Source organism: Solenopsis invicta, chromosome 6 (assembly GCF_016802725.1).
Source record: "Solenopsis invicta isolate M01_SB chromosome 6, UNIL_Sinv_3.0, whole genome shotgun sequence".
Classification (NCBI taxonomy): Eukaryota; Metazoa; Arthropoda; class Insecta; order Hymenoptera; family Formicidae; genus Solenopsis; species Solenopsis invicta.
In genome coordinates, this window is record NC_052669.1 from 3,421,545 (window position 1) to 3,565,723 (window position 144,179).

General features: G+C 28.1%; 8 protein-coding genes across 19 annotated transcripts; all 8 read left to right on the forward strand.

Annotated features, from left to right (window-relative positions):
* The first annotated feature begins 9,675 nt into the window (after window positions 1-9,675).
* On the forward strand, window positions 9,676-18,306 carry LOC113004709 (cytochrome P450 4C1-like). Of its 2 annotated transcripts, XM_039451364.1 has the most exons (13): window positions 9,676-9,783; window positions 10,572-10,870; window positions 12,306-12,415; window positions 12,602-12,692; window positions 13,861-14,046; window positions 14,298-14,391; window positions 14,997-15,099; window positions 15,291-15,390; window positions 15,637-15,743; window positions 15,823-15,891; window positions 16,665-16,833; window positions 17,520-17,699; window positions 17,757-18,306. In XM_039451364.1, exons 2-13 carry the CDS (start codon window positions 10,717-10,719, stop codon window positions 17,927-17,929), a joined length of 1,536 nt encoding a protein of 511 aa, XP_039307298.1. In that variant the 5' UTR covers window positions 9,676-9,783; window positions 10,572-10,716; the 3' UTR covers window positions 17,930-18,306. The 2 variants fall into 2 exon arrangements, with proteins under 2 accessions (XP_039307298.1, XP_039307299.1); XM_039451365.1 differs by lacking the exon at window positions 9,676-9,783 and having other exon boundaries at window positions 10,555-10,870.
* A 1,785-nt stretch (window positions 18,307-20,091) lies between these two features.
* On the forward strand, window positions 20,092-35,335 carry LOC105193889 (cytochrome P450 4C1). 10 transcript variants are annotated; one of them, XM_039451371.1, is made up of 15 exons: window positions 24,711-25,199; window positions 27,830-27,881; window positions 28,512-28,556; window positions 28,729-29,024; window positions 29,296-29,405; window positions 29,617-29,707; window positions 30,663-30,848; window positions 31,032-31,125; window positions 31,615-31,717; window positions 31,909-32,005; window positions 32,247-32,353; window positions 32,422-32,490; window positions 32,603-32,771; window positions 33,953-34,132; window positions 34,192-35,335. In XM_039451371.1, exons 4-15 carry the CDS (start codon window positions 28,871-28,873, stop codon window positions 34,362-34,364), a joined length of 1,533 nt encoding a protein of 510 aa, XP_039307305.1. In that variant the 5' UTR covers window positions 24,711-25,199; window positions 27,830-27,881; window positions 28,512-28,556; window positions 28,729-28,870; the 3' UTR covers window positions 34,365-35,335. The 10 variants fall into 10 exon arrangements, with proteins under 10 accessions (XP_039307304.1, XP_039307305.1, XP_039307301.1 ...); XM_039451372.1 differs by lacking the exon at window positions 24,711-25,199 and adding an exon at window positions 25,247-25,707; XM_039451373.1 differs by lacking the exon at window positions 24,711-25,199 and adding an exon at window positions 25,773-25,787.
* Window positions 35,336-35,482: 147 nt separating this feature from the next.
* LOC120358197 (cytochrome P450 4C1-like) lies at window positions 35,483-40,910 on the forward strand. 2 transcript variants are annotated; one of them, XM_039451379.1, is made up of 5 exons: window positions 37,873-37,975; window positions 38,044-38,112; window positions 39,345-39,436; window positions 40,470-40,652; window positions 40,714-40,910. In XM_039451379.1, the coding sequence occupies exons 2-5, from the start codon at window positions 38,048-38,050 to the stop codon at window positions 40,884-40,886; spliced, it is 513 nt and encodes a 170-aa protein (XP_039307313.1). In that variant the 5' UTR covers window positions 37,873-37,975; window positions 38,044-38,047; the 3' UTR covers window positions 40,887-40,910. The 2 variants fall into 2 exon arrangements, with proteins under 2 accessions (XP_039307312.1, XP_039307313.1); XM_039451378.1 differs by having other exon boundaries at window positions 35,483-38,112.
* Window positions 40,911-43,365: 2,455 nt separating this feature from the next.
* LOC105204981 lies at window positions 43,366-47,892 on the forward strand. Its single transcript, XM_011174267.3, has one exon. The coding sequence runs from the start codon at window positions 43,366-43,368 to the stop codon at window positions 47,890-47,892; it is 4,527 nt and encodes a 1,508-aa protein (XP_011172569.3).
* A 250-nt stretch (window positions 47,893-48,142) lies between these two features.
* LOC105193890 (cytochrome P450 4C1) lies at window positions 48,143-56,580 on the forward strand. Its single transcript, XM_039451377.1, has 15 exons — window positions 48,143-48,514; window positions 48,902-48,953; window positions 50,201-50,383; window positions 50,470-50,697; window positions 51,398-51,513; window positions 52,634-52,724; window positions 53,128-53,313; window positions 53,506-53,599; window positions 54,074-54,173; window positions 54,389-54,485; window positions 54,720-54,826; window positions 54,910-54,978; window positions 55,413-55,581; window positions 56,039-56,218; window positions 56,276-56,580. Exons 4-15 carry the CDS (start codon window positions 50,544-50,546, stop codon window positions 56,443-56,445), a joined length of 1,533 nt encoding a protein of 510 aa, XP_039307311.1. The 5' UTR covers window positions 48,143-48,514; window positions 48,902-48,953; window positions 50,201-50,383; window positions 50,470-50,543; the 3' UTR covers window positions 56,446-56,580.
* A 2,951-nt stretch (window positions 56,581-59,531) lies between these two features.
* LOC105193892 (cytochrome P450 4C1) lies at window positions 59,532-70,355 on the forward strand. Its single transcript, XM_011158576.3, has 12 exons — window positions 59,532-59,893; window positions 61,240-61,349; window positions 61,571-61,661; window positions 62,527-62,712; window positions 63,865-63,958; window positions 64,445-64,547; window positions 64,737-64,833; window positions 65,086-65,192; window positions 65,267-65,335; window positions 65,690-65,858; window positions 66,732-66,911; window positions 66,973-70,355. The coding sequence occupies exons 1-12, from the start codon at window positions 59,740-59,742 to the stop codon at window positions 67,143-67,145; spliced, it is 1,533 nt and encodes a 510-aa protein (XP_011156878.1). The 5' UTR covers window positions 59,532-59,739; the 3' UTR covers window positions 67,146-70,355.
* A 1,892-nt stretch (window positions 70,356-72,247) lies between these two features.
* LOC105193893 (cytochrome P450 4C1-like) lies at window positions 72,248-82,590 on the forward strand. Its single transcript, NM_001304602.1, is given in 12 exon segments — window positions 72,248-72,753; window positions 73,992-74,101; window positions 75,180-75,270; window positions 76,803-76,988; window positions 77,159-77,252; window positions 77,966-78,068; window positions 78,913-79,012; window positions 80,031-80,137; window positions 80,200-80,268; window positions 81,551-81,719; window positions 82,051-82,230; window positions 82,293-82,590. Coding segments are annotated over 12 exon segments (1,536 nt in total). The 5' UTR covers window positions 72,248-72,599; the 3' UTR covers window positions 82,466-82,590.
* Window positions 82,591-98,621: 16,031 nt separating this feature from the next.
* Window positions 98,622-123,718, forward strand: LOC105193925. The gene is given in 33 exon segments (XM_039450409.1): window positions 98,622-98,905; window positions 99,349-99,458; window positions 100,247-100,340; window positions 100,730-100,912; window positions 101,186-101,279; window positions 102,434-102,536; window positions 102,681-102,962; window positions 103,397-103,465; window positions 103,746-103,914; window positions 104,369-104,548; window positions 104,641-104,834; window positions 108,082-108,256; window positions 108,810-108,916; window positions 109,236-109,329; window positions 109,569-109,754; window positions 111,009-111,102; window positions 111,750-111,852; window positions 112,028-112,136; window positions 112,224-112,330; window positions 112,684-112,752; window positions 112,950-113,118; window positions 113,680-113,859; window positions 117,721-117,824; window positions 118,206-118,299; window positions 118,516-118,701; window positions 119,991-120,084; window positions 120,204-120,306; window positions 120,491-120,593; window positions 120,680-120,786; window positions 121,134-121,202; window positions 121,402-121,570; window positions 122,120-122,299; window positions 122,363-123,718. Coding segments are annotated over 33 exon segments (4,419 nt in total). The 5' UTR covers window positions 98,622-98,751; the 3' UTR covers window positions 122,548-123,718.
* The last annotated feature ends 20,461 nt before the right edge of the window (window positions 123,719-144,179 follow it).

Consider the following 144,179-nt stretch of genomic DNA (forward strand, 5'->3'; position numbering starts at 1 on the left):
ACTTATCTAAAAATATTAATATAAAAAAATTTATTTAAAAATTTTAGATATTTGAAACAATAATTCGTGTACCATCAATACTTATACCGTATAGTGACTCGTCACTTGAAAACTGCAACATCGCAAGTTAATCTGATTTAAACTTTGTTTTTTATATCTATCCGTTAAATGTATGACGTGATTTCAATCAGTACGATTAGATTATTCAAAAACTATAAGAAACGATGTCCATTTTACTTTTCTCAAACACAGTAAAAATAGGTCTTTTTGTATAATATTCATCTTTAAATGTTTATTGCATGCATATTATGTGTTTAATTTTGTCGAAAGATTTTTAAAACAGATAGAGGAAGACTACGATATCATATCATATCAAGAGTATATATCTCTGCATAATTTCTCTGTAATCTGCGCAATCCAAAAATATATTAAACAAATTCTATTTTGCTTTTTTCAAGTACAACAGAAAAACAAGTGTTTTCAAAACATCCTTCTTTCAATATTTGGCAGAATTGACATTACACGTAATTATTATATACGGCGAGTTATCCAAAATATTACAAATAAAAAACAAGATTAACTGTATTCCGTTTACAAGAAAATTACATCAATATTAAAATTTAGTGCCCGCTAATTAAAATTTGAGTAAAGCATTCATTTTAAATGTTTAAATAAATTATATTGATACCAGTACCGAATATCAGATAATAGGTGTATTTATATAATTATGTACTTTCTTTTGTATTCCCTATTTATTCTTAGCCAAAATTATTTAGTATCTATATTTTTTCGTTTATCTGGAATTCTTTTATCTGTTTTATTTCACATTGATTACTGGCATTATACACAAGATTAAAGAATTTTTGACACAAATGATAATTAACATTTTAATTTTTATTTAACTTCTTTCAGTTAAAAATATTTAAAAAATATATGACACTAATATTTTTGGCTAAGGCTATACATATGCATGTATGTAACTAATATAAATGTTTTTCCAATTTTATTTTTCGATCATTATATAGACATCGTGTAAATACTGTATAAACCTTTTTATCCATTTCTCATCTTTTATCTTTTTTTTTCTCTGTCAATTTCACACGATTCTTTGGCATGGTTCATATTTTTTTCTATATTCCGTTCAAACTTTGTATCTTTCCTTTTTTTTATAGTACGATTGATTAGTGTAACTTATCATAATAAAAGTTAATCAGTTAAAATAAATCTGCGCAAATATTACGATAAATCTGTGGTTTGTATCCCTATATCATTATTCTCACACGTAGTGGTCAATATGCACGCATACGGAGAACTTTAACAACGTTCTCAAGTCGGAGAATAATCCTCAAAACATTTATCGGGTTATTGTCGAGAAGCCATTCGTATCAGTGTGGGAAAGTGTTTCGCTCAGAGTAAAGTCCTGTTTAATCCAATCCTATTGTTAGAAGGAGACGCCATTTATCTAGCCATTATATCTTACTTTTGAAGTAACAGATATGATATTTATTCGGCTTTATTATATAAAGGTTGATTGTTAGGATATTACTAATTTTAATTAATAATAATTAAAACTTAATAATAATAATTGAAACATTAAATTAATTTTAAAAAATTATATAGTATTTTATAATATAATCTTTTTATATTGTACACATTATTACAATATCTGCAATATATTTGTCATAGATTATTATGGAAAGTCTAGTATTAAACAAATTATTATTAAAAATATCTTAACTAAGCTTTTGATACTTAACCAATTAAACAATATGTTAGACTGTCAATCGTCACCATTTGGCCGAAAGATTATCATCTCGAGATGATTTACTTTGCTGTATTTCTACTTCCTTATTCTCCATTTAAACAAGCTATGCAAAACTCATAGTTTCAAAACAAATTTCAGCGTACGATTCCTTTTGCTAAAAGGATTTCAAGTAATCTCAGTTGCTTGGACGCGTTCTTCCTGCTCGCGTAATTGAAAGTATATTAATAAGCACAGTCTTGTCGGGCCGGAGGGGTGAAACGTAAATGAACTTGGCAGAGATATATATGTCACAGATCTTAGAGTATTATAGGAAAGCGCTTGTCTTTCTGATCGCAGCACTGACTATATTAGAACGTAGGGTAGTAAAGATTCGTCATTGAAACCGTAGTATGCTCTGGGAAGTAATAGGTCTACTCTTCTCTCTTCTTCTATTAGCACTAATTTTCTGTTACCATTTCTCTTTCTCAGTAAACGTATTCTTCGTTTCTCTGTTGGCAAATAATGGGCATGAAAGCTGCTGGAATAATTAATACCGGCAATTGGATAGAAGATCAACTGATAAATTGTTTATCAGAAATAAGTATTTTAAAGAATTTCTAACTGAAAATATTACCTCTAAATTAACACATCCAAATGCATTATTCAGAATAATTACGATATTAAATTTTGACTATTACTATAACAAAATATTTTTAATATATTTTATTATTATTGTAACGAAATATAAATATATTTTCTCATAGTAAAGTATTTAATTAAAAAATGTAATAATTATATGGGTAGCAAGCAAATAATAAACTTATATTTATCATATTAAAATCACTAAGAAATCAAAATTATGAAACATAATTTGATTATAAATACTTGTTAATTAGCTGTAAAACAAATCAATGTTTAACAGAGTTAAGCATAAAGTTTAACAAGTAAATAGAATAAACTATGTTTTACATTACTATAGACGTTTTTCTAAAGGAAAAAGTTTTGGCACTAGGAACGAGAAAGTGATTATTGCTGTAGTAATATTCACCATAAATTATTAATGTGATCGATCCAGTAAATCTTCAATGGTTCGCCGAAATTGTGGTAAACGACAGAGGACATCTGGGTTCTCCATTGCAAGAAAATATTTTATAATTCTAAATGGACTTAAACTGTTTTGTTCTGTGAATCGGGTCCTTTCAAAATCCTTTCGAGCTGAACTTGTTCATGGCTCGCGCGATTATTCTATTCCGCAGCATTTTCACGTTCTGCGAAATCTCGAAAGCTGCATTCGAAAAGGGACGGGAAAACAAATTGTATGGAAAGATGAAACAGTCTTAATGGACTCTTAGAAAGGTAGCGGAGTTACGCGGAAGAAGGAAAGGTAGGTTAAGTAAAACGCTGCAGTGTTGGACGACGGTACTGGTGAGCGCTCCACGAAACTCGTCTCGCGGAACTCTCTCTTCTTCTGTCCCTTCCTTTCTCCTCCTCCCCCACTCTCTCAACTGTTGTGCAAAATATTATTCAAAGCAATGGTGAAAGGACGACCGAGCGTGCGAGGGGTAACAACGAATCGGGCGAAAGGAATAGGGGTGAGATGTAGGTAACAGGGATTTTACCCCCGCGGCCACCGTTTCCACTCCTGTTACGGCCCTCACCATGCTAGGCAAGCGAGAGTTGTCTATCCCGTCGCTAACTTCATTTAAGTTTTGATCCTTTTACGGGGTACTCCATGCTAACTTTCCATATCGAGCATTGAAGGAGACACTTTAAAATCTCGAACGGAAAAGACTATTGAACTCAAGGCAAGGCGTGGTCGCCATATCGCTATATTGCGGTGTTTTCTGGACAGAGATTGTCAGAGAAAAAAGAAAAGAATTAAAGACTAAAAGGAGAAAGAAGAGACAAAAGAAGACACAGAAAGAGAGAAAGAGATGCGCTCGGATGAAAGAAAGATTATACGACGAAGGGGTCGAAGAAGCGGATGGCAGCGCTCTCTTCGTGATCTACAAGCAAGGAAGAAACAGGACTTTTATTACATTGAGTCACTGGAAACGAGGCGCAGTTCACCGGATTATACATTGCGCTAAAATGCAGATACAAATTCTCCACCATGACCTCATTTTTCTCCTTCATTCTTCCGCATCCGCGTCCGTCGTGTCGCTCGTTCCCTCCCTCGCCGGCAGTTATTCTTTTGCTATTCTATTCTTTTTCCTTTACTTTCTTCGTCATTTGACCTCTTTCTTCGTCCTCCTTCCGTTCTCTTTGTCATCTGCTCCAATGCTTATTTGTACTTTACCATTAACCTCGTCGTAAGCCGTGTGCTCCGCCATTCCCCGTCGTTAAATCCTTTGCAAAACAGTAACTTCAGTCCCTTTATCTAGCCGGACAGTAGCGTGTTTCTTCCTCGTCATTGTTACGCATCATCCTCGTATGCACGTCACTACATTTTATTCGTGGCTAGATCATACATCAAAGTATGGTTGATGGCATTACTCTTATCGGCACTTGCATCTGATTGGGCAGCTTTTTGCTACTGTTTTAACAATATAAAGGCATTGCATTATGCTATCGCCAAACTTTAGATTTGATCGTACCTACTGTCATAATTGCATGTATCCAATTATATTAAAATCAATATTTAAAAATAAACTTTAATAATAGAAAAAGTGGATCTTGTTGAAACAATTTATCATCTTATTATATCTTTTTAACAACCTAATGTAGAATATTCTGTATGAGATATATGCTTGCTTTACGACAGTTGATTACAATACACTTGAAGCATTCTCTGAGGATTCTGCCATAGAATGGCGGAAGCCTAAGATGGGACAGTGTATCTTCTACGATACGTCGAACAGGCTTTAGAACTTCGCTGCAGTTCGCACGGAGTTGCGAGGTGCGCGTTATCGGATACATCACATATCGAAGGCTCCTACGTTACTGATATCGATTAAGCCATTGTTCTAAAGATTCTGGGAAGCTTCTAGGACGTGCTCAAGGCGTTAGAAATAGAGAATTGGAGATGAACAGAGAAGGGAAGAGAAACGAGACGAATTTTCGTCCATAAAAGAAGGAAATCTCTTATCGTTTTTCGTGTCCATGGCGTACACACAATTCACAGAGATGTACATGTACACGCCTTCGGGGATCCTTTTGTGCCCGTGCCACATTATAGGGACTAGTGCATTAGACAGAGTAATACGGCTGGAGGAATTCCAATTGCAGCACGGCCACGTCGTTCGGTTTAACGATTTCGTCGGACTTCAGAGAATACGGAGTGCTGTATAGAGAAGAGGAGTGGGCTTGTGTATAGACTGCTCCGTTGACATGTTTAAAGACCATCATACATCTCACGACTAGAGAGAATTGCACGTTGCCTTGGGCCGCGTGCAAATGTATCAATATTCATCCCGTCGATTTGACTGCTGTAAAATACAGGTACTACGGAGAGAATTGTAATGATGTGCAAATGCACATGATTGTTATCACCATATGAACATAATATACCCCCTATTGTATGTATTTTCAAGTTTGTTATTTATGAATCCGAGTTCAAAGACGAGATAGAGACTACATCATATAGTAAAAAAAGGAAGTTATTAAAAAAAATTATATTTGAAATCAGTGATTTATATCAATATTTTCGAGAAAAGTTTAGCAATTGATTTAATAGAGGAAAAATTAATAGTAATGTTAAATGATTGATATAAAATTGTATGAAGTATGTATAATAGCTCCATGAAAATAATTTGTACTTATAACAAAAAGAAAAAAAAACAATTATTAATAATGTTATTAATAAAGATAAAAATATCATTACATGTATAGATATAAGTACATATATACATTAAAAAATTTATCATAAATGAGTAGATCTTTATTTTTCGCGTAAAAGTTTTAAAGGAACATACTTGTAGTCATTGCCTGAAGCTTATTTCAAGAGCAAAAATAAGACGTATACAATTTAATAACCATATTTTAATCAAAAATCAAATAAAAATTTGTTAAATAAAGAAGAAAAATAACTTAGAATGTATATAAATGACATAATATCTCTGTAAATATTTTTAAAATATTTGCAAAACAGTAATAGATTTATTTACTTAAATTGTATAATAAACAAATAAAACAAAGAAAACTATAATTTTCTTATATAAAGATACGAGAGCGCCATTGGTCAACGAGTTTTTGTGTATAATAGTAATAAAATAATAAAATAATTTTAAAATAATAAAAATATAATAAGCTGTAAAAATATAAATATTCAATGCCACAGAAGTTAGAACTCCTTTTATCTGGAAAAACGTTTTATGACCAATTATTTATAACATGTTCAACAAGTATACTATGCAAAAGTTAATAAGTCAATCATAATATTACATTTCTATATAGAAGCAATTGATTTTTCTACTTGTTAGTAAGTTTTTCTGTTCTGTATAATGTGTGTCATATAAATGTATGTTAATATACCTACCATATGAATGCTTTTTTTGAACATTCTGTATTAGATGTCCTATTAAAAATAGTATCTATTAATTGTCTATTTGGATCATATCACACATAAATAATGACTCATCAAATACACAAGAATAAGTAATGATAATGTAGTAATAAGCGTTCTTGTCGTAATATCTGTTCTAATTAGATTTAATCTCTTTTTCATGTTTTTCAGTTTTTTAATTGCACATATCACTAATTATTTAATATTTATTTGCAACAAATCTTATTATTTAATATAAAATTGATAAGTTTATCACCTAAACACATTTGTAGAAGTTGTGTATAAAATAACATTATTTAATATATATATTTAAAATAAAATAAAATAAAATAAAACAGTTATTTAGTTTTTATTATTTTGAATAATTTCTTATTTTTTATTTTCTATCTTAAATAGAAAAACAAATGAAATTATTTAATTCTAAAGTATTTTTAATAAGTTTTTACTACTGATTAATGCCGATTAGCATTTTTTATTGAAATTAATTCGATTTGGTTTTTTTTATTAAAATTAAAAAAAAAACAAAAGTTAAAGTTGTAAGATAGCAGTGACAATGGTGATGAGCCTACCTGCTACCTGTCTGATTCTATTGAAAATTCTATTGAAGATTATATTGAAGATTCTATTAAAGATATTATACTTAAAATATCAATTTTTCAATTTAATTATGTGATTAAAGAAAATCATCAGAGAATTATAAACTCACTCTATTACATGTATACCCTACCGTAAATTTGGTATGTGAATCATATATCAATAGTATACGAATGATATATGAATCATATCTGATCGTATAAGAATTATATGCGAATCTTATACGAATCGTATGCGATCACATGCTAATTGCATGATTAAACATATGATAGTATATGAATTACATATCACTGTTGGACATTTGTTTCGGAATCACATGTGACATGTTTGACGTATGTTCCAAATCATATAAGATTGCGTATAAGGTACATACGATTTTTATATGACTCTATGCGACCACATGGCAATCGCATTATTAGACATACGATCGTTACGCGATCACGTACAAATTACATATCACGGGCGGAAATTATATAGAATCACGTATTTAACATGCGGATTTATCGTATAAGAATCATATATGATTCTATACGATAGCACATCCATCATATACGATATACATCTCATATGAAATACATGCATATTTTGCCAAGCGTAACTCTAATTAAATCATTGAAGTCATCATTGAAAAAGTCTTCTAAAACCGAGTTTTTTCTCGCATAACAACAATAAATGTTAACTCGATTTATAAATTATCTTACATTTGTTTATTTATTTGCAATAATTATAATTATATACATTCTAAATAAATAATTATTTTATTTTGGCTGTTACACATTGGATAAATATACATATATTGTCAATGTATTTAAAATCAGTTTATTTTTTGTAATCTATGCAGTATTTGAATCTTTTTACAGATTATTAATGATATTAATAATGAAAAATATATAATCATATATATACTTTTAGACAAAATAGGTTCATGAATGAAGAAAACTCGATTTATATCCTAATGAGCAGACAATATTTGTTAAATGTTTTTTAATAAAAATTTTTTCATATTTAATTTAATTATTGTATTATATTAACATATATTTTTTAAAGTAGATAGATATTTTGACTGTTACTGTATCATTACAAATTGAACAAGAATACCTTCAACGGTTGCAGCTAGATCTTCGTGCTTGTATTGTTTGTGTGATTTTTATATACTTTACTCAAATCTTGTTCAATTTAGAACTGTGTTATGACTAAAAATTAATTCGGCACGCCGTTCATTGAATTTGAGTATTTTGTATATATTTTTTAGTTGCATTCTTATTTAAACAAATAACAAAAGTTATTTTAGATGCTATTTCGCATTTGTGAAAATAGTAAAAGAACTATTTTATTAACTAATAAAATTAATAATAATTTTAAATATTGTATGTTAAATTTCTATTTAACATATACTTTAAATGTTATGCTTTAATTATACATATTTCATTTTTTCGATAACGTATATTGACCTGATTTATCAGTTATATACGCATATCAGCATAAAGTGTTCACAGGTCATCATGAGGGATTAGTTCGCAGCGATCTTCGAAGTTAAGCAACGTTCATTGGGGTCGCAACTTGGATGGGTGACCGCTCGGAAATTTCCGAAAAAAATTCCTAAAAATAAATTTTTTTGCAAAAATTGTTTTTTAAAATATTATAAAAATATTGTGTTGCATTATGTGGTGTAATATAATACATATTTATGTAGATATTTCAAAGAAACTTTGCGCTTTTTTTTGTATGCGATAGATATATGAATCGTATATTATGCACATACGATCGCATCCCAAAAACACATGTGACAATATTATATACGATTGTATATGATTTCATCACATACGACTTTTACGGTAGGGTATTGTGTGAAAAGTTGTAACATTTTGCAGAAAAAGTTGCTTATCTACTCCCAGTCTACTCTAGTGCAGTTCTGGTTTGGATAAATAATTATTACTTGGAAACTTTGAAAAAATTCCTAAGAAACAAAATTCTCGAGTATTTTTTTATTTGAAAACATTTTTTATTTTATTTTTATTTAATTTAATTTTTATTTTATTAAATATTAAAAAAACATTTTTCACATATTAAAGTAAATAGTTCTTTTAATGAAGAAAGGGATCTATCTAATTAATTTTAATTTTTTTAAATATTTCTTTTATTGCAAAAAATATTTATGAAAACCGTTTAAGAGATTAATGCAAAATCATATGCAACGTTATACATATAACTCTCATTTCAAATGTTACTAAAAGCTCTAAATGTGCATCAAAGTTTATTTATAATGACGATGATACGAACTACATATTGTAAAATGCAAGTTCCATAACATTCCAATAACATTATTGAAATAATATTTTTTGTTTACTGGGGAAATATCATCAATTACTGATACAGTAATCAGTTTATTGAATTTATCGGTTCTCTTTCTCAAGAGTCAAGTTGTCACATGTATTGACATTTAAAACTGGATTTAAAAATATTATTAAGAACATCAAAACCAGCTTTAATCTAAAAAAAAAAGAGATAGCATATCTTATTTTTCTTAAATTAAGTATTTAGTATCAATCTAACAATATCACAAGGAAACATTTTTGAAATCAATTAATCTATTACGTAAATACTTTTTTAAAAAACAATTTTGCTTAGTAAACAATAATAGTAGCGGTTAACTAAAAAATTAGAAGCGAGATAATGATAAGTTAGCAATAATGGTGACAGCTAAGAAAGTGCTGGAGCCTCAATATTAATTGTAGATTCAATTTCAGGTATGTAAATTTTCCACCTCTTCTTTTATAAAATATTACTCTTAAGTAGAAGTGGTAGACGCTTTATTACGATGATTCTTCAGAATATATAAGTGAAAAACAGTTAGAGTCAGTCAGTCTTAATCATTAATGTTTACGCTTAAGTCTCAATACTTGAAAAACTCAGAATTTTACTCTTAAAACTATCAAATTAAGTAATTATATTAAATTTTAATCTGTATTTGGAATTAACCTGAGTAAAGGAAAAGTAGAATTTAAATAAATTAATTTATTGCATGTTACAAATTTTAAAAATATTGCTACTGCAACTTATCACAAAATTAAAAAATTTTTTTGTTTCAAAATTTCATACATTTTACAGAATCCTTTTAGAAGTATTGCACATAAAATGTGAAAAGTGGAAATTTTTAAAAAATCTTTTTGCAACAATCGGTGCTGTATTGGTTAAAAGAATAAAATTATATATTGCAAAGTGCATAATTTTTTTAAAAAGCAACTATGTGATTTTTTTACACCAATGGATTTGATTTATCTCATTATTTTGTGTATGAAAGTATTAAGATACAATTATCAAAAGATTACTAGTTTACAAGATATTTTATACTTTATATCAAAATATAGTATGATATAAAATACACACACATACAGTTCACGCACATACGCAAGTACGTACGCACAATAGGTTTGTTTTCTATTCTTGCACTAGAACTTTTCTTCTCGCTTGTGCTAACTTTCAAACATATATTTATTTCACTAAGTGTACGCTAGTTCAGAAAACTCAGAAACACAAAACAAACAAGTATAATATCTCGTAAATTATTAATTTTTGAAAAATCTATTTTAATACATTTATCTTAATACTTTTATGTGCAGAAAAATTAGAAGAATCGTATACAATACGTGATAAATCATTATAACATTTTTAATGCATTTCATTGCATGTTTTAATTATTATATGTATTTAGTTATTATATGTGTTTAGGTAAATTTATCAATTTTATCAAGACAATGATAAGATTTGCGCAAAACAAATAAATACTAAATATCAGTGATACGTGCAATTCAAGTACTAAAGGAACACAAAAAAAGTTGCTGCTGGTTAGAACTGTCATAATATCACAACAAAGATGTTTATTACGTTATTATTATTTATTTTTATTGTATATTTGGTGTATCATTATTACGTACATTATGGACGATTTGGACAATTAATCCATAAAATACCAGGACCACCAGGTTATCCACTTATTGGTAATTTTTTTCTACTGATGACTAAACAAGGTAAATAAAAATTCTCAAAACATTTCTACAAATTAGTTAATTTTAAAACATGTAATTATCAATATTATTGCGTGATTAATAATTATATAAAATCTTAATAATTATATAAAATTATCAATAATTTTTTATGATATTTATTTTTTTAATAGTGGTCTAGTCTGCACATTTGGTTTTTATGCTAAAGATCCGGGTTTAAATCTGCTTAGAACAAATTAGATTTTTTGCCACCTGTCGGGAAGATAACGTCAAACTACCGAGAGTACTTTTAACAAGATCATCTTACACATAATTTCTGAAAACTGCACCAAGAAATTCTGGGACTCATTTATCAGGCCCAAGGGGCTAAAATTTATGCAATCTTAAGTTTCTGTATTAAAGCTTAGGATTGCATAAATTTAAAAACCTGGGGCTATGTCAAAAAAGAAACTTGGAGGTTGTATTAAAGACCATGCTTTCTTTATTAAGCTTTAAAAAAGTGGTTTTAGCGGGAACCACAAAGAAACATTTTAGATTTAGATAACGTCTAGAGATTGATATAATCTCACTCACTTTCATTATTAAAGGAAGAGGTGATATTATGACTACCCGATTTATATATTTTATACAATAAATAATTAATAATTAATATTTTTAATTAAAATTGTGTTTATCAAACTATTCGTCAATAAATTTTGGATTTAAAGTTATGACATATTTATTATATTATTTTTAAAAATAAAACAATATTGCATAATGGATCGAAGAGAAGCAGATATAATAATATAGCCCACAGAAATAAATTTTAAAAATTGGTTACAATTTAAAAAAAACAACATACAATTTTGTTATAAAATTATATATTTCTGTAAAAAAAAAAAATATAAGATTTTGCTGAAAAAGGCTACTAAACAAATAATTTTATAATTATTAGAATTTATCAAATAATAACAGAGATACTATGACTAAGCATAATTCCAGTACGGTCAATAAAATTACCTTTTCTTCTGTTTATTTAATTGTTTGTTTTCTACATGTTTGAGCATAAAAGACGATGTAAAATAAAGATATTAACTCTCTAAAGGCTGCATTGTTTTATTGTCATTAAAACATTTTGTTTTATTTCACTAAAAATATTTCATGAATAAACAATTTATTAATTTTATTTTTTTACTTTTTACTTTTTTTATGCCTATTAATCTTTATCTGGTGGTAAGAAATATTATACTTAGATGCTTAATGCGCCACTAAATATACTTTCATTTTTAATTTTTATGTACTATATAATTGAATTATGTATAAATTTCGAATTTAATAATATCTTACAAAAAAAGTGTGTCAAAAATAAAAATTGTAAATATATTACATTGATCTTGCTAAAGGATTAAAATCATTAAATAAAACTAATTACAATTTTTCCTATACTTATAATTGTATATTGCATTTTTGTATTTTTCAGAACATCTTATAAATCTTATATTTTCATTTTGTGACAAATACTATCCAATTTTTAAAGGATGGGCTTTCTTTGAAGGTTTCGTATCTATTCGTCATCCCGATGATCTGGAGGTAATAAAATATTATAGTTAATTCTTATACATATTACTGACAAATTAAAAATTTAAGAATTCTTCATTTGTCTATATTTTATAAAAGAATCATAAAATCCAATATTTTAAATGGATTAAGTAAGCTATCTTTATTAAAATTAAGTTAAACGGTGTTTTTATTATAATACTTTTTATAATTTTCTAGGTGATACTAAACAGTTCAACAAATATTGAAAAGAGTAGAATTTACTCTGTATTACATCCTTGGTTCGGTTTGGGTCTTCTTACTAGTGGAGGTAATGTAATTATATTAATACAAATGAAGGATTTTCTACAAAATCTAAACAAATCAATTAAAAAAAATTTAGATTATGATGTTAAATCAATAGTATTATGAACAGTTTTGTTTTGAGCAGATAAAATAAAAAAACAAAAAATAAAAATATAAATACGTAATTTAAAATTTTTAGCGAATTATTAAGTAACACAAATATAATTAATATAAAATTTTTTAGCAAAAAGCAAACAAGTTCAAAAATTTTCTGATTCTTTTTTAAATAAATTCTTCAATGTATTGATTTTAAAGTTTAAAATTTTGCACACGTATTATATTGAGTGTTCGAAAAGTGTGGAAATCCTTTAATACTTTTAAAGTTAAGCATTTTCGAATAAAAATGTTTCAGATAAATGTAAGGTTTAAAATAATCTGTTTACCAATCCTATCAATTTGATCTTGGATAATGTCATTAAGGTCACATCAATTTTTTAAAATAAAAATTCTATTTCTAATTTTAAAATTTAATAGTTAGTGTTAAGAGCTTTTTAAAACACTATAATAAAGTCATTTTTCATTAAGTATTTTCCGAGTATGAAACTTGAAAGTACAGTATATTGTAACTTTTAAGCTTTTTAACTTGGAAAGTATTTAATAAATAACTTCATTACAGTATTTTCAAAAACTCTTGAGATCAACTATAATAAAAAATCGACTGCATAAAAAGACAGAGCATCCAAAAAGTATTGAAATCTCTTAATATTTTAAAAACTAATAAACATTTCTGAAAAAAATATTTTATACAAAAGTTAGAAGATTTGAAGTGATGCAGTTGATAAAAATATCAGCTGATGGTATTAAGGTCATGTAAAAATTTCATATTTTCAAATAAAAATTCCTATTTTTGATTGTATTTTTGTATAGTCAATTTATTATAAAGTTATTTTTTGTTAAATATTTTCTGAGTTATAATGCTTCAAAGTTAAAGTTACTTTAAATGGAAAGACAAAATCTATGTAGCATAATAAAATTATAATTAACAATTAATAACCTATAAATAAAAATATTAAATAATTAACTGCAAATATAAAAGTAAGTTATAAAAATTAAGAAGAATTTTGTAGTGAATTTAAGTCATTTATGTTTGTATTCAATGATATTATAGAATTATATTTAGCTTTCTGTTTTAGGTTCCAAATGGCATTCCAGGCGAAAAATATTAACACCTACGTTTCATTTCAATATACTTCAGCAATTTGTTGAAATTTTAATCGAGGAGGGCGAGAGCATGACAAACTCATTAAAAAATGCAGGAAGCACTATTACAAAAGATTTAGTACCGTTTATTAGTGAATACACCCTGAATGCAATATGCGGTATTATATTTCGTTGCTATTTATGAAGGAGTTTTATCTTGAACAGTATAACGCATTATAAGAGACGATATATAAATTTTATACATGAAATATAATTATTTTAGTAAATTAAGTTATCTAATTATTTTAGTAAATTAAATATAATTATACATAATTAAACATAATTATTTTAGTAAATTAAAGTTATCTAATTTTATAAAAATATTTTTGAAATATATTATTATATCACAGTAATTTAACATTTTTTCTAGAAACTGCTATGGGCACCTCTATACAAGGAATGACTTCCGTTCAGCAACAGTATCGAAAAGCAGTTCACCGGATAAGTGAACTTCTTATTTATAGGTAATTTATATTAAATAACTAATATATGTTATATTAAATAATAAATATACGCTGATTTAAGATATATATATATATATATATATATATATATATATATATATATATATATATATATATATAGATTAATATTGTACAACAATATTATGATAAATAATTATATTGTATTTAATAGAAAACATATGTTAACAATTAACAGTATAAAGTTTATTTGCTTACTTTAACTATGTAAAGACCTATAACTATATAAAATTTGAAGATTTTAATATGTTAAACGCTAAAATATTATAACAAATTAATGTTATCAAAAAATCAAATCAATTAATTATTAAATCTTAAATTAATTTCATCTTTGCAACAGAAGTTTTTAGCTTAGATTAGTGGAATGTTCATAAAAGGTCTTGCATATTTTTAGCATTTTTAAAATTTTTTATATTTAAATATTACACATATTTCCTTTTTTGCAATTATTTAAATATTAATAAGTGATTACATATTGTAATTATAGGAATTCTTTACAAAATAATATTAATCATACAGTAGTGGACAAAATAAATCATACATCTTTCACAACAAATAAATTTGCTAATGTAACTATTCTTTTTTAGATTAGTCAGACATTGGCTAATAAGTGATTGGATATTTGCATTAACACCACAAGGAAGAGAGCAAGTAAAAGTTTTGAAAATATTGCATGGTTTTACTAATAAGGTACTTCAAAATCTCAGCTTCTTTAATCATTTTTTAAACATTTCATTGTGTAAAATTACAAAAAGAAAAAGAATATAAAACTGTCGTATTATTCATGTGAAAAAATAATATAACAGTTTGTAAATGTTAAGAAATACGACTTCAGCATTTACACAAACAATAAAAGATAAACCAATCTTGAACGTGTGCAGATTATTGCAGAAAGGAAAAATTATCACAAACGTACCAATGGGCAATACTTGAAAAATTTTAACGAAAGTATAATAACGGATAATGAAGAAATTGTTGGAAGTATGTAGTATAATTTGAAGCTATTACATTACATTGTCTAATATTGAAAATTGTTGCATACAATTATATATTTTTAATATATTTATTTATTAACATTATAATACACATTATTAAACACAATTATTATTAAGTAAAATAATTAAATATTTGTAACATAATTTGATTTTAAATTTAATGTAGTTTAATACAATAAAACAAACAAAAATTAGTAAAGTAGTATTTATATGATTAAATAATTTGATTTAGTTAAAAAAAAACGGCTGGCTATGTTGGATTTTTTAATATACGCGTCTCAAGAGGGTCATTTGACTGATGTTGATATTAGAGAGGAAGTCGATACTTTTATGTTTGAGGTATGGACTTATTAAACCTTATTCTTTTTTTTTACATATGCACTATCTAAATGTATATTAAATAACAATGTGATTACAGGGTCATGATACTACATCAACCAGTCTTTGCTATACTTTAGCATTACTGGCCGAAAACAAAGATATTCAGGTATATTTATCGTTAGTTAAATGAGCGTTATGGTTAAAAGAAAAGTCGAAAGAGTACTTTTAATTCAATCAATTATTAAAGTAATAGAAACAATAAGCTTTGTTGCTTGCGTATGTGTATGCATGTATGACTTACATATAATGTATTTCTTTTATGCAATGTCTAGAATATATTTTTAATAGTTTTTTTTTAAATCGTTTTAAATAAAAGTTGTAATACTGACATTACCCATACAACACAGCTTTGCAAAAACATTGTAATATATTGCTGCAATGTTTCACTATTATTGTGACAATGGTAAAATGTCCGCCTTGAATTATTGATACATAACATTGCAGAAATGTTAATGTTACAATATTATATACAATATTATACAACATTATATATGTTACTGCAACATTATGTGTCAATAATTTTTGAAGTAGACATTTTACCATTGCCATAATGCTGCTAAAATATTCTTACTTCTCAAAAACTAAATATTGCGTTTTATCAATACTGATAAAAGCACGATACTTAGATAATTAAAGAAAAAAATAAAAACCTATAATTTATATATTCTGTTATTATATAAAATTTTCTAAAATGAACCCGTACAGCAAAATACAATATAGCATTTCAATATTATTTAAACATATATTTTAAACTTATAATTTATATACTTAAAAAATATTAATTGTAGAATGTTCATAAATTAAACGTAGAAATTCTATTTCTGTGTATGTTAAACAGAATAATGAAAAATTGTCACTATGTGTATATTAATGTTATAGGATCGTGTTCGACAAGAAGTTGATGTTGTTATGCAAGAAAATGAAGGAAAACTTACTATAAAATCGCTACAAAATCTACAATACTTAGAGAGATGTATAAAAGAATCTTTGCGTTTATATCCGTCTGTTTATTTCATATCACGAATTACTACGGAAGAAGCACAATTAAGTACGTAATTGATCAATCTATTAATGTATATTGATTAATCTGCCATTTTAAGTCTAAAACACATTTTCATAGTTGCACAAATTCAAAAACACCTTCGACAAACGATATTTACTGTTACTACGTTTACACGGCCCAAGTTCCGCCAAAGTTATAACATTGATGTTATGAAACTGGTCAATTACAATGTTTCTATTCTTTGGAGAAATACTTATCATTGGCTAATGGCATAACACCGATCTAATAACTCCGGCGTAAATAGGACCGAGTAAACGTAATATGTAACAAAGTTAAAAAAATTAGACTCCGTTATTTTAAGGTCACCATTTTGAATTTTGCATCTCTGATTTTAAAATTAAAATCAGTGGTATCAGTGAAAAAACATTATGTAGCTAACGCTTATAATAGTTTAATGACTTTTTCAATTTTTCCGGCTTTCTGGCTCACTCTACATTTGATTTATTCCTATAAATTGAAACTGTCACATCAACTTTCTTATTATAATTGTTCTAGACTAATAATATGTATCTGCATCACATAAATATTTGATTTTCAATTGTTATAAAACTTTTAATTATTATTTGTATATTTTATCTCTTTATAAAATACTTTTTAGAATCGTATTTAATATCTGTCAAAACTTATTTGTATCATTATTTGTAGTCACACTTTCATAAAATATTTTCCAGAATCACATTTAATACCTGTTGGAACAATAATGCATCTTCATATTTATGGAGTTCATAGAGATCCAAATTTTTGGCCAAATCCGGATGTATTTGATCCAGACAGATTTTTACCAGAAAATAGCCGAAATCGTCATCCTTATTCATATATACCATTTAGTGCTGGGCCGCGTAATTGCATTGGTAAGATGTTAATTGATATTTTTTTATAAACAGATTATAGTACATATAAAATTGTAGGTCAACGATTTGCTATGTTGGAAATGAAAGCAATGATAACTCCTTTAATTCACAATTTCTGTTTGGAGCCTGTTGATCTCTTAAAGAATCTCCGGGTAGGACCTGATTTGGTACTTCGTCCTCTTGGTGGGCATCGAATAAAATTCATCCCAATCGCCACAAAATGCATATAAGCAAACTTCATAAAACAACTTCATAAAACGACAAATGTTTTGTAAAATACAGAATATTATACGTGTTTGTAAAAATACACAAACAATAAAAATGTAATTTCTTTCTAATTAATAAGATTTATTTTATTAATGAATTTAAACATATTTTATTTACATCATAATCTATTTATTTGGTCTTACTTAATTATAATCTTTAGAAAAATTACATTTTTATCGTTTGTGTATATTTACAAACACGTATAATATTCTGTATTTTACAAAACATTCGTCGTTTTATAAAATTGTTGTTTGTTTATTAATACGTAAGTTTATTAAGAAGACTTATGTACTGCTGCTTAATCTGTCGTATCTCTTAATAAAGACAAAATTAACCAACATATTGTCTCCATTATTTTTGCACGTAAAAATTTAACAATGTTTTTATTTTTTATAGGGAAGTGAGTTTAACAGTAAACTTTTTTCACAGGCTAATAATAAATTAATTTGCTTGACAATATATGAGCTTTATTTAAGTGCTAATCAGACTCGAGAAGTAACGCATTATTTGTAACATCGTATTCGTACGATGTGTTTTTTTTTTTAGTTTATAACACTAAAAGTCATTGTATGACAAAATAGAATGGTGAAAAATAATTTTTAGAGAATCGCTCCAGGAACCTTCCCAACTTCAGCCAGCTACATTTTTCATAAAATTTGATATTCATCACATTTGTAATTGTGACAAAAGTTGATAGATTTTATCTTGATACTTTTTAAACTTTGTCACGATGAAAAAATCTCAAGATTTGTGTTTATTAAGTCTATCGTGACAAAGTTTAAACAATATCGAGATAAAATTTATCAAGTTTTTATCGCTATTACAATTGTGATGAATGTCAAATTTTATGAAAAATGTCACAAATCAAACAGTTTTTCACGATTTATTTATTTATTTATTTCTTTTTAATTTTTTAAAAAAAGCAAAGTATGTAATGAAAAATACAAGCACAATATTTAAAGGTGCCGTGTCAAATACGCGAAGTTATTTATATACATATCTATCTATACATATGTCAGTGACTATTTCAAATGTATCATGAAACCGTTGTTCAAAACAAAGCACACGACCGACCGAGAGGTCGTCTTACTAACAATACAACGAATTTGGCGCGTTTAGAGAATTCGTCAGTTGCTCTCGAAACAGCCGTCGAACTACACATACATTATATTATATTTATAACAATACATACCAAAATGTATAAAAAATAAATTGTTATTAAAGTTGCGTTTTACAGAAACAATTCGATTATTTATTTCAAGCCCGTATAACATATATAACTGTCTACAATTATGTATGGTTATATAAAAATACTTATAATTATATATAAAAATCATGATTAATTGTATGTAATTATATATATTTTAATATTAAAAAGTAGAGTTTCATCTTTTTCATCGTGTGATTTGCACAATAGTATAATAAAAGAGGATTGAAGTACATTGCTATTGTAATGCTTCATATACGCCAATGATATATTTTAATTAATTTCATCTTTTATGTCGTCGTTAGTATACATATAATATTGTCGTGCTTAAATAATGAAAGCTATGTGAATGTATATGTGAATGAAAGCTATGTGAAATGTATATTAATAATGATTAAATATCTCTTGAAACCATTTGAATAATGAAGATGCTAAACACTTTAAATATTCGATGAATTATACTGATTTTTCTTTCATTTACAAAAGATATAAAAAAAAATTATTATAAAAAATGTGAAATAAGGTGTGGAAATTTTCATATTTTACGAAAAATAAAAATGCAATTTTAAGGGTTGGTGCCACGGGTAACTTAAACAACGCAAATATTTTTATTCTTATCTACATGCATTCTGTAGAGCAAATAAAAAACGTGATGCAACTTCCGTTTAAACATTCCTATATGTGTCACCATTCTCGGTAGTTATTTTGCTGAAAAGAAAATATAAATTTTCTTCAAGAAGTGATGCTTGTCAAGTAAAGTCTTATACAAAGAAAAAAATAAGTTATCAAACTCCTACCATCATCTCCAATAGTGTCTTATACAGACTTTTCCCACCATCTCTTCCAGCATAATTATCAATATAACCGCTTGAATCCGATTTAACTCGGTTTAAACGAACTCCGTCAACGTGAAGATATAGTTTATATTGTGTAATGTGTACGTTGAAGTTTTTAAGTTTTTTATTAAATGTGGTGATTGAATGTTGCTAATCATAAAAATGTTACATAAACATCTAAATAATGTGTTGTACTCTTATTTTTTTTTTGGTCGAGTTTCAATCTTGGATACTTTTACTATTCACGATCAGCTCTGCAAACAGCTCCTGTCACAATATGGTTACTGCAATATGGTTACTGCACTTAGCAGAGGATATTTAATTAGAGTATCAAACAGACTATCAATCAAAGCTTCAGACATCATGTAATTTTTCTATTTAAATAGAATTCTTTTTAAATAAAACTTTATCTATTATGTAACTATATCTTAAGGTACTTGTAGCATTATTATTAAAATTAACAATCGATTTAAGAAGATACGTTAAATAAATCAAAATGCATTTTAATTTGTTTAATAATTATATAAAATATTACTTCAAACAAAACTAATATTATATTAAAATTTTAAGCCAATTGACAGTAGAATTTCTAAAAAAATTACTTTTTAAAATAGCTTTGATGTACATAAAAATTATATGAATCATTATATAAAACATTACATGAAAGTAAACTTTTTCGTATGTTCTTGCAATAATTCAGTACCATTTACCAGTAGTGATCGCACGTTGACTGTGAGAGTTAAATAAGAATAAATGACGCATCATGGGCATCATGCGTAAAACGGAACGCGCCCTAAATCTGTTTGGAGCTATGTACGCATGTTCCGACGTGTTTGTTCGTTACAGGAATTTTTACAGGATTGCTGATCCATTAGATTTTGTGTTACGCGATACTAGTTTTACGATTCTACGCTTATTTCTTTGCTTATTATTCATTTATATTTTGTATATGATCATATCGTTCCCGTGATACATTAGAGGGACCAATTAACTCAATTAAAGCTGAAAAAAATTCTAATGATTTCATTGCGTGGTTTAATAATAATAAACCGTAGTCTAATTTTTGTTCAATCTTCATAGTGGTAAAAATCCATTAAAACTTGCTTGTCTAACCCTCAAAGTAATTAGTTGATTTCATTCGCAAATTATACTACTTCTACTTACTAACTGATCCATGTACACAGGGTGATTTCTAAGTAAGTTTAAAAAATTTTTAAGAGGATATATTTCTAGGTATATTTTATGAAGAAATGTTTGTTATGAACACTCATTATTATAAATACTCAGTTTTGTTTTCTAAATGCAGAGTGTCAAAATTCAGAAAGAATAAATGAAAATGTTGAAACCTAGAAACTTGAGATACTATATTTTATATAATAATACTTACTGCTCAACAAATACATATTTATTTTGCAAACTGTATTAGATTCTATAATGCTGCAATATATGCCATTTCAACAATTGTTATGTTTTTAATAGTATATGTACACGCTTCCTGCAAGCGTTTAATTTTCATACATATCTTAATTTACCGCTACGGCTCTAACCTTGCGTTATTAGCTTTTTGGTGTTTCTCGTTTCATCTAGCGCTACTATAATCACGTATGGATGTGCGACCCATGTGCATGTAAGTTCACGAGACACGAGACAGAATGAACCATGACAAGTTAGTTAATCGTGCGTTACCACACCGATATTTGTATTAGAACATTTTATTTGCAATAAATAAGTGAAGCACAAGCATTTTTATTAAGGAGCACAAACAAGGTCAAGAGAACAATCCTTCTCGTTGTGCCACAAGGCAAAAAAGAAAAAGTGCGTCCACATACGCAAGGAGGCAACAAGCCTCAGAATTAACAGCAATATAAATTAATTTTTGTTTTGTTTTATGGAATTTGGTGAGCTAGATTATACATCTTTAATTTGAGATATTTATTTCTAACTTCATTTTATTGCGTTTTAAGTCCGATAATTTGTATCATCACGTAGCTTACAAAATTACAAGAAAATGTATTTAAAAACTGATTTAACCCTTTCAGTGGTAGACAGGGGCCAAACTGAGTGGTCCAAAACGGCAGTCAAAAAATTTTGGAATTTTCTATATTGTAGTATATTGTTTGAAAGGGTATAAACAAAGAAATTATTTACCATAAATCTCTGGTCGATATATTCACCTGTTCAGAAGTTATTTAGGGTTAAAGTTCGAAAAAAGTTAACTTTGTATTTATCGGTAGGTAACGCAACGTATGATTCTAATACTGTACACTCATTCTTTCTTCGTCGAATACTCACGTGAGTATTCGACAAAAAGAGAATGAGTATACAATGTCGGAATCATACGTTGCGTTACCTAAGGGACTGGCTCGTAAGACAGGGTGGATTGTCAAAAAATTAAAAATTAAATAAAAAAGAAATAACAAGTAAAAAATAAAATAAAACCATACTAAAATACACAAAAATGAAGTGTAAAATCATCGTTGCAGTCTCCTTCCGATACATTTTGGGGTCATAATAAAATTATATTAATGGAGATAATTTAATACTACTACTACAATTTCTATAGAAATCTGCAAGTTTTTTGCTTGTTTTCATGTCAAATTTGCAATCAGCGATCAAACAAACTCCTAGATACCACTTTAAGTGATACCAGTGATTTTCACGTTTGTTTAATATTTTACGCCATATGGCGGGCGCACCACCGAAAGGGTTAAAAATATCATTAAGCATAAAGACTATAGTTTTGATCAAAAAACAATTTTTCTGATTCTTTCTGAGTTATTCAATTGATAATAACTTATTAATTTAATAATTTATCAACTTATAACTAAAATTTTAATACATTTTCATAAAATAAACTAAAACATACTCAAACAAAAAACTTGTCTAATTTAAAAGTTTGAAAATTTATTACATATGATAGATTTAAATACATTTCTACTGAAATTTTTATTAAGATATTTTGTAAAATCTTTTCAGAAGTGTCACATAAAATGTGAGATATTAAATCCTTGCTGAAAACTTCCTGCAATTATCAATGCTGATATACATTTATTATATGCATATACGTTTAATATTGCATATATTCTATTATATCATTATATGAATACACTCTCTAAATTTTTTGGAGTGAATTTTTATTCTAATTACGGTGCCACTGACCAATTCACTCCATATGGAGTAAACATTCACATATTTTTATATAATTATATAATAATACGTTAATAAACAATGAGAGAAGTATGTTTAATTAAATGTTTATATATACCTTAAAAAGTTTTAAAGTGCTTAAAAATAAAAGAAGCAATTATAACAAATATCAACTATTGCGTTTCAGCATATTAGCTCCACTAAGTATGTAACAACAGTCTTCTAGATACATGATTCCAGTAAGTAATTACAAGCAATTCATTACCTAATAACTGGAATAATACAAAAATAATAATGTTCATAATACCTATACAACTTATAATACTGTCTTTTTTTCTATAATAAAATCCAAAGCTATTAAAACTTTGTATTTCAAGATATTTGTACTAGATTAAGCGTACCCTTTTATTAGGTTACTTCCAGACATTACATAATTTTTTTCGACTCAAGACTCACGATCAGCTAGTACAAAATTCAAGAACTATTAATGTGTATATGAGATTTTTCTCAAGATATGTGTTTATTAAGTCTATCGTGACAAAGTTCAAATAGTATCAAGATAAATCATCAAGATCTATCAAGTGTTTTTGTCGCAATTGCAAATGTGATGAATATCAAATTTTATGAAAAATGCCACAAATCAAACAGTTTTTCACGATTTATTTATCTATTTATATTTTAAAATATTTAAAAAAAAAGCGTTTATAGGGAAATTACAAGCACAATATTTAAAAGTGCCGTGTCAAACACACATAGTTTTTATGTTTTAAGTACGTTTTACGGCGACATAGTATTTGAAATATAAGCCTGTATTCAGAACGAGTTTTTAATGAGTGTTGGCGCATATTTTTATCAGTTTAGATTTATTAGTCATTAGACAAATAAGAATAAAATCCCAACATCGTATTAACATAATGTGCGTTCTAAATACCGGTCATAGTTACGCGTTAGAAAAATAAGTAAAAATAAATCTATTAATTGAACAGATATATATCTTCAAAATTGTTAGTAATACTTGGCTAATTAAAATAATTTCATAAATATTTTTAAGCAATTAATTTTTTATTTAATAATGAATATACCTTTAAATACTTTTTATTATTTGGTGTACATTATTCGATTTAAAAAAAAAATTTTTTTAGGATCTAATTGTTTCTTGGTATTATGTTTTCACAATATCTCTCTACAGCATAGAATATTACACAATATCTCAGTAATATTGTTGCAGTGTTGGAATATTATTATAATATTATAAAAATATTTTGTGCTGTAGAGGGTCAGTTAGTTATATTTCCTTCATTTTATGGTAATTAAAACTCTACTATTAATTGCATCTATTTATATTTTTTGCATTAATAGGGTTTGCATTTTTATTTTACTATATGATTTCATCTTTATTTTAATTAAAATAAATGATGCAATGTCACAACCAGTTGCATATTTCATTGTTGATAATGTGTATGCGCGCGCGTGTGTTTGTGTGTGTGTGTGTGTGTGTGTGTGTGTGCGCGCGCGCGCGCGCGCGCGCGCAAACATTATGTTTTGCATCTTTTAAATGTTTTATCAATAAATTTTGATAACGCTGCTTTTTTTGTGCAGAAGTCACATTTGTGTGTGTTCAATGATATAGCGATTGGCTTATTTAGTCTATATATCTTCTCTCAATTACTCGAAGTTACCAATTTATTACGCACGCATAATAAAGTTGCGAATTTTTTAGCGCAACAACGAATTCTGTCGATTCTGTTTCAAATTCGGATACGTACAAAAGAAGAAAAAAACGTTTCGGTTCATATATCATTGTAAAATCGTATCCTTGAATGTTAGAAGAGTACCAGATTTTTTTTTAATTTGTCAAAACTCAAAAATCTTTTGACAAAAACAATCAGGCATCAATGACCAAGTTGGACTGAAGAAGCAGTGAAAAAAACGTTCGGCTACGGAAAGGTTTTAGATTAGATCAGTAAAAACACGTTTATTAAGTACAAGTTTAATAGTGCGTGTAATTGACATAATATGCATTTCCACTTCTACGTTCAATAGGTAAGTTAAAATTTTTAAGAATAAGAAATGTTACCTTTCGATCAAATCGGGTCTTGGCGCTTTATTTCTAATCAATGTATCATTTTTTAAATACATTTAGTTCTCTAATATATTTTACAGTAGTTTAAAGGTTCCATTACATGGGAGAATCAAGTGACGAGCGTCAAAGCATGCCCAGAAATACGTATAATAATTTTATTGAAACCGTGTTTTCTTAAATATTAAAAGTACTGAAAACTTATAGTTAACATTACATACACAGAAGTTTTATAGTTAATATTACATATAAATATAATAAATACAAAATATTGAGACAAATCTTTTATAAATTTTCAGTACTTCATGTTAGAAAATTTATCCCATCAATTTATCCCACTCCAATATTGTCTTATACAGATTTTTCCCACCAACACCTTCAGCATAATTGTGATTATAACCGCTTGAATCTGTCAAGCTCCATTTAAACGTACTCCGTCAACGTGAAGATAAAGTTTATATTGTGTAATGTGTACGTCGCAATTTTTATGTTTTTTATTGAATAAATGTGGTGATTGAATGTTGTTAATCATGAAAATGTTACATAAACATGTAAATAATGTGTCGTACTATTATTTTTTTATCGAGTTTCAATCTTGGATACTTTCATTATTCATGGTTAGCTCTGCAAACAGCTCCTGTCACAATATGTTTGCTGCACCTAGCAAAGGATACTTAATTAGAGTACCAAACAGACTACCAATTAAAGCTTCAAACATTATGTCACTTTTCTATTTAAATAGAATTCTTTTTAAATAGAATTTTATCTATCATGTAACTGCATCTTAAGATACTTGTAGCGTTATTATTGAAATTGATCGATTTAAGAAGATACGTTAAATAAACCAAAATGTTTTTAATGTGTTTAACAATTGTATAAAATATTACTTAAAGCAAAACTAAGTTTATAAACTTATATTAAAATTTTAAACCAATTGACAATAAAAATTAAAAAAAAATTACTTTTAAAAATAGTTTTGACATACATAAAAAATTATATAAATCAGCGCAGACCTTTTTGTATATTCTTGCAAAAATTCAATTTCATTTACCGGTAGTGATCCTACGTTAACTAGTGGGGATTAAATAAGAATAAATGACGCATCATGGGCATCATGCGTAAAACGGGACGTGCCCTAAATCTGTTTGGGGCTATGTACGCTTGTTTGGACGTGTTTGTTCGTTACAATTTTTGTAGGATTGTTGACACATTAGATTTTGTGTTACGCGTTACTAATTTTTCGATTCCACACTTATTTTTTCGATTATTCTTTAATATTTCATATATGATCATATCATTCTCATTACATTATAAAAACACATTAACTCAACTAAAGCTGCTTTTCCCGACACAAGCATTATTTTATTCTTTTTTGATATTTAATGACTAACAAAGATAAAACGTCGCTTGTGTTGACTGTATTCCCTAAAAGAACATGTATTTTGAACCTTATTCTTTTAAAAAATAAAAAAATTCGTTTTATATTTATCTCAAAAATTTGTATGTATTTGTATGTATTAATGTAAAAAAAGTACCGAAAATAGAAACAATTCGTTAATTTTTGAGTAACAGTAACGGTAACGAGTTACTTTTTAAAATCAATAACGAGTAACAGCAACATGTTACATTTTAGAAAGAATTACAGCAACTTTTAATTTTAGAAAGTAACTTTGACAACCTTGGAAATGCCTCTCCATTTTGTGATGTAATAACTTTTCTGAGTAATCACTGCACTCATAGTAGAGTTCGGTTCTAACCATTTAATTTGTAATTTTTATTCAATATATTTCCTTTGATTTAGAGAATAAAAGAGTAGCCATTACGGAACACCTTGTATAATATGTCAGAGAATTTAAAATAATATTAGATAAAACAGCGCATACTACAAAGCGTTTAATATTACATAATTTCCTACAAATTTAATATTATATTATTAACCCACGATATACATAATTGTCAAAACGTGATCTCCACGATGATAGCAGCTCACAAAGTGAGCACAGCAAGCAAAACATTCAGCATTACGTAAAACATCAACAAAAAACTTCAAGACTTTTGAGAGATATGCTAATCGATTTAACATACAAATGCATAACATTGAAATCTTATATCATTTGCAGATGTTTGTTTACCCGAAGACTCAGCTGATATAAATAATCTCTTTTTAATGTGCGTAATTTTTTATCAAGAAATATATCAAATTGCAAAAAACAAGTTTAGTATTTCAAGATAAACTTTATTTAAATTACGATTATAAATGTGATAAATGTCAAATTTGATTACAAAATTAAAAATATTGAAATAATTTTCAAAATTCATCTACTAAACTTTTTCATGTCTCAAGATTAATATTAGCTAACAATAAATTTAATTAGTTTATTGGGAGTAAAATTATCTCCAAAAATGAAAAAAAATATTTATCAATCGCTGTTTGAACGGATAGTCTGTTTATTTCCAAAAATTCTGATGATTTCATTGCGTGGTTTAATAATAATAAACCGTGGTCTCATCTTTGTTTAATCTTCCTATTTGTAAATATTCATTAATACTTGCTTGTCTAATCCTCAAAGTAATTAGCTGATTTCATTCGCAGATTATACTACCTCTACTTACTGACTGATCCATGTACACAGGGTGATTTCTAAGTAAGTTTAAAAAATTTTTAAGAGGATATATTTCTGAGTATATTTTATGAAAAAATGTTCGTTATGAATACTCATCATAAAGTGATTTATTTTCTAAATACAAAGTGTCAAAGTTCAGAAAGAATAAATGAAAATATTGAAAACTTAGAAACTTGAGATACTATATTTTATTCAAATTTGATATGTGATATTAAGAGCCATTTTTCAGTACTGATAAAATATTTTTAATCTATCAAGGGTATGCGTATGAATATCATATTTAGTGTTTTTAATAAAAAATAATAATTAATCATCACTGTTTTTCCAAGTTTAATAATTTCTTTGAAATACTAAATTAAAAATCTACAAATACTGCCTCATGTGTCTTGATGCAATTAGCTATTTTCGAGCTAAAATAAAAAAAATAAAGTTAAAAATTGTAAATGTAATATCATCATAAAATTCAGTCAAAAGACACATACTTTATTCTGTTTCCCTGTATTTACTTCAAAACATTTGATGTTTTCATTCTTTGAGAAATCTAAACTCGATCTTACAATTTCGAAGGACTAGATTGTGCTAATGCATTAATTTTCTTTTTACTGCACGTATCATTTTTTTCACTTAAACGCTTTTATTTTCTTCATTCAGATGCTCTTATTTTTTCCATTCACATGCTTGCATTTACTGTTGAAGGTAAAATTTTTTTATTTGTGATAATACGACGTGTTCTCTAATTAAAAAAATAAAGCTATTTATAGTTTTTGTTTCAACCATTTACTTTGATTTTAATGTTTTACGTAAACATAACAATTTGTGAACTGTTACTGCATTGTATATTAATCCTATTGTTATTAAACGTGTTTAGACAAGTTCAATCTTATCAGGATAAAGATAAGATTTGCTACCAGCAGATATTAAATATTTTGTGAAACGTGCAATTCAAGAACTTAAGAAACAGGAAATTGTAGAAAAAACTTAACCTGATCGAAATAATTATTACGACAAGGATGTTCATTATTTTGTTATTACTTATTCTTACTGTATATTTGACGTGTCATATTTATACGCACTATGGGCCGGATGGACGATTACTTAATAAAATACCAGGACCATTAGGTTTACCAATTATTGGTAATGTATTGTTAGTGCGAAGTACACGAGGTACGTTTAAATTTTCGTTTTTTAACATTTTCATAAATAAACAAGTAATAAAATATGTTAATATGTAAAACTATTGCATTAAAACTTATAATAAGTACATAAATTTATGGATGTTCTTTTTAATATTTTTATTTTCTCAATTTTCATTGTTTCTAACATAACATTAGTGTAAGAAAAACGGTGTTTAATACTAAATTCTACGCGTAAAAAGAAATATAATTTCTTCCTTATTTTTAAAACTTGGCATTCAACATATTTGCATATTTTTCAGAAGGTCTTTGGAAAGTTCTATGTTATTTAACCGAACAATATTATCCTATTGGGAAAGTTTGGGCCTTTTTTACAGTTGCAGTAACTATTCGTCATCCCGATGATTTGGAGGTAATACAATATAAAAAAATTAAATTCTGTATACATTATTAACAACTTGAAAATTTAAGAATTTCTTGTTTACTTACATTTAACGAACAAATTTTTATATAAAGCGATATTTTAAAGCTAATAAAATGTGTAAAATATTTTAAAAAGATTAATTACTTTTATGAAGATTAAGTCAAACAATATTTAATTTATACTTTCTATAATCTTACAGGTAATACTAAATAGTACAAAGCATACAGATAAGAGTAGAGTTTATGATATACTTCATCCTTGGTTAGGTACGGGTCTTCTTACCAGTGCAGGTAATGTAAAATTAATATTAAATTTTATTAGAGAAAAGGTTGTATTATAAACCGTGTAGGTTATAGACACTCGAATTACTTCCGTTATTAAATGACAAATTGCTAATAATTACTTATGCAATCTTTTGTTAATGTAGCCTGCTGTCATGTAGTGGCAATAATATGCCAATATACAATAGCCGACGATTATTATAAAACATTTTTTACATTTGACCATTTTGAAACTTTTTCAAGGTATATTTTAACGTTTAGTTACATTCATTTCTATTTAAATTTGAAAGTGTTATACGACTGTATGTTCACTCGAGTGTTTCTTTGATTCGTTATTTAATTTTTTATTCTGCTATACATTTCGAGTTATGCAAAGTTATTCAATAGCATAGCATTTTGTTAATGTGAGTATAAAAGCATGCTATTAATATGGCATTGTCAAGATTTTCATATAGAAGTATCTTTTCGATAAATTGATTGTCACTTTAGAAAACGACGTTTAGAGATATCACTTTTTCTTGTTGTTTAATCCTCAAACATACCGATCGCGTAAAATACGTAAACACATTTTCCGGTCTGGGAGAATTTTTCAACTTTGAGAAGTTATAACTTTGGTCCCAATCAATAATTTTCAACAATTTTTTAATTTTTAAATAGAAGTTCAGAATATGAGAAATGTGACCGTATAATCGGCATTACTTTTATGAAGTAACCAAACCTGTATGTATGTAAAATACGTTATTATGCTATTTATTTAAAATATAAAAAATAAAAAGTTAAATATCGCGCTCAAAGCGCGCATTTGTAGTGCCTAATATTTTAAATATCTCATACTAACTTAAAATAAATTATCTTAAATTAAGAAAAGAGAGAAAAAACTCTCAAAATATGTAAGCGTAATTTACATTTGTTTTTAATAGCATTATCATACATGTCTACTAAATCTTATATATCATCCTTTCAGGCTCCAAATGGCAATCACGGCGAAAGATATTAACTCCCACATTCCATTTCAATATATTACAGCAATTTGTTGAAATTTTAATCGAAGAAGGCGAAAGGATGACGAATTCTTTGAAAAATGCCGAAGACTCTGTTACAAAAGATTTAATACCGTTCATTAGTGAACATACCCTGAATGCAATTTGTGGTACCGTTTTGTTCTTATCTATGTAGAGGGGTTTTATTTTTAATAGTATAAAGAATAATAAGAAATAATATTTAAATTTTATACGAGAAATATGATTGTTTCGATAAATTAAAGTTATATAATTTTTATAAAGATATTTTTTAAGTATATTTTTATATTACAATAATTTAATATTTTTTCTAGAAACTGCTATGGGCACTTCTCTACAAGGATTAGGTTCATTTCAACAACAATATCGAAAAGCAGTTCATCAGATGGGTGAATTTATTGTTTATAGGTAATTTATAATAAGTAACTATATATATCTGTTTGCTAATTTAAGATATATATGTGTGTAATATATATATATATATATTAATATTGTTCAAATATAAATATACATAATTGTCTTATACGTAAATTATTATTTAAATTGGAAATTAACAATCTGCATACCTGATTTGTTATTTCATTATAAGATTGTTTAAAGACTTTAATATCTACATTAAGCGATAGAATATTTTAACAATGTAATATACCGAAGAATATATTACATCCAAAAATGTATTGTCTTTGAGATAAAAATATTTAAATTATTAGAATGATATTAAGAGAATGTTCTGCATATCCTTTAGCATATTTTTAAATTAAATTTCCTATAACATTACATGTACTGTGCAGTTACTCAAATATTAAAAAGTAATTATATTGTTATTATTCGTATTTTTTACAAAATAATACAACTGTTTTTAAAAACATATTCATAATATTCGTAATTATGATTCAGATTACTCAGACAATGGCTAAAAAACGATTGGATATTCTCATTAACACCAAGAGGTAGAGAGCAAGCAAAGCTCTTGAAGATATTGCACGGATTTACTGAAAAGGTTTGTCAAAATTTATTTAATCACTTTATGATTTCTCTATTACGTAAAATTACAAAAAAAATACTTAAATATCTTGCAATTTTTGTGAAAAAAAAAAATAAAAAAAAATAAAACAATTCATAAATTTTTGATAAACACGTATTCAGCATTTAACATATACGTACAATAAACCCTATGTTTGATATGTGTAGATTATTAAAGAAAGGAAAGATTATCATAAACTCACCAATGGGCAGTATTTGAAAAATCTTAACAAAGATGCAGTGGCAGATGAAGAAATTATTGGAAGTACGTAATATAATCCGGTATCTTTTAAATTCAATTATCCAATATTAAAAATTATTATTGTAATAAAATTTAAATGTTATAATATTCATATTATATCGTAATCAATCCCGTTAATTAATTTGAGTTAATATTTTTGATATAATTTAAATTTTAATTCTTTATGTAATCTATTTAATAAAAATAAAACAAACAAAAACTACGCAATAAAATTATCACTTATACTCTTATATAATATGTTTAGTTCGAAGAAAACGATTAGCTATGTTGGATCTCTTAATACAAGCGTCTCAAGAGGGACTTTTAACTGATAAGGATATTAGAGAAGAAGTTGACACTTTTACATTCGAAGTATGTACTTATTAATGTTTACTTATGCATTATATAGATGTACGTCGATGTAAACAATGTGATTTCAGGGTCATGATACTACATCATCGGGTATATGCTTTACTTTGGCATTATTGGCCGAACACAAAGATATTCAGGTATTCTTAGAATTGAGTCTTATTGTTAGTTAAATTAGAAATTAAAAGAGAAATTTCATTTCAATATATGTGAACTCAGTATCAGTATAATGAAAAATTGTTTGTAATACAGGAACGTGTTCGAAAAGAAATCGATGTTATTATGAAAGAAAATCAAGAGAAACTTACAATGAAATCGTTGCAAGATCTGCAATATTTAGAGAGATGTATAAAAGAAGCGTTGCGTTTATATCCCAGTGTTTTCTTCATATCACGAAATACGTCGGAAAAAGTACAATTAAGTAAGTGATTGATTAATTTGTTGATGTTTTCCTTTTTTAACAAGACGGGTACATTTTTGACTAATCAATTTTTGTGAATGACATGACCCACAACGTGGCCATAAACACACATTCATAATAGACGTTACGTATAAATATAAGATAAACATGTTATTTCATCATTTTAAAGGGAAACATATTTGTCTTTTTAAAATAAATTTTTTTGCAGTAACGTTCCTTAAATTTATTGTTTTAATTAATTGAATATAATATAGTACAGATGTAATAATGTAACTTTTTAAAGATCTGTTTCCGATAAATTGAGATTATCGAATTACCTGTTCTATTATGATAACATATATCTGTTCAATGTCAGTAAATATTTATTTTTTGAACATTAATGAAATTTATAATTCTTATTACTTATTGTTTTATAAAAAGTTATTTTTTTATAAATTGCTATTTTTTATTTTTATTATATTTTAATTAATATAAATATTAATTTTTAATTAATATTTATATTAATTAAAATATAATATTTTAATTATTTAAATTTTTAAGAAAAATTTTAAATATTTTATTTATATTATAATTATAAAATAAATTTTTTTAAATAAAAATTAAATTTTATATATTTAATTTTTATTTACTAAACCTTATATATTATTATTATTTATTTTAATTTAAAATAAAATATTTTAATAATATTAAAATTTTTAATATTCTTATAAATATAAATAATTTATATTACATAAATTTAATGTGTAATAAATACTTAATTCACTTTAAGTATAAATGATTTATGCTGTATTAATTGAATGTATAGTAAATACAAATACTTAATGTTATTTGAAGTACAAATAAATTTTTATTTTTTTTATAATCTGTTTAATATTTTAATATATACATTTATAATAATTTTATATTTAATGATTTAGATAATATATATTTTCAAATAACATATTTTATTTATTGTTAATATTAAATAATAAAAATTGACCATAAAATCCCATTTTTCTTTTTTTTATAGTACAAATTTAATTTTTTGAATTTAAGTTTTTACAATTTTTTTATATATATATTTTTACTAACAGCAAATGAGTTTTAATTTTTATATTGTTACAAATTTTTTATAATAAGTCCTAAAATCTTTATATATGCTTATTTAAATTTGCATTGTATCTTTATAAAATGTTTTTCAGAGTCATATTTAATACCTGCTGGAACATTATTGCATCTTAATATCTTTGGTGTACACAGAGATCCTAAGTTTTGGCCAAATCCAGAAATATTCGACCCAGATAGATTTTTACCTGACAAGATCCGAAATCGTCATCCTTATTCGTATTTACCATTCAGTGCTGGACCACGTAACTGCATCGGTAAAATATTTATTGATATTTTTGTTATTAACATAAATTATTGCGATATGAAATTGTAGGTCAACGATTTGCTATATTGGAAATGAAGGCAATGATAGCCCCTCTGATTTACAATTTCTATTTGGAGCCCGTTGATTACTTAAAGGATCTACGCATTGGAGCTGATATATTACTTCGTCCTTTTACTCTGCATCGTTTGAAATTTATTCCAATCGCAAAAAAATGCATATAAGTATTTGAAGACATTATTATACATTTGTTTTTTATGTCGTGGTAACTTTGGTCTTTGTACTGCATCTTGTATGGCAAGATTTATACAGGGTGATTATTAATGACTGTTTCCATGTTTTACCATAGGAGCATGATTTATCGACGGATACGTATTTCTAACATATTATTATATTAGAAATTACAAATGCGTGCTCCTATGGTAAAAAGTGGGAACAGTCATTAATAATCATCCTGTATAATCTCTCGAAACGTATACGTGCATCGTCTAATGCAAACACCTTTGTGTACGCGGACAATTTACGCGTTGTCTATTACAAGTTAATTAAAACATTAGAAAAGGTGCAAACAAGTATCGATGACTTTATTAACATCAAAACTGTCACCTTTTTTGAAGGGGGATTTGTCAGTTGCCTGAAAGATGGAACAAAATCGTCGACTTATTGTTAGTGAAGGATTTGCTATTTCAAAGTTTAAAAAATTTGTGTGTGTGTGTGTGTGTGTCTGTGTGTGTGTGTGTGGGTGCGTGGTTTTCTTATAAAGAAACAGTAAATTTAGTTCAGAGAAGAACGGTACCAAATTAATTTCTGTAACCTAATACTTACTGCTTGACAAATACATATCTATTTTGCAAACTGTATTAGATTCTATAATGCTGCAATACATGCCATTTCAACAATTATTATGTTCTTAGTAGTATATGTACACGTTTCTTGCAAGCGTTTTATTTTCATACATATCTTAATTTACTGCCACGCTCTAGCCTTGCGTTATTAACATTATGTTTGGTGTTTCTCGTTACATCTAGCGCTGTTATAATCACTTTTCAAAAAAGTGAAATAGATGTGCGACGCATATGCATGTGAGTTCACGAGATACGAGACAAAATGTGACTCATGGCGAGTTAGCTAATCGTGCGTTACTACACCGACATTTGTATTAGAAGATTTTATTTGCAATAAATATGTAAGTGAAGCACAAGCATTTTTATTACGGAGCACAAACAGTTCTAGAGACAAGGGAACAATCCTTCTCGTTGTGCCACAAGGTAAAAAAAAAGCGCGTCCACATACGCGAGGAAGCAGCAAGCCTCAAAATTAATAACAGTATAAGTTAATTATTTTTTGATGAAATCTGGTGAGCTCGATTATACATTTTTAATTTGAGATATTATTTCTAACTTCAGTTTATTGCGTTTTAAGTTCGATAATTCGTATTATCACGTAGTTTAGAGAATTACAAGAAAATGTATTTAAAACTATTATTGAGCATAAAGAATATAGTTTTGATCGAAAAACAATATTTCTAATTCTTTTTGAGTTATTCAATTGATAATAACTTATCAATTTAATAATTGATCAACTTATTATTAAAATTTTTAATACATTTTCATAAAGTAAACTAAAATATACTCAAAAAACTTGTCTAATTTAAAAGTTTGAAAATGTATTACGTGTGATAGATTTTAAATAAATTTCTACTGAAATTTTTATAAGATATTTTGTAAAATCCTTTCGGAAGTGTCACATAAAATGTAAGATATTAAAACCTTGCAAAAAACTGTCTGCAATAATCAATGCTGATATACATTTATATTATGGTACAGATTCAATATTTTATATATTCTATTATCATTATATGAATATACACTCTCTAAATTTTTTCAAGTAAAATTTTCACTCAAATCATAGAGCCACTAATCAATTCACTCCATGTGGAGTAAACATTCATTTCAACAGAGTGAATTTACTTACTCTAAGACAAAAACTGAAAAGTTTCACGCTTATTTTTAAAGTGAATTCGTTAGCGCTCTAAACTTCACTCCAACTTAAAATAAAATCGCTAAGAGAAAGATGCAGGCTGAACTAGTATCTTTCCGCGTGGGCCACGTGGCGCGTGTAACGCGTATAACGGTTTGTTCGAGACATCCGAATTCGTGTTTGTATGTGTTGTACAGTCGAATGCATCGAGTTGTCCGTGTACATACATGTTTGTCCTGTGTTATCAGAATATATTTTTGTAATCGTTAATATGTTTCTAACCTTTTATGGATAATGGGGATTTGACAAACCAGTCAAAAACTGCTTGCGATGTACTTCTGTTTACGTTCCAAAACGTCATATTTGAGAAAAAATTTACTTGATATATATATGTGTATATAGAATATGTGAAATATACTATATTATTATACTAAATCTATATACTAAAATATATATACTAAAATTTTTCTCGGAGAGTTTTGGAGGACGTTTTGATATATAACGTTTTGATAATGAAATATAACTTTACAAGTATACTCTCTAAATTTCTTGGAATGGAATCTCATTCTAATAGAATATTAAAATCCTCACTCCTTTAGAATGAAATGTGTCACTCTTTTTCATTGAAGAATAGATCTAATTGATTAATTTCAAAAAGTAAAATTTCACTCCATTACGATTGACAGTATTTACATTATTTCTTGGAGTGAATTTTCATTCTAAAAGAGTGAGATTTCACTCCAAGAAATTTAGAGAGAATATATAATGTTTCGTATTTATTATTATATTTCGTATATATGTGGAGATTTCACTCGATTTCGTATTCTAGCTGTCTTCACTTATACGGTATCGGTAAGATCAGTAAAGTTCGTAGAAATCGGGAATTTCCGGTCATACTCAAAGATACATCGCCATTGAGATAAAAATATTTAATTATTTTAATAGTATGTTAACGTTTTATTTATTCCTTAGCATATTCTTTATTTTAATTTTATATATACATTAGAATATTTTTTGCAGTTATAATACTTAAATATTAATAAGTATTTTATATTATAAGTATCCATTATAAAATAATGTTACTTTTTTTTTAATCATGTACATAATATTCTCTACGGTTTAGATTACTCAGACCGTGGCTAATAAACAATTAGATATTCTCATTAACGTCAAAAGGTAGACAACAAACAAAGATCTTGAAACTATTGCACGGATTCACTAAAAAAGTTTGTCAAAGTATTAGCTTCTTTAATTATTTCGTGATTGCGTATGATTACAAGAAAAGGAGATAAATATCTTGCTCTTTTCGTGAAAAGAATAAGACAATTCATAAATTTTTGATAAATACATATTCAGTATTTAAGATACATACAATGAAACCGATGTTCAATATGTGTAGGCTATTGAAAAAAGGAAAGATTATCATAAACGCACAAATAATCAGTATTTGAGAAATCTTAACAAACAGGTAGTTAATGCAGAAACTATTGGAAGTACGTAATATAATCCAAAGTTATAATTTTCTAATTGTCTAATATTAAAAATTATTATATTGCAATAAAATTTAAAAGTTATTATATTCATATTACGTCATAATCATTCTCGTTAATTAAACTAACTTAATATAATTATTTAATGTTAATGCAATATAATTTAAATTTTAATTTTTGATAATATTTAACAAAAGTAAAATAAACAAAAACTATACTATAAAATTATTGCTTATGTTCTTATGTCATTTAATTTAGTTCAAAGAAGACGCCTAGTAATGTTGGATCTCTTAATACAAGCATCTCAAAAGGGTCTTTTAACTGATATTGATATTAGAGAGGAAGTTGATACCTTTATGTTTAAAGTATGTACTTGCGGACCTTTACTTATGCATTATATAAATGCATCTCGATGCAAACAGTATGATTACAGGGTCATGATACTATATCATCGGGTATATGCTTTACTTTATCATTATTGGCCGAGCACAAAGATATCCAGGTATTCTTATAAGGGAACACAACCAAGTGTCCCCCACCGACTATAATGAGCTTTGGATACCTATGTTCGGTAAACAAAAATAAGAGATATATTTTTTTTTATACATAATACTGAGTCGCACGTTAAAGGGATGAAATACCACTACGAAAAAAATCGGTATTTTTCTTTAAAAGCGAATATTATCGAAACTATAAGAAATAGAAGAAATATTCTAAATGAATGTTGAATGGCGTTAAGAGTACTTTATAGCAGTAATAAAAAATTAAAAAAGTTTTTTTTAATTTTTAAAAAATTTTTTTTAAAAAAACGTTTTTCTCTATTGTAAAGTATTTTTCAAGCCATTTAACTTTCATTCAGAACATTTTCCTCTATCTCTTATAGTTTCGACAATATTCGCTTCGAAAGAAAAAAACTGATTTTTTTAGAGAGTTGTTTCACCCCTTTAATATGCAACTGTAAAAAAATACGTGTCTTTTATTTTTGTTTATATTTTAACATATCCAAAAAACATTAAAATCGGAGAGGGACACTTGGTTGTGTTTCCTGGTTAATTAAATTATGTCTTATTTAAATAAGCGTTATGGTTGGAAGAAAAGACAAAATAATACATTTAATTTAATAAATCAATAATAAAATAAATCAATTATTAAAATTTATTTCATTAATCACTTATTTATCCTATAAAAAACTTAATTTTTGTAAAATTCAAAACAATACAATAAAAATTACTATACTCGTCTAGTAGAGAATACTTTCTAGTTCGTTTATGTACATTTCCTAGAGTTTTACTTTTAGTTTTTGTTTCAAAGATATAATTTAAAAACAAAATGTCGCTATTGGAATCTTCTTCTATTTACATAAATAAATAAAATATGTACATTAAATACATAATTTTGTCCTTAAACTCATTAGTTGTGGAATGTCTATGAACTAAATGTAGAAATTCAATTCCTGTGTACGTAAAATCAGTATTATTATAATAAAAAATTGTATCTATATGTACATTAATGATACAAGATCGTGTTCGAAAAGAAGTTGATGTTATTATGCAAGAGAATCAAGGAAAACTTACAATAAAATTGCTGCAAGATTTGCAATATCTAAAGAAATGTATAAAAGAAGTATTACGTTTACATCCTAGTGTTTATTTCATATCACGAGTTACATCGGAAAGAACATAATTAAGTAGGTAACCGATAAATCTATTGATGTATATATTTTTAACAAAACAGGTATTCTTCACTAATTATTTCTTGGAAACGACGTGACTCACTATGTGGATCACGAATAGACATTTACGGAAGACGGCGTAATCATTGCACAGGTAATCGGCGATCATATTGACAGATCATGATTAACGCGCATAAGTAACATGCGTATTTTAAATAAACAAAAATATTGCTATTTTTTTTAGCGTAGAAAGTATTGGACTAATGGTAGTCCAGCAAAACAGAATAACAGTGATTCACGCAATGTTCATGCCGCCGTGAACGGGTTAATTTGCAGTACAAAATATCTCATCAAACGTTACTTATATTTATAAGATAAAACATATTGTTTTATTATATAAAACTTATTTGTCTTATTAAAATAAACAAGATGAGATTTCTTAAAGTAATGTTTCCAAAATTAAGAGTTTATATTAATTGAATATAATGTAATACCTACATAATATAACTTTTTAAAAATTTATTTTTAGATAAATTGAGATTATTGCGTGAATTGTTCTGACAATTATATGTATTAATTCAACATCAAATAGATATTTATTTTTTAAATTTATTAACGCTTCGAATTATTGTATTATATTTCTTTATTAGCTATGATATCCCAGATAGCAAAACGTGATAACTCAATCTAAAGCAAATCTTTAAATTGCTTATTAATTGCTATTACGTTGCCTTTTATTTAATGCAACAAAAATGTTTTAGTCAATTTAATATTAATATGCTGTTTTATTGTCGAGCAAATGTAGAAAAATTATTAAAGTCAATCACTGTGATAAGTATATTGCCGTAAGTTGTGTTTAGAACTTGCCATTACTATATTTTTAAAATTGTTTATAGCAATCTGTGAGCAACATGACAGCAACATTTGAGTAACAATTCCCATTTATAACTTGTAATAAGTATAATGCTGATAAGTTGTTGGGAACTGCCGGTATTATATTTTAAAAACTATTGCTGGCAAGAACGTAATGATAAGAGGATACCCTCTTCTATTGCTTTGCTGATAATTAATGAGAATATTTGTGACAAGTTGTTGACAACTTGCAATTATTTGGCTATCTGGGATTACGCTTTTATTAATTACTGCTTTATATTATATTCTCATTATAATTTTATAATGTTTTTCAGAATCACATTTAATACCTGCCGGAATAATAATGCAGATGCAAAACATCTTTAGAGTCCACAGAGATCCTAATTTTTGGCCAAATCCAGAAGTATTTGATCCAGATAGATTTTTACCTGAGAAGATCCGAAATCGTCATCCTTATTCGTATTTACCATTCAGTGGTGGACCACGTAATTGCATGGGTAAAATATTTATTGATATTTTTTTATATGAACACAGATTGCAATATATATCAAATTGTAGGTCAACGATTTGCTTTGTTGGAGATGAAGGCGATGATAGTCCCTCTGATTCACAATTTCTATTTTGAACCCGTCGATTATTTAAAGAATCTGCGCATTGGAGCTGATCTAATACTTGGCCCTTTTGATTCACATCATATAAAATTTATTCCAATCACAACAAAATCCATATAGGTATTTGAAGATAATAATTTAAATTCCAAAACGCGACAAATATGTTTGTTTAGGTTAGTATGTAATGAATGTCGCTTCAATACACATTATTTAGTTTCATTATTATTCTCTATGCAAATCGTCGTCAGAAGGAAATCGGCAAGAAAGATCGTAAAATCCTCAATACTTGTCTGTTTTGGCGAGTGTTCACAGTGTTCGACGCGTTCTTAGAGCGTGATCGACACATTGTCGCTCAATCGAGTCAATCCACGATTTCTCCGATGTTCTTTTGACGACTGCTCGCATCGGTTCCTTACTTTTAAAAAGTTCAGAGTCTTCTTTGACAGTGAGCCGAGCAATATTACAAACTCGATCACGAAAGTCGAAGAATTCGAATTTCGAACCGGCGCGATTAGCTATGAAAATAGTGCCTCTGCGAGTCTAATCCCATGCACCTAGAGACCCTCTAATTGTATTTCTCTGTTTAATATACACATCTCTGTCTATATTCACGTCTCTCGATCAAATATTTTGAACCAATCAAAAGTGGTCCCCTTGTGTTGCGACTTTTATTTAAGGGTCTCTACATGCACCTATCACGAGAGAGCAATTGTCGCTACATTATATACAATAATTGTGAACTGTGTAAGTACAAATGTTATTTAAGTTTATTGACAATTTGATAAGATAGTGATCGAGTGACAGTTTTTTTTTCTTAATCCGTTTTTAGCGATTACGAATGTAGTTGATTTAAACCTGTTAGCTAATCGCACGTGCTCGCGCTCTCTGTCCTCTCTTCTACGCTTATCTCCTGCTCCAACTTTGATATTCACAAAAGCGCTTTTGCAATGTTGCATAAAAAAATGTACCTGTTATATCAATTTGTAAAAATATGCATATTTTTCCTAACGCTGGATGGCACTTAATATCATACATTAGTCATATCTGTGATAATTGTTATCGCGCCATTATTTCACGTAAGCCGAAGAGGCGATAAAAAAATAACAATAAGGGTCGAGACATGTATCACATGTGTACAGCTGAGAAGATCGGTTGATCGTTAAGTTTGGTGGAAACCTAGTGCATCCTATAAATTATGAGTTATTATATCAATGTTATACATATAATTTAATAATATTAAATATCTTTGTAGTTCTCTTCTTCATCAATTTATGTAGTATATTCTAAAGACAGGCGAGTTGCGTTATTACATCTTTTGGTAAGTATTTTTTTATTAACTTTTATACTTTGTGAACACAGTGCATTGATTTAAAAAAAATTTAATGGATACACTGTTTCCTGGTTCCAAACAAAACAATTTTCTCTATTGCCGGACAATACAAATATCAATCTTGCGTTCTTGTTTGTGTTGGTATTTATTATTTTAGTTTCACTTGTTAAAGGATACCCCTAAGCAGCATGAATAGTAAAAAGTAAGGTTTGTAGGATAAAAATAATTTGAAAACTAGACTTCAAAAAATTCTAGCAAAAGAAATTAGCTTAAGAGAGACATCTTCAAGATATGGCATTGCAAGAAGCACTTTGTTTGACAAAGTGAAATGTATAAAATCTGGTCAAGATATTATTTTGCAGTCTCAACTAGGTAGATTTACCAAAACTTTCCTTCTAGAACATGAAGCACAATTAATAAATTATGTGAAAAACTTAGCTAATCGTTGTTTGACATTATCAAAAAAAAATTTTTTTTAATTGGCTTATAATTAGCGATAAAACTAAAACTTCCTTATCGCTTCAATACAGAAGAATGGCGGGCAAACATTTTTATTATGATTTTATGGTGTTCAATACTATAATTTTTACTGCATACAGTAATCACTTGAAACTCGCGCTAGAGCTTCGCCATCTTATCCCCAAAGAGAAAGGTAACTAGCGCATCTGCGGCGCTCGACAGGGCGCGCTCGCCGTGGCATTACGCCTTCTACTGGTATACTCATTACCCATCTTTCTGATCTCGATCGACTCTCGTGTAAGAAGGTACGCGTTACGCACACCTCTCTTGTAACCTGTAAAAGTTGTTAGACGACTCTTGGTCGGAATACAACGCGTTACAAGCTCAATTAGAAGCGCATGACGAGACCGAATCCAGCGATCGGGACAATTTCGAAGAAACATTTATTACGTTATCGGCCAAAATCAGAGAGCTATTATGGACGCCAGTACAAGCCGGCATCGAGTCAATCCCCTCGACCTCGCGTGGCACGACTGATTCTCGATCTTATGTTAAACTACCCAAGCTAAATCTCCCGACGTTTTCGGGCAAATATGACGAGTGGTATCCATTTTTTAATACGTTTCAAGCCGTGATACATTCAAACTCGTCATTAAGCAATATTCAAAAGCTTCAATACTTGAAGAGTTCTCTTACGGGCGAGGCGGCCAACGTCATCGAGTCGCTAGAGTTTTCAGATGCGAATTATGAGGTAGCGTGGTCAATACTTCGCACGCGGTATGATAACAGACCGGCCACATCGAAGCAATAATGGCGTTGCCTTCCATGAAAAAAGAAAACCATTCCGAGTTAAGACAAATCTCTGATGGTGCCACGAGGCATCTGCATGCTCTTCAAGCATTGAAGCTGCCCACCGATCACTGGGATGCGTTAATAATACATATTCTTTGTTCCAAGCTTGATCCTCTTACATCGCGCGAGTGGCAAAATTCGCTATCGGGCACCGAACTGCCCACTCTAAAAGAGTTTTTTGAATTTATTACGCGCCGTTGTCAAATGCTAGAAACTACAATTAAGTCGAGTGTCGCAAGTACAAAAAACGACACGGCACGACCGCAGTCTAACACTAAACGACAAACGACGTGCGTCGCAACTGTCAAGTCTAAATGCAGTTATTGCTCAGCAGAGCACTGCATTTACTATTGCAAAAAGTTTATAGCTCTTTCTGTTCCGCAGAGATTATCCGAGATTCGTAGCCGCAAGCTTTGTCTCAATTGCCTACGGTCTTCCTCCCACTCTCCAAGCAAATGCACGTCAGGTCAGTGCAAGGTGTGTCGAGGAAAACATAACACTCTCCTTCACTCTGACGCTGTTCTTCTACAGACGTCAAGCAACTCGAATAACGGCTCAGATTCAAAGTCCTCCGTCACCGCTTCTGAAACGGTAACGCACGCCTCAGGGTTGGTTAGTGGCAACCACGTCATTCTCTCCACGGCAGTGGTCCATGTAGCTGACAGCAAAGGATCCCTAAGGCCTTGTCGTGCCTTGCTCGATTCGGGCGCCCAAGTGAATCTCATTTCAGGGAGATTTCTGGCCAGTCTAGGTATCGAGCCGCGACCGTTAAGCTTAGCCATTTCCGGTGTTAATGGAATATCCTCAACATCTACGCAAGTGGCTCGAATAAATTTGCAGTCACGCACAAGCACCTACTCGGTCTCATTAAATTGCATCATCGTGGACCAGGTAACCGACAAACTTCCCGCTTTCACATTCAAGCGGAGCAAGTTCGACATTCCCAGCAACATTAAATTGGCAGATCCACAATTTCATGTGTGCGCTGACGTTGATCTCATAATTGGTCAGGAATTCTTTTGGGATTTGATTTGCGTCGGACAAATCAAGGCCTCGGACAAACATCCAACCTTACAAAAGACGAGATTAGGCTGGATAGTTGCGGGACCTTTGGCCGATTTTAAAGAGTCTCCTCCCAGGGTGTATTCACTGCACGCTACTGTTACCAACGAGCAGCTCCACGATCAGCTAAATCAGTTCTGGCTTGTGGAGGATATACGCGGGCTGCCTGACAATTACACGGCTGAAGAAAGGCGGTGCGAGCAACACTTCCTCAGCAACGTTAAGCAAGACTCTGAAGGCAGATACATAGTCAAACTCCCTATAAAAGAGGACGTTCTCAATCAACTTGGGGATTCTCGAAGCATCGCGCTAAAGCGATTGATGAACCTTGAACAGCGTTTCAAGCGCGATCCCGCTTTAAAGGCGCAATATGTACAATTTCTGAATGAATACCGATCGCTTGGCCATATGCGATTGGTAGAACCTTCCGATGACATTTCGCCTTCCTTTTACTTACCTCACCATGGGGTATTCAAACGCACGAGTCAGTCCTCTAAAATCCGGGTTGTTTTTGATGCATCCTGCAAGTCGACTACTGGAATTTCCCTCAACGATGTTCTCCGGGTAGGTCCGGTTGTGCAATCAGACCTAGCAGACATTCTAATGCGCTTTCGCAATTTTCGCTGTGTCATCTCAGCAGATGTCATCAAGATGTATAGACAGATCTTGGTCGACCCTTCGCAAACGTCCCTGCAAAGAATATTGTGGCGAAGCAATCCCTCTTCAAACGTCGACACGTATGAGTTAAGCACGATAACCTATGGTACCTCGTCGGCGTCATACTTGGCTACAAGATGCCTCAATTATCTAGCTGAGCAAAACTCATCCAAATATCCTCTCGGATCAGCACACGTCAAGCGTAACTTTTACGTAGACGACCTGCTTACTGGAGCAGATTCTCTCAACGAAGCAAGGCAAATTCGTGATGAAATAATACAATTGTTGCAGCTGGGAAAATTCGAGCTAAGTAAATGGGCGTCAAATTGTCCGCAGCTACTCAAAGATGTACAGCGACAGGACACTCCTGTAATAATTGAGAACGAAGATCGATCATCCATCCTAGGAATTCAATGGAAACAATTCGAGGACGTATTTTGTTTCTCGTGTAACCTCGATCCCTCTGGAAACGCAATAACCAAACGGATCATACTATCCGAGGCGTCCCGACTGTTCGACCCGTTAGGTATCCTAGGTCCGATCATTGTTGTAGCCAAACTTCTTCTACAAGAACTCTGGCAATCCGGAGTTCATTGGGACGAATCCGTTCCTCAGGATGTCCACTCTCGCTGGCTCAAATTCAGATCCCAGTTGAACAAATTGAACCAATTACAAGTACCACGCTGCGTCAAGTTTAGCTCTTACTCTCAACATGTGCAGTTTCACGGCTTCTGCGACGCTAGTCAAAATGCGTACGGAGCCTGCATTTACGTCCGCTCGTACATCAAACCTGACGGATACCGTACGGAGTTACTCTGCTCTAAATCACGGGTTGCCCCTATCAAGGCCGTCTCTCTTCCTCGGCTTGAGCTGTGTGCAGCAGTATTATTAGCGCGCCTGATACACAAGGTTAGTGAGGCCCTTGAAATTGAACGACATCAGATCTTCCTGTGGTCAGACTCCACCGTCACCTTGAACTGGATATCATCATCCTCCCGAAGGTGGTCGGTCTTCGTCGCTAACAGAGTCGGCGAAATACAACGATTGACCGACACCAATGCCTGGCGACATGTCGTCTCGGCAAACAACCCCGCTGACATCCTGTCACGCGGATTACATCCCGCTGACTTAGCAACTTCATTCATGTGGTGGCACGGTCCCGCCTTTCTGCAAAAGAGGGACGACCAATGGCCTAACAGCAGCTTCACCCGACTAGGAGACGACGTTCCAGAGCAGAAACCGGTCGTGGTTGCAACCGCCTTGGGCAATTCACGCATTGTCGATGAGGTATTAAATAGGTGCTCTAAATTATACAAGGCATGCCGAGTCATAGCCTATTGCTTGAGACTTATAAAAAGATACAGGTCTGACGCACCAACCCTCGTTGTCCTCCCCCTCGAGATATCTCGTGCTTTGGATATCATATGCAAATCTGTCCAGAGGCAAGTCTTCTTTTCTGAATACAAGGCGTTGAGTGAAGGAAAGGTTATTCGTTCCACCAGTAGGCTTCTTTCTCTCTCCCCATTCTTGGACAAAGGGGGCTTAATGAGAGTGGGCGGAAGGCTGCGCAATTCTACCTTACAGTTTGACGCGCGCCATCCTATACTGCTACCTCGCAAACACGACTTAACTCGACTCGTGATAGAGCATGAACACGCGCGAAATATGCATGCAGGCGTCCAAGCTACTATGGCTTCGGTCCGAGAGCGTTTTTGGCCACTGTCGTTGAGATCAAGTGTTAGAAAGCTCATTCAAGAATGCATAACATGCTTCAAAGCGAAACCGCGCCACTCGGAAGCAATTATGGGCTCCTTGCCTACCAGTCGAGTCACTGTCTCTCGACCCTTCTCTCACTGCGGGGTAGATTACGCCGGCCCGGTTATATTGCGAGAGGGCAAAAGGCGTAATGCACGTAATCACAAGTCCTACATCGCCGTTTTTGTTTGCTTTGCCACTAAGGCAATTCATATTGAATTAGTCAGTGATCTAACCACTGACGCCTTTCTTGGAGCGTTCAAACGTTTCATTGCTCGACGAGGTCGATCCTCTAATATGTACTCAGATAACGGCATCACTTTCGTGGGGGCTCAGAGACAGCTCGAGGAAATGTACAAGTTCTATTTGAGTCAGCAGACACAGGCCGATCTCGAGCGGTTTCTGAGCCACCAGGGAATCATTTGGAATTTCATTCCCCCAAACGCGCCGCACTTCGGCGGACTGTGGGAGGCGGCGGTTAAATCGGCGAAACTTCATATGTCGCGCATTGTCGGCAGGGCTCATTTAACATTTGAGGAAATGTCCACTGTATTGTACGAAATAGAAGCGATTCTTAACTCGCGGCCGATTACTCCGTTAAGTGAAGATCCGAATGACATGTCATATATATCTCCCGGACACTTCCTAGTCGGCACTACCCTTAACGGACTACCTCAGCCTGACCTGACAGACGTCAATGAGAACAGGTTAGTCCGCTGGCAAAGAGTAGAACAGCTCAGGCAAAACTTCTGGCGAAGATGGAGCGCGGAATATTTGCATTCTTTGCAAGAACGAAACAAATGGAAGAGCAACAAGGGCATTCAACTAGAACCTGGTCAACTCGTCCTCATCAAGCAGCAAAATTTAGCCCCACTGCAATGGGCGATTGGTCGCGTCCAGGACGTCCATCCCGGTCCCGACAACGTTGTGCGCACCGCGACTGTTCACACCTCCAAGGGCTCTTTCGTCAGGCCTCTCTCCAGGCTTGCGATATTACCTATAAGTTCGTAAAAAAAAAAAAAAGGGGAGGAAATTTTTGTTTGCGAAATTCAGCTATTTAGAATTAATTAAGGAACTGCTTCTTTGTAACCGCACCAAACGAGTCTGTAATCTAGCGTAAGTCGTTTAGGTTCCTACAATTAGCGCCATACTCAGCTGATGTTCTTCGTTCAGTCATAAAGACATGCGAATTAATTATAAGCATTTGTTGAAAAGCTCGGCCTTTCAACGGGGGCCGCGTTGTTCAATACTATAATTTTTACTGCATACAGTAATCACTTGAAACTCGCGCTAGGGCTTCGCCATCTTATCCCCAAAGAGAAAGATAACTAGCGCATCTGCGGCGCTCGACAGGGCGCGCTCGCCGTGGCATTACGCCTTCTACTGGTATACTCATTACCCATTTTTCTGATCTCGATCGACTCTCGTGTAAGAAGGTACGCGTTACGCACACCTCTCTTGTAACCTGTAAAAGTTGTAACCCGGTGACTGTCAAATAAAATAAGATAAAAGGAAATTCAGAGAAGTCCAGTGATTCTCGACCACGTATTCCTCGACGCATTCTTTCCGCGGAAAACACGTGGAGTTACGACGTGCCTCTCTCTCAAGCACACGGCAACGTACAAAACATATGGTTAGATATACTAATCTTTCGCTAAGAACATTTAAGTCTATAAGCTTAATGCGAGCTGTCGATATCAATAAGGCACAAGTTCAAAATTTTTTTTATAATCTCGACATACTCATGAACACTATAATTTCTCTGCTTCTAACATATTCAATGTAAATTATATTGAAACTATTTTGAGTTATGTTAATAAGTCTTACTGTGTCCGGTACTAGGTGCCACTTGATGATCTCTTAAAATCGTATACTAAAGTTTAACGTTAATTTAACGTTAAGTTAACTATTATGTTAATGTTAATAATTTTGTTGCTTTATTTTGATTTCTAATATTGTTAACTTAATAAATAATGTAAAATAAAAAGATTATAACATTATTATTTTTTATTTATTTAAGAAAAATCTTAAGCGTCCGGCACTAGGGAAACTCCTCTTATATCTAAACAACTGTAAGTAATTGAGAATAAATTGTAAATTTTGGGGTAAATCGTAGAAATATAGTATATCAAATGATAAGATTTTATTTACCGTTTCTTAATGCATCGCTCGCGCGCGCGCGCGCGCGTAAGTTTTTTTAAAGTGAGAACTAAACTAATAAATCCTAATTAATAACAAGATAATCTACTCGACTAATATATTATATTTATATATGTGTTTATTATGTTTTCATATGATGGCAATTTTGATGTTTGTATTAAAACATGTAAGACAAATTTGATATAGCTTAGAATAAGGAAGAATAAAAGTTTATTGTATTATTATATGGAAGAATAATTATTTTTGCAGTTCAAATATAAGTAAGAAATAATGTACGTTATATGAAACAAAAAATTAAAGAGAGAAATTTTATATTATTATTTTACCTTTAAATATTTTTAAAACGATTTTTTTCTTTTTTTTTATTTAGTTTTTTCTTATTTTTTTAAATCTAAAATACATTATTATACGCTGCGCATATACTTGTATCTTCAGAATCATGATAAATCAAAGATCGCGTTTACGTTACTCGCTCTGCGATACGGGATTTCGAAAACTAATACATTATGATAATTCGTAAACATTATATTGTTTAAATAAGCAAATAATACAAAATAAATATTAGAAACTGATTTTTAGATATACAAAATAGCATCTGGAATAACTTTACTGTTATTCATTTAAATAAGAAGCAAACCACAAAGATATCGAATATTATTAAATTATATAACATTATTAAATTATAAAATTTAAATTACAATTAAATTATATGCAAAAAAATTTTTTATTTTGTTATACCAAATGTTTATTTTAAAGAAATATAACGTAAAATAAATATTAAATTAATTGAATAAATGATAAATACGCAGAAAGAAGATATTAGACCCTTTTTGTAGGATTTACATAATTTTAACGCAATTCATACATTTATTATAGAAATAAGAAAATCTTTTTATATTGTTTATATCCTCTTAATTGTCGTATTTTAATGTCTACTATGTTTTATTTTCTGTCCAATAAATTTAAACTTTTTGTAGACCATAAATTGTATTATTCGTATACATTTTTGTTGCTGAAAATAAATTTATAAATAAAACTGATCTATCATTTCTACATTTTAGAAAAAATTAGATTTAAAAGTGTTAAAAATAATATTTTTAATTACTTTTAAGCTAAAACAGCTTAAAAATGTAATATAATAGAGCAATTTTATTTGCAGATTCATGTTTAGTGACAAAAGCTATATAAAAATTATATTACAATAAAAGACACCGAAATGTAGTACTCTCAAATTGTCAAGTAATCAACTATTAATAGGCTAATAAGAGTAACCGCGGTTGTTCGTGTGTAGATATAATCTATTTGATAATCTAGAATCCATTTGTGATACTGATATCAACATGTAAGTAGGATTATCAATTTTATCATAACGATAATATTTATCATGAAACGATAACATTTATAATAAATATTCTTTATTGCGTGCAGTTCAAAAATTGAAGAAACACGAGAAGGAACTTCGGAAGGAACTTAATCTGTTTAAAACAGCCATTACAATAAGGATGTTTGTTACAATATTATTACTAATTTTTATTGCATTTTTGGTATTTAATTGTTACGTGCAATATGGACCAAATGGACAATTAATCAATAAAATACCAGGACCATGTTGTTATCCAATTATTGGTAATACAATCAAACTGATCAATTTAGGAGGTAAGTTAAAATTTCCAACATTGAGAAAATAAATTTTTTTAACTTGATTGAATTTTTTCAGTTCAAACATTTACGTATTTAAATTATATATATCATTACAGTCTAATCTATATATACAATACATGTACATATATACATATACTGTCAAGAAAAAAATTTATTTATTTTTTGGCCTCTTGGCTTTATTTTACACTTGCAACACTCTTAGAATCATTTTATCCTTGTTCATCAAATATTAAATATGAACAAATAATACTCGCGAATGTTGCGAGCGTTAAGTGGAATGCGGCTACAAGAACTAACAATAAATCTGTATACATTTAGTATCACAGTATTCTTCAATTTGAAAACATGTTTTAATATAAATAAAATAATTAAGTAATATTAGAAATATAAGAGTCTAGTATTTAAAATAGTAATATATTAAATATAAATATTACAAGAAATCAACAGAAAAATTACTGATAAATAACTGCTCGTTGCTTTTTTAATTGTAATATTAACAAGTTACTTTTTTGAACACTTGTAATCATAACTAATTACTTTGTAAAAAAAAACTGTAACTACTTACTTTTTACAAAGTAATTTTCCTAATCCAGGTTCTGGATGAATTTAAAGACGCACACAACTCTTACGCTCTGATCATCACATAAATCTGTATTTATAATATTTGTGTACTTGAGATTCATGCTTGTTTTAGTTCTTCGTATCTGGAAGTATATAATATGTACTTCCAGTGATAAATATTATCCTATTTGGAAATTGCGGTCCTTCTTTGAATCACTTGTAATTATCCGCCATCCCGATGATATGGAGGTAATAAGTTATTTTAAAAATTATAAGAACTCTGTATACATTACCGATAAACTGACAATTTAGAAATTTTTAATTTATTTACATTTTATCAAAAAAAGAAACACGAGTAAAAATGGATATTTTAAAGATAATAAAATAATTAAAAAAAAATAATTTGATTAACGTTAAGTCATCATTACTATTTTTGGTTATCTTTTTCGCCACACTAGGGTCAATGAAACCTTGTAACTTTTTCATACTAAATTTCTGAACTGAAAACATAATTTTTAAGTTCAAAATATGTGAAATCGACCATCTCAAAGTAAAACAAAGATACGAAAACGAGACATAAATTGCAAATATATTTTATTTTCAAGTAATTACAATTATTTAAAAAAATTGTATTTAAAAAATTCACAAAAGTAAGTATTTTAAATAAAAAACCTCAAATTTTATATTTAAACTTTGAGCAAAAAACAATGAGTTTTTAGATAACCTTTGAATTAATTAAAAAAAATAATACGATATAAATCATTCCAAAAAATTTAATCATTTAAAGTATAGATGATTCATGATTTTATAATTAACGAGAAAATTTTTATTATTTGAACAATAGAAAGAGTTTTAATAGATAAATATTATTATTGTATTAATTAAGGAGCTTGGACCTCAAAGAGGATCGTAAAAGTTTTGCAGTGTTTGCACGCGTTAGTATGAAAAAAAGGAAGAATATTACACTGCACGTAATAATGTGTATACGTTATACAAAAATATTTCTGTAATTCTATAATTTGATTTATTTACTTTTTTATACTATTTGAAAGTAAACATATATTTAATAAAAATTAAATATGTACCCAGAACGTTAAAAATTTACGAGTTATACGAGAATACTAGCTATTTCCTTTGAACTTACGTACACTCTCATGTTGAAAGTAACTTGAAAAAAATCGCCATTGTTGTATTTATAAATAATTAACATTTTTTAAATCTTACTCCAAGTCATGAAATTACATTATAAAAAAATTACAACAATGTAAAAAGTCGCATTGGGTATACGTATCTTAGTATGATCTAGGGTTAAGCATCTTTATTAAGATAAAACCAAACAGCGTTTCACTTATTTTCTATAATATTTTAGACAATACTAAACAATACAAAACACATCAACAAGTCTAAACTATATGATATTTTACATCCTTGGCTCGGCACGGGTCTTCTCACCAGTACAGGTAATGTAATTACGAGTGTTGTCCAAAAATAAATAAGATTTTTCACACCGTCATAAAATATACTTTTACTTTAATGTAGATTAATATTATTATATATACTACTTTCATAACCCTACACTCACATTTACGCAAGTGTAGAAAGTTTATCTAAACAGTGTTTATCTAAAAATCAATGCCAACTTTGTCTCTCTCCTTGAGTTACTTCCAGGAAACTTTTTCTTTTCTTCCGAGATGTCATTATTTTTATGCGTTTTTCCACTGATAAGATATTACAATATATAATAAACCTTATAATATTAACTAAAAAGAGAAAAATTTATGATTATAAAAATTGTATATGCTTGTGTTTAGTAATATTATCATATGATAATGAGTTATTTGTTATCTTGTTATTTTTTTTTAGATTCAAAATGGCATACACGGCGAAAAATATTAACTCCTACATTTCATTTCAATATATTACAACAATTTGTTGAGATTTTAATCAAGGAAGGCGAGTGCATGACAAATTCTTTGAAGAATACGGGAGGCACTATTACGAAAGACTTAGAACCGTTTATTACTGAACATACGCTAAATGCAATATGCGGTATATTTAGTTCCTATCTATGTAGGAGTTTTATCTTAAATAGTATAAAGAATAATAAAAAGACATATCAATTTTGTACGTGCTCTTGAGATATAGGAATGTTCCGATAAATAAAAGTTACTTAATCTTTATAAAAATATTTTTGAAGTATATTATTACATTACAATGTATTGTATATAACATTTCTTCTAGAAACTGCCATGGGCACTTCTTTGCAAAGAACAGGTTTATTTCAACAAAAGTATCGAGAAGCAATTCATCAGATAATGGAAACTCTTCTTTACAGGTAATTTATAATAAGTAACTATAATATATTTATGTATACTCTCGTAAGCGACAAATTATTACAATCATAAAGATAAATAATTACTAAACGTAAAATTATTCCAATTAATAATTAACAGTTTAAATGTCCAGTCTGTTCCTAACTTTAAAATACAGATTATTTAAAGATTTGAAATGTTAAACACTGGAATATTATTACAAAATCAAAAAATGTATTAAATCTTAAAACATATCACGTTTGCAAATAAAATTTTTAGCTTAAATCAATGAAATATCCAACATATGTCTTAAATATACATTTTATTTAAATTTTTTATAAATATTATGTGTTTCCTTATTTTATTTCTTTCATTTTTTGTAGTAAAATCTTAAATAATAATATGTAATTGTATTGTAATTAAGGGAATCTTTTACAAAATAATACTAACGTTTTAAATTTATATACATAACATGCAATTATATGTATACTATTTAGAGCAGTAAGAGTATGGTTGCATGGTTGGATATTCTGGTTAACGCCATTAGGTAGAAAACAAATAAAGCTCTTGAAGGTAATGCACGGATTTACTGAAAAGGTATGTTAAAATGTCGGCTACTTTCAGAATTTTTATCAATATTTTATTGTGTAAATTTAAGTAAAATAACTATAAAGAAGATAAAGATCTCTGTAAAAATTAAATTTTTCTATGACAAAATAAGAAGCCAATTCAAATTTTAACAAATTTTAACAAATTACATTTTCAATATTTACACAAACAATAAAAAATAAATTGACGTTAAATGTGTGTAGGTTATTGCAGAAAGAAAGGATTATTATAAACGCACTAATGGGCAATACTTAAAAAACCTTAATAAAGATACTATAGAAGATGAAGCAGAAATTGGAGGTACGTATAATCCTAATTTACTGTGTGTGTGTGTGTATAATTATTTAATGTTAAAAATTATATTATTGTTGCATAGAAATTTATGTGTTGAATATTTACATTATAACACAATTGTTATTACAACTAATTTAATATTTCTAATATAGTTTGAATTTTAACTCAACATTGTATAACAAAATAAAACAAATAAAAATTATTAAATTAATATATACATATGCTTATAATTTGATTTAGTTCGAAAAAAACGGCTAGCTATGTTGGATCTCTTAATACAGACAGCTCAAGAAAATCATTTATCTGATCTTGATATTAGGGAGGAAGTTGATACTTTTATGTTCGAGGTATGTACTTGTAAATTTTCTTCTTTACTAATCTATTATTTAAGTATTAATTATTGTATATGAAAAAAACAATGTGATTATAGGGTCATGATACAACAGCGATGGGTATAACCTATACTTTAGCATTATTGGCCGAACATAAAGATATTCAGGTATTATTCGTTAAATAAACATTGTGATTTGTTGGAAAGATCAATTAATTTCCTTAATTCAACTAGTTATTTAATAAAATAATAAAAATAATAAGTTGTTGCTTGTGTATGTTGCATGACTACTAAAATGTACATTATTTTTATTTATTAAATATATAAAAAATGTTTTTTCTTAAATTATTTTTTTTTATTGTTTTAAACATATTACATAAATATGTTAAAAATATATTTTTTATAAATTGTTAAAATATGTCATTGTTTAAATATATAATTTATATACTTAAAAAAAGTTATTTGTGTACAAACAAAACATTTTTAAAATAAAAGAGAAATTCACCAGTTTTATTTCCGTGTACATAAATATCAGAATATAAAAGATCTCTTAATATTTAATATATACAATTATATATTAAGAATATTGATGATACATACAGGATGGTGTCCGAAAAGAAATCGATGCTATTATGGAAGAGAATCAAGGAAAACTTACCATTTTATCGCTGCAAAAACTACAATATTTAGATAGATGTATAAAAGAAGCGTTGCGTTTATATCCAAGTGTTTTTACCATTATGCGAACTACTTCAGAAGAGACATTATTACGTATGTAATTGAAAAATCTATACGTACAAACAGAACAGGGAGTCATTATAGCGTCAACAAGGCGCCAAAGTAACTGCAAAATGATTATTAAAAATCACTTTTCGATCACGATTCACTTTGTTATTATTTTAACGTTATTGTGATTCGTTGTTCTATTTGGGTATGTTTTTTAAAATAAACATATTTTAATTAAATTAAACTTATTTATTAAAATAATACAAATTAGATAAAATTTCTTCAAGTAACATTTCCAAAATTGATTGTTTAAATTAATTAAACATTGGTACAATATAATTTTTAAAATATCTAATATGTACAAGTATTAATTTTCTTATTAAGTTAGTTTATGTATAATATTGAATTCGTATACGTTCTTCTTATAAAGAGACTTTTTCCAAATTTTTATGATGTTTTTAATTATTATTTATACATTACATTTTTATAAAATAATTTTCAGAATCGTATGTAATACCTGCTGGAACAATGGTACTTCTTAATATCTATGCTACTCATAGAGATCCTAGTTTTTGGACAAATCCAGAAATATTTAATCCAGATAGGTTTTTACCTGAGATTATACGAAATCGTCATCCTTATTCATATTTACCATTTAGTGCTGGGCCGCGTAATTGCATTGGTAAGATGTTAATTGATATTCTTTTATAAACAGATTATAATACATATAAAATTGCAGGTCAACGATTTGCCATGTTGGAATTAAAGGCAATGATAGCTCCTTTAATTCACAATTTTTATTTGGAGCCGGTTGATTATTTAAAAAATATAGAATTTAAAGCTGATATGATACTTCGCCCTCTTAAGCCTCATCGTATAAAATTTGTTCCAATTGCAAAATCCATATAAATATTTAAAGATAATTTAGATTCCTAAGAAACAATAATTGTGAAAAATACGAAAATATATTATGCATATATTATACAAGTTTGTAATTATATATAAAAAATTATAAATTTTTGAGAATAAATTGGTTTATATTTTGTTGTAAGTCAGGTCTATATGGTACTTCATTGTCTTGTATCATCTAAAATTTATTCAAACAGCCATAAAATAGCAAATAAGTAGTGAAGAGAAGTGGGTGATGGAATATCATATTGTTTTATTAAAATAACTCAATAAGTATTAACGCAATATAATTTTTATACAATAAATATCATTTTATTAATCATTCAAATTCTACCAATCACCCTCTAAGCAAAAATTCATTGGATGTATAATACGAACGTAATTTCTAATTTACTAAAGAGAGAAAAAAAGGATGTGTTTGTAAGAGAGGAGATGAGTCGTGGCATACTAACAACTAAAAAAGTACCATGGTACTTTTAATCATGAAAAATCACATTAATGACCTTTGGCATATCTTATACACTAATAAATGCTACAAAATTTTTTATAAACATTTTATAAAATATATTTCATCAGAAAATATATAATTTTTAAATTTATTAAACGCAATTACATTATTTGAATGCCACATTTAAGGTTTTCAAACTAGAATAAGATTAAAAATTTATTATCTAATAAACCTCTCAAAATTACTATATACTTGAAAATTAGTATATACTTGTAAAAATTGTTAATATCTGCGTAATTGAAATTTAGTTTTTATAAAAACACACAGTACATTAATCATTATTAATCATTCTATAACGTTTAAATAGATTGTAATAAAATAATTTTAACTGTTCTTAAGATTCACGTAAGTTATACGAGATATCATGGTATTTCATTATTTTACTCTATCTCACGATTCTCTTCGATCTTCTGTAGACAATAAAGACAATTTATATTTCAAAAAACAAGAATTATTACTATTTATTGCTACAAATTTCCTTATATTTATGTAGTAATTTGTAAATTAATAAATGTATTCTATAATTAAAATTTTTAATAGTTATTAATTTAGTTACAAATATAACCATACGACTTAAATGTAAAATATATTTTAATACATTATTCAATATAGTAATGTTAGGTATACAAATAAATAATTAAAATTTTTTTAAGCAATTGAAAAAGTTAAAAGTTAATGTAAAATTAATTAAACAATAATAATTTAAACCGTTTAAATATAATTATACAAATAATTTAAGGAAGCGTACAAATACAATCGAAGTTAATATTACTATATAATAGATTTAAAATACATTTTTAGTTTTTATAAACTGCGCAAACTTTGCCTTAAAACGCAACTATAAACTGAAGCTAGACATAATATCACAAATTGATCGTCAATTTAACAATAATACTTACAATAAGAGCACCTTAAAAAATTGTAAATAATTTATCCCTAAAAGTATTTTTCCAATCAGGGTTCGAACCGGGAATTCTCTCATTCTATGATAAGTGTCATACTAATTGGAATACCAAGGTAGTAATATTTAAAATAATAATCAATATACGTATAAGAAGAAGCATATTGACGGTGGTAATATTAACGTTAAATTGACGATTAATTTAATTTATGATATTATGTTTACTAGCTCCAGTTTATAATTTCAAGACCGATTGTATTTAACATAGTTTATAAAAATTGAAAATGTGTTTACGATTTACATATAAAATATTAGACAACAAAGATCCATCTTTTGGATAATATCTTTGTTAATAATTATATTAACTAGTAATGTTATAAACATATAACAATATTAAGTATTTCATGTTTTTATAACATATAACTTTATATTACTGTATTAAATAATATAATATAATATAATATACATTATATTTAATTTATACGGTTATATTTATAACAAATTTAAAAAATTGTTAAAAATTTTAATTATAAGTTACAATCATTAATTTAAGCTTAAACTTTCTTTAAATTATTTCTAAACGTTACGCAATTTTCCTCGATTTAGCTGATACAAAATTCAAGGACTCATATCAAGAGGTGCAATCGCGTCTCGGGCTAAGTGCACGCAAAGCGAAATATCATTTATCTGGCAAATAAGCAGAATATCAAAACAGATAACTACATTGTGTGTTTCTATCTTGATTGATTTTTTATAAAATTACATATATTAAGTTTATTGTTTCATACAGATTTAAGTTTAAAATTAGTATTTAATACAACACAAAGTTACGGATATTTCTGTGCTTTATATATTTGTAACACAATTTTAGAAAAATTGTTCTAAACATATATAATATTACTTTAAGTGCATAGACAAAGTAAGAACAGACTAAGCGTATTTAAAAACAGGTAATAAAAATCAAGTAAAAGGAAAAAAAAACAGAAAATATAGTATTTTTTTCTTTCACGCAGTCGTCATTTCTTTTACTGCATTAATTGTCTTCTGTCTCTCTCTCTACGTGATTTTTAGGTTTCACGCATTATAAATGCGATACATGTATAATGTTTTATCAATCATATATCTATAAGTCGAACTAATGCTATTAATACTTTAAAGCATATCTTTGATTCATCAATTCTTAGTTCTGATTGGTTAATCAAATGCTTTGAAGCACTTCCAGCATCTATCTAATCGCAGCCAATATGTTTTTCATAAATTATCTGTTAAAGTGTTTTATAGATTTAGCTTAATTCAACAGAAACACGACTACCTATAGTATGGATTTCACGGCGCGAACGATTTAAAAAGAGAATCAAAAATGCGAGTGAATAGTTATTGTTAAGTGCAAGTAAACGCTTAGTAAAAAAATATATCAAATACATAAATTTAAGTGACGTATAATAATAAAAACGTTTGTGAAAAATAAAAGTTTATTAAAATTGATTATAAACTAATAAAATGTAATCACGTAACACGCAATTATAAATATTCCAAAAACATTTTAAATAATGATTGTTTTATGAGGGAAATAAATTCTGTTAATCAAGAGAAAAAACAATAAAAATTTTTTTGTCGGTTTTATATCATTTTTACGCAATCTATACATTTTTTAGAAATAAGAAATAAGGAAATGTACTTGTTATATTTGTTTATCTCCTTAATTACTGTGTTATGACTGACGTTGTATTTTACTTATCAAGTATTTATGTAAATTTATCAATCTTATCAAGATAGCAATAAGATTTGGTATAAATAAAAACAAAATATTTTCTACGTTCAGAATTGAAGAGTTGAAGAAACAGAAGACTATTAAAAATTAAACGTGATTAAAGCAGTTACTACGATGTTTATTATTATATTATTACTTATTTTTATTCTATTTTTAACATGTCATTATTATGCTCAATATATATCAAATCGAAGATTAATGAATAAAATACCAGGACATGTGTCTTATATAACTCTTAATAGCATAATGCTGGGATGTGGTTCACGAGGTTAGTAAAATTTTTAATTCATTTCTAAATAAACTTTTCTAAAATATATAAATATCAATATTATTATATGTTTCATTTATTGTCTATACATTTTGACACGAGATCACCTAATTTCCTTTCTTTGAAATACGAACAATGGCTTTTTTATCTCCTTTTTTTTAATATTTGGCATCTATAGAACATGTTTTGTGTGTTACCTCAGTTTTCGAGTATGACCTGAAACATTTTAGTAACAGGACATTTCGAAAATCTATCTTGGAGTACGTGTAACCCAACCTTGTAAAAAATACATTTTTGTAAATGTAAATTTTTATTTTTGTATTTTATTTTCAACTAATTCTCATTTATACTAAACTGATATCACAAATTACTGGAAAAGTTAACCTTAAAATAATTTTGAGATAAAATACGAAGAACGTTGCATTTTATATTTGTAAATGTTGTAAACAATATTGAAAAATGTTTCTTCAAATTAATTTTAAATTTTTACTTTTTTGAATAAAAGCTCATAATAAGAGTTATAGAAACAATATCCACCAAACATCAAGTTACATGTTGTAATTTCCCACTCAACAATGTAATCGTTATATACAAGTGTGTTACACAATGTAACAATTATGTTGTTAAGTGAGAAATTACAATTGACATTTGTATTACATGTAACTTGGTGTTTGTTGGGTATCTTTAAAATCGTGTGTATCCTTGAAATTGTGGAAACCAAGCCAATGTCTCCATATAAAGATAAAAAAACGGTATAAAATACATATATTAAAATTGTATGTAACTACATACTCACAAATACATTTTTTTTTATTTGTAATAGACATTTGACAATAAAATTAGAGCATTATTTATTCTACTACCTCAAGTAAGAAAACTTCAAGAGAGTGTAACTTTATCAAAAACGATCATCATATCACAAATTTCCTTAAACATCTTACAACTTGCAATCTGTACTGTTTGACTTGGGAACGCTCAACGAATACGCAAATTAAATGTAAAAATTTACGCTTTTGAAAGTTGCAAATTATATCTGTGAGATTTAATTTTAATGTATGCTATGGAACTTAGTAAAGTAAAAAAATTTCGAAGTTTAACGCTTCTTCATTTATATTTGTGTAGCTTTGTAAAAATCAGTAAGTTATTTACTAAAATATTAATATAAAAAATAAAAATTTAAAAATAAAATGCTATTAAAAAATTTTATTATAAATCATTTTTTAAACATTACACTCTTTTAAGATTTGCTTACTTTAGGAATCAAAATAGGTGATTATATAAAATAGGATACTTTAATTTTACTGTAGAATGTATTTGTGTATTCAAGATACTTGAATATTTTTCAGAGGAACTTTGGAAGATTCTAATTAATTTTGCTGATCAGTTTTATCCCATTTTTAAATTATGGAGCTTTTCTGTACCTTTGATTTCTATTCGTCATCCTAATGATTTAGAGGTAATAAAATATAACAAAATTAAATTATATATATTAATGCCAAACTAGAAATTTAGGAATTTTTTATTTATATACATTTTATAAAAAAATCCTCATAAAAAACTTGAAAAATAAATAAAATATGTACACATATGATTTATGTAGAATATTTTAAATGAATTAATTATCTTTATTAAAATTAAATTAAAAAGTTTAACTTAATATTTTCTATAATTTTCTAGATAATTCTAAAAAATACAAAACATCTTGAAAAGGGTATATTTTATGATGCATTACATCCTTTTAGCGGCACGAGTCTTTTTACTAGTACAGGTAATATATACTTACAATTTATATTAATATAAATACGGTTTAAAAATAATTTGTTAACTTGTTATTCATTATAAAAAAGTAACGCGTTATCCATCGGAAAAATAACTCGTCAGTTTTACAGAGTTATTCAAAAAGTACTGAATTATTTTAATTTTTGTTATCTTTTCAACTTTAATGACCTTTATTTTATAATAGCATTCAATTTTCTATATTGCTAATCAATCCAATGCGAGATCTCCAGCGGTTAAGATTAATCGTAATATGGTCAAATATACCATTTCTTTGTCTTAAAACTCGTGTGTGCATGTTTCATTATACATGCATTTTACAAAAATATAATGATAAAACTAACATTTATATTTGTTACCGTTACCAAAAAAAATGTAACTGTGTTTTCATTATCATTAAAATAATAAGAAAACATAATGTCTTTACAATTACTATTCGTTATTAAATTATTAAAGGAGTAATAGTCGCAACATTACGAGTAACATATTACTTCCAACATCTGTACATATATAACTCTGTACATATATATCCCTGCGTTGCTGTTTTATAATTATTGATTTTAATATTTTGACAATCCAATTCAATTCAAATATAAATTTTATTTTAAAGGATAAAACTTTAGATACATATAATAATTGCATACCATTTTTTAAATTATAAATTATGAAAGCAAAAGATATAAATATAAATGCAAGTACATTGCTTCAAGCAGAACATTTTTTATTATTCAAACCAAGAGATAAGACAGTTCCGATAACCAAAATTCAGATAGTAGAAGTTCATAAGTTATCTCATAAACGTTATGTTTGTGTTTGGTAGTGTTATTGTATTTTATGTTATCATGTTATTGTTTTAGGCTCCAAATGGCAATCACGGAGAAGACTATTAACTCCTATATTCCATTTCAATGCATTACAACAGTTTACTGAGATTTTAATCGAGGAGGGCGAGAGTATGGCAAATTCTTTGAAGAATGCAGCAGACACTATTACAAAAGACTTAGTCCCATTTATCAGTGAACATACACTGAACGCAATATGTGGTATGATATATTCTGTTTATATTTGTGCAAAGATATACCTTAAGTAGAGGAGAAGGGAGTGATATGGCTACTATATAAACATTACGACTATCCTTACTATCTTAGTTATTAGGTGATGAATTCTAATAATTGCTTATGGAATTATACGTTTAGTAATCTTCCGTTTATTAATGGTTTTAATATGCCAATACACAATAGCTGATAATTATTATAAGACATTTTTACCTTTGAGTAAATGTCTTTTTGTTATTTAACTTTTTATTTTGTACACATTTTGAGTTATACAAAGTTAAACAATAATATGAGATTTTACTTTTTAAGCAAAATTTTTATATCAAAATATTTTTTTAATAGGGTCACTGCACCAGTCAATGATCAAATAAGAAATTGGACCAGTCAATGAACAAACGTAAAATAACTTAATACAATTACATTTTCACATAAAAAAATTACATTTTAATAAAATCTCCATGAAAATTAAATTTTAAAAATATCAATTAATTTTGCAGTTTATTATTTTGAAATCTTATTATTTTAATAGTTTTTCTAAACGGTCATTTATTGGCGACTGTTCATCGACTAGTGTAACGATCTTAAATCGATTGTCACTTTAAAGGGCTGTGTTCAGATATATTAATCATTTTATCCTCGTTCTTTGATATGTTAAACAAGGATAAAATGATATATCTAATGTTTCTAAACGCAGAAAAATTTTAAATTAGGAAATTAGGAAAATTCTAAATAATGGAAAATAATAAATATATAATTTTTTAACAAAATACTGTGTTTTTTAAACTAAATCAGTATTTAAAATTTATTTTTGTACTGACTAGTTTTCATCTTCCATTACGTAATGTGTCTATTTTTATAAATTGCATTCTAAGTAATGGATATTACTTTCAGTCTAGAATACGTTAAACAACACTTTGACGAATATAATCATTCAAGTTTTAATATAAAACATTGATAACTAACAAAGTTATTAAATAAAATATAAATAGGTACCATACCTCTTTCTTTTCTTCAAATATCATAAATAATGAAAAGCAATGTGTAAATTACATAAAATATGAATGTTACAATATATTAAAATTATTAAATTTTTACAAAAAAATTTTGAAATATGGTTACATTATTATGCATATTTTGTAGAAGCTGTTGTAGGGATTTCTCCGCAAAAAATGGGTTCATTTCAACATCAGTATTGGACAGCGGTTTACCGGATAAATGAATTTATTATTTATAGGTAATTTATAATAACTGCAATATATTCATATGTTATCTTAAGATATATGTGAATTAATATAATATAATTACATAAAGACAAAAATATTAATTTTATATTCATTTTATTATACATAAAATATTCAAACAATTAAACAGTCTATGAATTCAATCTGTTGTTCACTTTAATATAAAGATTATTAAAAGCTTTTAATATATTGAACATTAGAATAATACAACAATACCAAACAATGTCACAAAATACATCTTCTAATAAAAGTTTTTAACTTAGATCAGTGAAATGTTAAATGTTAAATGTTAGAAAGTCTTGATATTTTTTAGTATATTTTTTATTGAAATTTTTTGTAAATATTACATGTTCTTTTATAGTTACTTAAAAGTTAGTTAAGTATGAACAACTGATTATAAATAAGGAAATTAATTTTTTACAAAACAATAGGTACTAACTTTTAAATTCATGTGTATAACATTCTGTAATCACGATTAGGTCTCTCAGGCTATGGGCGCATAACGATTGGATATTTTCGTTAACGCCAAAAGGTAGAGAACAAACAAAGGTCTTAAAGTTATTGCACGGATTTACAGAAAAAGTATGTCAAAATTTCCTTCTTAAATACTATCTTTCGAATATTCTATTGTGCAAAGACACGAAAAAATTAAAGAAAATAAAGGTCTCGCAATTTTTGCATGAAAACATAATAAGAATTTTTAAATATTTGGAAACACGTATTTAGCATTTAGATAAATAACGAGAAAAAACTTATGATAAATATGTGTAGATTATTGAGGAAAGAAAAATTTATCATAAACACAATGGACAATACTTGAGGAATCTTATCAAAGGTACAGTGGCAACTAATGCAGAAACCATTGGAAGTACGTAGTATAATATAAAACTATACCATAAATTCAACTGCTTAATGTAACTTATTGTTTCATTAAAATGTAAATATTATCATATTTATATTATGATGCAATCACATAATGTTAATATCAATTAAATTAATTTAATATTTGTAATATAATTTGAATTTAACATTTAATTAATTCAATATTATTTAACAAAAATTACACAAACAAAATTATGTTATAAAATTTGTACTTATATGCTTATATAATTTGATTTAGTTCAAAAAAAGCGGCTCGCAATGTTGGATTTTTTAATAATGGCGTCTCAAGAGAATTTTTTAACCGATTCCGACATTAAAGAAGAAGTCAATGGTTTTATATTTAAGGTATGCACGTGTAAACCTTCTTTTTTTTTTAATGCATTATCTAAATGTATATTTACAAACCAAAGTGATTACAGGGTAATGAAACTGTAGCGATGGGTATATGCTTTGCTTTGTCACTACTGGCCGAACATAAAGATATTCAGGTATTCTTTGTTGAATAAGTATTGTGGTTAAATGGAAAAACTAAATCCCTTAATTCAACAAGCTTTTTTATTAAAATAATAGAAATAATGAATGTTGTTTCTTACGTATGTGTGGTGCGCGTCTCCAATAGAATGTATCTTTTTTTATTTATTGAGTATATATAAAATGTTTTTCTTAAATTGTTATTCTTTTTTCATTGTTTTAAACATATTACATAATTATGTTACACTTGTGTTTATAACATATAATTTATGTTTTTAAAAAACATTAAACGCCCGCGCGTCATGCTGAATATTTTTGCAGTACATTGATACGGAAACATCAAAATAATAAAAGAATCTTTTAATTAACAGGATTGTGCCAGAAAAGAAATTAATACTATTATGCAACAGAATCAAGGAAAACTTACCATGAAATTGCTGCAAGATTTGCAATATTTAGAGAGATGTATACAAGAAACGTTACGTTTATATCCAAGTATGCTTCTCATGGCACGAATTACTTCAGAAGATACACAATTACGTATGTAACTGCTAAATATCAATCCACGGTTTAAATTGTTTTATCATATCGCATGAGAAACAATTAAAGTTTACAAAAGAAAAATTAAGTTTATTTAAACTAAAGATTTTCAATGCGCTGAATACAAATCCGATGTTAAAATAGACAAATTTAAAATGGTGGATTCAATATAATGGATATCAAAATATGTAAAAAAAATTTTAAGAAATATTTTTTTAAATTATCGAATTTGTATTTAGCAATTTAAAAATCTTAAGTTTAAATAAACATAATTGAAAGCTAGTTGATGAATTTTCAATGATCTATTTTGTAGCTTATCCACAATTTATTATATGTAATCATAAATATGTTATTAACCACAGCCGACACCAAAATTTTCTTTTGAATAATGCAAATTCTTCAACATACTGAATTTTGATTGCAATCAAACTTCTTCAACACGTCACATGTCAAAGTTATAATATGTAAAAATAAAATAAAAGTAACTCTTTTTTACAACTTTAATTATAAATTCAAAATTGTGACGCAATAAAGCAATTTCGACAGTGGATTCGTACTACAAAATAACTATTAGTTTTGTCCTGGTGTTTGCATAAAAGTTATTTTTTGTTACACAGTGTAATTTATGTGACAAAACATATGCCTCTTTATTTAAAAGTTATTTGTATTATTTTAATGATAAATTAGAAGTAATATTTCCAAAATTAGTTATTTTAATAAATTAAACACAAGTATAATAAGTTTCAACAAATCTAATACGTTCCCATGAATTAAGATTACTGCATTAATTTTCTTATTATGTTGATTATTTCCAATTTCTTGTGATGCTTTTATCATTATTTGTATGTCACATTTTCATAAAATATTTTTCAGAGTCACATTTAATACCTGCCGGAGCAATGATGCTCCTTAATATCTTTGGAGTCCACAGAGATTCTAATTTTTGGCTAAATCCAGAAATATTTGACCCAGATAGATTTTTACCTGAGAATATCCAAAATCGTCATCTTTATTCATATATACCATTTAGTGCTGGTCCGCGGAAATGCATTGGTAAAATATTTATTGATATTCTTTTGTATATAAACAGATTGTAGTATATACCAATTTATAGGTCAACGATTTGCTTTACTGATGATGAAGGCAATGATAGTCCCCCTGATTCACAATTTTTATTTGGAGCCTGTCGATTATTTAAAAGATGTACGAATGGGAATTAATCTAATATGTCGCCCTCTTAATTCACACCGTATAAAATTTATTCCAATAGCTACAAAATCTACATAAGCATTTAAATTTCAAAAAATGAATGTTTAGTGCAAAAATACAGATAATTATTATGAGATTATAAATGTGTAGAGTGTCCTAGATTTATTGCGATACCTGTTAGTTGTAGTTTCTTGAGATTATTTTAAATCTTACTATCAAAATGTTGGAGCTACAATAATTTTTAATAAGAAGAGTTTAAAGTTGGCAAATCAAACTGTTCGAAAAGAGTGCGCACTCGGATATGAGACAGTAGTAAAGGTGTTCGTAAATAAAATTCTTTTTTTTATATTGATTTTATTACATTTTTACTGTACGTGAAAGTATATACAAAATTACTTTTCATTTAAAAATGATATTTTGGTATTATAATTTTTGTCTCACATGTACAGTGCTGGACGAAATTATTGTTACAGCGCGGTTACTACTGTAAAATATCTGAGATCATACATGTATATGGATCTCGTTTGCCAATAAGCCAAGTAAACCTTAATACTTATCGTCGAGGAATTCAATGTCCTTTTACGAGTTAATTCCACTCTTTTGTTCCTTAATATATAGCAATTCTGAAATAAATTTCTTATTGTAATTTGGCTCGGAAACTAAGATTGTTGCTAGCTAGGCAAATAAATGCTAAGCAAATAAATGCAAATAATTAAACTCCTAGTTTCCAAAAATTATATTTGTGGATCTCATATCGTATTGTTACTTTCGTTCAAGTGTTACGATATAATTTTTTAACTCTTGCTCGCTACACTTATTTTTGAGTCCAAAATTTGCATACAAAATACATTAATTTTTTAATTTAAAAGTAAATATTTTAAAGTCATGTTTAAACATTATGCAATGTTTTTCGCTTTAAAAATTAACTGATACCATGATAAAATACAAGGATATGCTCTTGCGCATCTTGTGGAAAGCGATCAAGGGAAACTGCTCCACTAAAGCTCCAGTCACACTAAGCGGTAAATTTAAAACAGCGTCTTTAAATAGTCATTGTTAAAAGTATTTTTTTAATAAAATTGTTACTATGATGTTTAAATCCCGATAATGTGTAATTATAAAATATGCTGCGGTATATATATAATATACTCTACATAATACTATAGAATTTGTTGTATGTATGGTCAAAAACAAATCAAAGCAAAAAATTGAATAGCAGCCGACGTATAACGTATCTATGACGTAACCTTGAAGATTCGCAATAGTCTGAGTGTAATGAGCATACCTTCGTATTTATGTCATGACTGATGCAAAGATCGAGGACTGTCTGCACTCTGTCAAGGCAAACTTCAACATTAGTTATAATTGTGATGAATGTTAAATGCTACGATAGATGTAGTATTTAGTATCAAACAATTTTAACTTACAAATTAAAATTACCGATTTGATACTAATTGTTAAATTATTGGAAACCGAGATATATTCTCGGCCGTATAAATCACTACACTTTTTAAATCTTGAATAAATCCCTTAAAAGTTTTCTTAATAATTTATCGCTATCAGACAATGACGGGATATGTTGAAAGAAAGTTTAGAGAAGACGATGTTAATAGTTGACTCTATGGATGTTCGATAAAGGAGTCCGATAAAGGAGGCAAGATAAGGTAAATTCAATAAAATGATTTGCGTGTTGTGAAACAATCTACCGTGTTATAAACTATTGAAAATGGCTTAAATCGGAAACGCAGATATAAACGACTTCTCATCTGAAGTTAATTTTAGCACTTAATCTTCCTACTTATGTACATTTGGTAATTTTAAAATTAGAGAAGATGATATTATGGCCATCTATTTTATTCAACAGCTTTAATAATAATCAACATTTTATATTGAAATTTAAGCGATTGTATTTGTCAAGGTGTTGTTTAATAGATTCTAGAATCAAAGTTATAAAATATTTATTACTTAGGAAGTGATTTATAAAAATGTGACGACACTGCATAATGAGTCCAAGAAAGGGTGGTAACATAACCATTAAAAAAATAAATTTAAAAATTGGTTTTGTCTAAAAACACACAGTATTTTGTAACAAAATTGTATATTTTTTAAAAATAAAAAGAGTTACATTATAATATAACCGCGTTCCATGACAGAGATAAATATTGATTTACTTCAATTAGAAGATAGATCACAGACAAATTGCCAAAAAATAGATTTTACAAAATAAATCTTTAGACTTGATTCAAATTTTTAGATTTTTAATTATAGAAAAAAATTAAATATTGCACATTTATTAATAAACTCCCTACTGTCGTCATTACAAATTCATCTCGAATAGAACAAAAAGTTGTCACAACATCAAAATGACGTCATAACGATTACAAAATAATAGATTTCAAATAAATTTTTTTAAATTTATTCGATCAATCACGATTTATTTTAATGTTATTTTGACCTTACTGTGGATTGTTTTGTATGAGTGCGGAGTGCATCAATGCACTCAAATACGTTTAATTTTTGATTTTATCCTTCATTTGGTAAACAACAAACATAAAATGCTATTTATATTTCTGAACGCAGTCTTCTAGAGTGATAATCGATTTATCGAAGAAATATTTTGATATGCAAATCTCGAGAGTAGTCATATTACGAGCACACTTAAGTGGTTATTTTATAAAATGATATGCTATTAATAATTTTGGATAATTCAAAATACGGATAGCCGAAAGTAAAATAAAAAAAGAAAACAATAGATTGTATATACATTTGTGTGATACTATGCTCAAGTTTAAAGTTCAAAAACAATGAGAATATTGTGTAATTAAAAATTGACATATATATAATAAATATGCCTTGTCTGTTATTGCGTATTGGCATTAACGGCAGGTTATTATATAAATAATTCCATAGGTCATTACAATAATAACATAATAAGGTCGTCACATAATAACGCAGATAATAAGGATGGATGTAATACGTACAGTAGCCACCTTCTCTTCTAGCACTAAAAGATTACACATTTGTTTTAAAAACGTTTTTAATATTATGAATACTTTTATAGTATGTTAATAATATATGCAAATAACGTTAGACTATTCAAATAATATTATTGAATTTAATGTATACTTTAATGTGTGTGCGTATGAATTCGACAAATAAAGCGGCAAATAAAAATTATATTATTATATAGGGTTTGTGGATTGTAGTTTGAAATATGATCGTTCGTTATGTGCATCACTCTTACGACTTTATAATCTCATTGTAGACGTTGTATAATGTTCGTCAAAAGCAAAAAACTTATTTTTAAAAAATTTAAGTTCTGTTTAAAAATATTTTTAAGTCAAAAAACTTATTAAAAAAAATTTTTTTTTAATAAAACATTTTATAAAATGTTTATAAAATCTTGTTTTGTGGCAGTTATTTATAAAATCTACAAAAGATTATTAATTTATGCTTTTTTTAAATAAATAAAAGTGCCTTGTTTATTCCACGATTCTCCTGCTATTCTACAAACGCATCCTTTTCTTCATCTTCAATAAATCGTAAATTACGTACATTCTATATATCCGGTAAACTTCTACCCATAAGGTATTTAGAAAAATTCTATAGCTAAAAAATTGGCGTTGATTAGAATTGTGTTGCGTTAATATTTACTGAATTATTGTAAAAAAAAAATAATGTTCCACAATCGTTTTCTTTCCTATTATACGTTATGAAGTGAGAGACATTTAAAACAGTGCTGGTGCTAAAACTTAGAATCTGCATAAAAATCCCGCCTTATGTATCATGAAATAATCATTTACATTTTCCATAGTAATCATTTTATGTAGATCGTAATACAATACGCGCTACTTACTACATTAAAAAATCAATTCAATTCAAGATATTTTCATTAACAGTAGATTGACAATCATAACACAATGCTAATCTAGTATAAAGGCACATAACAGAGTAGTTGCAAACAGATTACCTTCACCTTTTTTACTTCTTTCTTACTTTTGCGACATAAATACTGAAATTACCCTTACAGATACAAAGTTCGAAAACTATCAATATGTGTATGTATAGAAAATTTTTTTATCAAGATTAACGTTTTTTACAAGGAAACATTAAATATTATATGAATGCAAACTCCATCATGAGTTTTTTGCTTAAACAGCAACCATTAATATGAGAAATTTCAAATATTATCAATAATAAATTGTTTTTCAACTCAGTTCTTCTCAACTCAGTTTATCTTAAGTCGAGATAAAATACGTATTCAATGGAATGATGCGTATATGCGGAAAAAAAATAACGAGTGAGTAATCATTTTTTAGTGTAAACAAATGCATAGTGAGGAAACATCAGTTTGTCACAAAGTAGGTAATTCTGCATGTTAACTAATACATATTTCAAATAAACATAAATATAAGACGATCTTCTTCATCACAGCGGATCTTAAAGTTAATTGATAATTTCTTTATCTTCGGCTTATACGGATAAAAATATATTTATTATGTTCTTTGTATCTCTTTAATTACCGTGTTTCAATACATGTTTGTACGATGCATTACTTATTAACAGAGTTGGGAATGTTACCTTAAAAAAGTGCTACCACATTGCTCGTTACTGATTTTAAAAAAAAACGCATTACCGTTATTTGAAAAGTAACTATTCGTTATTTTTTTGTTGCGTTTTTTGTAACATTATAGTAAGTCATTAGATCTTTTTAAAATGTATGATACAATAATTGATAATAAATGTTAAATAATGAATATTATAACTTAAATCTCTCTCTAAGTTATTCTGTATACAGAGCAAGCTTTTTTTTATATTAAAATTATCTAATAATTTTTCTATTTCTTTACTTTTTAATATATTGATTTTACAAAAAATTAGATTATTTTAAACATTAACGTAATTTTTAGTCACCGCCAATACTAAAAATTTATGGTACATATACATATGCATATAATATACATATGTATTTATTGTTACGCTCTTGACGGTATCAACTGTGCGTCGAAAAGTTAAACAATAATAAATTTTTATTTTGCGAACGGCGGCTATCTTAATATCCCCTCCTGCATTTCTCACAATAATCTTCTCGTTCAAAGTTCTTCCAAGTATTCATTATGCAAGTGCGGGAGTGATAGTAGCAAGTGCAACATTCCGAGTCCGCGCCGCGAACACAATAATGCACATATAAAATATAAAATATTTAATCACACAATTCGCGCACGATCTAGATATAGAGATAATCTTAAACAAATATAAAGATAATAAAAAATTAAAGTAATGACTACATTTGTTACTGTTACTGTAAGAATGTAACAACGTTACAAGGAACTTCTCAACCGTGCTTATTAAATGTATTTAAATAAACTTAATAAACTTATAATTGTAAGATAAGCTAACAATAATAATATTTGTTAACAAATTAATAAACAAATTGTTAAATATTGTCTAATGCAATAGATCTAAGAACTGAAAAAAACACAAAATTAAAGAAAAATAGACCTAGTTAAAACTGTCATTATTACGACAAAGATGTTTATTGCGTTATTATTAATTATTATTGTTGTATATTTGATGTGTCATTGTTATGCGCAATATGGACCAAATGGACGATTAATCAATAAAATACCAGGACCACCAGGTTATCCAATTATTGGTAATTTATTCAACTTGCTGGAGTCTAGAGGTAAATTAAAATTTTTAATAGAGGAGAAGGTGATATTATTGTTACATTTTATAATATAACTTTGCTTAATCAATATTTTCAATCGAAAATTAAACGATTATATTCATTAAACTGTTCTTTAATAGATTCTAGACTCAAATTTATGATATATTATTATATTAACTATTATTTATAAAAGTGTAGCAACACTGCATAAATAGTCGAATAGGAACAATGATAGTCATACGACCTACAACAAGAATAAATTTATACAATTGGTTTTAATTAAAAACCACAGTGTTTTGTTATAAAATTATACATTTTTTCAAAATAAAAAGAAAGTATTGAAATATATGTAAATACCCGAATATACACATAATAAGCGTGTAAATTGCTAGTATTAAAAAACTACAATACATATAATGTGAATTATAGATTAACAGTAAAACTATAATTCATTTATTGAGTAACTACTTGGAAAAAACTAAAAACTTTGAAAAAGATTCCGTAGTTGACGAAAACCTGTTGAGACGTAATCACGTATAATAAATATGCACACATTAGCAAACTCGTATGAAATTTTTTAACTTTGCATTACTTGATGTGCTTATAGTCGAATCAAAAATTAAATTAAAAAAATCATTTGGGTATAAACTCTTATGATAATACATTCAAATTTAAAAAGTATAAGGAAGTGTGTGTAATTAAATGTTAAATGTAAAATGTTAAATGTTAAATGTGTATCTCAAAAAAGTTTCAAAATGTTTAAAAGTAAAAATGCTTTATAATAAATACCGGCTATAGTGTAGTGGCATACTAGCAGTATTACATAATGGAAGGCCACTAAACAAATTACTTCCTAAGTAGTTACTAGAAATCATTATCTATATAATAATGCAGATAATATGAGTAGGCATAATACCTAAACGGTTTATAATACTACCTTCTCCTCTACATTTTAATAAACTAATTAATTCTAAATTGTGTAATTATTAATATTATCGCATGTTCAATGTTTTTAATAATTGTATCAAGCGATTGATAAGTAATGCATATGGGTGCAGTATACTTATCAGCCGTTCCACGTGTATAAATTCTCAATACACACAAGCAATTTTTGTATGTTTATTTTTTTAATTATTAAGGCGATTTTCTATAAACTTTTCATAAAATACAGATATTGACATTAAGTAAAAAATTAATTATAATTTTTTCTGTGTTTATGACATTTGTGTATTAAATAAATACGTATTTTTCAGAGCAATTCTGGGAGACTTTATCGATTTTAAATGAGCAGTATTATCCTATTTATAAATTGCGAGCCTTTTTCAATTCTTTGGTATTTATCCGTCATCCCGATGATTTGGAGGTAATAAATAATAAAAAAAACAAACTCTATAATATTATTATCAAATCGGAAACTTAGAAATTTGTCGTTTACATACATAAGGGTTTACAAAAAAACCCTTTTTAAAACACTGACAATTTAAAATGTTCAAAATATTTTAAGTGATTCAAGTAAAGTGATTACAGTAAAAAAGGGTTGCCATACTGACATAATATAGCACTTTGCTTTAGAATTATATTTCTTACAAAGTAATTAAAAACAAGACTTTAAAAACACAAATAAAGTTAAAAAGTATTTTTTTTAATGAAATGGTATTTTTTATAATATCGTTTTGAATTTTGCAATAATTAACACTTATTCTCCCTCATGGAGTCACTTGTGCCCAAGCACAATAATTTTGTGTCTAGCATATATATTGAAGCATCACATATTTGTATATTATAAAATATTTTGGGATTTATTGTAAGCGAGTTAGTGCAAAAATAAATTGAGAGATCAAGTTGTTTTTGTGTCGATTTAATATGAAATAAGTCTAAGTGCCGGAGTTACAATGCTACGCGTCTGGTAAGGTATCGCGGCGATTTGACGAGAAAGCGTTTTCTTTTCTTCGCGTGTTTTATATCTCCTCGGTATGACCAAGAGATTCGTGTCCAACGGTAAATTTTAAATCTGTTATTCTGTACCAAGCTGTTAGATGCTGCTTATTTATTTCTCTACTTAAACTTCAATTTATTGTATTATGCATTCCTGTTGTGTATCATGTATGTTTTTCTATAATGTTCGACTCTAACTAATAACGCCTCTTTGTTTTCTTACTATGCTCGTTAATTTTCAATTTTGTTAATTGGGTATGTGGCGAAGCAATTGCCGCAATATGTAGCATTTACTTACACTTATATTACTTTAAAAAAAACAGTAGATGCAAGCAGTTATAATATAAATCACGAAATATTTGTTATCAAAAGTTCTATTATCAAATTACATAGCAGTCACAAATTGTATCGAATGGGCTACGTTGATATTGTGCAACTTTATTCTTTTATATTTATTAAGATTAAGTCAAACAGCATTTAACTCAATACTTGTAATTATTTTCTAGATAATTCTAAACAATACAAAACATATCAGCAAGAGTAATTTATATGACGCATTACATCCTTGGCTTGGCATGGGTCTTCTTACCAGTGGAGGTAATGTAATCATATAGATAAATGTAAATAAACAAAATTATAGACGAGATAAACTTATGTACGGTCACAGAAGAATCTTGACGCTAAAATAATATTATTTTGTGTTTTTACATACAATTTCTTATTCTTTACATTCAAACTGTGTGCGGTTTCAAACGCACCTGAATATGTAATAACAGAATTAAATAGACACAAGTTTATTTTATATTACTATTTTATACTAACATAGTATTTTTAAAACCTCACTCAAAAAAATGTCAAAAATCTGCTGCAAAAAAAATTATCTCGACTTTGGTTTGAACTTTCCTGTCTCCCTGCATTCCATTTGGGCATCCTAACTAATTCGATTTTAAGACGTTCTCTGAATATAGCTGTTGTTGCAAGAAATATTACTAAATCCCTTGGTGGTTGAATAGAATTTTTCGTTTAGTGGTAGTCGTTTTTAATATGTCAATAACTGATAATTGTTATAAGGTATTTTTACTTTTGAAATTTTTTTCAGATACATTTCAGTATCTAATTACACATACTTAGTCATTGTTTTTAAATTTGATCGTATTATCACACGAATGTACACTCAGAGTTTTTTGTTATTTTATCCGGCTGTACATATTTCGAGTTATACAAAAGTTGAACAATAATATGGAATTTTGTTAATGTAGCTTTTTAAGCGTTAATATGGTTTTAAAAGCCATAAGCAAATTTTCATATCAAAATGTTTCTTCCATAAATCGATTGTTACTTTGGAGGAGTGCGTTAAAAAACATTAGAGATATCATTTTAGGCTTGTTTTTTAATGTTAAACAAATGTAAAATTATATCTTTAATAATATTTCTGATAATGTTTCCGAATGCTCACAAATTCTAAATCGAATATCAACATTCTTGCGACAATGCCACGCCGCGCTCATATAAGTCACACTTTTAATGCAACGTTATCAGTGATCACAGTTTTTTTTTGTCAGATCACGTGGAGATGATCGTTGAGAAAAAAAAATTAATATAAAAAGTAAATATATTAAACACAATCCGAGTTACGCCAGCACAATCTTGAAACAACAATAATATGAGACATGGATTAATTTGACCATTGCAGTAAATCAGTAAGATTATAAAAGTTATATCAGTTTAAAGAAAAAGTGGCTCAACTAGCTTCGATTTACCCTACTGAAAATTTATAATACATGTAAACTGTAGCATGTAAAACTACGATAAATTTATCGAATGATTACTTGCACATGAAAACTTTGAATAAAAGGCTATATTAAATTTGTTGTGACGTAAATACACATAAGGGTCCACATTAGCAAAATGTCATGTTATTGTTTAACTTTGCGTTACTCGAAATGTGTACAGCTGAACACAAAATTATATAACTAAAAAAAATCACTCGAGTATAAATGCAATCTTATGGTAATAGTATCCGCCACTTAATAATAGAGATATTACGTGTAGCTATAAAATTTACAAAGTCCATATATAATATCATCTTGTCTTCTAGCATTATTATAAGAGTATTTATTTCTTTTTAGGCTCTAAATGGCATTTACGGCGAAAGATACTAACTCCCACATTCCATTTTAATATATTACAGCAATTTGTTGAGATTTTAATCGAGGAGGGCGAGAGCATGACCAGATCTTTGAAAAATGCAGGCGGCACTATTACAAAAGATTTAGTACCATTTATTAGTGAATATACACTAAATGCAATATGTGGTATCATATTTTGTTTATATCTATACATACATTTTGTAATAAATAATATAAGAGACGGTCTAAATATTTTTATATAAAATACGATTATTAATATAAATTAAAGTTATTTAATTTTTGCAAAAATATTGTTTAAGTGTATCATTACGTTATAATAATATAATTTTTTTCAGAAACTGCCATGGGAACTTCTCTGCAAGAAATGGGTTCATTTCAACAGCAGTATCGAAAAGCGGTTCATCGGATGGGTGAACTTCTAGTTTATAGGTAATTTATCATTAATCATTGTAATATATTTAGGTCTACCGTTAGATATAAATTAATATAAAATAAACACGTAATAATAAATAATTATATTTAATGTAAAACATTATTGAAGCCGACAATCAACAGTCTAAATATCACGATATTACTCACTTCCATAAATAGATTAATTAATAATTTTTTTAAACGCTGAAATATTATTACAAAATAATTTACTAAAAATTATATCAAAACTAAAAACGTATCATCTTTGAGATAAAAGTATTTAACATAGATTAGTGGAATGTTTATAGAAAGTCCCGCATGTATTCTTTAGAATACCTTTTATTTTAATTTCTCATAAGTATAATTACGCAATTCTTTGAAGTTACTTATTAATATATGATTACATTCTTATCTTTATGGAATTTTTTACAAAATAATACTAACGTTTTAAATGCATATATGTATATAATATTCCACTGATTAGAAACATCTGATTTTATTCAATTGTTACCTTTCGGAAGACAATAGCAAATCACTGAGTATATTTTACCAAGAGACCTCTCTAAATTAGGCCGTTTGAAACCGGCGCACAGCGTTTAAACTGTAGGTCTCGTATTTCTGTGTAAAGTGTAAAAAGTGCATGCCACAGAAATATATTGAGGGGTCACCATGCTCTGACAAAAGCTAAGGACTAGAGATGTATATAATATACAATTATATGTACCATTTAGAGCAATGAGACCGTGGTTGAAATATGACTGGATATTTTCATTAACATCAAAAGGTAGAGAGCAAAAAAAGCTCCTGAAAATATTGCACGGATTTACTGAGAAGGTATGTCAAAATCTTTTTTCATAATTTCTATAAATATATTATGACATAAAATTACTAAAAAAAAAGGATACCAAAGTTATCCTGTTGAAAATTTCCAGATGGATTATCATGGAAACCCATGAAAATCCAAATAAGATATTCAAAATTTATATGGAAATTTGTCATTGTAGTATGTGAAATTCTATGTAAGAACCCATACAGAATATTCAAAATCTATATGAGTAATCTGCATATCAGATTTCACATGATTATCGATAAAAATTTGGAATAAAAGTTTAGGTCCTATGTAGTAAACCATGTGAATACAGGGTGTTTCATAACTTTTAATTAATATTTCGGGAAATGAATAAGAATGAAATTTTGAATTAGAAGTTTCTATCCCAATTTCGGCTTACAACTAAACCAAAAATTTAAACTCTAAACGAAGCTATTAAAAAAAAATCCATTTTTTGTCTTGAATCAACACCTAAATTATTTATTAGAAACTGTTTATAGGATTCTCTAAAAGCAGAAAATAAATAATAATTATTTGTCCAGAAAACGTTATAAGAAATCGTGATTTATTATTGATTGCTGACGTAGTCATTTATATAAATGTTTCTGAACTTTATACTATTAGAATAAAATTTACATTACTAAATTAAATCTAGATTTTCTGCTTATATTTCTATAAAAAATCATATAATAATCCAACATGGATTTGCTACGTAGATTTCCACTTGGTTATTTTTCAATAAGATAAAGATCTCAATTTTCATATAAAGAAACAATGAGACAATTCGTAAATGTCGACAAACACAACTCCAACATTAACACAAACAATAAAATATGATATTGGATGTAGGTTATAGCAAAAAGGAAAGATTATCATAAACGCACCAAGGGACAATACTTAAAAAATCTTAACAAAGATGTAGTGCCAAATGAAACAGAAACTATTGGAAGTATGTAGTATATTCTGAAATAATTACATTTGAATGTCGTATATTAAAAATTATTTTATATATATAAATATATAAATATATATATATATATATATATATATATATATATATATATATATATATATATATATATAGGGTGTACCAGTAGAATTTGGACAAATCTGTTGTGGGTCTTCAGAATCATTTATTTTGATGAAAAATAACAATCGTATAAAAAATATTTTTATGTTTGGGTTAGGGCATCCCTAAAAAACGATTTTATTCTATATAGCCCCCCTCTACTTCGATGACCGCTTCAATTTTGGGCCGGAAGTGCGTGCATGCCTTTGTCAAAAACTCTTTTATCATAATCGCGAACGATGCCTCAATAGCAGCTTTCAGCGATGTAACGTTAGGATATCGAATCTTGTTAAAGTGTCACTCAAACACAAAGCACACGAAATAATCCAACGGATAAAGTCCGGGTTGTTAGCGGGCCAAAATTCCTTACTCCAACACATTTTCATGTTATCGAAGAGCCGATACTGCACTAAGTGGCCGTATAAGAATCTTCTTCGGACCCTTGGGTTGTCGTATAGCAATGAATAATGTCGTAAATCGTCGATTTCGGACTACCGGAATAATCGGAGAACTTTATTATTTCAGACACGGTACGTCCCGCGTAAAAATTTTCAACAAGCACGGCTCTCCGATTATATTCTGGACACTGCTTAACCATGACAAAGTTATGTTCTTGTTTCCAATAGATGAGGCTTATTGCTATCTAGTTGCCGGCTCACAAGTATATATGACAAAAATTTTTATTTGAAAATTATCCGGATTCTACTAGTACACTCTGTATATATATATTTTTTTTTTCACGTTCTAATTTCGTCATTCCGATATAATGTATTATTGTTAAGTAAATTAATTTATAATTTATTACATAAATTAAATTTTAATTGAATGCCGTTTAACAAAAATAAAACAATTAAAAATTATTAGATTAGTAATTTCATGCTTATATAATTTGATTTAGTTAAAAAAAAACGATTTGCTATGTTGGACCTCTTAATACAAGCATCTCAAGAAGGTCTTTTAACTGATTTTGATATTAGAGAGGAAGTCGACACTTTCATGTTCGAGGTACGTACTTGTAAATTTTCTTTTTCTACTAATAAATCACCAAAGAAACCGTTTGATTTCAGGGTTTTGATACCACAGGGATGGCTATGTGCTTTATTTTATCATTGCTTGCTGAACACAAAGATATTCAGGTATTCACGAAATGAGAATTATGTTAAGATGAGATAAATAATTTTCTTAACGCAGCATTTTTCTTAAAGTAATAAAAATAATATGTTTTGTTGTTTGCGTACGAGTGTTAGGTGACGTACCAGTATAATATATCCTTTTTATTTATTAAATATGTAGAAAATGTTTCTTCTAAATTATTCTTGACTTCATTGTTGTCATCAATATATTATATAAATATATTAAACATTTATTTTTAATTAACAGAGATAACAGTATTCAATATGATCTACCTACTGATTTGTGATTTTTTTCCAATTTTTTTACTGAGTTCATAATTAAAAACTGGCCAGGGTTAAACCATTTCTAAAAATTAATTTATAATATTAGACAATTTATAATGTTAGACAATTTATTTACATACGTACAATAAATATTAAAAAAAAAATGCTATTTCTGTTGTATTGGGTATGTATTCAATATGACCTAATTACATGTTTTTCTGTTTTACACAAATTAGAAAAATGGATAATAAAGTGTTTCAATGTTACATTTATAAGTTTAAAAGTTTATTAAAATATTGATATGTTTATTGACATATTAGAATATAAGGAATTGCGTCAACAATTCATTAAGTAAACAATTGATTTATCTTAACTTTCTCGCCTTAAAATCATGACTTATATATTAAAGTTTCGTAAGTGGATTCAAATTTCTAATCTAAAATAATAAAAATACTAAGAAAATATTATAATTAATGTATGTGTGTTCATTATTGACATAAGCTATATTAGTTCTACGTTACAGTTTTCTTTTCTTTTCTTTTTTTTTTTAGATATAAGTAGGTCATGACAAACATATAAATTAAATACATTGTAAAGTACAAACAGAGTTACAATGAACTGTGAAGATTGATAATCATCACTTGATAATTATAGAATACAGTAATTTTGTCATGAAATAAGTAGATGGAAAACATAATTAAAAAAATTTTATTTTTAATCTAATTGTCAACAACAGAATACACAAACTGATCGACCGTTGCAAACAAGTCACGTTGATTATCTGTATGACATATTAGCGTTAATTGTTCGATTTGTTATGTAATTATTTAAAAACAGTAAGTAAGCCATTTTGGGTATTAGGTCATATAGGGCACGCTTACCTTAATTTATTTATTTGAAAAACGTTAATCAAAAAACTTTTGGAAAATAAATGCACATTGTTTACAATTCAATTTTATTTCTGTATACATGAAATATTTGAATAGTAGAAAAGGTCTCTTCATTAGCATTAATGATACAGGATTGTGTCAGAAAAGAAATTGATGCTGTTATGCAAGAGAATCAAGGGAAACTGAATATGAAATCGCTGCAAGATCTGCAGTATTTAGAGAGATGTATAAAAGAAGCGTTGCGTTTATATCCTAGTGTTTACTTCATATCACGGATTACTTCAGAAGAAACAGAATTAAGTACGTAACTGACAAATATATTTTATATAAATGATATATTTATATATTAATAGATATATTAATATATAATATATACATATATATACTAAACATATATATATGTATATATATACTGTTATATGATAAAACATGCATATTTTTATTTAAAAATTCAACTTATGATTCGACGTCTGATACACTTCAATCAATTGAGATTGGCACTGTAACTTTCTTTAACTTTCTTATCATGTCAATTATATGCGTTTATTCTGCATCACACGCATTTTTTCCAAATTTTTGTGCTTTTTTTAATTATTATTTGTACGTTATATTCTAATAAAATATTTTTCAGAAACATATTTGATACCTGCCGGAACATTGGTGATTCTTAATTTTTACATAACCCACAGAGATTCTAATTTTTGGCCAAATCCAGAAGTATTTGATCCAGATAGATTTTTACCTGATAATATTCGAAATCGTCATCCTTATTCGTACTTGCCATTCAGTGCTGGACCACGTAATTGCATCGGTAAATATTTCTTAATTTCTTTTTATATAAACATTGATTGTAATACGTATCAATAATTGTAGGTCAACGATTTGCTTTACTGGAGTTGAAAGCAATGTTAGTCCCTTTGATTTACAACTTTTATTTGGAGCCAGTTGATTATTTAGAGAACCAACGATTTGGAATTGATATGATACTTCGTTCTCTTGATCCATGTCGTCTGAAATTTGTTCCAATTGCCACAGAAGGCATATAAGTATTTAAAGACAATTTAAATTCTAAGAAATAATGTTTTATATATAAATATTCAAAAATAAAGAAAATTACAGTTTTTATTATAAGCATTTGTAGATATGTATTAACAATAAAGACATACATGTATGTGAGCATTATAATTAAACTAAAAAAAAAATAACGGTATAAGTTAGATGTAATTCAATTTTTTAAGTGATAAGATTTTATATTTTATTACTTAATCTCCCTAATTCCTTGTGAATCTAAAAACTAAACGCTGTTCCATTTATTTAATTAAGAAAGAAATCGCATATAACATGTCAAAAATTGATTTTTTTGCATAATTTAATTTTAGTTCCTTCCCCCACCCCTTCATCAAAAATATAACCATCGAGATTTTAGAACAAAATTCAATGAATTAATATTATTATAAACACTCTCATTGCCAATCGTTAACAGAAAGCAAAGTCATAAGGAAAAAAGCGTTGAAAAATGTATCTTAGCATACATTTTCTATCACACCGTTCATAGCATACAATATAATGCTAACAAGTAATATTTCGGATATTAATATTTTGCTTAGAAAACGTTCCAGATCTAACATTTTTATATTTTACCCATCAAACTTGTAGTTGTGATACACCTTATGTTAATTGGCGCTGATTTTACGAATTCTTGCGAATACTCTGATATTCTAGTTTTTAAAAATGTGTGATATCTTAAAGTGTTATCAAAAACTTAAAAATGTTATACATTGTTCTATTATTATATTTTAGTAACTGTGTTTAATTTATAAATTTAAACATAATTCTCTTATATCAATTTAAAATATTATGTAACTATATGTTACTTTTTTAAATAAAATCTCATATAATATTTATTTGCTTTAATGAAAAAATAGTATTGTAAATTAAATCAACTTTTTTACATACATTAATAAAGCTCTAATAAATATTTATGCTAAAGTTTATTGAAATCTATCTAATGATGATATCGGTTTGACCTCGAATGATGTCGCCAAGGCTAGGTAGGGAACAAATAAATTTTTTTAAATGGAGTGCCTTATTTTTTATTACAGAATCTAATATCTGGTCTCAAGTGCTGTTCAGAACGCTATAATATAGTTATCTCTCCTTAATTATTTTCTGAGTTCTAACATTTGACAATTCTATCATAGAGGATTATTTTGTCTCGCGTTATTATATTTAATCTATCGATTTCTCGACTTATTGATCGTGCAGAAATTATAGAAGTAGGCAGTAGATTTTCTATCAATTTTACTGCTCGCAATCTTAATGATCAGTGCTTGCCACGCTCTCGCCACTGTAAGACGTGTATACTGTTGACTGCCGAATAAATAGACAAGCCTTAACACGTAATCAAATTTATCATTTAATTAAAGAATATTTTATCATTAGTATTTCCAATTCCTAACAAAATTAACAATATTTTTATAACATATATAACATTTGTTATTAATTGCTATATAAAGTAATGTATAATAATATATTTTTTATTTCATTCGTGCAATGATCTGTTTATAATTAATTAAATACCGTAAAGAATTTGTATTACAAAATATATTCTTTAATTTAAGCGTAAACACTTTTAAGTCATCTCTAGGCATTGCGCAAGATCTTTCGGTTTAAAACTTAACTGATATAAACTTCAAGAATTATTAATATGTGTTGCGACTCTGACGTTTATCATGAAAAAATTATAAGTAGTATTTAAACAGCAATTATATGTTATGACGAATGTTATTAAGTTGTTTTTTAGTTTAGTTTATCGAAAGCCGAGATTGTAAACTAAATATATATAAAGATAATTAAAGCAGTGAGTGACTAGTCAGTTTTGAATGAGAAGACAGTTCGCCACAAGTAGCTTGACATGTTAACAAAAATATATTTATTACGTTCTGTGTATCTCTCTTACTTATCGTATTTCAATGCATGTTATGTACAATGCATTACTTATCAAATGTATTTAAGTGACCTTATTAATCTTATAACGATAATATAAGACAACGACAATAATAAAGAGGCTCAGTCTGTCTTCGATTTGCGTGTCATTTGGCACGAGACGCAATCGCGCCTCTTAATCAATAATATTTGTCATACATTAATCCACAAATTGTTAAATATTTTTTAGTACAATAGATCCAAGAACTGAAAAAACACGAAATTGAAGAAAAGTAGACCTAGTTAAAACTGTCATTACGACAAAAATGTTTATTACATTATTTGTATTAATTATTGTTGTATATTTGGCATGTCATTATTACGTGCAATATGGACGAAATGGACGATTAATCAATAAAATACCAGGACCACCAAGTTATCCAATTATCGGAAATTTATTGTTAATGTTAGATTCAAAAGGTAAGTTAAAATATTTAATAGAGAAGAAGATGGTATCATGGCCATCCATTTATATTTTCTATAACTATTTTATTAATCAATATTTTTATTTAAAAATTTAACCATTATATTCATCAAACTTTTCTTCAATAAATTCTAGACTCAAAGTTATATTACATATTCATTATATTGAATATTATTCATAAAAATGTAGTGACATTACATAAATAATTGAACAGAGACAGGAATATAGTAATATGATTCACAAGAAAAAATTAAAATAATTGGTTATACATTTAATTTAAACAATTGGTTTTAATTTAACAAATACAGTTTTGTTAAAACTGTATAATTAAAATTATATATTAAGATAAAAAGAAAATAATACAGAATACGTGCAAATGTATGTATGAAAATGTATGTACATACATTGCCTTCCGCATATAGATTGCAATACTAAAAATCTAATAATACATGTAATGTAAAATATAGTATATGGTATATAGTAATAAAATTTCAATCAACTTATCAATTAACTACTAATGGATAATACGAGTAGGCATAATATCTATGTATATGGCCCATAATATTACCTTCTTCTTTACATTTCAATAAATTAACTAATTTTAAATTATGTAATTATTAATATTATTGTTTAATGATTTTAATAATTACACGTAAGACAACTGATAAATAATGCATATAAGTGCAACATACTTATCAGTCGCCTCGCGTAGGTAAATTCTTGACATACACACATTTTTTATTACGTTTATCTCTTTAATTATTGTTGTTTTCAATATATCTAAGTTTAAAACGGTGTAAAATACAAATATTAACATTAACTAATCCTTATTACAATTTTTTCTATATTTATGACATTTGTGTATTATATACATATATGTACGTTTTTTAGAACATTTGTGGAAGACTGTAAAGAAGACAGTCTAACCAGTATTATCCTATTATGAAATGGCAAGCCTTCTTTGAGTCTGTTGTATGTATCCGTCATCCCGATGATTTAGAGGTAATAAATTTAAAAAATTCTATATCATTATTGATAAACTGGAAATTTATAAAATTTTTCTTTATGCTTTACAAAAAATCCCTCATACCGATATTTTAAAAGTAACAAAATATCTCAAATATGTTAAGTCAACACTATATAATTTCAAAAAACAGAAATATTAAATAATTTTATATTATTTTATTTATTTTTTATACTTATTTATTTGTACATCTAATATACAAACTTTTTTTATATTTATTAAGATTAATCAAATAGCATTTAATATTCATTGTAATTCAATACTTATTATAATTTTCTAGATAATACTAAACAATACAAAACACATCAACAAGAGTATTTTATACGGTGTATTACATCCTTGGCTTGGCACTGGTCTTCTCACGAGTAGAGGTAATCATTTAGATAAAATAATTAGATAAATAAATAAATATATATATACATTATATTTAATTATAAATTTATTATTTTAATAAATAAGTAGGATTTTACTATACATTGTTTTAATTCTTCATTGTTATTGTTTGACGAAACAATGTTAATATTCTCATATTAGCGCTGCGCTGCACTTACATTTATATTAGTTTTAGTATGACGTTGCCATATTCTCAGATCGTACGGAGGTAATCAAGAAAAAAAAAATTAATAAAATAGTGAATATAATAAACACAATCCGAGTTATATCAGTACTGCCTTGTAAAAACAACAAGATAAGACATAAACCGATTTGTCGATTGCAATAAATCAGTAAAGTTAGACATGTTGCGTTGATTATACGTATTTGCTCGTGCCATGAGCAACACACACATTAAATCGAAAGTGCTACAGGAAATGGCTTAAACCGGAAGTGCCACAGAAAATGGCTTAAACCGAAAGCGCCACAGGAAATGGCTTAAACCGAAAGTGCTACAGGAAATGGCTTAACACACATTAACACACACACGTTAATGCTTCCAAAGTCTTTAATGAAAATTGTGCTAAATAAAATTAAGAAAACCATATAAATAGTAGTATACACTCTAAGAAGTTGTAAATACAAGTAAAAAAATTACAGAGTCAATATTTATACAGCAACTATGCAATTAAAAAATCAAATGCAAACTGAACGTTCACCGTATACATACAATTCAAATATAAATTTGTTCTAATATAATTTTATTTTACATAGAAATACTTGCATATAATTTTTTTGTTATAAATTACAATTACTCTGAAAAATAGAACATGAACATCGTCAAGGAGAAAGTGGTATTATGCTAGTCGTTTACATTTTATACAATAACTTTATTAATATTATAAATTAAAAACTTAACAAATATATTTATCAAATGTTCTTAATTAGATTTTAGGAACTCAAAGTTATTTACTATATTATTTATATTCACCCAGAAAATTATCGAGCACTAAGATCCGCTTTCACTAAGGAAACAAGTTATTAACTTGACTAAATTTTTTAGCTCAATTAAATTTTTTCAGTACAAGTATTTATGAATTTAATTTAAAAACATACATAAAATATTGAAACTCTAGTTTAAACATTTGTATATTTAACTTAAATACATAAATATTTAAACTGAAGAAATTTAATCAAATAAAAAGTTTTTTCTTGTCTGTGTATAACTGTCGCCTATTAGGTATCTTATATATTAGTACCAATGCTTAACAGCGGATTAGGGAAGAAATAATTCCATTGGTATAAATCACTAGCATTTATCACTTAATAATAAAGGTATTATGCGTGGCTATAATATTTACAAAGACTACATATAATATCATTTTCTCTTCTAGCATTATCATAAGATTATCTTGTTATTTTTTTTAGGCTCCAAATGGCATTCACGGCGAAAGATATTAACTCCCACATTCCATTTTAATATATTACAGCAATTTGTTGAGATTTTAATCGATGAGGGCGAGAGCATGACAAAATCTTTAAAAAATGCAAGAGGCACTATTATAAAAGATTTAGTACCATTTGTTAGTGAACATACACTGAACGCAATATGTGGTATTATGTTTTGTTTATATCTATGCATACATTTTGTAGTTAATAATATAAGAGATGATATAATTTTTTTGTGCAAAATATAATTATTAATATAAAATAATCTAATTTTTAGAAAAATATTTTTTATGTGCGATTATGTTATAATGACATAATTTTTTTTCAGAAACTGCTATGGGAACTTCTCTACAAAAAATGGATGCATTTCAACAGCAGTATCGAAAAGCCGTTTACCGGATGGGTGAACTTTTATTTTATAGGTAATGTATAATAAGTATTTATAGTATATTTAAATGCTATCACGAGATATAAATTAATATAAAATAAGCACGTAATAATAAATAATTATATTTAACAAAACATTATTGAAGCCGACAATCTACAGTCTAAATATCTATATTGTTGTTTACTTTCATATATAGATTAATTAATAACTTAATTAAACGCTGGAGTATATATGTATATATATTATAACAAGATAATGCACCTAAAACTTTGTCAAATCTAAAGACATTATCTTTGAGGTAGAAGTCTTTAACTTAAATTAATAAAATATTCATTGAAATTCCAGTATATATTCTTTAATATATATTTCATTTTAATGTTATAAACACTATAACGTTTTCAAATTCATATACATGACATGCAATCGTATGTATCATTTAGAGCAATGAGACCGTGGTTTAAAAATTCTTGGGTATTCTCGTTATCGCCAAGAGGTAAAGAACAAGCAAAGCTCCTAAAGATATTGCACGGATTTACTGAGAAAGTAAGTCAAAATGTTAAAATCTTTTTTATATAACTTCTATAAAAATTACAAAGAAAGATACCAAAGATATCCTGTTGAAAATTTTGAAGTGGATTTCCATGGTCGTGGAAATTGATATAATATTGGTAGGATATTAAAAATTATATAGAGAACTCACGTGGTATATGAAAATCCATATTGGAAATCATACAAAATATTTAAAATCTATATAAAAAATTTGTGTGTGTGTATGGAATGCAACATAGTTATAATACATATATTATAGCATTGAAAACCATTCAAAATCGAAATGTTTTCAAGTTAAAGTTGTAACGCATGTTTTAGCGTAATATAAAACAGCCTTTTTAATTAAATAAATCAAGTTTAAAAACTTGCACATCAAAACCTTGTGTCGGCTCTTATAGACAATTTTTCATATTTAGTTTCAAATAAATTTAAATATTCCATATTCTAAAGTTTTCATAGCAGTAAACTAAAGAATTATAAAGATTTTATTGGTGTAATTTATTTTCTTTAAACATAGCAAATAGTATTTGATAAATTAAGTTTTTGATAGGTACGCCATATATAGTCTGTTTCCATCGTTTATATTTTGGAAACAATTAAAAATCATGAAAAAAAAAGTATGTGTTCGATCATTTCGAGGGACTATTTTAGCCCTCAAAAGCCCTAAAATAATTCTACATTTCTTAATCATCATTAAAATAAAGAGTAGCTTATCGAAATAATCCAACACATTTTTCGCGGTTTTTTATAATTTTAAACTGTTTCTGAAATATAGGCGATGGGAACATACTTTATAAATGTTGTATATCAAAGTTACCTTACACCTGAAAATCAAAGCAATTTAAATTTTTGTCACAAATCTCTTTAGAAAATCATACAACTCATATGATTTCTTATATAGAAATCTGTGGACAACTACATAAAATCTAGATTTTTTTATCTCAATTCTTATAAGAAATCTTATGATAATTCAATATGGATTTACTGTATAGATTTCTACGTAGTTCTTTTTTCAAGTATAAAAACCATTTGATTTTCAAATAAAAACTCGATAAAACAATTTATATGAAAACAATAGAATAATGTTGACAAACACGACTTCACCATTTACACAAAACAATAAAATGTGAACCGATTGAATGTGTGTAGATTATTGCAGAAAGAAAAAATTATCATAAACGCACCAATGGACAATATATGAGAAACTTTAACAAAGATGCAGTGGCAGATGAAACAGAAACCATTGGAAGTACGTAGTAGAATCCGAAATTATTACACTGAATTGGCTAATATTAAAAATTATTGTTGCATAGAAATTTATATACAAAATGTTTACGTTTAATAAAAATTATTATTAAATAAACTAATTTGAGTTAATTAATTCGCTACTTTATGATATAATTTAAATTTAAATTTATTATCGTTTAACAAAAATAAGCAAAAATTATTAAATTAGTAACTACATGCCTATATAATTTGATTTAGTTAAAAAAAGACGACTGGCTATGTTGGACCTCTTAATACAGGCAGCTCAAGAAGGTCTTTTAACTGATGCTGATATTAGAGAGGAAGTCGATACTTTTATGTTTGAGGTATATGATTATAAATTTTTTTTTACTAATAAATTTAGATATAAAAAAATCGTGTGATTATACAGGGTTTTGATACTACAGCAATGGCTATGTGCTATACTTTATCACTGCTTGCTGAACATAAAGATATCCAGGTATTCTTCATTAAATGAACATTGTAATTAGATGAGATAAATAATTACCTTAAAACAGCAATTTTATTAAAGTAATATAAATACGTTTTGTTGTTTGCATACGTGTATCGAACAAAATCAGTACAATGCATTCGTTTTATTTATTCAACATATCAAAAATATTTTCTTGAAATTGTTCTTCACTATTTTCTTGTTTTGAACATGACATAGATAAATACATTAAACGTATATTTTTAATTATAAGATAATCGTACTCTATATAGTAGAAATATCTCTTCATTAGCATTAATGATACAGGATTGTGTCAGAAAAGAAATCAATGCTGTCATGCGAGAGAATCAAGGGAAACTTACCATGAAGTCATTGCAAGATCTGCAGTATTTAGAGAGATGCATAAAAGAAACGTTGCGTTTATATCCCAGTGTTTTCTTCATATCGCGGATTACTTCAGAAGAAACACAATTACGTACGTAACTGATCAATCTATTATATTTAACATTACATTAGTATATTGAACATATGCAATACATTTATATGATAAAAAACACATTTTTTTATTTAAAAATTAGGTATGTATTTGTTCTGTTTTAATAAATAAGGTAAGCTTTTCAAAGTAACATTTCTAAAAGTAATTGTTTGAATGAAATAAACATTAGTTTGATGAAATAATTATAATACTTTTTAAGAAGAAGTCTGATATACTTCAATTAATTATAATTACCATATTAATTTTCTTTTATTATGTTAATTGTATGCGTTCATTTTGCATCACGCGCATTTTTTTCCAATTTTTTATGCTATTTTTAACTATTATTTGTAGATTACATTTATATAAAATGTTTTTCAGAAACATATTTGATACCTGCTGGAACAATAGTGATGCTTCATTTCTACATGACCCATAGAGATCCTAATTTTTGGCCAAATCCAGAAATATTTGATCCAGACAGATTTTTACCTGAAAATATTCGAAACCGTCATCCTTACTCGTACTTGCCATTCAGTGCTGGACCACGTAATTGCATCGGTAAATAAACATTTCTTGATATCTTTTTATATAAACGTAGATTGTGATACATATCAAATTGTAGGTCAACGATTTGCTTTATTGGAGTTAAAGGCGATGATAGCTCCTCTCATTCATAATTTCTATTTGGAGCCTGTTGATTACTTAAAGGACCTACGAATTGGAATAGATCTGATACTTCGTCCTCTTAATCCACACCGTCTAAAATTTATTCCAATCGCCACAAAATGCATATAAGTATTTAAAGACAATTTAAATTTTAAGAAACGTGAAAATGACGTATTATATTAAAAAATGAAGAAAATTACAATTCTTATTATATGCAGTTGTAGATACAGATTAACAATAAAAATATACATATATCTGAGTATTATAATTAACTGGGAAGAAAAATAAGTAGATAATGGTATAAGTCGGATCTGACTAAATTTCTTAAATAATTAAATTTTATATTCCATCTTAATCTTCGTAAAGACTACTCCTAAATCTAAAAGCTACACGTTATTTACTTATTTAAGGAGAGTATCACATGTAACAGGTCAAAAATCAATTTCTTTTGCATAATTTAATACTTTAACTCATCAAGAATATGTGTCCCTTGAATTTTAGAACAAAATTCAAAGAATTAACATAACGTAAATAGTTTCATTACCAACCGACGAGCGTCAAGCAGGTAAAACGTGCGTTGAGTCCTTTCTGTTGATCTCTTAGGTTCTAGCTAGAATATTTCTTTGTGTACGTTATACATTTTAATGGCACACGCAGAATGCAAACCAAAGTTTCAACTCGACAATGTAGAGTATGAAGTCCCATCTTAACTACGACTTTAAAATAATCAAAATCGCCGCTTTTATTATTGCTGGCATTTTGATGAAGATTATAGCTTTATTTTACAAATAATGCTCAGTATAAATTTTGTTAATGGTCAGCAATGCAAAATATTTGCTGATCAATACAACGCACAACGATTACGAGGTAAAAGCGCCGCAGCTGAAGCAGCACTAAAGTCGTACGATCGGCTCGTCGAAAATAGAAAGTGGCCTTACAAGAATTCTAAAAAATAAAAAAAAAAAAAAAATTTACTTTATGGGTTTGCCTTAGCAGATTATCTATAAAATCTGAAAATTATTGATTATTTATACCCAAAACTTTAAACGTGTTTTCCTCAAAATTACTTTTTTAAAATTGGCATGCAAGATAAATCAAAAACTATTCATCCGATTAAGCTCCCCATGTGCACACATTTAGATAAATACTTTCCTCACAAATTAAACCTTTATTTATAATTGCATTGTTTAAATAAATACTTTTTTTCAAAAAAATTAATATAAAACATTAACATTTTCCGTATAAATTAATATTTTTTCTTTTATGTGTTGCCATTTTTACAATTTCGCATTATTTTCTTTTAACAATAGATTAAAAACGTAAACCATAAAAAAAATCTTTTAAAAAAAACTAGTGTTTTTCTTTATATTAAAATATATAAAAATATGTATATATTACAATACCACGTTCATTACCTGTTTGTCATTTATAGTAAACTTTTAAATATTAGAATTTATGTTACTAATATAATATTATAATTATATTATGCACTTATTTTTTATCGAATATTTTGTTGCTGCTTTGGTACTGATTTACATAAAATGCAGATTTTATAGGTATTGTGTTAATTCATGTTTTATCTGAGTTTTACTTTGTTATTAATTTTAGAAAATTATGTTTTACTCTGTTCTTTTATTTGAGTGTAAAAAATGGAAGTAAATTTGTTATAATTAACGACTGATGTCAAGAAATCGTGACTGCGCACATTAAATGACACGTGGAAACACAACAATATTGTATTTAGTAAATTATGTATTTAATGCTTGATGTCAAGAAATCTTGACATCTAACCTCTTCACATGATCAGCAATATGAAAATATTAATAAAGATGCAATCTATACGGAATATTTAGTACTGTAAAACACTCAAAATTGCAAGTCAAAACGTTTGCGGTTTAATTGTAATATCCATTAAAAGCATTAAAAACACCCTTTTTACTCAGTTAACTAAATAAATAAAAATATATGCCCGCTTTTATTATAGAGACAATTTTCTATTTTGTTTTAACTCAATAATTTATTAGTTTGTAAACAAATATTTTACTAGCATATATATTTAATTCCATAAGATACTATTTAAGTTGCAATTATTTGTCATATAATTCTTATATAAGAGATAACTTGTTAGAATTCTCTTTATTATATATACTACATGTACTTTTCTGTAAAAATGTTTAATAAATATTCTATAACAAAATCCACAGTTAAACAATATGAATATTTATCAATATAACAAATTATGTAAACAATAAATAAATAAATGTATTCACTAAAAAGTTTTCCATATAAAATTTAATATACATACATAAATGTATACAATTACACAAAATTATATAGCAAATGTGTCCATATAATAATTATTATATATAATTGTATATAATTATACATACATACAAAAAAATTTATTATTTAATATAATTATGTTACGTTAAATAGTTCTGATAAAATTTTTAGTTAAATTTTGCGATTAGTAATACGACATCTTTCTTCCTGCATTAATATGGAGTTTAAAAATATTAAAATTAAAACATCTTAATTAATATTTTAACAAATATGATATGTGTTCTTTAAGTAAAAGTTAAATAATAAGTATAAATGCAAGTTTTAGAACAAGGTTAGTAGACCTATGTCAATCACAGCGGTTTTTGGTGCTGAATAATAATAATTTTTAATTTTTACAATTTCCAATTTATTCAAATTGCGCGTTGTATATTCATCGAACTTGAAACATAGTCATAAAGCTGGAATATTTAATATTAATGCTTTAGAAGCATCTGTAAGATTCTTCTTTTAAAGCATTAATATTAAATATTTTGGCTTCATGAGTATGTTTCAAGTCCTACGAATATGCGACACGCATAAGTTGGAGATTGTAAAAATTAAATATTTTTTGGCACTTTCTCGTATTATAAAAATTACTGTGACCGACTTAGATCTGCTAACTTTATGTTTGATTTCGTCTAGTCCAGTGCAACTTATCACACATTTTTAAATTTTATTATCAGTTTAGAATACTATTTTGCGAACATGATGACAAAATGTTTTCATGAAACTTATATTTTGAGATAAATAGTGCATTATTTTATCGTTAACGCATTATATGATCATTAGAAGTTATACTAGTTTTATTTAGAACCTGTTAGTTATGTAAGAGAGTTCTGGTTGATTTGACGATTCATCCTATTCAATTACTTCGTGTAAGATTAGTCTCAGTGAATGATAAGTTTCTTATCGAAATAAACACATTTTAAACGCATGTGAAGCAAATACATTCAATCACGTTATATAAGCAAATGGAATAAAAATATTACATTATGTATTTTACAGTGCTTAAAATTATCTAAATAAAGATAAGATCAGTTACATGTATTATAAATTACACGTATTTTAGATAAGATAAAGATAATTAGTTATAGTTGTTCCGGTAATTAATTTTATTAATAATTTCAGATAAAATCTGAATACGATTCCATTAGATCACTGAGTCATTTAATTACACTCTTACGATTTCCTATATCAATCATTTCCAGAACTCATTTAATATCCTACCACTTATGGACTTACGTTTTGCAACTTTGTCACATTACAATAAAGACATATAATCAATTTTAATACATTGTTTATTTGAATCTTTTTTGACGTATTAATGATATTTGCAAGCGACAGCGATTATCAACATTGACCTGATTAAACTTTACATCATTTTTCAAACAATATGAGTTAAATATTGCGCAGATCTGAAAATGATTCAACGCTAGGATTAAAACGTAGTTAACTTTTTGAAACATATATATAAGATATTAATCAGAAGACCTTGGCCATAACTTCTCTCTTTAATTGTTTGAATTTTTATTCCTCCAAGCCATTCTCCAATTTTCCAGTTTATATTTACAAATTTATCAATATTTAATCTAAAATATTTTAATATAATATTGCTGTTAAACAACAAATTTAGGATATAAAAGCAATATATTTTTATTTTTTGGAAACAAGAATTCTTTAAATAATGCAAACTTACAACAAATATTTCCCTTCTGATTTGGATGATTTGGACGTAAATCAAAATCAAAGTTAAAAACTATATAGAAGGTATATATGTATAATTAACATTATAACGACTGTTAAATTTTTTTAAATTTTTCGAGCTTTTTATAACTTTAGAGCAATTTTTACATTTTGCTACTGTTTTCTGATCTATACAATTTGTTGTTATTATTTGTAAAAAATTCTTTGTTAGGATAAATCATAACTTGGAGAATAAAGTTAAGGAAAACGCTTTCTACTCATTATTGTTTACGTTACTTATTGTTAGATAATTTGAAAAAGATAATGCTTTTTTTATTTAAAATAAAAATAGGGACACGATATACTCTCCATCAGGTAAATATAAAATACAATTGTTTTTTTATCTAGACAATTATCTAGATAATTTTATATACATAAAGTAAACATGTGTATTCTATTTTATATGATTCTATCATTTGAATATAAATTTGCAGAGCGTAAAAGATTATTATATGTGTAAAAAACTTATTTTATAAATTGTACTTTAAAAATACATACGTATATAAAATATACATTGTGTTTTGTAAATATTACATTCAAATAAAAATGTATGTAAGTTGTATACATGTAACATTTTTATACTGTTATAATGTCGTTTTATGAAGAAAAATTTCATAAAGCTTGTTATCTGTAATTATCACGTCCAAACTGCAAAATATTATCTTCTGATTTGATTAATGTTGATCTCAATTTCTTAAATATTAAAATTGCATCCAATACTTCTTACTAAAATTTTATATAAGTTTGCAATGTGATATAATTAATCGATCACAGTGTATAAAGTACGCAACATAAACAGCTCAACAATAGATGAAATATGCAGTTTCAAAGATCAGCATCTCGTTTTTACTTTTTATCTCATTAAATGACGTGGACATACTTGATTCGTGAGTTAAATCCAATCAGATCGCTGTCACATCGCTCTTATATGATGTTACCTTGGATGAATAGGTCAAAGAAGTTATAGCAGTGATTCTGTTATGATCGTTAGCTGAAAGTGTTACAAAGTTTAAACTATAATCTTATCAGTATAATTTTACAAACGTGTTATTAATAAAATTATTTATTAATAATTTAGTAATTAATGCGTGACATAAGTGCTTATAAGTATTTATAAATTTTCTAGAAATAAAAAATATATAAATAAAATAATAATTTTGGAAATATTTTCTATAATAAGGTAAGTTACACACACACACACACACACACACACACACACACACACACACACACACACACACACACACACACACACACACACACACACACACACACACACACACACACACACACAGAGAGAGAGACACACACACACACACACACACACACACACACACACACACATTATTTGTTTGTTCTTTTATATCGTATTGAAGTATAATCTTGAAGGATAAATATAAACTTGTTTAATCTCCGATTTAATTTAATATAACGTAAACATGTTATATAAACATCCATTATTATCTGTTTTTATCTATAATGTATAGAGGCAAGTAAATTGGTAAAATTAAACTCTTTTACCTTTCTCAATATTTAATTAATAAAAAATTAATTAATAAAAATCCTTGATTTAGCATGTAATTGCAAATAAAGACAGCTGACGTTTTCAATAGGCATGCAGCGTGACATTGAGAAGAGCACTTCACAAATAATAATGACTACATATAAGCAATATGGAAATGACGCTATAATACATTGAATTGCACAATTATATTGTTGCATTAAGAAAACGAGAAAAAATTATTATAGCTTGATGTGAATGTCTAGTGTTACTTGCCATTCGCACGACTAGTAGACTGTTGAAGGCTGTTTTTTTACAAAATTACATAAGTGCATGCTAATTTGCGAATATATTAATTTTTTATTAACTATTGAGAAAATCGCAAAGTAATGAAGGAGTTTTTAGTTTAACACGCTCTATTTACGAGAAATAACATGATAATTTCGGGACATTCTTTCTCTCTCTGTATAAGTGTGTGTCGCGTATAAAAATATGAAAAACGTACTTATAAATAACATATGTAACAGCTTGCATAAGATAAAATTGTATATAAAGGGTGTCCAAAATTCGCGAATTAAAATACTAAAGCAGGAAAGTTCTTGAAAAATTAAGTAAGATAGCAATTTGTAGATTAATACAATATGTCAAGAGCTAACAAGTTACGTTAAATCGTCTTGTTAATATTAATAAATTTGTAAACTTACATCTATAAACTTATCTATAAACCTAATAAAAACAAAGTTTTAATGTTTTGATCAAACTTTTCGATTTAGATGTTAATCATCTTTAACGAATATAATACATAATAAGATTGAATCTAAAAAATAAAATTCAAATTATAATGCCGTCTGTAATTATTTTTAGGCTTTTATTTTAAAAAGTGTTTGAGATAATAGACTTATATATCAATCAAAGCTTTCCAGATAGCCAAATAAAAACAGCATGTTCTTATTTTCCTGTTATGCATGCTGCAATCAATTTCGAGAATTTAAAAATAAGATGTTTTCACAAACAGTCTATTATTTTAAAAGTCTTCATTAATCGATGATGTATCTTTGCTTTCCTGTTGCTAACTCAATTCCACATTGGATTTCTATATCAAAAAATTGACGACAAGTTCACAATACATGCAGTGCATTAATTTGTCCGATTTGCTTGCTCGTTTGGTTATCTGGGTTATCAATCAAAAGTTACGTTTAGAACACCTGTCATGTAATCTACCGACAATATTAATAACTCGAATATACAACTGTCTAAACATAGTTTATGATTAGCTAACTCTTTTTCTTAAATCTTTATATCTCAAAACTACTTCAAGAAATAAAAACACACAAATAAAAAAAAAAACACAAACAAATCAAACTTACAAATAAATCTAATTTCTCTAAAACTTTCTTGCTATTGTATTTGATTTACGAATTTCGGAACATCCTCTTTGAACATACACATACGATGTTCTAAAATTCTCAAATCAAAATGCTAATATACATATATAGCATTAATTTTCATTCATAAATTTATATGTGTGTGTGTGTGTGTGTGTGTGTGTGTATATATATATATATAATTTTATCTTACATAAATTGTTTAGATTTAATTTTCTGTTTTATTGAAATAATAAAATTATTTTATATCTCTTAGAGTGTGCTATATTACTCGTGTTAACTTGGAACAGAAATAAAACAAATTTGGGTAGACTTTTAAATTACCAACAATGATTATCACTTTATTTACATTGGGTGCTATTTTTTTGGTATTACTATATTATTCTTTTCAATATGGAAAATACGTAAAACTAATTAATAAAATACCAAGTCTACCGACACTCCCATTGCTCGGCCATACTTTAGATTTAATGGGTTCACAAGGCAAGTAAAACTATCTAAAAATCTGAATTTTACTGATTAGCATTTGCATTTTTTTGTTTACAAGTAATATTTATTAATAAGATCATTTAATAAATAATAGTTATAATTGGTTTGTGCAAGGTTTAGCTAAATGCGAAAATTTTTTTTTTTTAACAAGATGAGAAGTATCAATGCTTATTAATTTTTTTAAAATTAATATATGTATTTAAACCGTAAAAAATCACAATTAAACTGTAGAGATTAATAAGGTTTTACTCTGAGTCCTCCACTCAAGTGAACCAAAATGCATTTAAAGATTAGACTAATTTTCTTAAAAAAACGTCTAAAATAAACACTAAACTTTTATTTAGATTTAATTAACAATACATGAAAATAGTTACACGTAAATAATTTCAAAAAATTAAATTTAATGTTATTTTTTTTTTTTTTTTTTTTTATTTTAGAGAATCTTTGGAAGATTCAACGTGTATCTTGTAAACTTCATTATCCAATTTATAAATTATGGTGCGGTCCAATTGCTTTTGTCAGCGTTCACCATCCAGATGACGTAGAGGTAAAAGAAAGATTAAAAAATAAGTTATCAATACCTTTTATCAATGTACTTTTTAATAACAATTCAAATGCGTAACGGGTCCCCCACAATTGTATGTCATATTGTGTGTTTTAGTCACGTTTTGAAATTGACTGAAGTATGTTATATTTTTTGAATCACTGATCAAAAGTCTTAATGAACACAAAGCTAGAAAATAGATATACAGTTTTCTCGCTATAACAAATAACTTAAAAATATTGTATTTTATTATTACTTTAATATTTATTAATTTCAAATAATACGTGATAATTTTATTATATATGTGAAAAGATTTTACGTGTACACCCAGACAGCAACATGTTTATAAAAAATTTACAAAATATTTATAACTGTTTGAATATTTTATAAATATTTATCAAAATATTCATAAAATATAATTGTAATTTTAGATTGCACAGATCGTAAAAATGTATTATATAGTACAATAAATAACATATTTTATAAAAATACATACATCAAAGCGTATTTCAGTGCTTCAAAAATTTAAGATGCCATTATAACGCTTTGTGATTGATTTATAATATTATAAGACAGTACTTAAAATAATCTTACATGTAAAAAACCAACTAGGAATGATGACCTATAAGTTTGTATGTGACTAAACATGAAAAATTGTTTCTTGAAAAATTTATAATGATTATTCAAGAATAATGTTTTGATATATTTGTCAGAAGATCGTACTACATTTAAAATCATTATTCGTAAAAAAACATCATTATTATTTAATTTGATTTTGTTTTTAATTTTAGAAAATATTAAGCAACACAAAGGAACATCTTTTAAAAGGCTACTTGTATGATATTTTCAAACCTTGGTTAGGGACTGGATTACTAATTAGCGAAGGTATCACAATGAATTTAATAAAAATTCTTAATCCTAATAAATAGAAAATTCTATATATATAAAAAAATATAGCTTTACATATTTTTTGTATCAAATTGTAATTATTAATAAATAATATAACATAAATGCAATATAAATATATATTTAATATTATTAATATTTAAAAACAATTATACAATATTTTAGAACGCGGAATTAAATATTATTTTTAGATAAGAAAATATACATTTAAAGCCATTAACAATATGTAATATAAAAAAGATACAATGTTTTAATCTCAATTAATTATATGATCTCTGTTGCATCAAGTTAAATAGTATAAAACTGGATAAAGTTTACAATGTAAATCGCATATAGTGTACACCTTCATTATTTTATTTTTGTTACAGGGGTCAAATGGCACAAAAGGCGAAAGATGCTAACACCTACATTTCATTTTAAAATATTAAAACAGTTTGTTGAAATTCTGATCGAAGAAGGAAATTGTATGATAAAATGTTTGAAAGATACGGATGGATTAGTTGATGACTTAATGTGTCTTGTCAGTAAACATACATTAAATTCAATATGTGGTAAATTGATATATATTTATAAAGCACGAAAGAGACATATTGTCTTACAATTAATATAGATATTTTATTAAGCAAACTCCGATGTTATTTACATAATAATTTTTATTAACTACATGTAATTAAATCTAATATTAAATTTACAAGTTTAGACATTATTTTATAAAAAAAATAAAGGTATAATTTTTAAATAAAAAATTACTTTTACTTTATCAAATTGTTAAAATTAAACTAGCAAAATTAAGGAAATAAATGTTCACATTTATGTAATTGCAGAAACCGCTATGGGCACTTCTTTGCATGAAATGGGTGAATTCCAGCACCAATATCGTGAAGCAGTCCACGAAGTAGGAAAAATTCTAACTTACAGGTAATTTGGATTTTAACTTGTGACGTCACATGCCTAATATGACCGCCTCAGTAAAAAGTACGTTTTGAATTTGCGCATCAAACACATTATTTGTCCTTGTTCAATCCAAGGGTGCTTCACGCTATTCACTCATTACAATAGCAGTATTAATTGCCGTATTATAAAGTTCTCACAATTCGTAATTAAAATGAATGACGAGCTGTGAGCGAGATTTTCTACAAGAGTCACAGGAAGTAAAACATTGCAGTGTACATTTGCAATATCTTAACTACAAAAGAGCTAATAGTTTGTTTCCACTATTTTCCTAAATCAAGAAAAATTGATTAATGTGGAAAATGTACTTGGAAAAGAAAAACGAGATGTTTGGCCGGAATAAAAAAGAATGCTAAAAATGAAAACAATTCCAAAATATACTATTGTGTGCAGTTTGCACTTTAAAAGGAGCACTTACAAATTTCCTGGAAAGTAGACATCATTTGAAAAAAATTATTACTGATAAAATCATATACGAAGAAAACATTAAAGTTGTCACTTAGAATAATGGTATTTTTTGCTCATTAATACAATAAGGTAATCGGAGCTATAGTTCATAGTGCAAACTTCATACAATAGCATGTTTTGCAGTTATTTCCATAGTCATTTTAGCACTCTTTTCCATTTCATCCAAATATCGTTTTTATACATTTCCGAATGCATTTTCCTCATTAATCATTGTTTTTCTTGATTTAAGAAAATAGCAGAAACGAACAATTGGCTCTTTTGAGGCTAATTGTAAGCTAATTGCAACCACATACACTTCAAAAAGTTTTACTTTTTATTGTTCTTGACAAAAATCTCGCTCACAACTCGTCATTTATTTTAACCACAAATCGTGAAAACTTTACAACACGGCAAATAATACTATTGTATTAAATGCGTAGGGTGAAATATCTTTATTGAAGAAGCCATTTAGAATATGTGACGTCACGAGTTAAAATCTCAATAGAACAATTTTAATCGGTTATTATTATGTGGTTATGGCTATTTTAACATTAAGTAAAAGAAGTAACGCTCATAAGAAGTATATAAGAAAAAATATGTAATTTATAAGACCATATAAATTTACATTTCTTAAAAAAATAATTATTTATTAAAATATGTGTAATAACATGCAGAGCAATGAGACCCTGGTTATTTCCTAACATGATATTTTCATTAACGTCAATGGGTAAAAAGTTTAATAAAAATCTGAAAATATTACATGGTTTCACTGAGAAAGTAAGTAAAAATTGTGTTATATTTTATTTATTTAGATTTATCAAAACTTTCTAAAAATTTCTAGTAAATTTAATATAGTTTTGTTATATAATATTCATACAATTTTTTAACAGTATAAATAATAAAAGTATATGCTGTTTTTAGATTATTGAAGAAAGAAAACAATATCATAACGATACTAATGAACGATTCTTGACTCATCTTAGTAATGATACTGGTATGCTAGACGATGAAGAAATGACAGGAAGTATGTGTATAAACTATCTAAATATCATCTTTATTAGTTCGAATGATATTCAAACTATTTTATCTATTTAAGTTAAAAAGAAGCGACTCGCTATGTTGGATCTTTTGATAGCGGAGGCTCATAATAACCAGATAGATGATTTGGGCATCAGAGAAGAAGTCGATACTTTCATGTTCGAAGTATGCATTTGTATTTCATGGGTTAGGTTTTCTATGAAAATCATTATCGTTCAAATTATAAAATAAAATACAAAAAGATAGAACAAATAGTTCAATATTTTTACATTTTACATTTTCTAAAAAGTTTTAATATTTGTGTATTTGCATATGATACATTTTTTATTTCATTAATATAAACCATATCATTAATGTTTCTAAAAACAGAAATTTTGAATACAATGTCTAGACTCATTCTCATCATCAAATCATTCGTATTATAGCACTGTAACACAAAACTACTGATTACTCGTTAAAAATTATCTTTTATTCTATACTGCGATATAATTTAACTTATTCTCTTTCAATTACATTTTTCTGTGTTCTCTTCTAAATTTCATGTTAGGACATCATTATTAAATTATACAGTTTGCAGAAATAAAAAATTTTATTTACAGGGGCACGATACCGTAGCAATGGGTTTGACTTTTGCAATATTAGTGCTAGCTGAACACAAAGATGTCCAGGTTGTTTTAATAATAAGTTATTTAATTACTAAATATAATTGCTTAATCTATTCTTTGTTCTGTTAAACCTTCTATTTGTACTTAAAAATTATTTTTACATAAATTTTATAAATATTAGTTTAAAGATACTCTCTCTCATAAAAATACAAATGTTTTTATTTATAGTTTAGAGAAAGATTATTTTATACCTATACATACATTAAAACATAAGTATAATCGCATTTTCAATTAATAATCAAAGAAACATGAATTAAACGTATAAAATTTTGTTTCCTGATAGGAATGTGCTAGAAATGAAGTTAGTGCACTTATGGAAGCAAATGGAGGAAAACTTACTATGTCAATGTTAAATGATATGCCATACTTGGAAAGATGTTTGAAAGAATCATTGAGATTGTATCCTAGCGTTCCCTTAATTTCACGAGTTCTAACAAAAGATGAACAAATACGTAAGTAATTACAATAAATTATATATTATATATATTTTTTAAGGCATAAAGCTATGAAAAAGTGTTACGCAAAAGTAACTTGTTTAATCCTCATATTTTACAATTAACTTAAAACAAAAATTTTTCAATAATTATTTATAAGTTCATTCTCTCTGTCTTCTTTCTGTTTCCTGTACACATATTTCCAAGTTTACATACGTATATTGCCAACATAAAACTTGTAAAGTCTAAGTATTTTACATTTAGTTTAATGTATGGATTTTCCAATTTACAAGACGATTAATTTGCATGCTAAAAATATATTTCAAATAAATTAGTTTACATATGAGTGAGAAACAGAAGAGAGAGAAAGAGAGAATGTGTGTGCGTGCGCGCAAGTGCTCACGTATAGTTTACAGCAGTTTATTAAATTTATAGTTTAAAAATTAAATTTTGTAATACATTATACTTTCAGAATCATATTTGGTGCCTTCTGGAACAATACTGCATTTAAATATCATTGATATTCATCGAGATTCAAATTTCTGGCCAAATCCAGATGTATTCGATCCAGATAGATTCTTGCCTGACAAAATTCAAAAACGTCATCCTTATTCTTACTTACCATTTAGCGCAGGACCACGAAATTGTATAGGTAATATATAAGATGCTGATTTCTTGTTTTACATACACAAACACACGCACACGCACCAACAAATTCTATTCTAATGTATTTATGAATAATAGGACAACGATTTGCCATGTTGGAAATGAAAGCTATAATGGCGTCATTGATATACAATTTTTATCTGGAACCTGTCGATTATTTGAAGGATCTTCAGTTTATGACAGACATGATAGCTCGTGTTACAGAGCCGATCCGTACACGATTTGTCCCAATCGATCGTGCGTCACCTGGTTCAACTAAAAGCTCACTCCTATAATTTAATTTAATAATAAGATAAATTTAAGAATTTCTAGTTAAGAAAATAGGGTTCATAAAAGGTTTTTATATATTCGTATAAACAGTAGTTTAACTGCACTCCATTTATACGAATAAATTCGTTCTCAGTTTCAAATATATAAAATTGATAGCTGAGCTCTTATTATCCGAACTCTCCAAGTAATAAGACACAGACTGGATAGTTCAGATAATAAGCTCGACGTGTTCGACTAAAGTTTTCTGAACATCATCTCCTAATAAGTACTCGTAAAAGAAGAACGCTAGTGAACTGACCCTTGCTAGCCTCATTGCAGTTATCGAAACTCTTTTGTCCTTTAAACGGGTTAAACGGAGTTCTATCGTATTCCATATTTGATATGTTGATAAAAACTATTACATCATTTTTTATTCTCAATGTTTGGAAAAAGAATTAATATTATTAAACATAAATTTCATTTTATAATAAAAATGTAATTTATTAAAAAAAAAAATATATATATATATATATATATATGTATATATGTATATAATTATATGTACGTTTTGCAATGATACGTACAATACTATCAGAATAACAAAACTTGTATTACTCACAGTAAAATTACGGTTAATGGTTTCAACGCATCCTATCATTACCAATCGTTATGTATCTGCCATAAGTAAACTTTGTGACCTATAGTATAACACCAGTGGTAAATTAAATTTAATTATGCTGCAAAGTTTTAACTATCCATGTTACAACTAAAATTTAATTACCACAAATAAATTTTTGTTGCTATAACTAATTTCTTTTTTCATACGGTTCTTACAACTGTACTATTTAGTTAGAATATAGTTGTCTTATAGCTAAAAGATTATTGCTATCTCTCTAATGTTTTGCGGAACAAATGGTTAAGAGACCTAAACTCTCGTAGAATAAAACGTCATTTGAAAAAAGTGAAAATTAAGCTTGTACAATTGTTCGAGTGATTTTTCATTCTACGAGAAAAATAGAGAGAAAGATAAATACACGGGGATTTCGGTGTCATTACAGTAGAATAGAGAGCAGCAGTAACTCGTGAAGAATTTTTACATGTAAAATAAAATTTGTATTATTATAATTCTTATGCATATTATTTATATCCCTATTTGCAAAATGTCTGTAATATGCTAGCAGATTAGCAGCAACTGAATGTACGTTAAACTTGTGTTCTTTCAGTCGAATCTGCCAATAAAACTTTAGCTATACTTTTAAGCTAATCTAGTGGCAGATTGGAAACAAATTCTGCTCAATTTCTGCTAATTTGCATCAAATTCCTCAACTGCGTGTAGAGATTTTTGTCACAAATTTGCTGTTAAGTATCACTATCATAAATGTGAATAGATTTTATTGTATTTCTAATAACATGCTACTCTCTAATAACATGTTCGTTATCTAATAATATGGTTATATTAATTATTTGCATACAAATCAGCATAAAATGAGAAATATAATAAAATTGTAATAAAATTATATTATAATAAAGTTACCTTAAATGGTAAGCATTTGACAATTTTTTCAAATTTCTGATTTGTATCTATTTTGTTTAATTGAGTTGTTAAACATAAATTTAGAATAAAAATTTAGAATTAAAATAATTATATTAATTATGTAAATCTTTTTATTTGTTAAAATTCTTTTAAAAGAAAAAATGTGTGGGAAGAAAAGATGTATGTAACTTAAAATATAATTACATTATTGCTATATTTATTTATAACTTTGCAAAAAAAATTTGGAATTTTATTGCATACAAAAGAATACTATGTTACTGAACTTAGATAGTTGGACGTATTCAGCGATTTCAATGTTTACGCAACCGTCACATATCGATATTTCCTTTTTTTTTTGATGAGTTGCACGAAAAGCATTTAGTTTGAAATGAATCGCTACAGAGTGTACAAGTCGCAAGAGATTGAGTGTTTATAACGTCACCTTTTACAATTATTGCAACTCATTTAAGACAGCGTGAGTATTATAATTTGTACACAGATGATACAAATTTTAAACACATTCCATAAACAATAGACGAGTAAACATTTTTATATATTATATAAAATTAGTTTCAATCGCAGAATATTTGAAGGATTCATGAAAGTCAAAAAGTATGTAAATATATTGCGAAGATTTATTATGTAAAAAATTATAAAAGTCGTTACGTAAGTCATAAGTCGTTATATAATCTAATAAGTAAAATACACACTAGATATATAAATAATTTAACCAAATTTTAAACAATTCCATCTAATAAAAATAAATAGTATGACTATCTAAAATTATTTTTCTGCTGACGTTATTGAATATATATGTAAATAAAACGTTTAATCAAAATTTACACAAAAAAAAGTTAGTATTAAATAAATAATTCATTGTTTCATTTATAAGCAAGAATATAATCCCGGAAGAATTTATAATCTTAAATAGACATAATTTGTTTATTTGAAGAAACAAAATTTCTCATGTAAACAAATTATGTCAGTTTAATATTATAAATTCTTTTAAGAAGATTTTATATTTCTGCTTATACATATATATATATATATATATATATATATATATATATATAATAATGAATTATTGACTTGATACTAATTTTTTTTCTGTGTAAACAATTCCATCTGGTAAATATAAATAAAATGTGTCTATCTGCAATTATTTATCTGCAATTGTTGACGTTATTGAACTTTCCTAATGTTGCAATCCAATTATTGATATTATATTATCTGTGCTTGATATCATTATCTACGTTTAACTCATGACTTGAATATTCTTTTCAGCTAAATACTTTGTTCACGATTCAACATTCGTACAGCTACAGATATTACATGTTATTATTTACATATTATAAAAATGTTATTATTTACATTTTATAAAAAAATTTCTTATATGTGTAAAAATAGCAGAGACAAATGCAAACAATTTAACAATTTAAAATCATTATTTGAGTTTCTTATTTATATCAAATATAATTATAATTTTTTAAGTGCAGTTAAATTTCTTTAATAATTAATACTAAAAAATCAATTTCTATTGCATATGAATATTTTTAAGATTTCTTTTTTAAAGTAATAATGTATACAAGATTTAAAGGTTTTATTGATCGTTTATATAAAATATCTTTTTTTAAATATTTTTTGTTACAGCGCATTGTATTACGTAACTCAAGTTCAAGACTTAAAAGAACAAAAAAAAAATTTACAGAAAATATTAAATTATTTAAATTACTGTTTTTTTTAATTGTTTAAAAACAATGTTTGTTACACTATTAATATTATGCGTTTCTATTATATTATTGTATTTCATTACTTATTATGGAAGATTCAGACGTCTTATCGGAAAAGTTCCAAGTAAGCCGGGCCTGCCATTTATTGGCAATGCTTTAGAGTTCTTCATGTATTCACAGGGTAAGTAAAATTTGTGAAAATATTTGTCTCAATAACAAGCGTTTAATTTATTTATAAATGTTAATTAATTAACAACTTAATTATTATTGATTATTATTAAATATAAGCAGCAAAAGTTTGATTGTGCAGTGTTTCAATTACTAAAAATTCAAACTAATGAAAATTAATTTATGGTGTTTAATTTAATTTATTTTTGTTCATCATGGAATAATATCTATTAATTTTACTCATAAAGTTTTACGTTACATTTAACATGTTTAAATTTTAGAAAATAAAGATTATGCAAAAAGCATAATCTTTGCTCTTTAAAGTAGACGAAACTCTTACTAAATAAAAATTTCATTTTTATATTAATTATTATGTTTAAAAAGTAATTACACAGATCAATTTTATTAATGATGCAACCAATAGAATATAAAGTTTTGATTAAAATTAATCAACAATTGCACTATTCTTCAATATATGTATACATATAACTTATATCGCAATTGTAAAGTAGAATAAAAAAATTTATATATCTATATGTTTAAATTTTATATTGTTTATACTTTAGAAAAAATTTGGGAGGCTGAACGTTTAGCCAACAAGACTCATACAATTTATACATTTTGGTGTGGTCCGATTGCTTTTATTGCTACACGCGATCCAGATGATATAGAGGTAAAGAAAATATCAATAAGAAGATAAATCATTGACCTGTTAATTATATATATATATATATATATATATATATATATATATATATATATATATATATATATACATTTGACATATAATACCTTTACTAATAAGGTTCCAAATATTATGACCAACATGGTTTTGAAATGTTTATACACACTTTATAGCTCCTGAATAAAAGTTCATTGTCAAGTTTTTGTTCAAGAATGCAAAACAACTGCTAAACGTATTATATTGCAATTTTTTATTCTGTTATTTAGTAAAAGTATTGTTATTTAAATTCATCCTGTTATGATTTTAGAAAATACTAAGCAATACAACACAACATCTTTCGAAAGGTTATATCTACAATCTTCTTCATCCTTGGTTAGGAACTGGACTACTCACTAGCGAAGGTATAAACGTATATAACTTTTGTAAAAAATAATTATTTTTATTTCATATTTGTACATTGGTTATATAAAATAATGTAATAATAATTCAATTATAGTCATACATAGAGTTATACTACTTCATATATTATTATATTGATATGATATTAATAAAACAGAATTACCTTTAGTAAAGTAAAAATCATGAAACGGATTTAACATTCAAAAGTATGCTGAGAAATGTAAAATTTTATTTGTTACAGGAGCAAAATGGCGAAAAAGACGAAAGATATTAACGCCTACATTCCATTTTACTATATTAAAAGAATTTGTCGATATTTTTACAGAAGAAAGTAATCGCATGATAAAATATTTGAAAAACATTGAAGGTTCAAATATCGATAATTTAATGAATTTTATAAGTCATCATACATTGAATGCAATATGCGGTAAATATATATATATATATCTCCTCTCTCTAAAAATGAAAAAGTTTATGCATGCATAGACATTCAATTAAGTATCAATTATACAATAATAACATAATAATACATATAAGATTACATAAAAATAGTAACACATAAGGTGTTTTATGTCGTTAAATATTTAGAATTAAAATAATTAGGTAAAAGAGAAGAAGATAATAAGGCACGCATTTCCATTTTATTGAATAAATTTGTTAATTTATCAATTGCATAATCGGTGGAGAGGACAAAGGATAGTAATATGAATAGCCTGAAAATAAATTTAAAATATTGGTTTAGTTTAAAAAATACAATGTTGTGTTATAAAATTATATATTTTTAATTTTTAATCGGTTAGAATATTTCTATGTACAGAAACATTAGAGATATTATTAGCGATATTCTATCCTTGCTTGACATTAAACAAGCATAAAATGATATTTCTAATGTTTCTAAATACAGTCTTCTCAAGTGACAATCGATTTATTAAAGAAATATTTCGATAAGAAAATTTCGCTTAAAAGTCCATATTAACAGATTCCCATGTTACTGTTTAACTTTACATAATAAAAAATTAAATAACATAAAGTCGAATAACACAAAAATACTTGAGAGTGTAATAATACGCTCAATCTTGAAAACAATAAAAAAGTAATGCCAAAATGTACTATAAGTGCCTTAAAAAGATTCGAAGTGCACAAAAGTAAAAATAAATGCCTTATAATAATTGGCCATAGTTATGCAAGTAACCAACCCACATAAAACCCATTTGAAAAACAAATGTAAATAATATTTGATATGATTAAAAATAATAAACTAAAACTGTTTTTTATTAATTTCAGGCATATATTAGGTTTAAATCGTTTTTGTTTAATGTAAAAAAATGTACGTATTACCCACTGTAATGATCACACAAATTCGAAAATTATAATTTTGTGGGAAAGATGTTTTTTTGTAATAACTATGGCCAATTGTCAGCTGTTGTGTATTGGCATATTAACGTCACTGAAAAATAGCGCGCTAGCAAACAAACATTTCTTTCAGCAATTGTTAGAATTTATCATCTAATAACAGAAGAGTAGCCATATTATTCTCTTTTCCATATAGCACAGATGGGATGTCTATAGGACGTTCAAAGGACGTACATACATCCCAAAAACATCCTTTTGATAAAGTGTGCTGTTTGGGTCTACATTAAATTTATAAGCGTTTATGCTAATTTAACAAATATACTTACAGAAACTGCAATGGGAACTTTATTGCAAAATATGGATGAATCTCAACAACAATATCGTCAAGCAATTCACGAGATGGGTAACGTTTTTTTTTATAGGTAATTATATATATACACAATTAATTTATCAAATTAGAAGGTCATTAATGTCGCCGTACTGCTCTGTTGTTGGATTATATTTCTTGAGAGATTATAAGACCCTAACGAATCAAAAAATAGAGTATTTATTTTACAAAATACGTATTTATTTAGGTAAATAAATGTGTAGTTAATAAGTGTAAATAACGGTGTGTTTGTTTAAAAAAATAGATATATACTAAATAACAAAAATTTTGAAAACAAAAATAGATATATTTCTGTTTCAAAAATTATATTTGTTAAAAAATATAAGACGTAAAATTACGTTAAAAAGGTGTTGTCAGTTTTTGAACACATTTTTCTTAAAATAATTACTTTTTAAAGTAATATCCGTGATATTCAAATATGATTTATCCGATAAATTAAAAATTTTAACGCAATATTGTTTTAATAACATTTGATATTGTATCACGGAGATTTCTTCCCGATTTGACGCATTGCAGGGATTAGGAATGACGTGTGCATAGCACATTATATTATTGACAATGAGTATTAAAGAGAAAAAATTTATAATACATTTTTTCAATTACAATTTACAAGAATATAAACTTAGATTCTCCAGAAATAATGTAACAATTGTTTCGTACGTTTTTTGCATATGTATCCAGACTAATGAGACCATGGCTTCACCTTGATATGATATTTGCGCTAACGCCAATGGGTAAAAAGCAGACAAAAAATTTAAAAATATTGCATAAATTTACCGAAAAAGTGAGTATCAGATTATAATAAAATTTTAAAAATACTTTTCTATAAAATAAAATAATGATAAATCTAACATAATCTATATAAAATCTAATAAAATTTATATCAAATCATTTAGGTAAAATTTAATCTTAATATGTTTTAGCAGGAAAATAATATAAACAAATAATGTATACTTTAGATTATTGCAGAAAGAAAACAATATCATGAAAGTACTGGTGGACAATTCTTAAAGCTTTTAGAAAATGATACAGACATAACAGAAACAGATGATGAGGCGATATTAGGAAGTATGTATTGTATATATAAAAGTTTTTTATTTCTATGTTACCAAATTAGTACTCTCAATGTTAATTTCCAATTTTTTTATATTTAAGTTAAGAAAAAGCGACTTGCTATGTTGGATCTTCTGATAGCGGCAGCGCGCAATAACGAGATAAATGATTCCGACATTAGAGAAGAAGTCGACACCTTTATGTTCGAAGTAAGCGTCTACATTTTATTAATATCCTTTAAAAAATATCAATATTCAAACTATGAATCATCTTTAATATAAATCAAGATACAAAACATTCTCAATACAATACTGATTAAATTATCAGAGTACAACTTTAAAAGTTGTACTTTAAAAAGGTTTTTAGTATTTGAATATTATAAAAAATAAATATAATTATCAGATTTTTTAAAGCATGTTTCTTGTAATTGCGTTCTAAAATATAAAACGTATAGTTGGAAATTTATATATTTAAAAATTTATATATTTTTATTTCTTGAATCTTTTTCTTAATATTGGACTATAACATGTTTGTAATGTAAGATAAATAATTTCTGTTATAGGGACATGACACTGTAGCAATGGGTTTGACATTTGCTATATTACTATTAGCCGAACACAAAGACGTCCAGGTAATCCTTTTTTATAAATTATTAAATCGTCACAAATAATTAAATACATTTACTAATACTTTTAATTTTTATTTTTATTTTACTTTTAACGTTTTTAATATTTATACTAAACATTAATATTTTACTTGCTTCTGATTGAATTAATAATCAAAGACACACTTTTTTTATAAAATGCAAAAGTTTACTTAATGATTTAGGAGCGTGTCAGAAATGAAGTTAAAACAGTAATACATGAAAATGGAGGCAAGTTTACTATTACAACGTTAAACAATTTGTTATATCTAGAAAGATGTTTAAAAGAATCTTTAAGGTTATATCCCAGCGTTCCTACTATTTCGCGAGTCTTATCAGAAGATACAACATTACGTGAGTAATTAATAATCTTTATATTATTTGAGCAATGAATGAGAAAGAAAGAAATATTGTAACATATAGCATATAAACTTCGATTGATCGATATTTTAATATTGAATTATAAAATAAATAAAATTATATTTTCAGAAAATTACTTATATATTCTCTCTATCTCTCTCTTTTGTCATTATTACATAAAATTCCTATTTTTAACATATAATTTTGATATAATATTAAAATAAAATTTAATATGGTCAAAACAAAAGTCTCAATTCTAAGCATTTTGATAATTTGTAATTTTTTCTTTAAAAATAACTAGTATAAATTAGAATAAATAAGTTTATTGCTTATTAAGCATAAAATAAATCTGTTGTAATTTATCTATTATATCTATTTTATCTAATAATTACTTGTAACAATCACTAATTTTATTTAATATAGAAACAATTGTTAATTAAATATTTCATATGCATATTTTTATATATTTTTACACTTAAGTATGTACCGTACGATTTAAATTTGATTATTTTTTAAAAATTATGATTTAATATAAACTATGGTTTATATCTTCAGAGTCATATCTGATACCTTCTGGAGCTGTAATGGTAATTCATTCCTATGATGTTCATCGAGATCCCAATTACTGGCCCAATCCAGATGTATTCGATCCAGATAGATTTTTACCGGAGAGAATTCAAAATCGTCATCCTTATTCTTACATACCATTCAGTGCAGGATCACGAAATTGTATAGGTAATGTATAAGATATTAATCTTCTGCAATATAAATAAATTTTAATACATTTACGAATAATAGGACAACGATTTGCTATGTTGGAAATGAAAACCGTAATTGCATCGTTGGTACAAAACTTTTATTTGGAACCTGTCGATCATTTGGAGGATCTTCAGTTCAAGAAGGATTTAGTAATGCGTGTTACACGTCCAATTCGTGTACGATTTATTCCAATCAAAGACTTACAATCTGGAGTCAATACATAACTTTATTTGATAAAAAAAGGCAATTCCTCTTCTCCAATGAAATTATGTATTTTTATGTTTCTTTATGTTTCTTATATTTTTATTGAAACAAAATTATGTAATTTCTAGTGGTGCTTTGGATAAATATATTGAATGTTATTAAAAAACCCATTTTATTTTATAAATATATAAATATTATTTGTCTTCAAAAATATGTAAACAGTCTTACCTGCCACGATTGATAAAATATGATCGGTTGAACAATTTACATTGTTTTATAATAATTTTCTTTCGAAAAATTTAATTCAAAAGCTATATAGTCATTACAAATAAAAAGTGATGTGAGTGTGGCATGACTTTCTAGCGTTAGGAAATGTAATAATACGTTACTATGTGTTTACACGGCCCAATTTACAACAAAGTTATGATCATTGGTGTGATACTACTGGTCAGTCATGTCATAAGTATTCCTCTGAAGAATAGAAAGATTGTGATTGGCTAGTTTCATAAAATTGATGTTAGATGTGTTCAGGGACACGCTATTAGTGTTATTTGCATTATTTTATTTTCGTTTACATCTAGAATGGCGATCTCTTCGAACGCACTCGTTATAACTTCTATATGACGGATCAAAGTCTCATAAAACAAAAACAAGAATTCAATTTTCTATTTCAGCGAAAAAAAGTCGGATTATAGCAATCAAATATGCGTTGGAAAGGGTAAGAACCACACTTTAATGTGATATCCAGTTGAATACTGAAAAAAATTGATAAACCTTTTGTAAGTCATGGAAAATGGCCAAAAACCTGATTTTATGCACCTTTAAGTTAATATATCTCAAAAACTTGACGTGATACGATATTTTTGCGTGATATGATATTATTACCAGATTCGTAATCAACACATCAAAATCTGTCAGATACAACTTCGTTTACTTTAAAGCCAAGAAATGTTGAATTTTTGTCGATCAGTGTTGTTTGCATACAAATCAGCATCAAATGAGAAATATAATAAAATTGTAATAAAATTACATTATAATAAAGATATTTTAAATGGTACGTATTTGACAATTTTTTCGAATGTCTGATTTCTATCTATTTTGTTTAATTGAATTGTTAAACAAATTTAGAATTAACATTTAGAATTAAAATAATTACATTATGTAAATCTTTTTATTTGTTAAAATTTTTTAAAAGAAAAAATGTGTGGAAAGAAGAAATGTAACTTCAAATATAATGACATTATTGCTATATATTTTTTTATAATTTTGCAAAAATAAAATTTAGAATTTAAATGCGTACAAAAGAATACTGTGTTATCAGATTTAGATAGCTGGGCGTACTCAACGATTTCATTGTTCACGCAAGCGTCGCTCATCGATGTTTTCTTTCTTTCTGATAAGTTGCATGAAAAGCATTTAGTTTGAAATGAATCGCTACAGAGTGCGCAAGAGATTGAGTGTTTATAACGTCACCTTTTACAATTATTGCAATTCATTCCAGATAGCGTGAGTATTATAATTTGTACACAGATAATACAAATTTTAAACACATTCTATAAACAATAAAGAAGTAAACATTTTTATACATTATGTAAAATTTGTCACAAAATATATAAGTTATTTGAAGGATTCAAGAAAGTCGACAAGTGTCTAAACATATTGCGGAGATTTAATATGTAATAAATTATATAAGTCGTTACGTCATATAATCTAATAAGTAAAATACACATTATACATATAAATGATTCAATCAAATTTTAAACAATTCCATCTAATAAAGATAAATGATATGTCTGCAATTATTTTTCTGCAATTGTTGACATTATTGAACAATTATTGATATCATATTATCTACGCTTAATATCATTATCTACGTTTAACACATGACTTATTGTTGAATATTCTGTTCAACTAAATATTTCGTTCACGATTCAACATTCGTACAGTTACAGATATTACATGTGTAGTTATTATTTACATTTCGTAAAAAAATTTCTTATATTTGTAAATATAGCAAAGGCAAATGCAACAATTCAACAACTTACACAATCATTATTTGAGTTTCTTATTTATATTGAATATAATTAAAATTTTTTAAGTACAGTTAAATTTCTTTAATAATTAATTTTAAAAAATTAATTTCTATTGTATGTAAATATTAAAAAAATTTTTTTTATAGTAATAAAATATTTAAATTAAATTTATAGAAAGTTAAAATAATTTGAATTCGTTAAGGTAAGTTATATGTTACTACTTATGCTATATGATATCAGAGTATGTCATAAAAAAATTATACACTTCTTTAAATAATTATAATACAGTTTAAAAGAAGCAACATATATTTCCTTTACTCAATTTTAATACTATAGAAGATATGATTTTTATATACAAAACATTTTTTTGTCTTAATAAAATATAATAAACTTTATTAATATTAAATAACGCTTTTAAAAATCTTTATTTGAATATTATAAAAATTTAAAAAGATTCTATTTTTCAAAATTTAATCGAAAAAAGAAGAAAATATCGAAAGCAAACCTTGTAAAATAGTTATAAAATGTAATTTAATCATATCAATTTTTCTTGTAGTTATATAATATATTATATAATGTATAAAAGATTTAAAGGTTTTACTGATTGTTTGTATAGAATATTGTTTTTTTTTTTTTTTAATATTTATGAGTATATAACATTTTATTTAAAATTTCTTATATTGTACATATAACTTATTGTTTATATAATAATAACAACATTCTTATTATTAATAATGTATTATTATTTTTTTGTTACAGCGCATAGTATTATGTAACTCAAGTTCACTTGAAAAGACAAAAAAAGAAATTTATAAGAAATTTTAAATTATTGAAATTATTTTTTTTCAACTGTTTTAAAACAATGTTTGTTACACTATTAGTATTATGCGTTTCTATTATATTATTGTATTTCATTACTTATTATGGAAGATTCAGACGTCTTATCGGAAAAGTTCCAAGTAAGCCGGGCCTGCCATTTATTGGCAATGCTTTAGAGTTCTTCATGTATTCACAGGGCAAGTAAAATTTGTGAAAATATTTGTCTCAATAACAAGCGTTTAATTTATTTATAAATGTTAATTAACTAAAAACTTAATTATTATTGATTATTATTAAATATCAGTAGCAAATGTTTGATTGTGCAGTGGTTCGATTACCAAAAATTCAAACTAATGAAAATTAATTTATGGTTTTCAATTTGATTTATTTTTATTCATCAAGGAGTAATATTCATAAATTTTGCTCATTAAGTTTTACGTTACATTCAATACGTTTAAATTTTAGAGAATAAAGATTATGGGAAAAACTTTAAAATCTTTAATCTTTAAAATAGGCGAAATTCTCACTAAACTTATGAAAATTTCTTAAGAAATTTTCTTATTAATTATTATATTTAAAAAGTAATTACACAGATCAATTTCATTAATACCGCAACTAATACAATATAAAGTTTTGATTAAAATTAATTTATAATGCACATAAAAATACAAAGGCAGTACACTTCAATATATGTATACATATAAGTTACATCGCAATTGTAAAGTATAATAAAAAAATTTACATATCCATATGTTCATATTTTATATTGTTTGTACTTTAGAAAAAATTTGGGAGACTGAACGTTCATTCGCCACTAATCCAATTTATGCATTTTGGTGTGGTCCGATTGCTTTTATTACTATACACCATCCAGATGATATAGAGGTAAAGAAAATATGAATAAGAAGATAAATCATTGATTTGTTAATTTGATAACTAATATATATAAAACAATATATATATATATATATATATATATATACACACACACACACACACCCCTCGCGCGCGCGCGCGTGCGTGCGTGCGTGTGTGTGTGTGTACATGCATTTGACATATAATACTTTTACTAATAAGGTTCAAAATGACTAGCATTGTTTTGAAAAGTTCATACACACTTTGTAGCTCTTGAATGAAAGTTTTTTGTATCATTTTTGTTCAAGAATGACTATGCAAAACAATTGCTAAAAGTATTATATTTCGATTTTTTATTCTGTTATTTAGTAAAAGTATTGTTATTTAAATTCATCTTGTTTATGGTTTTAGAAAATACTAAGCAATACAACACAACATCTTTCGAAAGGTTATCTCTACAAATTTCTTCATCCTTGGTTAGGAACTGGACTACTCACTAGCGAAGGTATAAACGTATATAGCTTTTGTAAAAAATAACTTTTTTATTTCATACTTGTACATTGTTTATATAAAGTAATGTAATAATAATATAATTATAATCATACATAGAGTTATATTATTTTATACAATAAAGTAAAAATGCAATAAATAAAGTAAAAATCACAAGATGGATTTAACGGTCAGCAGTATACCAAGAAATGTAAATTTTTATTTGTTACAGGAGCAAAATGGCAAAAAAGACGAAAAATATTAACGCCTACATTCCATTTTACTATATTAAAAGAATTTATCGATATTTTTACAGAAGAAAGCAATCGCATGATAAAATATTTGAAAAACATGGAAGGTTCAAATATCGATAATTTAATGAATTTTATAAGTCATCATACATTGAATGCAATATGCGGTAAATATATATATATATATATATATATATATATATATATATATATATATATATCCTCTCTCTAAAAATGAAAACATTTATGCATGCATAGACATTCAATTAAGTATCAATTATACAGTAATAACATAATAATACATATAAGATTACATAAAAATAGTAACACATAAGGTGTTTTATATCGTTAAATATTTAGAATTAAAATAATTAGGTAAAAGAGAAGAAGATAGTAAGACACGCATTTCCATTTTATTGAATAAATTTGTTAATTTATCAATTGCATAATCGGTGGAGAAGACAAAAGATAATAATATGAATAGCCTAAAAATGAATTTAAAATACTGGTTTAGTTTAAAAAATACAATGTTGTGTTATAAAATTATATATTTTTAATTTTTAATCGGTTAGAATATTTCTATGTACAGAAACATTAGAGATATTATTAGTGATATTCTATCCTTGCTTGACATTAAACAAGCATAAAATGATATTTCTAATGTTTCTAAATACAGTCTTCTCAAGTGACAATCGATTTATTAAAGAAATATTTCGGTAAGAAAATTTCGTTTAAAAGTCCATATTAACAGACGCTCATGTTACCGTTTAACTTTACATAATAAAAAATTAAATAACATAAAGTCGAATAACACAAAAATACTTAAAAGTGTAATAATATGCTCAATCTTAAAAACAATGAGAAGGTAATGCTAAAATGTAAATGTCTTAAAAAATTTTCAAAGTACAAAGGTAAAAATAAATACCTTATAATAATTGGCCATAGTTATGCGAAAAACCAACTCGCATAAAACCGATTTGAAAAAAAAATGCAAATAATATTTAATATGATTAAAAAATATAAACACACACACACACACAAACTGTTTTTTATCGATTTTAGGCATATATTAGGTTTAAATCGTTTTTGTTTTATGTAGAAAAATGTACGTATTACCCACTGTAATAATCACACAAATTCGAAAATTATAATTTTGTGGGAAAGACAATTTTTTGTATAACTATGATCAATTGTCAGCTGTTGTGTATTGGCATATTAACGTCATTAAAAAACAGCGGGCTAGCAAACAAATATTTCTTTAAACAATTGTCAGAATTCATTATCTAATAACAGAGGGGTAGCCATATCATTCTCTCTTCCATGTAGCACAGATGAGATGAATGGGACGTTCAAAGGACGTACATACATCCTAAAAACATCGTTTTGATAAAGTGGGCTGGTTGGGTCTACATTAAATTTATAAGCGTTCATACTAATTTAACAAATATACTTACAGAAACTGCAATGGGAACTTTATTGCAAAATATGGACGAATCTCAACAACAATATCGTCAAGCAATTCACGAGATGGGTAACCTTTATGTTTATAGGTAATTATATATACACATATATAATGTATCGATTTAAAAGAAGGTCATTGATACCGCCGTACTGCTCTGTTTTTGGATTACCATATCATATTACATATCTTTTGCAATTGTGTATGCAGATTAATGAGACCATGGTTTCACCCTGATATGATATTTGCGCTCACGCCTATGGGTAGAAAACAAGCAAAAAATTTAAAGATATTGCATAAATTCACTGAAAGAGTAAGTAAAAATTAGGTCATAGTAAAATTTTAAAAATACTTTCTATAAAATAAAATAATAATAAATCTAACATAATTTATATTAAATCGAATAAAATTTATATCAAATAATTTATGTAAAATTTAATCTTAATACGTTTTACCACTAAAATAATATAAGCAGTAAAGAAATATACATCCTTTAGGTTATTGTAGAAAGAAAACAATATCATGAAAGTACTGGTGGGCAAATTTTAAAGTTTTCAAAAAATGATATAACAGAAACAGACAATGAGGAGATATTAGGAAGTATGTATCGTATATATAAAATTTTCCATATCTATGTTATCAAATTAATATTTTCAAGGTTAGTTTTCAATCTTTTTATATTTAAGTTAAGAAAAAGCGATTAGCTATGTTGGATCTTCTGATAGCGGCAGCGCGCAATAACGAAATAAATGATTCCGACATTAGAGAAGAAGTCGACACATTCATGTTCGAAGTAAGCGTCTACATTTCATTAATATTCTTTAAAAAATATCAATATTCAAACGATGAATCATTTATAATACCTATAAATCAAGATACAACATATTCTCAATACAATATTGTATATTAAATTATCAGAGTACAACTTTAAACGCTGTACTTTAAAAATGGGTTTTAGTATTTATATATTATAAAGACTAAACATAATTATCAGTTTCTTTAAAGTATTGCTGTTTTTTTATAATTGCGTTCTGAAACATAAATGTATAGTTGAAATTTATATATTTTTATCTTTTAAATCTTTTTCTTAATATTGGGCCGTTTGTAATATAAAATAAATAATTTTTGTTTTTTCTCTAGGGACATGATACTGTAGCAGTGGGTTTGACATTTGCTATATTACTATTAGCTGAACACAAAGAAGTCCAGGTAATCTTTTTTATAAATTATGAAATTGTCACAAATAATTAAATACATTTACTAATACTTTTAATTTTAATTTTTATTTTACTTTTAATATTTTTATTATTTATACTCGTAAACATTAATATCTTACTTGCTTCTGATTGAATTAATAATCAAAGAAACATGTTTTTTTATAAAATGCAAAGTTTACTTAATGATTTAGGAGCGTGTCAGAAATGAAGTTAATACAGTAATACATGAAAATGGAGGCAAGTTTACTATTACAGCGTTAAACAATTTGTTATATCTAGAAAGATGTTTAAAAGAATCTTTAAGGTTATATCCCAGTGTTCCTGCTATATCGCGAGTCTTATCGGAAGATACAACATTACGTAAGTAATTAATAATCTTTATATTATTTGAGCAATGAATGAGAGGGAAAGAAAGAAATATTGTAACATATAACATATAAACTTTGATTGATCAATATTTTAATATTAAATTATAAAATAAATTAAATTATATTTTCAGAAAATTACTTATATATCCTCTCTATCTCTCTCTTTCGTCATTATTACATAAAATTCCTAATTTTAACATATAATTTTGATATAATATCAAAATGAAATTTAATGTGATCAAAAAAGGCTCAAGCATTTTGATAATTTGTAAATTTTTTAAAAAAGAAATAGAATAAATTAGAATAAATAAGTTTATTGCTTATTAAACATAAAATAAATCTATTGTAATCTATCTATTATATTTATTTTATCTAATAATTACTTTAACAATCACTAATTTCATTTAATTTAGAAACAATTGTTAATTAAATATTTTATATGCATATTTTTATATATTTTTATACTTAAGTATGTACCGTACACTTCAAATTTGATTATTTTTTAAAAATTATGATTTATTACTACGGTTTATATCTTTAGAGTCATATCTTATACCTTCTGGAGCTATAATAATAATATATCCCTATGACGTTCATCGAAATCCTAATTATTGGCCAAATCCAGATGTATTCGATCCAGATAGATTTTTATCGGAGAGAATTCAAAAACGTCATCCTTATTCTTACATACCATTCAGTGCAGGATCACGAAATTGTATAGGTAATGTATAAGATATTAATCTTCTGCAATATAAATAAATTTTAATACATTTACGAATAATAGGACAACGATTTGCCATGTTGGAAATGAAAACCGTAATTGCATCGTTGGTGCAAAACTTTTATTTGGAACCTGTCGATCATTTGGAGGATCTTCAGTTCAAGAAGGATTTAGTAACTCGTGTTACACGTCCAATTCGTGTACGATTTATTCCAATCAAAGAATTACAATCTGGAGTCAATACATAACTTTATTTGATAAAAAAAAAGCAATTTCTCTTTTCCAGTAAAGAATTTTAAAGTAAAAAAACTTTAATAGTATTGTTATGTATTTTTATATTTCTTTATACTTTTATTGAAACAAAATTATTTAATTTATAGTGGTGTTGGATAAACATTTTGGATAAACATATTGGATATTATTAAGTAACCTATTTTATTTTATAAATATATAAATATTGTTTATCTTTAAAAAAATGTAAACTGTCTTACCTGCCACGATCGATAATATATGATCGGTTGAACAATTAACATTTTTTTAATAATAATATTTCTTCAAAAATTTTAATTCAAATGCATTATAGTCGTTACAAATGAAAAGTAATGTGAGTGTGGTATGATTTTCTAGCGTTAGAAAATGTAATAATACATTACTATGTGTTTACACGACTTGATTTACAACGAATTGTTATAACATCGGTGTGATACTACTGGTCAGTCATGTCATAAGTATTTCTTTGAAGAATAGAAAGATTATGATTGGCTAGTTTCATAAAGTTGATATTGAGTGTATTAAAGGAGACGCTATTAACGTTATTCTATTCTTGTTTACATCTAGAAAACACAAATGGCAATCTCTTCGAACGTAATCGTTATAACTTCGGGGTAAATCAAACCGTGTCAAAGTCCGAGCGTCGCGCGCCGCGAGAAACAAGGCCGCACACGATGGTATTTTGTTTATAAAATATACATTAATTATTTCTATAAAAAAAAACTATATTTTGTTCACTATTAATTAATTGTTATCTTCAATTAACATTAATACTAAAAAATAAATGTAATTATGTTTAAAAACCGATTATTTAACCTATCATGATAAGAATAGGTATAAATGAGGTATCAGTAGGTTTAATGTTAATTGTCTCGATTATGAATTATTCTTGAATCAACGTTACTGTTTTGATTGTATAACAGATTCTTTTTGCACTTGTTTTTTTCTGTCGTTTTCTCGCTAAATATACGAAAGGCCTCCTTACGCGCACGCACGATACATCGTTTTTGTTGTGTAACAACTCTTCACGCACTTCTATCCCACGACTTCAATAGTGGCTGGCCATATGGCCATATCGCCGTAATGTTGTAAATGTTAATCGATCGACTGAATAAATCTTATATATTGCATAGCGTGTAAAACGTTAAACTCGTTTAAGTGCACTGTAGTATCCCATATCCACTGTAGCAGCCCAATCCAGAATTTAACTGTGTTTATTACATTTTTATAATTTTGTTTACTATATTTACTATATTATTATTACTTATTCTTGTTATGTTGGTGTATAATTATTATGTGCATTATGAAAGAAATGGACAACTTATATCCCAGTGTTTATTTCATATCACGAATTATCTCAGAAGACACAAAATTACGTATGTATCACCTGATCATCTTTTGTTGTACATTTTATATATAACACAACAAATTATTAAACGTAAAAACAAAATATGTATAATATACAATATTCTTATCTTTTAAAGATTTTAACATTTTTGTGTTGTCATAAATAACGTGTATTTATACAAAGTTCTACACAAGTTTGTATTCAAAGCTATACATAATATAATATATTCAGTAAATAATATTGTTTAATAAATTTAAATAATTACTATATTATATTTTCTATTACACAAACTATATGTTATCTTCCGCCGTATTTGATGGATGTTTAATTTTTAACTTTTTGTAAATATGTTATTATTTATAAAACGCATCTCAATATGTTTTTCAATGACCCTTTTAGAGTCATATTTAGTTCCTGCTGGAATAATCTTGCATCTTAATATCCATGGAGTCCACAGAGATCCTAATTTGGCCAAATCCAGATGTGTTTGATCCAGATAGATTTTTGCCTGAGGAGATTCAACATCGTCATCCTTACTCGTATTTACCATTCAGTGCTGGACCGCGTAATTGTATTGATAAATTTTATTATATTTTTTAAGTAAACATATCGTGATACATATTAAATTTTAGGTCAACGATACGCTTTGCTTGAAATGAAGGCGATAGTAGCATGTTTGATACATAATTTTTACTTGGAACCCGTTGATTATTTAAAGAATCTTCAAATACATGTTGATTTGGTACTTTGACTAGATCATCGACTACGTGTAAGATTTGTTCCAATTTGCAAAATAAATGCCAGCATTTAAAGGAAGTACCGATTTAATAAAAGACCAAGGCTGCAAAATTTTAAAAATATTGTGTGTGTGCATATTATATATACTTTATATACAATACAATCTAGTTTATATATAACACAAAATTTTGTACGGACAATAAAATTTATTTCAATTGCTAAGACGCATGTAATCATTTAAAATAAATTTTAACTTGTAAAGAATTAATTAAAAAAATTAATATATTGCAAAAAAGTTATTACAGGAATATCAGATATACAGATAGATTTCAGCGTGTCCCGCGTTTATCTATTGTTGTCTCACCATAATTCTTCATTCAGGATTATGGATCAAATAAGCGGCAGTTTATACAAACATTATAACGCGACTTTTAATTTATCGTTTGTATTTGTGGACAAGCCGCACAATCCGCGACGAGTCACAGGTCGGCACGGAAACGCCGAATCGTTTTGAAATTACGCAATAAATTCAGCAGGAAAGCTGAAGGGTTGGCGTAACTGCGGAACGAGGATAGGAGTCGTTGTTAAATATTTCGCGAGAACCCGAGCACTCGCGACTGATTTACAGACGACGGCACGTGCGTGACGTACCTGCGTATTTCACGCGCACGATCCGGACTAGCTCGTCGCTGTCGTTCGTTATTCCCTTTTTTCACGAACGATCCGTTTTTTGTGATAAACGAAATAAGAGAACATATTCACAGACATGTTTTCCGAACGTATAAGTGACGCGAAGTTAAAAGGAAAGAAGAGGAAGGGAAAAACGTGGACACAGAAGACGAAGAGGAAGACGCATAGAGATCGGTGAAAGATACGGCCTGGTAGAATTGCAAAGTTCCTGCACGGAAATTACAGATGCGGCGAGTTTCACGCTTGAACGAAAGTGTCTGGCGAGGAGCAGTCGACGAGTACAATAAGAAAACATACGAGGAATTGAATAAAAAAAGAACATGGTGTCCTCTTAAAGGCTCAATAAATTGTTATTAGCAGGAAGAATGTTAATATTCAAATATATGGTTAAGAAGCATGCAATATGTGTATGATTATCTTCGTGATTATAATGACAAGAAATTTATAATATAAATTTATAATAAGAAGACTTTATGTCAATAGCTTTAGATTTTTATTTATGCACTTGTATATTGCACATTTTTATTTTATATATAGTTAGAATAGAAACCTTTATGTTAGTATTAAAATTTAGAAAAACTTGAGTGTAGATTAACAAAAAGATAATAGTATCTAATTAAATATGTATTATACATATTTTATTTTATGTCAAATATTATATACGTTAAAATATGCATTTTGTTAAAAAATAGGAGTTCTTCGCTGTCAAGTTATGTTTATATATGTATAAAATGTTTTATTAAAAATTGTATCTACTTGTTTATTAAAAATCACTTAAAAAAATTGATATTTGATTTTAATTGATTTACTTTATTGATTACAAATAAATACTGGTTTGATTTTAAACATATAGAAAAGAAGAAAAGAAGAACAATAGAGGCTGCCATACGATATTGCTTTCGTTGGTTATAGGGAGCAATAAAAACTTTTGATATTAAAAGAGTAAATGATGCTTGTCTCAATCACAAGTGTAGCAAAAAATAAAACGCAAAGCAACGCAAAGTTCAATGTGAGCATTATAAATGAAAATCTCCTTCGTGTGCAACAACTTTTCCACTTTTGTAGCGCGTTCTCAAATGATTCGGAAAGGCATTAAAGGACAAATTAGCCGAAAAATCTTGATTTTAGAGTGGCGTGTGGGCGACACACAGCAAGAATGGCCGCACATATCGATTATTGGTCGGCCGCATCCAGATGTGTGCCGAAACTTTTTTCCCCGCGTCAACCCGTAAATTCTGAAGTTAAACTTTTCTACCCTACCCTCTAGTCGGCCAGTTGCGCAAACTTGCAAGTCGGGGCGACATCATTTCACTCGCGCGCAGCAACGAATCGAGCACTTGTGATGTTGGAAGATGTATCGCTCGTTTCTTTTTTTTTCGATTTTTACGTCGAGCGATAATGTATGTCCGAGCTTCAGTGACCTACTAAAAAATATATATTTCATGCTTTTCTTCTTTTATATAAGATAAGTCGGAGAAAGATGCCACATTTAAACCTTTCTTCTAGAATAACTTCATTATGTTGTAGAATTAAGCGACAAAAAATTAATATAATATTCTTGAAACCTTTATTTATTTGTACAAATAAAATAATTAAAATTTTGACTTTTTTTTTCTAGATTTTCGAGAGAAAAGAATTAGATAAGTCTTGCAAAACTAGCATCTTTCCTAACTTACATAGGTAAGATACCACCTCTCATGTTTCAACTATTTAAATATAATAGCATGACGTAATAGAAATTTACAAATTTTGCTTATCTACAGCAGATAATCAAGTTTAAATTATAAAAGCACAAAAATAAGTGATAAAATGTAAACTGGCAATTTGGGGATCAATTTCTAATATTTTCATATTTTTACAGGTTCAAACAGCATTTCATAAATTTAAAATGTTTAGATTTTTAATTTTTTAAAACTATTTTAATGAAGGTGTCAAGCTCGAATACTTTGTGTTTTCTATAAATTGACATCTTACCCCCAAGTGTTAGGAAAAGATGTCACTGCAACTTGTACATATATGTATAACGATTTCACAAAATATAATCTGTACTAACAATGTCAAGAAATATAGCTCAAAATTATACAATTATCTGGTTTTAAAATAAGCATCGAACCACAGAGTTTAGTTATTACGTTATTAAATATTATAAGGAGCGTATTGTACAACTTATCTTTCTATATTCTTACAAATTTTCACTGATTTTTGTTAATATCGGAATTTCCCTTTATAGTCACAGCTTCCCAACAGTTTAGTGCACAATCATGCACAATCAGATTAGCTAATCTCTAATTTATGCAAAAGTTATAATCAAAACGGCTTCTTCCCTTTACTTAACTTATATAATACTACAAGAACTGCAGCAAGCAACTGTATTAAACTATAACAGTACTTTGACTTTTCTTATAAAGTAAAGGTAGTATAAAGACATCTGGTCACCAATTCTTACATATCAAAAAAATTAAAAAATGTTTTTTGTATTAATTGAAAATGATACTATTTTTTAATGGAATACTGAATCTTTTTCATCATCTCTTTCTTTCTCTCTCTCTCTCTCTTTCTCGTTTTTTAAAAGACAAAAGATATACGATCATTAACTGCGCTCCCAATCTTAACATATATAAAATAATTTAAATACTTTTGGCGTTTTTTTTCCTCTCATTAATACCACAAAAATATGCATCATATACATCAAAGAATAAATTGAAAGGTATACCGAGCTTCGCACATTAAAAATCAGAATTTTCTGTAATCCTACGTCGATGTCACATATCTTCTAAATCGGCGCTACACATATAGCTGTGTCTTGTCGACAATGTCGTCCTCGTTTCTGCGCGCGTATTAATCGTGCCTCTGGCTTTTATGCTCATTAAATTACACAGCCGTCGCTGGATACGGTGCCGTTAAACCAACGACATCACCGGTACATTCACGATCCAGCGGTTTCGCGCCTGTACCAGGCGAGCAAGACGATCGAGAGACCAGATCCAAGTACCTCAACCGGAGTTCTCCACCTACCACGAGCCTACATCCCTCGCTGCGCAAACTTTACGTAGATTGCAAGGTTTCTGTCAGCCAACCGTAGTACGCAGCACTGCATTTACGATGTTAATAACGTAGACTATGCCGGTTATATCGTTGGATATTGACGGGATAAAAGCAAGTCGTGCGCTAAGAAGAATCGATCGTTAATTCGGTATGTTTCGATACTTCGCGGAAGTTGAATTATCATAAAAATTTCTTAATATATTATATTATGTTCTCTTCGATACGTTTACATCATAGTGCTCTTTTAACTTTTTTTATGTAACCTTATACAATAATTAATTTTGTAAAAATTAATAAAATTTTGACAATTTAAAAGTATATAATATGTCTAATTGTAATGTTTTAATTAAATTAACACTTTCTGCTTTATTCAATATAAATTTTGTTAAAACGTGAAAATTATTGCAAAGTGTTTAAAATTAAACTGTTTTTTTTTCAGAAATATAAATTTTAAAATTTGTAAAAGTTTAAATGTAATAATATTTATAATATTTCAAAAGATTTTTCAGCTACTTTATTGGCCGCAAGTGCTTGCATATTTATATAAACGTCTTCTTGGTCCCAAGTGTACACTTCATCTTGTAGCGTTTCTCCTGAATCGATATGCCGGAACTGTGTAGGAACTCCCGGTTATCACACAATATGTACGTTGTAAGCCAGAGTTCTATTGTTGCGATCAAATCAGCTTATCGACTTTGCTATCGCTTTATCTCATTCGAGGAAGAAGTTTAGCGAGAATACCTTTCTGCGGATACACCGCTCTGAAAGTGAAGAAAACTTCCGCCGCACGTAGCACGTCGTCAAGGTGGGCGGTGTATTCAAAGTTTTTGGCACGCCTGATATTGATATATCGAGATACTTTCGGCCTGCGTCAGCGCGTAGTCGACCGAGCTTCTTCAATCCCTTTCCTCTTCTCTAGATAACAAGATATTCTAACTCGGATAGCCCTCATACAATTGGTGATTGGACCGTTATTTTGCCCTGCCAGACTATGAAATATGTTTCTACAACAAAAGCGTTTTATATCTTAAGATATCTTAAAGCAATATCAACCAGAATTTTTCTCAGGTATTGAATGGTTCCTGTTTTCATGCGACACAAATGAAAAATTAGAATTAGAATTGGCGAGATCTGTACATCAATGTTGTTGTGAAATTCTGTTGCTCAGTTTTTTTCCATTATTAATTGCATTTGACAACAAAAACTTATTATATATCGGAATCAGTAATTATTAATAATTTTTATTTCCACATTAAAATATGTAAATTATGATGATCTGCATTTTTTACAAGAGGATCCTTTTAGAGGAGAATAGCTAGAAGGATATTATTTTTGCATCGAGAGTTGCGCAGAAAATAAGGACGATATGAAGCGCGTACTTTTCTCTGCACAAGTCATACAACCAGCCAAAAATGTAAATAGGAAAAAGGAGAGAGAAAAAAGAAGATAAGAGACAAAATTTACCCTTAAGTATTATATATACAACGTTTGTCCTCAACAACTCTCCGCATATTTTCTCGCGATGGTTTCGCGGCCCGTTATCTTTTCTTTTATTTGCAGTCTTGTCGAAGCATCTGCGGCTCTGTTTATGCGTACGATCTTTTATATTTCGACACATCAACGCTACGCATTCCCAAACGAATACGATGCAATACGCCAATATTCCATACTAGACTTTATAGTTCATAGATTTTATTTCAAAAGATTCTTTTGGTTGGTGTAAATAATATGTAATATTAATCATTCTTTTTAGATCAAATTTAAAAGAATACTGAAATTCTTTCAAATTAAAAGAAACTAAAAGAATTAAATTTTACAAAAAAAAATTAACTATTTTGTGCGATTATTAATTTGAATTATGCATGCAAATATGCGCGCTTTTGATAATATTGAATGTTTTCAGAAGAATAGTATTATTTATTTTAAAACCAAATTGTTACACAAAATAAGGAATTTCTTTTAAAGCAAATAATATTTTGTATAAATTTATTTTTTTGTTATATATATATTTTTTTTTATTCAATATTAAATTGATTTGCAATTATTATATTTATGTGATGAAGTAAATCACTGTTTAGCTTATGAAATTATTAATGCCTGCAATGCCTCATTTATTTGCTTTTTTGGTTGATAATAACAGAAAAATGTCAAAAAATTATTAATTGTTCGTTCTATCTTCCGCGTACAACACATAAAATTACGTGATTGCAAATTAGGCTGGTACAATAAAACGCGTTTGTACATACCCTTAGGCAAGTGAGGCACGAAGCCTTCGTGTGTGTTCGTGACACAGGTCCCCCTCGTAATTATATTAAATGAAATGAAATTAGTGCAGAGCACACATGCCGTAGATAATAAAACGAGCGTCGCTGTCGCTTGCTTTGAAGTTCCCCACATTTTCCACGTTACTGCGATTCTTGTTCTCCATTGACGATCGTGCGGCAACACTTTTGTACCGTTTGAAATCGGAAATTCGTGTAAATATTTGCCATTAACGTCCGCTGAAAATTTTACGATTGTACGGAATTACATATAGTAACGTCCCCTTCAACAGTACGAGTAATGATATTTACGGCGGACAAATAATCAGTTATTCCTCCCTTCGACATTATCGCTCCTCGTTGTATTTTCCCTATTTACGCACTTGCAGTATTCAAACGTACGAGATTTACTGTACGGTGACAAATTTAACATCAGTCGGCGTCTCAGAAATACAGCATACTAGCTTAGTCGCAAATTTCTTAGGAAACTTGTGATTAAACTTTTTTTTAATTAATATTCGGTTAGTTGCCGATATTCAAATATTTTTGCTATTAACACCAAAACGTTTAACCCATTCGATGTTAAGTTCCTTCTTGTTTGTATAAATTCTGCTCTCTGTTTTTTCAAATTATTATCAATATTAATAAAGGAATTTTCTTACGAGATGGAAGATTATTCTTTTAAATATATATTCATGTTATTTCAATTATTTTAAAAATAATTCAATTAAGTAACCGCTAAAATAACGTGTGTTGCGTATAGTCCGCGTTGGAGTTTCATATTTACAGATTGGTTATATAATGATTCTAATGTATGGCAAAAAAAATTAATGTTCTAAGAAAATTAATTAACGACAAAAGAAGTTCGAATATTGTGACAACGGATTATCAGATTATAACAGAGTTTTAAATCGTCGTTTTGTGCGTTTGTATTGCAATAAACTTTGAGATTTGTAATCTTTGGTAATCCGTAAAAATAGGATTCGATTTTAACTAGCGTTCCAATTATTTTGCGAGAGTGTAAGAGTGCTGTATTTGAGCACGTATAAACTACAAGTGGTGTGCGTGACGATTATTGGGCGCAATAATAAATGTTTAAAATTAACAATAAGAAAAAATGTAATTTTTTTTTTTTTTTATATTTATTCGAAATTCTTCATCTTTCAACTTTGTCTAGCACCAAGTTATTATTATTAAACATTAATATCTTGATAAAAATTGCTATATATTTGGTTTATCAGCAAGGAAACGTACGTATTTTCTAAGTCACTGTACATTTATAATATCAGTTATGTAAATATATTTTTACGTGTGATAAGTAGTAATTTTCACATCACTGTTGCAAAATTATAAATAAAATTTCAACGTATTCCAAAATATATGCGAAAACTCTCACCACAGGGATATTTGCGGCGCGTCAAATTGTTGATAGTCTATTCTGCAACATATACACTTCCATACTGTAAGTTTGTATAACCATATCAATATCTAATTGTATGTATACTATTTTGTAAATACGTAAGTAAAATTTTATTATATATTACGCAATATCACATGAAACGTATTTATATTTCCGAGTCTTTGACGCTTTTATATACATATAATTAATGTACATATACGTTCGGTACACGTATAACTCCACTTAACGCTACAAACGTTTCGAAGCATTCTTTCATTTGTCAAATCGTAAAATTCTTTATTTCGATTGATTCAATCAAATGCTTCGAAGCATTTGTGTGGAATGGACCGCAACCAGTAATCTTCATCCAGTGGATGCGCATCGTCCAAGATACGGTAACCTTTACAGAAGTATTGCAACGTATCATTTAGCATAAAAAGAGAACGGCGCGGATTGAAGAAAAAAAAAAATAAAAACGAATGTGCAAAAAGGGAAATAACAGGAAGCGTTTGAAGTATAAATCGGTTGCATGATCGATGCGCAAGAACGTACTTCGTTCTTGGCAGCAGTAATTTTCGGAATGATATGGACGCAAATATACGCACATAGGATTACCGCACGGCAAATATCGATGACAGACGTTGCGCGGCCACGTTTCGGAGTCCTACCGGGATTGTTATTTGCACTGGCTGTTTCCCGCAACGTGTATATCGATCGGCTCGTCGCTGCGCACCTGATGTACGAACGCGTCTGAGCGTGCAACGTTTGTGTGTTACCTGACGTTAATAACTTTGATAACTTCTTATTGGGTGTTATCTATAGCGTCAAAACGATGATCGTAAAACAATTCAAGGTGATATTCGAAGAGCGATACTTCGACCGTATCCGAGTCTGGCACGTTTGTTGTCTCCCTCGTTCACATTGTTTCGCATGCCGTTTCGAGATGTCGCGGAGGAAATGGCATGCTCTTCTCACAGAGATATTCAAAGTGGTCAGCAAATAGTTCGTTTCCAATCTTCGAACAATGCAGTGTCTCTTTGCGAGATTTCCCAGAGTATTACAAAGTCGGTCGGTCGGCCGGCGGTATGCAAATGCAGTTTACTTGCCATAAATGTAATTACCGAAATAATGACAATTAATTCCAACGGCTGTACTCGTTCAACGTGCGGCAGTTTCGGTATGCAACTCGTATAACGCCTGTACTTGCGGTTGGTCGCATTTAATTCTATATTAACACATATGTAGACTGTGCGTGTCATACTAATAAGGAAGAATACGGCTTGCGGTAAGTTCTTAATTTTGATAAAGAACAAATCTTGTTCGCACAAAAGTTGGAGCTTAAAATAATACATATATAATGAACTGTGTTACACAAATGTACTCTCTCAATCGGAATTTGAAATCTTACCGATTTGGTGTACTACGCTCATAAGTATGATCATCAGTGACTATTCATTTTTTTTTTTTTTTTTCAATGATAATGCTTTCGATTTGAAGAGAGGTATACTTTCATTGATCGAAATTAGTGCATTATCTCTGAAAAACAGTATACATATATCACTGATAAATGCAGTTATAAGGACAGTGTAAAAAGTATTTGTGCAGAATAATGTTTTAAAATCTTATTTTTAGAAAGTAAATATTAATTATCAATTTATTGATAATAAACATAATATGTTGTATATATAAATATATCAATTTGTTAATAAATTGCTAATGTTAATTTGCTAAAAATAAGGTGTAAAGAAACGTCCTTTGTACGAACATTCTTTACATTCACTATAGCATTGCAGACTATTTACCGTCTTTCAGCGATGATAACACTGATTTCGATTTAGAGACACGCAAAAATTATCGAGTACCCATTGAAATTCCCCCAAAATGTGCCAATGTATCACAGATTCGATAAAAGATATATGAATAGCTTCGGCTGTTTTATAGACCACCGTTTTCTCGAATCTGCCGAACCGGCACGATTTTATCTTGGCGATCTCCGTGCTTGGATGATAACGCGAAAGGGGAAAACGAAAGAAAGGGGCAGCACGCAGCGTATCCGCCACATTGAAAATGGCCGGTTCTGCAAGAGACGATTTATAGCTTCGGTAAGGGGCCGGCGGGACGTTCGGCGCCATATAACCATCATTCATTTTGTCAATAGCGCTCACCTCTACAATGGATTTCGTGTACGTATCAAAAGTGAACAGCTTTATTCTTTCAGCGTGGCGTGGCGCGAATCCAAATGCCTCTTGACTCCCTCGGCACGTGAGAGGGTTCTTATTATTTTCTGTGAGGCTTCCGCACACTATCCCGCGTTTCGTGTCCATATGTTATAGCCGACCTGACGTGAGAAACGGGCCGTGTCCCTTCACAGTCTGCGCCGTCGTAGCCATTTCCCGCGTGGAGACAAAGTGGCCGAGCAATTTTCATACTTCGTTGCCACGTCCTGGCGAATAAGTCGACTGACAGCAAAATCGTCGGAAGTTTTCTCCGTGACTGCTTCGATACAGTTTCCGTCTCTAGGTTTTGCTAGGGAGGTAGATGGTCAAAGAATAAATGGTTTTCGAACGATAGACTGCCGGACATGGAAGATCATCGCGTGTGATTCGAGAAAAGCGAAAATGATAGAATTCGCGGCCGACTGGGTTCATTTGAAGATTTTCGGTTAATAAGTCATGCAAACGAATAGAAAACGAATATCCCAAAGTTACTCAATGCTATCGTAAAACAGTCCGGCTTTACGATAACATCTTTTGTATAACGCAAATAATTTTTATTTTGTCTTTTTTTCGCGTGTTTTGAAAACAGATAGATAGATAGATGCGAGCGATCTAATCTGATTTATTCATGATTCCAATATCTATTGCAGAGTCGTAGGGTACACGTAGAGAATTTGGATACGGAACCGCTATGGAAAATACGTACACTTCAGTACGTAAACATTCAGCAGATACGTGTACAGGTATATGAGAAGGTATATTGTTACAAATGGCATTATTTCATCGAATGGTAAACGGATCAGTGAATACTCCGGTCGTTTGCTGTCGACTTGGTTGTGCCAAATGTATTTCCAATTATGAGCGCCAGATCGGCAAGACGATTCTCATAGGGAACTTTGTCAATTAGTCTCGTTAATTAGACCGTCGAGACAGGACGACCTATGACCGCACTGTTGCCTCGAGCCAAATCAACTTCCACTCACGAGAGTTTAGATAGCTTTGTAATCGTAGCTATAATGGCTCGGTGAATTGATTCTTAGGTAAGCTACTGCTCGATAATTCACACTAGACGATGATGCCGTTAAATTGATCGGCATTCCGTGCTGGGTTTGCGATAATCGCATCGCAATATTATTTTAATAATGTTGGTTGTAGCACTCAAGAGAACGAGAGATGTCAACATCGATTTCATTATCGATTAACACGTAGGGCTATAGCATAATAAAATAAAATAAATAATTGCCGATGTTGCTTTTAATATTCATGATGCAATATTCTTGATCAAATATATATATTGATGTTTCTCTCGGTATTTCCATATTCATGTGCGCGCATTCATCAAAGTAAAATCTATAATAGGAAGAATATTCAAAATAATCAATATTTAATCTAACGAAAAATGAATGTTTATAATACGTTTAAACGCGTTTAACTTTTTTTTCATTTAAATTAATGATTAACATTTGAAATATCTTTGCAAAATTTCTTCGTGAATGACAGTATTTATTGCTAAATATGCTTCGAAGGCAAGAGTCAAAGTATTAATGGCGGGGAAAACTTTACTGCTACTAAATATGCGATCCTCGCTTCTTAAAGCGGGACGCGCGCGTCTGCTAACGAAATATGAACGTATACCATCGCAGAGTACCGCCGGTAGCTCGGAGTTTCACCGTAGGGGTTAAAGCCGGGTGGTTTCCACCGGTGATCCCGGCAAATGGACCGGCTTCCATAAACATGAATCGGTCCGTGTGCCTGTCCCCGTCCGAGTACATCGTTTGCTTTCCGCCGACATCGGAACGGATGCGTGGCCCGGCGACGTTGAATTTCACGATGGACTCGCCAATAGTATCTACCAACACCGGGTCGCTTATCCCTTTCGCAACCCGCGGCACAGAGCATGCACTCGTGGACGATTACATTTCCGTTGTATAGATCGACGCGCGTCAGGACTTATGAATAGGAAATTAAGCATTTCTTTCGCGATCCGTCCGATCGAACAGAACGGATCGCGTCTACTTTCGATTTACTGCATTGAATAGATAGAGGGACGACGCTCCGTATTACGATGCTCCGTGCAAGAGCCGATCCGACAAAATGGCTTGCTCGTTTGTCTCCCCCTCGGACGGTATCACCGACGATTTGCCGTTTCATCGAGGCAATTTAAGGGTGACTACGCTCTTTAACCCTTCGGATGTTCCGTAATCGAGCCAACCGCGCTCGCTCATAAGAAGTTCCGGGCACGTACGCTCCAAAGTCTATGCCACGCGCCAGACTAAACTCTGAAATTTCTACTTAGAGTCTGACTGAGCAAATCTACTAATTGCGCTTATGATATGCAGTTATATTACTGTTGCGTCGTAGCTCAATCTTTTGAAGAGCTTAAATGAAACTTTCCATTAACAAAAATACAGTAGACATTATTTTAAGCAAATTTAATTCCTTTCAGGTCTTTCAGCTTTAAACGTAATTCTCAAAAGACACAAATATTGTGCATTAAAATAAAATCCACTTACATTTAAAAATTATTAACAATGAAAGAAAAAAGTTTTATGATTTATTTAAAACGCTTTCTGGTTTAATGTATTAGTTGTCGGTACGTAAGAATAATTTAATTAGTTAAAGTTTACAATAAAATTTTATAATATAGCTACATTTGTAACTTTTGAAAAATGATACTCGCCTTTATTTTCAAAATTGCCGAGTTAAAACCTTTCATCAATGCTTCATTCCTACTTAATATACAACAATGCTTATATTTTTTTGTACAACTGCGTTTGACAATCACTCACGCGTTTTTAAAGGTTTATCTCTACTCAAAGACCAATTATATCATTGAATGAAACCGTGTAATTCTTCGTCTAATGTAATAATTCAACGTCAACATAAGGTAAAGCTCGGACGATCATATTTAGCGCCAAATGTATAGTGAAAATGCAAACCTTTGTTCCAAACGTCGCGTCGCCGAGAAGGAGATACAGAAAAGTGATGAAAAGAGGAAGGGGAGAGAAAGATAGTAAGATAAACACGCGCCAAAACTCCCGCAATGCAGCCCCGTGTGCAACTGCGCGCCACCATCCAGATATTGTACTTACGTAGTAGTTCGAAAGCGCTCGGCGAATTGCGAAAATATAATTAAATGCCGCACAACCGAGCTAGTACGGGTCGGCGAACCGCGATATTTTCTTGTGCATAATGCGTTTATCCGTTTGACGTAGACGTGGCGAATTGCAACGTACCGAGAATCAGCGGCTCGTAATAAAACGCAAAGGAAGGATCAGAAAACGTATTTTCATAATTCTGTCGGCATCCAAGGCACGCCGCGTGCTCGCAATTAGAACGCAATTTAACGTTAGTGGTGAAGAAAAAGGCTCTTTACTCTTTACTGAAGGTCATTTCCCATGGCCCGTCGTCGGTGAGGCGAAGGTATTTTACAGCGCTATTTTCTCCTCGCTCTAGTTTGCATTATCGCATTTGTCCCAAGTTACAAGAAGTCCACCGCTTACCATCACAGGGATCGCTAAAAGGGTACTGCTAAAAGTCATTTTTCCAGAATTGTCACAGAAAATATTTAAGCACGCGTTCGCGTAATTTATCGGAGCCACATGTATTATGTAAGCTTATAATTGCTGCTACCTTCCCCCTGGTGCTTCGAAAGATATCGACTTTACTGTGTTACGACGTGCTGATTACGATGCGTCCAATTTAGCTGAGAGTGTGACGTAACGGCCCTTTGCGCGGTGGAGAGAAGGAAAGCGACACTCGCACCGTTCCGCTTTTGGTCAGTGATTGGTATGATCAAGGATAGAGGGTTGAACGGGTCAAGCCCTCACGCTGAAGGAGAACGTCCTCGTTACGTTAACATTTCCTGTGCTCCTGGAATATTGGCGATCTTCTCTTAGCGAGAATTTAATCTACACTGAGGCGAGCCTCTGGTAAGAAGGATTCCGTATTTATTCGTGACGAGTTAAAATAAGTTCAAGTGAAGAACTAATTTAACTTCAGACGTATATTTTTCCTTTAACTGCGGGAAAAATAACAGTATTTTTTTTTACCTCATGTACGTGTAATTTTTAATTTAAAATTATTTAATTGTTAGTAACTAAAAGCAAAATTTGTATATTTTGTCAACTCGCATAAATAACAACGGATGAAATTAATGCAATAACATCGTGCTTCTACGGCAGTACATTGCTTGCGCGATGTGCGCGATGTGCGAGAATTATTAATGAATTCGTAATGTTTGTGCAGCCCACACATTTCTCTGGAAGAGGTGTTGCGAAGACAAACCTGTGTGCAATTAATTAGTCACGCGTACGCGAGCAGATAATTTTCGTTGAGGGCGACTAATTACTCTCTCCCTTTCTCTCCCTCCCTTTGTCAATCACTGCGTGACGTTGTGGTTCGATACCGGTGCGGGGCGATAGCCGCTGGAATCCCACGAAGCTGTCTCCCTGTTGCCACACCGCTCAACCAAAAAGCTCGACCTCTATCAATCATATGCTCGATTTAAATCCTAAATATAAATTTGCTTCGGCAAAAGTGCAATTAGCAACATTGTAAAGTCATTTCACTCGTAGCGTTTAAATTTAATCTGGCATCGCTCTCAACAGCTTTTGTTACTGCGTTCCAAAGTTATACAGTCGAGAGAAATTTATTGTAACAGTTCGTTTGTTATTCAATTATTTACGAATAGATCAAGTTCGAATTATTATTAAGTTAATTATTTATTAATGATTCTCCTTTAATTTGCTTATATTAAATTCAGTGTTCTCTCTAATTCTAAAAGTGTGAAACATGTATAATTGCGCTTTGCTTTTTATTGATTTTTTTTGCATTTGTTAGGAAGCTAAAGTTACGCTGCGACAGATATCTCGATATTTCGCTTTACGTATTTCAAAGGAATAAACACATACGTCTGATGCACTTTGCTGGTAGTTCAAGTACATACCTTTGCACAATATATGGTAGAATATACCTCGCTAAATTAAAAATCGTATTTTACTGTCATCTACAAGAAAACTCGATTTTGAAATATGATCATACAAACATTTTTTTTGTTTTTAAAAAAATATAAACGGAAGTGTACTAGTATAATAAAAGATAATATTTAATTAATTATTGTTACAGAATAAATTCGATATTCCATATGTTTCTTGGAAAAATAAAGAAGTCTTTCTTATTACGTAAAACTTAATAATTTTTTTAGAATTAGAAATATGATACTTTAAACTTGCACTAAAAATGTAAACACAAAATGTTTCTGTAAAAATTTTATATCCGAATCAAATTAATATATATGCACATTTTTACAACATAAAAATTAATTTAAGAAACACCCAAATTAATATTAATATATTGTGTAATAATTATAATTATCACGCAAATGTTTTATACATTTTACAAACATCGTATATACGTACTATTGTATTTTAATAATTTGTTCGTTTAAATTTGCACATTATTTCATAAATTGGTCATTTTTACATTAATGTACAATTGAAAATATAGAGAAACAAAGAAAATTAATTGCTCAGTATAATGTAATTGTGCAAAAAGATATAGTCTGAAATATTACATCTAATTATTATGGAAACGCGAGGTACATACATTAAGCGCGAAATTAAGAAAATTACACTTTACGCGACAAACAAGCCGGCGTAAATTTTTCAATGTCGGCATAGCTTTCCTTTTTTTCCCTCTGCTTATTTTTTTTATTTATTTTTTTATTTTGCGTGTTCACGAGCAAGACAATAATACGCGACTAGATAAAACACGTCGGAACAAAAATTACAACGCGCGCGGTTGTTAATATCTTACGATGCACTGCATAGGATAGAAGATCCGTAATTGCATCCGCCCTGTACAAGTCCAGCCGATTTACGGCACAGTGACACTCGCGGCATGCAATAAGTAACAGCAGTGCATACCATTCGTAAGCGCAAAGAATTTATCATGATCAGAAAAGATCGCACGACAGAGAAAGAGAGAGAGAGAGAGAAAGCAAAAGAAAGAGAGAAAGAGAGAGAGTAATTTTGTTTGATGAAGTGGGAACGCTGATATATTTTGCATGCAATATATTTTAAGCTATACGTAATAAAATTAACTGCGACTAACGAAAATATTCTCATGGTAAAATGTAATTTACGTTCCTGCATACCCACACAAATACAGACCAGCGAAAAAATTAAATAATTGCGACACGTAATAACAGCAAACAATTTGTTCCGTTTTCCGTTAACATTTTCCATCCATTTTGCTATTGATATTTTAAAGCTTTATTTGCATAATAATGTCCTATGAATATTGTTGATATAAACTTTATAATATCCAAAGAGTAGTGAATATTACAAAACATTCTCTCTCTCTCTTTCTTCGCTGTCTCTATTAAAATACTATTTACTGTTAGGAATGCTTTCTTAAATGCGTTCAAGTTTAAGCGAATGAAAATGCAAAAGCGTTTTATGATACATGTTTAAGCTATTCATTGTTTGGATGCTCGTAATGTAGCCGGTAATGTTTTTGCTAGCATTAAATATCAACATAAATCTCGTCCGTTCCACCGTACGTCTTCATCCTTCATCTTTTTAGAGATAAACGGGAAGTATTCGAGAGTTCGAGGCGCGAGAAAATGAAGAATCATTCTCCGTAGAAGTTGTAAATCTCGCGAAAGCTAACTATCGCCGGGCAGAACGGTGAAACAGCTCCTGTTGTAACACGTTTTATTACTTCGTTTTAGTACTTGCACTAAAGAGTCGTCTACTGCACGTTCGCGATATGTACAAGGTCAGCCGTTAGATACTACAAGTACGATGCTAGCAAAGTGAGCTGCGCGCTTTCGTTGTTATTGTATATAATAATTTACTATGTATGTGTATCTATCATGATGTTATCTGAATTTTTTATATTTAATTTTTTAATGGTTATTAGGATGCGATATCATTTGGTTATTTGCGTATAATTTTATTGTAAATTCATTACAATAAAAAAAATTCAATTGTATTACAAAATTTGATAATTATTGATTTTAATTATGTAGCATATCTTCTTTTGTAAATGCATCAAAACTAAAAATTACAATTGCATATACATACATATGTATATATATACATATTGAAATGGAAAAAAAATTTGTAGCGTTCTTTTTTTTTCAACTTGGACATTCTGTATTTTTAAAATTAATTGTAAGTTGTTTCGGACATATGATCATAAAGTTTTTGTCTTAAATTAATGTGAAAAAGCACTTCTTAAAATCTTTTAGAATACTTAATGATCACCTTCTATATACACAGTAAAAAATGAAATGTTCCAGAAAGTCCACTCTAAATTTTAAGTTAAAATAACTCTTACTTTAAGTTATTTTAACTTTTGAATTATTTTAACTTAAAATTTAAAGTGGACTTTCTGGGACATGCAAAAATGTTAAAATTACATTTTATTTTTTACTGTGTATATATAAAATTGTATTCTTTAGGTATTTCTAAAGAATACAATTTTATATATATTATAAATTAACTATTTAATATTATATAAATTCCTCTAATCATTTTATAAATTTGTCAAACGTATTTGTTGGAGTGAATATATTAAATTAATTTTAATTGGATTTAAAATTAAACTAAAATTAAACTAAAAGATTAATTAAAATTAAATGTTACAATATGTAAAAATATATTTAACTTTATAACTATATTGGGTCCATTCAAAAAGAGACATTTTGTTAATTTAATAATATCTTTCGTTTGATTTTAATAATTTATTTTAATAACATCTCTACGCTGAATCATCTCTGAAAGGAACAAATTGTAATTCTAAGGCACTGTTAGCAAACGAACGCGTTGTGACTTTTATGACGATTCGACGCTTCTTCACGTCATATTGTCTTTTTTTGTTTTTGCTGGTTGTCGATATTTCACTATCTATCGATCAGAGAAAGTATTCGGCCGGTGATATACGTATCTACACGTACAGAGAAATAGCATGCCGCGTCTTGAGAGTGGTTAATCCCGGGCAGACAGCAAAACTATTCGGCGCAACAGAATTTTTGCGGCAGTGCAGCGCCTGGTATGCGCGTTCGCCGTCCACTCGACATATAAAATCTGCCGGGCTACTCTCTCGGCGTGTCGGCAGTTCGACCGGAATGAAATATCGATTTTCAATCGGGCATAGTTTAACACTCGGACGATTTCAAATAAAATTGCCCGGGCCCCAGAGAGAGTGTGGTCTATATTCGTCCCATTCCTTTAAACCCGCACCGGTTTCGCGATACACCGGCAGCTCGATTGCTGATGGGAATCGAAACGTTTCGCTACCTATCTCGAGAAGCGCGTTGTCATTCCAGCCGGAACGTTATGGCCGAAGCTAAGAAAAATGGCTGGCCGATCCGGTCTCTTTATCTATCCCCCTTACTCCCTCCTACCCCAACTGCGCTGTATCCACCTTGAAAAAGCGTTAATGAGACCGGGCAGATCGGTGTTGTATCCCGCCGATCGTTCCGGATAGCGAGTACTTTAATTGGAAAAGTTTCTGGCTGTCCCGCCAGAACATACTCTTTGGATGGTGGCACTTTTTTTTTCTTTCTTTCTTTCACGTCACACAAAAATAGGGGATTTATGTTCAATGAAGTCGATCCGGTGGACGCACACGCGTCCGTTCGCAGTCGTCACTGTTGACCGGTAAATTCGCGGCACGCTCGGCTAGTCCCGCGAACGCATAGATGCGTGCACGATGCACGTTTATCGCAAAACACGACGGAATATACGAAGGTAGGCGGTAAAATCTGCATCTCAAAAAGCCGCCCGATAGACCCGCGCGCCGCTGCACATTCGACAGACGCGCCGATGACAGCAGCGACGTTCCCGTTTTGTGTCGTGATGTAGTGTGTACGCGGCTCTGATCTTCCAGAGCATAGTAATGAGAGTCACTATAGCGATTGTGCGCAACCGCTGAACATTTTTTCGTATACGATATTATTGAAAGCAAATCAATAATTATTTTAGACTGCATCAGCGCGATTCGTCAGGGATCATCCCCCCGCGTGATAATGCACGACATTCTGCTTAATTGTGTACATGTCAGTTTTAGAAGCGGGTAAGGATGTACGCGAGGTTGGTGTTTGAACAGCCCAGGTATCTCACTAAATTAAGCGGCTCGGCATTATGGGTACACAAAGGATTGCTTGGCGTATAAATTACAAGAATTGGACGCCCACGATTCGTTTGCTCTGCGTTTACGTTAATTTATGCTGACGACGTGCAAGCACCGAAAATATTACTGAAATTCTGCAATAAGGACATACTTAATTCCGCCACTATCTGCATAAGAACATAATATTTATATCTTACTTTAGGTAACAGTGATATTGTGCTGAACTAGTTGCATATTTTTCTCTCTTCCTTTTTGCTCTCTTTTTTCAATTATTATTATAATTATCAGTTATCATGTGCCAAATACATAGTTAAAATATATCTATAACTGCTAATTATTTGTATTTTTAAAAATATTAATTTTATACATAAATGGCACAAAATATTGCAAAATAATTTTCAGTTTTTTTCATTAACAGTGACCAATAAAAGAAATAAGCTCCATAGGTTTCACATTTCGCTGTTACTTTTTGCTATTATACGTATATAGATATTCCGTCATAATTTTCCAAAAAGTTTGTACAAATTGAAAATATGTGGATTTACGCCCTATAAATTTTATTAAATTGCGAAACACATTTTTGCATCGAGTTCATATTTTCAATGAAAATTTATTTTTTCTACTCAAAATATTGTATTCTTGTGCTCTCGGTAAATATATATTTAAAACACGACACGGCGCTCATTAAAGTAATAAATCTGTAGAGCATATTATATAAATACGCAATTAAAGAAATGCGGTGTGACGAAGAAGCAATGGTAAACGGTTT

Bases quoted from the DNA above. Each gene is read 5' to 3' on its own strand.
- LOC105193889 (XM_039451370.1), top strand. From the start codon at position 28,871: ATGTTCATTATTTTGTTATTACTTATTCTTACTGTATATTTGACGTGT. The intron at 31,126-31,614 runs GTAATTTATAAT...ATTATGATTCAG, and splicing joins GGTGAATTTATTGTTTATAG to ATTACTCAGACAATGGCTAA. The intron at 32,772-33,952 runs GTAAGTGATTGA...AATGTTTTTCAG, and splicing joins GTCGGAAAAAGTACAATTAA to AGTCATATTTAATACCTGCT.
- LOC105193890 (XM_039451377.1), top strand. From the start codon at position 50,544: ATGTTTGTTACAATATTATTACTAATTTTTATTGCATTTTTGGTATTT. The intron at 50,698-51,397 runs GTAAGTTAAAAT...TGCTTGTTTTAG, and splicing joins CAAACTGATCAATTTAGGAG to TTCTTCGTATCTGGAAGTAT. The intron at 55,582-56,038 runs GTATGTAATTGA...AATAATTTTCAG, and splicing joins TTCAGAAGAGACATTATTAC to AATCGTATGTAATACCTGCT.
- LOC113004709 (XM_039451364.1), top strand. From the start codon at position 10,717: ATGTTTATTACGTTATTATTATTTATTTTTATTGTATATTTGGTGTAT. The intron at 15,100-15,290 runs GTACTTCAAAAT...GAACGTGTGCAG, and splicing joins TGCATGGTTTTACTAATAAG to ATTATTGCAGAAAGGAAAAA. The intron at 15,391-15,636 runs GTATGTAGTATA...AATTTGATTTAG, and splicing joins TAATGAAGAAATTGTTGGAA to TTAAAAAAAAACGGCTGGCT.
- LOC105193892 (XM_011158576.3), top strand. From the start codon at position 59,740: ATGTTTATTATTATATTATTACTTATTTTTATTCTATTTTTAACATGT. The intron at 65,193-65,266 runs GTATGCACGTGT...AAGTGATTACAG, and splicing joins TCAATGGTTTTATATTTAAG to GGTAATGAAACTGTAGCGAT. The intron at 65,336-65,689 runs GTATTCTTTGTT...TTTAATTAACAG, and splicing joins CCGAACATAAAGATATTCAG to GATTGTGCCAGAAAAGAAAT.
- LOC105204981 (XM_011174267.3), top strand. From the start codon at position 43,366: ATGGCGTTGCCTTCCATGAAAAAAGAAAACCATTCCGAGTTAAGACAA.
- LOC120358197 (XM_039451378.1), top strand. From the start codon at position 37,853: ATGTCATTTAATTTAGTTCAAAGAAGACGCCTAGTAATGTTGGATCTC. The intron at 38,113-39,344 runs GTATTCTTATAA...TTAACAAAACAG, and splicing joins CCGAGCACAAAGATATCCAG to GTATTCTTCACTAATTATTT. The intron at 40,653-40,713 runs GTAAAATATTTA...ATCAAATTGTAG, and splicing joins TGGACCACGTAATTGCATGG to GTCAACGATTTGCTTTGTTG.